The 123740-nt window shown below is 42.7% G+C and overlaps 1 protein-coding gene across 1 annotated transcript; it reads right to left on the bottom strand.

The window, feature by feature from the left end:
• Positions 1–17826: 17826 nt before the first annotated feature.
• LOC126413077 (dipeptidase 1-like) lies at positions 17827–115094 on the bottom strand (the record flags this gene model as incomplete). Its single annotated transcript, XM_050082974.1, has 10 exons — positions 17827–18191; positions 24668–24806; positions 36663–36738; positions 39452–39536; positions 51139–51315; positions 66183–66252; positions 83753–83903; positions 88432–88564; positions 96104–96260; positions 114994–115094. Coding segments are annotated over 10 exons (1191 nt in total), but the record flags the coding sequence as incomplete, so codon positions are not given.
• Between the last annotated feature and the right edge of the window lie 8646 nt (positions 115095–123740).

Genomic DNA, 123740 nt, shown 5'->3' on the forward strand with positions numbered 1-123740 from the left:
CGAGTGGACTGCCCTAGTGCGCCTCACGTCAGACGCAAATTGCCAACTTATATCACACACTACTGGCGTACTACCCCTGCTCATTAGCCTCATTCCTCATGGCATCTCGTCTGTTTCCGTAAAAGTTCGAGCTTGGTGTGCGTGTGTACTGAAGGGATAATTGGCTGTCTTTGCATTATATATATACATATACATATATATATATATATATATATATATATATATATATATATATATATATATTGTTCGAAATAAACGAGAGGTGGGCATCGATTTACATCAATGGAGCATGTTGAAAATTTTTGCCAGACCAGAATCCAGACACAGGTCTCCTGCTTACTGACACATATGCTGACCGCAACGCTCTGGAAACTATGGTCATCATAATCACACATACCACCATAGCAAGCGTCACGTAAGACCCAAATAGTTTGTACCACACTAATGACGTAGTATCCCTGCTCATTACCCTCATTATACGTGGCAACTCACCGATTGTTGTAAGAGTTCGAGCTTCGTGTGCATCTTCACTGGAGGAGGATCATTGGTCTATTGGTCTTAATTAAATGGATCTGGTGTGTGTGTTTTCGTATATGTCTCACACCCACCCACACCCACACACGCCCACACACCCACACACACACACCCACACACATGTATGTATATGGTGAGTCGCGTAAGACGTAACACCCCCATTATTCCGGTGGCGATTTACGTATCAACAAGCGGTGTTCGGCGAATCATAGCCGACTATGGGGCACATACTTTGTTACATGCACCATAATCACAACGTTTATATTGATCGAGATAATGAGGCAAATATATGTTTTTTAAATGGGACGTTATACATTTAATACATTTTTACCATCACCCGAACGCTCTGGAAAATACGCTTATAGTGATGTAACCCATGCTGCTATTGCGATTCAAACTTTGCTTAAAAGACTCTGCGAAATTTTGTGCGATTGAAGTTCGAGGCGTTAGGAAGCGCCTGCTGACCCGGAAAGAAGACCTTCGATCATACAATATTTCCCATTGTCTTTTAAGCAAAGTTTGAGTCACAATACGAACATGCGTTACATCACTATACGTGTCTTTTCCAGATCGTTCGAATGATGGTAAAAAAAGTATAGCGTCCCATTTAAAAAATATGTACTTGCCTCATTATCTCGGTCAATATAAAAGTTGTGATTATTGTACATGTACCAACGTATGTGCCCCGTAGTCCGCTATGATTCGCCGAAAACCGTTTGCCGATGCGTGCAGTCGGTGCAATCTCCCCCGGAGTAAAGGGGGTATTTCGTCTTGATCTCCTATTGGAGTCAGGGAAGATGACACGAGTAATAAGGCTAACGAGAAGGGGCGCCACGTTAGTTGAGACTTTATCTCTGACAAGTGTGGTTGAGGTGACTACTGTGTCTGGATAGTATAGTGGTCAACGCATCTGCCTAATAAGCAGGAGACCCAGATTTGAACCCCAGTCCATCACAGACTTTCAACTTCCCTGGTTAATAAATTTCAATGCCCACTGGCAGCTAATGTCCTTAATTCGTTTGCATGCAATGGAATGCGTTCCCATATCCATTTGTGAATGTGAACCTTGGTTTTTGTAAATATTGCACCTACAAGAACATCATTCCATGTTATTAATGTCAGCAATCTGATGTTAGTTAATTCAGGGTACTTGAGCCCTGTTTGTGGGTGTTCTTCGTCCCTACTGGAGAGTGAGTACTTTCCGCAGACATATTTTGTTTGAGGCGACAGTTTTCTCCGAGACCCCTTCACACCTAGCATCACGTGGGGTTATATACTTTCATGTTATGTCTTGTTCAGGGAAGTAATTGTGAGTCTTATCAGCAGAGATACCTACCCGCGGTTCCGTTGTATCGATGTTGGCTGAGTGGAATTTTTGGGCATTGTCATCGTAGATGGTGTATGGAATGCTGATTTTGCTAATAAATCTTTTTCTGTACCGACAAGAATTGGTCTGATCATGCATTGTTTATTAGCTCTGGGAGAACGACTCTAGTCACAGCACAGGCAAACAGTGCAATGTACAGCTGAGTTGCGATATTTTCTACTTTGGCGTACCGCACCAGTCGCCTGGAAGGTCCTATGAGTTATTTCTTGGCCTGCTGATAGTGGAAATTCTATTTCCTGACTGGCGACATTGCGCTCATTTTACGGGAAGGTCAGCGATGAGTGACCATCCTTCTTTACCCCGCGACTTGCGGGTAGTATTCAGGGCGAGGAACGAAGTTCTAAATGCACAGTTCTAACTCCAGCGTTACGTAAGCGGATGTGAGTATGAAGGATTGACCGATTCTTGAAGAGGTGCTCTCCATACAGGGTAAGTGGATGTTCTTCTATCATTAATTCGGATTAATGTAGACGAACATTTGAGGGAAGGGGTCTAGGGGTTGTGTCTTGCATTTGTAATCAGAACGTTCTGCGTCCCGTGATCTAATCTCGCCACTGCTTGAAGTTTGTATAAAAATCATCAGCAAAAGCAGCTAAACATTTCCGCCATAAGTAGTCACCCTCGTTCTGCTAACAGCCATGTCAAAGTAGGCGGAGAAGCGGACACAGGTTCAGGGCACACTCTCGCCCTTGGGGTGCATCTTTTAAATCCGGGGATAGAACGCTTACCAGTACTCAGTTAATAATTTGTCCAAACATTTCATTTGTTTTGTCTCTAATGCAATTGATTGTGATATATTTCCAGCAAAGAACACTATTTCTTCTTTATCGCTATAGCAAGGAAGGCAATAAACGTAAAGCAAGAACGAGATTGGTCCCAATATTAAACCTATGAAACTGCAGTAGTATTTTGTTCCCACTTAAAACGATACTCATCATGAATCTATGAAATATCCTCAGTATTACTGACCCTATTTCATGGATAGATTTCATGCCAGCAAACTTCGCTCTCAAAACACGGATTAGAGGTGAACCACTCACTTATTGTGTCTTGAAAGTTTCTCTGCAGAAACGTTGGGAAATATCTTTGTTTACAAAATATCAGTAGAGGTGAAATTTTCTCGGTTAGGTATTTGAAAGAACGCTCTTTATAGTGGCAGATGACATTTATAATGATGGTGAGCTTTGGGAGTAAGATCTGAGACTTATTTAGGAACTATTTGCAAATATATTCTACCATTCTTTAGTAGATTATCTTGTTAAGATCTTTTGAGAAGCAAGTTAATAGTGAAGAAAGTCGACTGTTAACAATTGCTCTTCTAACATCTTTCTTAGAGATGGGTCTAACAGTTTCTCTACCAGGATACGCAATGCAATTAATACGTCACGTGCATGGAAGAACGACAGGTACATGAGAGGAATATGCTTTCAAACATTGACTTGCAAATTTAGCAGTGCCTTGAAAAATCTGGCTTTTAAGAAAGCAATTTTGCTTATAAGCCAGTGAGAAATAATAGAAACATGAAATTCATTGAAGGTTGTGACGTTGATTAGTATCCGATGTATTATAATAGTTTTCTCTTGAGATGATCCTGCTGTGTTCTCTTTTATGTTAAGTGCTTATTTAAAACTCTTGCTATATGTTCGTTGTCTGTGACTGATTTATCGTTACCTTTAATTAACAGACTTTCTTGTTCCTTCACAGATATTGGAGTTTGACTTATAACTGTCCACTTTTTTTCAGAACTATCAAATTCTGATACAACACGAAAATTAAGCTTTTGGGCACTGTCCAACAAAAAACAAAACCTTCTACAATAGGAATATAGTTTTACCTTTGTGTTTATTGTGTTCATTCTGTGCAGTATTCTATCCCTCGTACATGCCTTCAATAATAACCAACCCGCTCCATAGGAGGCAAGTAATTGCTGTAGAAGCTAGCAGCTTGTGTGCGCGTGCATAGAAAAATCAGGTGGTAGCTGAGTGAACCCAGCAACCTGCTGGATGCAACCTGCTGGATGAGCCAGGTCAACCTTACTTATACATGTGAGCCGAAAGCAACGTTAGACTCGATCGAAGGCAGTGTTCCGTGTCACGCCAGTCCCGTGTTATTGACCGACCGTGGCAATGGGCTTCTTATAGGTCATGTCGTGACGAGTCTGCCAATCACGGACGCCTGGAAGAGCTGCAACCGGCAGAATTATAAAACTGGCGCAATTGTAAAACAACAAATTGCCGTCAAGTCCCACGCTCATTTTTATCTGTGTGTTTACAAAACTGCGGATGTAACTCAATCTGCCTCTTCAGCTGTGTTGTAATTGACATCAAAGAAGAATTGATTGAGATAATATCATTGTCACGAACTGCTAAGGGCACAGATATTTGTACGGCTGGTAAAAATCAGGTTACTGAAATAGAATTAGATTTACTCAAAGCGACGGACGGTGCTCCCAACACACTGGCCAAAATGAAATGGTTTTATTAGGTTATTCCAACCGCATAGTTGACATTCTGTTCTTGAATTCTACTGCATCGTACATCACCAAGGGGTTGTTCCGCTACCCTTGCTAATATAATTGCCGTAATCACAAAAAAATAAACCATTTCACATTGCAAGCTTCTAATAAAAGAATGTTCGAGTGCTGTTAGATGACGGCAACTCTGACAACAAAGGCTTACTGATGTACAACAACGTTCTCTGGTTAAGCCGCGGCAACATACTTCAAATATTTGTGTATTGTTCGGAAGAGGTAAGGCTGTCCTTTTTGCCATATTCACAGTTAAGGGATGTCACGAGGCTTACAGAATTTCAGTACTTTTACAGACATATGCCAACATTTTAGTGATATGAACGTAAGTCTTTGAGGCACAAGCAAAACAGTTATTATTATGACAGACCGTGTTCGCGCCTTTGAGGCTAGACTGCAAGTATCAATAACTATACTGTTTCCAAACACTACAAGTATTTTCCAAATCTGAAAACATTAAACACCGATTTGGATTTAAACGAAATGGCAGACCAAGAGGAAGTCAAACAATATTCGTCGGTATTCCCTCAGCTCAACGCGTTGTCGGGAACTCTAAAATTTATTACGTGTTCAGATGTGACTCCACTGGATATATTAAACTTGTCTACATTGGTCTGTTGGAAATTGAAGAAATTGAAGTGCAGCTAAGTGTTTCCAGTTTTGTTAAACCAGGATTCAGTAATTTATCGAAATAAGAAAAGTACTGGAAGTAAACGAATTCAAAAGTCCTTCAGGCCATCAGGCAATGTGAGCAAAAATTCAGACATTAAAATTAAGAAAACGTGAAACTGAATTGCTGACACGTATAGCTGTGGAAAGAAGCAGATGTTTGCCATCTTGACAATACTGTCATCTACCTGTGTCTATGGGTCATTATTTCCTGAAGGGAATAACATTAAAAATTCGCAAAGAAAACCTCGACTCCAGTACAACTTGCATTCTGCGTCAAAGTTAAAAAAGTACCGAACATAGATTATTTGGCATCAAAATTGCAACAGCAGAAATAACATTAATTTCTTCTTTGTGTAGATAAACTAAAAATATGTATTCAATGGTTGGTGTATAAAACCTTTTTTATCCATCAGTAGAGCACCACGCTTTATCAAATCTCAATATACACTCCTGGAAATGGAAAAAAGAACACATTGACACCGGTGTGTCAGATCCACCATACTTGCTCCGGACACTGCGAGAGGGCTGTACAAGCAGTGATCACACGCACGGCACAGCGGACACACCAGGAACCGCGGTGTTGGCCGTCGAATGGCGCTAGCTGCGCAGCATTTGTGCACCGCCGCCGTCAGTGTCAGCCAGTTTGCCGTGGCATACGGAGCTCCATCGCAGTCTTTAACACTGGTAGCATGCCGCGACAGCGTGGACGTGAACCGTATGTGCAGTTGACGGACTTTGAGCGAGGGCGTATAGTGGGCATGCGGGAGGCCGGGTGGACGTACCGCCGAATTGCTCAACACGTGGGGCGTGAGGTCTCCACAGTACATCGATGTTGTCGCCAGTGGTCGGCGGAAGGTGCACGTGCCCGTCGACCTGGGACCGGACCGCAGCGACGCACGGATGCACGCCAAGACCGTAGTATCCTACGCAGTGCTGTAGGGGACCGCACCGCCACTTCCCAGCAAATTAGGGACACTGTTGCTCCTGGGGTATCGGCGAGGACCATTCGCTACCGTCTCCATGAAGCTGGGCTACGGTCCCGCACACTGTTAGGCCGTCTTCCGCTCACGCCCCAACATCGTGCAGCCCGCCTCCAGTGGTGTCGCGACAGGCGTGAATGGAGGGACGAATGGAGACGTGTCGTCTTCAGCGATGAGAGTCGCTTCTGCCTTGGTGCCAATGATGGTCGTATGCGTGTTTGGCGCCGTGCAGGTGAGCGCCACAATCAGGACTGCATACGACCGAGGCACACAGGGCCAACACCTGGCATCATGGTGTGGGGAGCGATCTCCTACACTGGCCGTACACCACTGGTGATCGTCGAGGGGACACTGAATAGTGCACGGTACATCCAAACCGTCATCGAACCCAAGGTTCTACCATTCCTAGACCGGCAAGGGAACTTGCTGTTCCAACAGGACAATGCACGTCCGCATGTATCCCGTGCCACCCAACGTGCTCTAGAAGGTGTAAGTCAACTACCCTGGCCAGCAAGATCTCCGGATCTGTCCCCCATCGAGCATGTTTGGGACTGAATGAAGCGTCGTCTCACGCGGTCTGCACGTCTAGCACGAACGCTGGTCCAACTGAGGCGCCAGGTGGAAATGGCATGACAAGCCGTTCCACAGGACTACATCCAGCATCTCTACGATCGTCTCCATGGGAGAATAGCAGCCTGCATTGCTGCGAAAGGTGGATATACACTGTACTAGTGCCGACATTGTGCATGCTCTGTTGCCTGTGTCTATGTGCCTGTGGTTCTGTCAGTGTGATCATGTGATGTATCTGACCCCAGGAATGTGTCAATAAAGTTTCCCCTTCCTGGGACAATGAATTCATGGTGTTCTTATTTCAATTTCCAGGAGTGTATGCATGTATTCATGTACTATCATTCGTTTAAACATGCACAAAATACTAAGAAAAAAGAATAATTTACTGTATCAAAATGTAGTTCTATGATTAGTTTTATGGCACGTCTGGCCGTATTGAACATTTCTTTGGATAAAATTGCACTTGCATGTACAATAGTTCGCCATTCCTGGTTTAGAGAAATTTATTATTTGGAAATGCACTGAAATAATACTTGCTTCAGGAACGATTTCATCGGAATAACTCTACAGTATCGGAAAAATACTGTTTGCCGTTAACCACTAATTTTTATGTATAACGCTATCAAGAAATGGACTCTGCTGCAAATCGTACGCTTTCAGATACAATGAGCAGGAGCTTACTGTTCCAAATGGCGACAGCATTCTGTATGGCAGTACGCACAGCCAACGTCGCAGTTCCTGCCATATCCTGACGTAGTGAAGTTTGTGCCTAGCATCAACTTTGCAACGTCGTGAGGTGCGTTGCGGCGGGATAGATATGTTATTGATTAGTAATTGTTTTGTGTTCCTCAAGAGAAGTGAATAATACCCACTACAAACAGAAGTCAGTTAGTGGCCCAGATGAAACACACGGTTCCGTTGGCTTCTCTCCCAGTGAGGGAGTAGTACATGGCATTCCTGACAGCCCATCAGAGACTTCAGTTTGGTATCATTCAACAACATGATTATTGCTGAAAACATGTGAGCTGGAATGAGATTTTCACTCTGCAGCGGAGTGTGCGCTGATATGAAACTTCCTGGCAGATTAAAACTGTGTGCCGGACCGAGACTCGAACTTGTGACCTTTGTCTTTCGCGGGCAAGTGCTCTACCAACTGAGCTACCCAACCACGACTCACGCCTCGTCCTCACAGCTTCAGTTCTGCCAGTACCTCGTCTCCTACCTTCCAAACTTTACAGAAGCTCTCGTGCGCAGTTTAAGTTTGCCAGGAAGTTTAATATGTTGGCTAATTGGACAAAAACTTCATCATCCCGTTGCGCACGCACAGATGAAGCGTTAAGTCCTTAGAGATGGAATTTTATTTAACGGACAGCCACAGCTGAAAACCTCATGTTGTATCAAAGCAAGGCTGCATCTCTATGGATGCTTTACTACAAAAGCGCAAAGCACCGACTTTTGGCCGCTTCTACGTTAAGTCTCTGTATGTCCATCTTTTTGAAATGGTTGCGGGACTCGGCTGTCCGACAGAGGATGTCAAATACCTTTCAGTCCTCAATTTTCATTTTTATTTTGTTTGGCAACCAGTTTCAGATTTTTACTACGCCATCGTCAAGCCCCTGACCTACGTGTAGGAAAAATCTTCCTTGGTTGTGTTCAAAACAGGGGCCAGATATACTGGTGGCTGGCTCTGAGCACTATGGGACTTAACACCTATGATGATCAGTCCCCTAGAACTTAAACCTAACTAACCTAAGGACATCACACAACACCCAGTAATCACAAGGCAGAGAAAATGATATACTGGTATAAGTAGGTATTTGCTACAGTGACTACTTCAACCATCACCTTCCGACTATTACATAAACAGGCAGGTGATGGTTGAAGTGGTCACTGTAGCAAATAACTAGTAATGCCAGTGTTGCTGGCCCCTGTTATCAACACAACCGAGGTAGCTTCTTCCTAAACGTCGGTCAGGGGCATGAAGATGGCGTAGTAGTAGAACACAACTTGTTCCCAAATAAAATAAGGTTGAAAATTTACGGCTGAAAGGTATTTAATTTGACAGCTTCTACATCATTTTGTAGTGGGACGACATGATTTCTAGAGTAAGTTAAAATTCTAGAAACCACGGGAAAAAATTAATATCAAATGTACTCCTGCGCCATGTTGTGACTGAGATCACATGATGATGTAACTAATGTTACGAAACCGGTCGTGCTTTTGTAATAAAGTACCTACAAATGCAGCGGTGTTTTTGTTCAACGTAAACTTTACAGACGGTGCAGCGGCCGAGTCACGTGCTCAAACGCTATCGCGCTTCCTCCACGTGAGCGTAAGGCCGTAGCGATCAGCGAGACATTTATGTTTCAAGCGGACTTTGTATGCGAGAATGAGTAAATGTAAAGACATGACAGAGTGGCGAAATGGAGCAATCATGACTGACATTGCCCAATGCCATATGGTGTGTGAAGTTGGACGATTTTTCATTGTTTCGTGGCGAACTGTTTGACTTGTCGACATGCAGTGGTTTAACACACTTGGTCGACGTCAGATTTGTGGTCAGGGGAAGATCCTGACTGAGACGGAGCCAACACTAGTTTCATGGATTAGGAATCCTTTTTTTCCTTTTGGAGTCATCAATCTTCTGAATGGTTTGATGCGGCCCGCCACGAATTACTCTCCTCTGCTAACCACTTCACGTCAGGCTAGCACTTGCAACCTACATCCACAATGATTTGCTGGATGTGTTCCAATCTGTCTTCCTCTACAGTTTTTTTTCCCTCTACATGTCCCTCAAGTACAATGGAGGTCATTCCGTAATGTGTTAACGGATGTCCTATCATCCTGTCCCTTTTTCTTGTCAGTGTGTTCCACATATTCCTACACTCTCAGACTCTGCGCAGAACCTCCTGATTCCTTATCACATCAGTAAACAAAATCTTCAACGTTCGTCTAGCGCCACGTCTCAAATACTCAGATCTCTTCTGTTCTGGTTTTCCCTCAGTCCATGTTTCACTACTATACTCTGCCGTGCTCCAAACGTACATTCTCAGAAATTTCTTCCTCAAATGAAGGCCTACGTTTAGTGGTAGCTGACTTCTTTTGGCCAGGACTGCCCTTTTTGCCAGTACTAGCCTGCTTTTGATGTCCTTCCTGCTCCTTTCGTCATTGATTATTTTAGTGTCCAGGAAGTAGAATTCCTTAAGTTCATCTACTTCGTGGCCATCAATCCTCATGTTGAGTTTCTCGCTGCTCTTATTTATGCTACCACTCATTACTTTCGTCTTTCTTCGATTTGTTTTCAATCCACATTCTGTACTCATTACACTATTCATTCCATTCAGCAGATCACGTAATACTTTTTCACTTTCATTCAGGATAGCAATGTCATCAGCGAATCGTATCATTGATACCTTTTCACCTTGAATTTTAAGTCCACTCCTCAAAATTTCCTTTATTTCCATCATTGCTTCTGCGATGTACAGAATGAACAGTGGGGGAGAAAGACTACATCCCTGTCTTACACCCTTTATAATCCAAGCACTTCGCTCTTGGTCGTTCACTCTTATTATTCCCTTTGGCTCTTGTATATGTTGTATATTACCCGTCTTTCCCTATAGCATACCGCTATTGTTCTCAGAATTTCGAACATCTTGCACCATTTTACATTGTCGAACTCTTTTTCCAGGTCGACAGATCCTATTAACGTGTCTGTATTTGTCTTTATGCTTGCTTCCATTATCTACCGCATTCTCAGAATGCCTCTCTCGTGCCTTTACCTTTCCTGAAGCCAAACTGATCGTGATCTAACACCACCTCAATTTTCCTTACCATTCTTCTGTATAATATTCTCGTAACTCGGATACATTAGCTGTTAAGCTGATTTGGCGATAATTCTCGCACTTGAAAGCTCTTGCAGTCTCCAGAATTGTGTGGCTGCTGTTTTTCCGACAGTCAGATGGTATGTCGTTTTGTTGCCATTTCCCCACATGATTTTAGAAATTCTGATGGAATGTTATCAATGCCTTCTATCTTATTTGATCTTAAGTCCTCCAAAGCTCTCTTAAATTATGATTCTCATACTGGATCCCCTATCTCTTCTATATCGACTCCAGTTTCTTCTTCTATATCATCAGGCAAATCTTCAGGTCGTCAATGTATTCTTTCCACCCATCTGCTCTCTTCTTAGTGTTTAACAGTGGAATTTCCGTTGCACTCTTAATGTTACCACCATTGCTTTAAATTTCCGTGAAGACTTTTTTCACTTTCCTGTGTGCTGTGTCAGTCCTTCAGACAATTATTTCTTTTACGATTTCTTCACATTTTTCTTGGAGCCATTTCGTCTTAGATTCCCTGCACTTTGTTTATTTCGTACCTCAGCGATTTGTATTTCCGTATTCCTGAATCTCCCTGAAAACGTTTGTACTTTCTTCTTTCATCGATAAGTGTCCAGGGCCCAGAAATTGCTACAGGTAGTGAGCGAAGGTCAAACTAAATCTTTTAGCGAGAGAGCATTGTGATGGGAACTGCAGGCAATGAACATTTCTAATCGGTCACCTCGCAAGAGGACATTGATCAACACAGACACATAAAGCTGCGCGTTTCAGTGTGCTGAAAATCATCGTACGGACAGTAGCTGACTGCCGAAACGTAACGTGGCATGACGAATCAGACTTTTTGCTATTTTCAACTGTTTCATGTCGTCCAGTTCTCCAAAGACCAAGTGAAGCATTTCTTCCTTAATATGGGGAAGATACGTGCAAACCGGAGTTGGGTCTGTGATGTTGTATGGTTATTTTTCCCACCATGAAATGGGACCACTCACTGAGGTGACCACTAATAGAATCCAGCATGTTTACTTTAACATTCTGAGTGAGCAGGTATTAAGTTTCAGTTAACATCTGCTTGATGAGTATAATACTGAATCTTCTATTTTTCGAGACGACAACAGCAAGGTTCATCGCTCTGGAAGACTATGTGAACAGTTTTCTGAGCAACCCCCCACCCTGTTACATCTCGATTTGCCTGAAAGATCACCTGACTGGAATCCTATAGAAAATATGTGGAACATATTGGAACAGTGGGTAAAACGCCGACATCAGCGTCAGCGCAATTTGGTGGAACAGCGCGATCAGATCCTCAGGGAGTAACTTAACGTGGATGCCACGTACCTGCACAACCTTGTGGACTCACCTCATAACCGAACCTGGGCAGTTATTAATCCAGAGGTGGAATTACACGGTATTAAATGATGCTTGTAAATTTTTGTCCGTTGTGCTTACCGTAGACGTGTTTGTCTGCTAATAAGCATTAAAGGAGATTAAGAAAGAAGCATAGGGACGTCACAGCAACGGTATTAAATCATTTACAGCAGATGAAATGACAGCATCTTGTTGGGGGCCTTTGGCGTTACCATCTTTCTGCCCTTTTGGTGTTTTATTCGCAAATCATCGGTTGCTAGGGAAGAGCCTCTGCCGGTAAGCCGCCGTATGAACTGCCTCTAAATTGTCCGTCATGCTGATTTCGTGCATCATGTTGTCTACCTAACCTCGTGGAACTTAGAGTCCCATCGTTTTAATAGTAATCCTCTCCGTCAAGCATAAAGCCTCTCTTTCAACATCTGCCGCTGAAGTTTGGAGTAAACCTCTGCAACGTTCTCCGGCCTCCTAAACGAACGTTCCGCAAAACACGTCCACTATCTTTGAATATTCTCTGTCACCTCTACAGACAAAATATGTCGATGAAGGACCCCAGACTGGCAAAGTATATACTCAACAATCGGTCGAACGACTGTTTTGCAAACTTGTTCTGTCCTTCGCATTCTTCGAATGGATCTCAGCCTCGCATGTACTTTCCCCAAAGATCGCTTTTGTACGGATACTTCCAGTTGTTAAAGGCTGAAGTGTTTCTAGTGATTTTTCGGCAGTACCTTAAATTGTGGGTATTTGCCAGATACCTTCATCAGCCACATCCCCATTGGAATTGGGAAAAGCTCGCTGGCTCTACCACCAGCAGGCTTGGAGGGTAGTGTCAAAATAAAACTCTCGCCCTCGAAAAAATTTTGGACTGTTTCTCACCGCTGGGGTTTGGGCACTGGGCTAACAACCCGTCTCATAAAAGGGAAACTGTTACGAAACGTCATGAACATGCCACAGATTAAAGCGGAAACAAGGAACATCGAAAGTGGCATACGAACAAGGACTTACAATTAGAAATATAGAACATTAGAAATTCTGCAGTAACTACGGCTCTTGATATTCTGGCTGAACAAATCGACAAATACAAAATATATCTAGTCTCACTACAAGAAAGAAGCTATCCAGGAACAGGAAAGTTGGTAATGAACCAACACATACTACACTACAGTGGATCGGAACGTGAAAATTCCCAAATGAAGCAGGTTTCATGGTCACTAAAAGAATAGCAGCGGTACTAACTGATTTCCAGCCAAATGGGGACACAATATACGTTATTAGATTAAGACGTTGAGTCTCAAACTTAACAATAATTATTATGATACGTGCCCCTATAGATGCAGTGGAGGATGATGAGGAAGCCAGTTTCTGTGGAATATTTGAAGAGGTAATTAGCAAGACAAGAGCATATGATATGAGGCTCATTCCTGGATACGCTAGCGCTGAAGTCGTTAGGGAGATCATCTGGAAGGGAACAGCAACGATAGATATCTTGTACGCTGAGAGCAAAGATAATGGAACGAGAACTCTCACTTTTGCCATCCGAAGAATTACGAGCACCTACTTCCATTCAAAAAGTGACTTGGTTACCACCAGATGGTAGAATAAAAACCGAATCAGGCCATGTCCTGGTAGACCAGCGGCACAAATGCAGTGTAATGAACTGAAAACCATAACTGGAGCTGAGGCAGAAACAGGTCGGTATCTGGTGATGACAAAGATATGTCAAAGAGTAGGTGCAGGAAAGCCAAGCAGAGGAAATAGTGTAAACGAATGCAATACTGTCACTAATTGAAAGACAATGAACAGGCATGGGAAGTTATCACTAAATTTCAAATCAGATTTGAGTTTCTAACAATGAAAGACAACTTCGATATTGAAGCCCAGAAGGAACTGATGAAATCAAACATGGTAGCAGCAGCAAAGGTGCACTTAAACGTAAAAGAAACAAGAAAATGCTTAGTTTTCTGAAGAATGTGAGAAAATACGAAACAAGGAAAGGAAAAGCACTTACAGGAAATTTCCGATGGAACCTAAGCAGAACATGAAAATATTAATAGGGCAACCTAAAATATTCTTGGAAGGAAAAGAGTGAGAATTCCGGAAGTCTAGCAAAAACAACTGAATGTAAAAGTCCAGGGAATGATGAGGTTTTTACAGGCCAGTTAGGTTCTTCAGAAAAGTATACGTATTACGGATGCATGAATTTAAAAACTAAAGTGCCAATGCAGTTTCTTAAAGAATAAAAGATATGGAAATTCATTAGGAATATTTTAAGCGCTTTTAAATGTCGAAAACGGAAGTACAGAAATGGAATACCAACATAAATATCCTTAGTTGCACCTTTCTAACAGACAGTAGGCGCAATCAGAATGTTAAGAAACCAACAAAGCTCCAGCTGGAGATGGAATAAAAGATGAACAACTTCATAAGGAAGGAGATGCAATTGTGAAAAAAGTACACAAACTCGTGACAAACATTGGAAATGAAGAATGAATGCTGTCTGAGTGAAAGACGAGGCCATATTCCCAAGAAACATATTTAAAACAGAGAATAGATTATAAGCGGGATAGGTGAAGAATGACCACTGATCAGCTATTTGTACCGGAAGAAGCCATGCAGAAATATTGGGAATACAACAAATCTACGGCAGTACCATTTGTTGATTTTAAGAAAACCTACGATAGCATAAACAGAAAAAGTTGTGGGGTAAAATCCGGAAGTCTGAAAGACCTAAAATGATTATGAATATTGCAGACTTATACTGAAAGGCTCAAAATAGGTAATGAAAATGGATGGCGAATATTCCATGGCTTTTGGCGTAAAGAAACGAGTAAGACAAGAAGATGAGATATCAGCACGTTGTTTCATTGTAATAAGACAGGAAGCACTGGATGCAACAAGTGAAGCAGAGGAGGAAGATAAGCATGAGAGTAAAACTACATGTACTGACCGTTGCAGATGATTTAGCATTAACCACTGAAAATCTAGATGAACTGACAATACTCACAAGAAAGCTTCCAAAATGCAAAGGTACTTCGAGTAAAGGTAAATGGCTATCAAACAAAATCAATTATGGTGGAAAGAAATAACAAGAAAAAAAGTCAGGACACGGTACAGTTATATGACCACGTGGCTGAAGAAGTAGTGGAGTGTAAATATCTGGTGGTTGAAGTAAGTAACAGAAATGATGGAAAACAAGAAACAGAAGGGAGAATAAAGGTGGAATCCAGAGGATTAAATTTAACTAACAGCTTCAATGTTCAAGGACGATGACTTTTGGCGGATTTCGGCTACTTTCGTGCGAACGTGTATCCTTCTACAACGTTTGTCAGCAGTATCTTATTCGGTAGTCTTATCCATGTACACACAAGCATCACATGTGACAACCGACATACGATACCGTAAACAGACACTTGTCAAGCTATAGTGAAAAGAATCTTTTCATGATACTTTCCACAGTTCATCGGATCTATAACAACTTGTGACAAGCAATTACAATTTTAACTCCAATGCGTCCTGTGGCGATATTGTTACAAAGTAAGAAACAAATTTGTTTGTATATAGAATCAGTGGAAATAGAAACATTGTATGTTCACATACTGTGTTACAAAATAATTTATTACAGTCCTTCTTTACAATCAATATATACATTTTCTGATAAAGATAATTTTAAAAAATGGTTCAAATGGCTCTGAGCACCATGGGACTTAACATCTATGGTCATCAGTCCCCTAGAACTTAGAACTACTTAATCCTAACTAGCCTAAGGACATCACACAACACCCAGTCACCACGAGGCAGATAAAATTCCTGACCCCGCCGGGAATCGAACCCGGGAACCCGGGCGTGGGAAGCGAGAACGCTACCGCACGACCACGAGCTGCGGACCAAGATAATTTTACATATATCTCTGTGTCAACTTAATGACCTTGAGAACAATGACGTTCTCAAAAGCTCAACTGTCTTTATTTTTAACTGAGTACGATAAATGTCTATATTCACTTCTTCACTTATGACACCGGCCAGTAAACTTGAATTTAATGAAGAAACAGCACTTTATTTTCGAATGCCGGCGGTTATAAATTATAATTGTACAAGAAGAATGATTTAAATTTAGCCAGGAACATTTATAACGACGTTACAAATTTTAAAAAGGGTGTCCCAATAACTACGTAACTTTTGAGTTTCGTTCGGTTAACGCCTATAGGCTAAGTCCGATGAACTTTTTACGATACCACTTACTCCCTCACTTTAAAACCTCACGTTAGGGGCACGATGGTATGGAGAGATGGAGCTGCTTTAGGTTAATAAAAATTGGGAGACAATAGCACGGTACGAGCAAAGTCTGTTCAACTTAATGATGCTGACTAAATGCGTTTGGAAATACAGGTTCGAATTGAAACCCAAAATCGTACGGTCATCCACTTGATCTTCGGTTTACTGAGTGTAAAACCGTCGTCAGAATAATTCCTGCTTATATCGGCACAGTTACGTAAATAATCCGTCACAACCAAACGTCCCAAAAAGACGACAGTAACTTATTCTGAAAGAGGATCTGAAACTGCTCCGGTTTAAGACTCAAGTAACTCATTTACTAAAGTCTGTCATACACTTCAACTGACGACAATATCTTATTTGTTTACTGGACATATACAGAGAGAATGAGAAGTGTGCCACGATACACGTTTCTTTTAAACTATTTTGCAAAGAGCTTTATTGACGGGTTTGAAATATTAATGAACTTCGTGTGCCTCTCAAATTCGATTGCGCCCGATTTGTGTGATTGGAATGAGAGATAATGAAAGTATAGAATGAACAACGTTTACAAAATAATATCGCAGTATATAATAGAGATTTTTGTACCCTCTTTTAATGTTAACGGAAAATTTAGCAAATGCTGGGATGATTAAAATCAGAAACAACAGGATCTCGAACTACTCGTATTTTCGACAAGTGATGGCAAACACTATACTTTAAGATGAGATACATCTAAATCATCATTTCCACGTAAGTTTTTGTAACCAAATTAAGAAGTTGGGCTACTTTTGGGACACCATTGACGACGCAGACAAGGAACAAGTCTCAACAGTGTCTCTAATGATCCCTTAGAAGTATCTATAATTACAATCCAAATTACAACTGCACATTAAGTCTGACGAACGTACGTATGCTATGAATCACTACCAGATTTCCTTGAATGCTGTCTTCTAAACCAATCTCAACCACATAATATAAAACGTCAGGGACGTGACAGGGCAGTGATGTGGCTCAAACAACTCTCTATGTTTCAGAATGGCTGAGATAGAACGCATTGTATTGTGAGAAACATAGTTTGCTTTATCTCAAGTGTAGTTCATAAGATTTCACCCTCTTTTGCAGTAAATGGTCCCATAGAACAAAAGACTGTTCTTTGTAAAAGTCTCGTTACGTTCACGTATTATGTGACGTAACGAAGTTCGCCGCTGCTAATAAATTTGCGTAAAACAAATTGTATGTATTTCTATGATGCCGGCAGAGTGACGATCCATTCATAAAAATATGAATTGAAAGATTTATTTTGAAATGTGAAAATCAGGGGTAGCCAAATCAACTTGTAATCTTAATGAAAGCCCGGAACAGTGCCGTAATTTATTACGTAACCGCTTTACCTCAGGTTGAAGCGAGAAACAAAACTAAAGAAAGGAAAATCCTAAAATATTACCCCGTTGCTTATCAATGGTTAGTACCACAGATCATAGCCAATCAGTCCTTAACTTCGCCAGGAAATGTTTTCTTCCATTTCTTCGTTTTCTTACGTTTTGCGGATATATATTTTTTGGAACAGCTTAAGCCGTACTAGAATTTTGTTAGTTGTGAAAATCTCCTAGAATGATTCAATATTGTTTTGTAGCGACTGTCTAGTTGCCCAGATTAACCGATTCACGACAAAATGAAAAACTTTTCGTTCATATCGGTGATTCATCGTGTATATCGTCGTGATGGTTGAATGAACGTTCTGATAACGCTTCAGTGACGCAAACTCTTTTGAATTTAACCTGTATGTAATTCCGTATAACAACGAAACCGTTCAACAATATGATCGATCACACGTTTCAGTTGCACACGCAACGTCAGACTGACGGCCAGTGGCGCCCCTGCAACATGCTGTCCCGCGCAGCACCGCTCCGCTATACGCCGGGCTCCGTGACGTAGGTGGACGCCTTGGCCTCGCACCCGCTGTGTCAGGTCGCCGGCATGCGGCAGTAGGTCCGGCCCACTATGTCCTCCTCAGGAATCCGGTCGTCGATTGGCTGCTCGCCCGCTGCTGCCAGCTCGTCCCGCACCTGAAACAGCGGACAGGTGGCACAATTTCTTACCAACTACAACGTGCAGTATCTGTAATGTGAGGAACAGAAAACAACCTTCTTTAACTACTAATTGTTCATCAGGTTTGCTTTAGAAAAGCTATATGCAACAGAGAGGCTGTTCTGATGGTTAGCAAACGTTTCGAGGAATGTGGACCCATTACGAGAGTAAGTTTACGAATTGCCAATGACATTCGCAAACAAGGCAAGCCATTCACTGGCGGTAATTACGTAAAGAGGTGCATTTTAACTACAGCTGAAGAACTGCTTCCTGAAAAATCCAAACAATGCTAAGCAGTTGCTCCTTCAGCAAATGCAGTGGTTCATTGAATTGAAGATATTGCTGCTTCATAATTTGGTAGGTACTTAATAGTCCTTGGCGAACGTACAGACGTCTCTGATGCTACTCATTACCAGTTGCTTTTAGAGGTTTGGACAAAGTCTTCGAAGTTATTAAGCAACGAAAAGATCTGTTTCCTTACATATTAAAACGACAGATAAGGATACCTTTCTATGGTTAACTTGTGTTGCGGTGGGGGGGGGGGGGGGGAGGGGAGGGAGAAGAAATAAGTTTACTTTTAGGTGGTGTACTGGTTTTTCATCAGTTGACAATCCGTGAAAGAATGTAGCCCATACTGCCTGTTTCATTTTCAGCAAATCCTCAGTATTATTTCTAATGGCCATCCCATAATACTGCTGTAGTTCATCAATCATTTTGTCTGTCAGCCTGCCTCTTATGGTTTTACCATTTCAAACTTTGTTTCAACTTCCTCAACCTGGTGCCCACCCTCTTCTGGACATGAAAACACATTTCAATTTTGTGATAACCTTCTCACTGGCTGAGCGGCTAGTACACTGTTATATGCTTTTGAGTCTCCATCACCTAAGAACTTAGTGTAACATACTCGACTAAAAATTTCAGTACCTGCAGAGGCCTCCATACCACCACTTGTTCCTTCATAATTTCTATCACAGATATGCCCTTCTTCACTCCCTGGTTTACACTTATAACAATGTTTGCTTAAAATCTGGAAATCTATTACCTTTCCAGTATCCACACTGGTCAGCGCAGCAACAGAATTCTTAGAACTGTAGCCACGCCTCTGCCAAATGCCATCAAAAGCTACTGGTATGTCAGTCATATCATCATTTATGTCAACAGCTTCGTTTTCAGCACCCTTCATTGATTCACATGAAACAGATTCCATAGAAGATCCAATAAATCCTGCTTACTTGTCGATTTTACAAGGTTTCCATGGCATATTCAATACGGCACACATCGTTTCTGCTGCAGTGTGTCCTTTGCCAATAGCTCTCAATCCATCAAACCACCTAACATTTACTTCAAAATAATTATCCCTACACTTATCAGAATATCAAATGAGTGAGTATATTTACAACTGGCAACTTAATGATAAGTTTCCTGGCTAGTCCATTCGAAACCTCACTGTCTTCATGTAAATTAACTGACCCTCCACATATTTTACAACACATACAATCCCCTAACACCATTATTTGGATGTGTAAATCTATCAGAATATAACCTAAACTACTGATTACATCACATTCGTATCGAGAAAACTGTGTATCACAACGTTTTATTTTAATCTTCAACGCACTAACGTGTGTTTCTCTACATACTGACGAGTTTGCCTGTATTTCTTTGTCTGCAACTTCACACGCCACATGTTGAACACAATGTTTCCGTTTATTCGAAAATCTATTACCATGAAACCCGTTTCTTGAAAACACTTCGTTTCGGCGTCATACTTTACTTTTTGAGAGATGTACCCATCTATTCGTTACATTTCCTCCGAAAAACGTAAGCACTTCAACATTCGGCGCGTGTTTATACTATGAAATGATACGATACTGTTTTTGACAGTTCTACCAATACAAACACGTAATTTAACCTTTATAACACAGCAATCCCCAGCCGTCTACCTAAAAAAATTACCGATTTTATATCTATATATAATCATTTTATTGGAAAATTGCAAATTGTATAATGAGATAAAAATTCGAAAACGTGAAAGAAAATTTCTGTTCTAACTCCCCTTAACAACAAAATTCGCCGCACGCTGTTACACACTACGTTCAAAACGGGATGCGAAAATATTGAAAGAGAAGGTTTGTAGAGACTGGCGCGTCTGTGAAAAGATCTATGTGTGAAGCATACAACAACTACCACCGTCACACCTTAGTACAACATGTGACAGAGATACCGACAAAATTCTTGTCGTATGTAATATCTCAAATGGTGTCTAAGGCTTCCATTGAGAACCTTGTTGCCCTGTCTGATGCTGCAATTGAAGATAGCAAAATGAAAGCCAAAATTTTAAATTTCACGATCATGAAATCGTTCACACAGGAGAACCGTACAAACATACCATCATTTGACCATCGGACAGCCTCCCGTGGGTACGAGATAGAAATAAGCATGTCTGGCGTAAAGAAACAACTGAAATATATGAAAACAAATAAATCACCAGGACCGAATAGAGCTCCAGTTCGAGAGACCTCATGTGGCAGAGGACTGCAAATATGCAGACATGAAGAAGTGTAGAATGTTGATAACCCTCGTTTTATTTCAAAAACCTTGAAGTTTTGCACAGAAAAATTCGGAGACATTACTTTACAGTATGCCCTCTCATACTTTTTCAACCTGCTCGTAACGTGTATTAATTTCCCTATAATGTAAGACATGAGATGTGAGGATTCCATACATCTCGCCCGACTTCACATTGTCAGTCGTTTTTTATACGCTGCCAAATCGTTTGAAAGTGTTTGAACTCTTTTTTTTTTAAGTCTTGCTGTGCACCATGATTTCTTTCGTAGGTGACGAAAGTATTTCTTAAGAAAAAGAATAACTTCATTAGAGATAAGACACATTGGTTTGTTGTCTTTCCCCATAACGAAGTAGTTCACGACCCATGTTGTACTGAAGACACGACATTCATTATCCTATTTTCTCTTTTTAGTTTCAGAGGACATATTACACACATATTTGAAAGAAATAAAACGTGAGTTAAAAACACAGCAAACACAGTCAGGAATCCACATTGAACTGCTTGTATAGCTCTCCTGGTGGAATCTCTGTTACTTATGAACTGATTAAGGCACTATTTCTATCTGCCTTTCAAGAGTTAAGAGAGCAGGGATAACTGCGAGCTAAATTAGAAATATTTCGTTCAAGCGTGGGTCGGATTAAATCCCTCCGCGGGTCCGGCCACGATGACCGAGTGGTTCTAGGCGCTTCAATCCGGAACCGCGCGACCGCTACGGTCGCAGGTTCGAATCCTGCCTCGGGCATGGATGTGTGTGATGTCCTTAGGTTAGTTAGGTTGAAGTAGTTCTAAGTTCGAGGGGACTGATGACCTCAGATGTTAAGTCCGATAGTGCTCAGAGTGATTTGAACCATTTGAACCCTCCGCGGGCCAGACGCGGCCCACGAGCCGTATTTTTGACACCTTCCCACTAGAGATATTCTATTATAGCATCCATCAAAACAAAAGTAAATTAGGGAAAATAGCAAGGCAGCTCTCTAAACATTTATAAATTGGTTCATAGGCAAATTAATTAAATATCGAAGCACATAGAACAGTTTATTTGTTAGTAAAATAAACATAATAAACGACGAGAAACTCGAAAACTGGGAATAAGAGAACACCCTGTTAAGAGAAAAGAAAAACGCACTATCCTGTATAAACTTTGACATAAATTAAACTTTAATGGACACGTGGAAAGTGTTTACCATAGAGGCATTAAAATCGCGAACAAAAGGTATACTCAATGGACTAAAGAAGCTCTCAACTGCTTTAAGTGGGTTAAGAGCTATCACAATGCAATCTGAATCCCTGTTATGGTGTATGGGTGGAGCATATGAGCTCATAGAATCATAAAATTAAAGGCTCACAGGCTGTTCGGTGAGCACAGGGGCGTATAGAAGAACACCGAATGAGGCGCAACTGGTATCTTAGTCTTTTTCCCAGCCGAAATGTAGGGATGGGATCAGGTAAAGGAGATACTGGGCACAACTGAGACATCAAAAAAGGAAACGAAAGCGTGTATTAATAAGAATCGCAATGAATCTGGTACAGGGAAGAAAGAGGGAGGGGAACCTACCAGTTTCTTCCTAGCATAAGTCAAAGATTAGGAATGGGCGCAACACACTACCTATCGGGGCATGGTCCATATTCTAGATACTTACTGAATGTGAGCCAATGCACGACAGAGTTTCTGAATGAGCGTATACCTACGCGTCAGATGGCAGATGCGTCAAACACATTAATGCTGACTTGTTGAAATTATTTGAATTTTTATGTCAAAATAATATGAGATAGTCATATACACTAATTCATGTACAACTTTTCGTCTGTTTTTGAGTCTAGATGACTGAATAAAGGAAAATACTACGTAAATAATAACTGATTTTTTTTCTGAAAAAAAAAATCAAGTTTAGCTCGCTTAAGGCAATACTTTCTGCTACCTAAACATTGCTGGCATCGAAATACGCGCATGTGCGTTTTATATCATCCGGTCAAGAGGTTAATGGTGAATTGTTTTCCGTTTCTGGTACCGTAGTAGGAGAAAAATAAATAGATTGTATGTCATCGCTCTTCCGACAGGTTTGATGTGGCCCACCACGAACTCCACTATTCCTTTCAGAATAGCACTTGCATCATGCATCCTCAAATATCTGCCGCATGTACACCAATCTCTGTACTCTCCTACAGTTGTTTTCCCTCTACAACTCCCTCTAGTACCATGGAGGCTACTCCCTGATGTTTAAAGATACAGCCTATCATTTTTGTCAGTATTTTCCACATACTCTTTTTTCACCAGTTATGGGGAGAACCTCCTCATTTCTTCTGTTTTCAACATTCTTCTGTAACACCTCCTCATTCCTTCTGTTTTTAATGTTCTTCTGTAGCAAATGCTTCTATTCTCCTCCGTTCCTCTTTTCTCAGTATCCTTGTTTCACTACCATACAATTCTTTGCTCAAAACGTACATTCTCAGAAATTCCTTCATCAATTTACCGCCTTTGTGTAGCACGTGTAAACTTCTCTTGCCCAGGAATATCCTCTTTGCCTATGCTAGTTTGCTTTTCATGTTCTCCGTCATGGGTTATTTTGCTGCGTAGGTAGCAGAATCCCTTAACTACGTCTTGCTCACCATTTCTGATGTTAAGTTTCTCGCTATCCTCATTTCTGTGCTACTCATTACTTCATCATTTTTTCCATTTACTCGCATTTCATAATAAGTACTCATTCGGCTCTTCATTCCATCTAACAGATATTGTAATTCTTCTTCACTTTCACTGAGGATAGATATGTCGTCAGCGAATTATCGTTGATATCTTTTTACCCTGACTTTTAGTCTCCATCTTGAACCCTTTTTTTATAGCCGTCATTGCTTCTTAGATGTAGAGATGTAAGAGCTATCTTAATACTTTTTAAACTGAGCACATCGTTGTAGTCCATCGGTCTTATTGTTCCTCTTGGTTGTTGCACATGATGTATTAGTAATTACTTGTCTTTCCCCATAGCTTCCTCTGATTTTTCTCAGAGTTTCAAACACCTCGGCCCAATTTACATTGCCGAACGATTTTACTAGGTCCACAAATCCTCTGAGCATATCTTTATTTTTCTTTAGTCTTCCTTCCATTATCAAGAGCAAAGCCAGGAATGCCTGGCTGGTGAATTTACCTTTCCTAAAGCCAAAGTGATCGTCATCTAACACTTCCTCAGTTTCCCTTTGCGTTATTCTGTGTATTACATATAGAAAAGCTGGGTGTTTAGGCCAAATTTGTCGCATATTCCTACACGATTTTCAATGTATCCCCACAATATGACGCTTGAGGTACTGTCGCGCGATCTTTACGAAATGAAGCAAGACCCTGTCTAGCTTGAAGTACAGTCTTTGTTTTTCTGCAAGGGTAATACTCTCCCCTCTGTAATTTAACGTGTAGAAATCGCTGATACACAGCATTGTTCCTCTGGTATAGAGAGTGTGTTACCGATGATTCGTGCCCATGAATTGACACTGAAGCGATCCTGATGCCCTACCTTTATGACAACTGAAGGGTTAGTATGTAGCTACACTTGCACTTTGTGATAACTTACTACTACATTTGTTGTGGTTGCCTATACCACCTAATACGAGGCTTCCACATTACTCATCATAACATATTAGCTTCCACACGTACAGCTATGGGAAGTTTCCTTCTAGTTTCCACCAATACTACCTCCTGTGGCAATATGCGACACTTTTTGTGAACACCGGGTACACGACACAAATACTTTAGCAGTCTGATTGTAGGTGTCATCCTGGCACACAGAGTTTGGCAGTGGGGAGGGAACGTCGGCTGGCTTCATCAATCCGACCAGAGAACTGATGACAAAAAATAAAGTCCTTGTGTGAGCAGCGTGCAGCCGGCAACTCGCTACTCACGCGCTCCACCTCCCGGAAGACCCTGATGAGGTTCCTGCCGGCCAGCTTCTGGAGGTCGGCCTCGGTCCAGCCGCCCCTCGCCATCAGCTCCGCCAGCAGGTGCGGGTACCGCGACACGTCCTCCAGGCCCTGTGGCGTGCTGCAAAATTGGTGAAGGACTATGAGCTGAAGTGCTGCATTCACTTATGTTAAACGTCGCCAACAAGTCTCCAAACAAAAAAGATTCATTCGAAATGAACTCACACACAGCTAAAATCTCGGCATCAGTTCTGTTAGGTATAAATATACTACCTATTTATTCGTGGCTTGTGGAGATTTGTCACGGACCTGGACTCGAAAGCGGATTTTCTCTTATCGCGAGTGGTAGCGTTAACTATTTTGGCATCTGCTTCCGTCTCCCGACCTGAACAAGACTTCAGTGTCACATCTTTTTATATCCCTGTGCCGCAGAACTGTGCACTCACCTCTTAATGGTCGCAGCTTTAGTCTCTGTACGACGACCGGTGAGAAAGAGGCAGTGAAGAATCGAAGCCCATGACGCTAGACGATAGCATCGTGGCTCTGGTTTCCTCATAACATCGCACTCACTCGTGCTTGAATATAATGTAACGTGATGAATATAGGGGACTATGACAGTGGGATGTAAGGAAATTGAGGCCAATCCTCGAGGTGTGAACAGGTAGCTCAAATGATTTAGGCGACTGCTCGCGATAAGTGGGGTATCCTGGTTAGAATCCCGGTCCAGCAAACATTTTCATGTGACACTAACAGGTGGTGTATCCATACCTAACACAGCTGGTACCAACATATTCACAATCAGCGAATTTATTTGTATCTAATTTCGGACGGGTGTCAATCGTCATTAATGTCTGTTCTTTCGGTAATCCAAGCAAATAAAGATACAAACGGTATAACAGTTGAATATGAGAAATTTTCCTTTTTTATTGAGTGTATCACAATTAATAGCGAAGGGTGTCAAGTGTGAAAATGCCTACTACAACAGTAAAAACTTTCCAGTGAACATTGGCCCGAAAAGAAGGCTTTGGCGAGGTACCTAGAAGAGTGGTCTTACAAGCCACCACGGATTTTTATATGAAATAGTGCCCTGACGGGTACACATGTATTACAGCTGGTACACAAACATTAGCAATGTAAACTTTTCGATTAAGTCGCGATATAAATGGTCTCAAATTTAGACATCAAGTTACCGTGGCTTAACTAAGGTTTCGGGGATCCCCTACAAATAAATTTTGAGGGTGTTACTTATTAACAAACTTACAAAGAACAAGTACGAAAACATTATTCATTCAAACAGCACACTTCTCGTTAAAAGTGAAATTAACTTACTATTCATGTACTTATTAATTTGTCCATCAAGCCATGCATTTTCGCCATCTGCGATTGTCCAGCACGTTAAGCAACACACTGCATGTACAGTATGGATATAACATTGCAAGTGAGTTTACTCTCCTGTAATAGTATGATTATAATAAAAATAGCAGCTAAATGGTCATTTGGCCTTAGTGTATGTAGGAAATTGCACGATCTCCTATTTACAATTTTTCATTTAGTCTCTTCACCCAGATTACCTGCATAATCCTCCATTAGTTCTAAAAGCTGTGTTTTGCCTCGATATTGAGAACGATCTGTTGGTGGTGGTCTGCTTTCAAATCATGAATCACCAGAATTTACACCCGATTGATTTTCACAGTTCCGTGTGCTCTGTGATCTTCAAACCGTCATAAACTCCCCCGTTTACTTCCAGTTCCATCTTTTAAACTGTCAGACTTTTCTCCAGTTTCACTTTTATTACTAATTTTCCATTCCTCATCATAGCCAGGAAATAAAGATTCAGAAACTCTCTTCGAGCTAGGGGGAAAGTACGTTGTAGTCCTACACATTTGCATTTAGCTTTTTCAGCAGCGCTTCCAAGTACCATCAATGTTGTAACGAAAATAATCCTTGACTACAGTCATTCCGGCTGCGGGTGATGTCCGTGCAGTCGATGGGTTCTCTGTTGCGCCTCTGTTTTTCTCTCCTCACTTTCAACTATTTCATTTCCAAGAGTAGGTGGCAAAATCTCCTGCAGAATAGCAGTGTCATTGTAGAAGTTTCTATAGTTTGAGGTTGACCATCGACTGTGATCCGGCCAGTAGCCGTAGAAGAGTTTTGCTGGTGTAAATTTTTGATTTGCAATTCAGGTAGTACTACTAGATACTGGCCTGGCTTGAAACTGCTGTCTTCATGTGGGAATAATTTCCACAGCATTACCACTGTCCGTAACACTCTTCAAAAAATCAAATTCTGAGAGGACTGGTAGGAAGAAATACCATACTGTAAATACACTGGTGAACACCCAGAATGCAGCACCCTGAAGCAAGTATCGAAATCAGGTGAAATTCGCAGCATGTACTTTTGGTGATGAGAGGTGCACATGACTAGCATTTCAGCGCAGGCGCACCTCACGGGCACCAGTAGTGCCACCTGCAAGCGGTATATGAAGGTGGAACAGGCAGACGTGTGGACGTACTAGCATTATTCTTTCGTGTTTCTGTTTTGTGTCAGCAGCTTGAGTATGATTCTCAGAAGACAGCGAGCGTCTACAGACCAGAACAATAAACTTTTTTATTATATCGCCATGTAAGTGCGATTAAATATTGCCCAAAGCCTTCGTTAACAAGAAATTACATGTAACAATTTGTGTGCCTTTTGTTGTACTCAAACGCCTTTATTATTAGAATACTTCACTCTTGTATCCCACAAGAAATTTTGTTTTCCTTTTCATTTGCATAAATAAAATTTTTGACTGTGTTTATCAATTTTCAATAAGATTCATGATAATTTTTTCTGAAATTTAACTATTTACTAGTGAATTTTCGTCCTATGTAACATACCACCGTCAATGGTAAACAATGTGTTATATTTAACAAGTAAATACAAAACTAAATTACTCTTCTTCAAATTTCTGTCCAGTTTTTCACATATAAAGTGAATTAATTTGTAAATTACAGATGTAAAAATTTCCAATATTAAACAAACAAACTTCATGTTTTTCCTTTCCACTCACATTAATAAATAATACTTGTTTTATTGACGCTAGTGCAACAAAGTACGTTATGCATTCACTATAGCTGTCAGGAACTACCTTACGTGGAAACGTTTTCTTCTTTTTTTTTATTTAGAAATAGTCTTGATCACGCTGAGTACCACATCTGGTAGTAAAATTAATCATTAATTGAAACCACTTCAGCTTTATTATTCAGATTTATTGTGTTACCACCGATTTCGTGCTGACCGCGAAAGTATGGCCAGCAGACGCGACTTGCTGCAGTATACACGGCAGTGAACTATATGCAGCATGCCGTGTCTTCTCGCTATACTTTTGCCAAACGGTCGGCAGAATGTTTACGACAAGTGCTTTTTGGATTCGGTCTTTAACATAACACAAGCACGCCATTTACGTTGTTACCATAGCACAACTCCACAATTTTAAGACGTTCAGCGAACGATACCTACCGTAACACAATAAATATCTAATAGTAAGAGCTGACATGGTTTCCATTAATCATTAACTTTAATATTTAGCCCTGGAATATGATTAAGAAATTTATTTCTATTTCAGGTCAACGTCTACGTAGTACTTACTTTGAAAGAAAGATCAACCCACTTCTACGATCCCTACAGTCACTAACAACAAAAGTTCGAAAAGTAATGGAAAACATTTATTTTGTCGGTCAATTTCGATTGCAAAATCACGGAATTTGATGTGAGACGTCGTGGAATATTCCTGCTGTAGCGCGTGTAGTTTTATGAAGTTCCGATGGGTGGCGGCGCTTTGTGTAGCCTTCAAAATGGAGTCTGTAATGGAGATGCGTTCCAATCAGACAGCTGTCATCGAGTTTCTTTTTGCGGAAATCCAGGGCATTGCAGATATTCATAGGGACTTGCAGAAGGCCCACAGAGACTTGGCAGTGAACAAAAGCACGGTCAGGTGTCTCTCACCACTGCAAAAATGTCGCAGAAGCCTGTCCAGTCGCCCGTCTGCTCGCCGGCCGCACACAGCTGCGACTCCCGCAGTGTTGGAACGTGCCGACACTTTTACTCGAGGCGATCGATGGATCAAAATCAGACACCTCGATGCCCATCTGGACCTCTCTGTTGTCACTGCTGACTCTTTTTCCCACCAGTTGGGATATGAAAGGTGTGTGCCCGCTGCGTTCGTCGTCGCCTACGCACCTTCCGACTTCCTTCTGTTTGGCCTAATAAAGGATGCACCCCCAGGGGAGTAGCATGTGGATGATGGGGAGGTTACCTTTCAGGAAGACATGGCTCCGACGGCGACCAATAGTACACTACTGGCCATTAAAATTGCTACACCATGGAGAAATGCAGATGATAAACGGGTATTCATTGGACAGATATATTACACTAGAACTGACATGTGATTACATTTTCACACAATTTCGGTGCATAGATCCTGAGAAATCAGTACCCAGAACAATCACCTCTGGCCGTAATAACGGCCTTGATACGCCTGGGCATTGAGTCAGACAGAGCTTGGATGGCGTGCGCAGGAATAGCTGCCTATGCAGCTTCAACACGATACCACAGTTCATCAAGAGAAGTGACTGGCGTATTGTGACGAGCCTGTTGGTCGGCCACCATTGACCAGACGTTTACATTTGGTGAGAGATCTGGAGAATGTGCCGGCCAGGACAGCAGTCGAACATTTTCTATGCCCAGAAAGGCCCGTACAGGACCTGCATGCAAAATGCGGTCGTGCATTATCCTGCTGAAATGTAGGGTTTCGCAGGGATCGAATGAAGGCTAGAGCCACGGGTCGTAACACATCTGAAATGTAACGTACACTGCTCAAAGTGCCGTCAATGCGAACAAGAGGTGTCCGAGACGTGTAACCAATGGCACCCCATACCATCACGCCGGGTGACACGCCAGTATGGCGATTACGAATACACGCTTCCAATGTGAGTTCACCACGATATCGCCAAACACGGATGCAACCATCATGTTGCTGTAAACAGAACCTGGACTGATCCAAAAAAATGACGTTTTGCCATTCGTGCACCCAGGTTCGTCGTTGAGTACACCATCGCAGGCGCTCCTGTCTGCGATGCAGCGTCAAGGGTAACCGCAGCCATGGTCTCCGAGCTGATAGTCCATGCTGCTGCAAACGTCGTCGAACTGTTCGTGCGGATGGTTGTCGTCTTGCAAACGTCCCCATCTGTTGACTCAGGGATCGAGACGTGGCTGCACGATCCGTTACAGCCGTGCGGATAAGATGCCTGTCATCTCGACTGCTAGTGATACGAGGCCGATGGGGTCCAGCACGGCGTTCCGTATTACCCTCCTGAACCCACCGATTCCATATTCTGTTAACAGTCATTGGATCTCGACCAACGAGAGCAGGAATGTCGTGATACGATGAACCGCAATCGCGATAGGTTACAATCCGACCGCCGGCCGGAGTGGCCGTGCGGTTCTATGTGCTACAGTCTGGAGCCGAGCGACCGCTACGGTCGCAGATTCGAATCCTGCCTCGGGCATGGACGTATGTGAAGTCCTTAGGTTAGTTAGGTTTAATTAGTTCTAAGTTCTAGGCGACTAATGACCTCAGAAGTTAAGTCGCATAGTGCTCAGAGCCATTTGAACAATTTTTTTTTTTTTTTTTTTTTTTTTAACAATCCGACCTTTATCAAAGTCGGAAACGTGATGGTACGCATTTCTCCTCCTTACACGAGGCATCACAACAACGTTTCACCAGGCAACACCGGTCAACTGCTGTTTGAATATGAGAAATCGGTTGGAAACTTTCCTCATGTCACCACGTTGTAGGTGTCGCCACCGGCGCCAACCTTCTTTGAATGCTCTGAAAGGCTAATCATTTACATATCACAGCATCTTCTTCCTGTCGTTTAAATTTCGCGTCTGTAGCACGTCATCTTCGTGGTTTATCAATTTTAATGGCCAGTAGTGTAGTATCAAGTGAGTCTTCCAATCATGTAGTGTAAGGCCGTGCATTCAAGGAGATTACGTCGAGAAATGGGGTTTCATTGCCAAAAGAGTGGGAAATAATATGGTGTATTGCAATCCTGTATAACACAAACCTGCTGTCAGAAAAAATGTGTTGCATTACTTATTGAACGCTCCTCGTATCATTTTAAATGTCTTACATACAGCCTAAGGAAAAACTAGTAGTGTCGCCGTAACGGGTGTGGGGGAGGGGTGGGGAAAGGGGGGACGCCCAAATGATTCGACTCTTGTGTCTGGAAAACATTATCCAACTGCCCCTGGGTAGGACGGTAGTCGTCGGTCTTGTGGGGTGGAATCGGGGTTTTAAAAGTGTTGAGAGTTTGGAGTCGATATTCGGTGATGAGTAGAGATGGTTTTCCGATTTTTGTGAGGTTGGGAGTGACTTCTGCTAAGTCGATAGATGTTCCATATTAGAACATGGAGAGATATGGTAGTTGGACGTACTGTTCGATAACAACGAGGCTGACGTAGTGAGGTCTAAAGGAGACAATAAATCCGATTTGTTCCAGTACTTGTGTGTGTTGTCTCTCTTTTAACTTTAGACTGCTATCCAGTTCTTCATGAATCATATGTTATAAACCTGTTGCAGACGATGTAGCAACTGTTCGCCGGCGCTAATTTTCCCGTTCAGTGGTCGGATATGAAAATCTTTTGACACTAATTGTTTTGCGACGGGGCATCTATTCAGCCTAATTGTATATGTACAGATATGGATGCAAATAATTCCGGTCCACCAAGAAACATCAGGGAGCAGTGCGTCGCTTGATATGTCTCACCCAGAACACGGCGCTAGGAGTGCGGTGCCGCGAGTGAGACTTCGTCAGGCGCCGCGGAAACTCGGAGACGGCCGATAGAAGGAACGTTTGAAATAATGTACTCGTCTAAGCAGTGAAATACGAATTATTTCAAATATCCTCTGTACAATTCACGGTCCACGTTCTTCAACCATATTTCTGAGATGACGCCAGGAGGAAGAATCTAGAAGACTGAGATGAGGATCTTGGAGGGCAAGTTGTGAATCCTCGACTAAGTGTTTCTGGATGATATTAGAGTGTTAGGTGTCAGGTTAACAGTAGCAGAAAGACGTGTCTGTGTCCCATCACGCCTTTATGTCGTTCTATGGCCATCAGACATGGGTCAAACTTCAGCCCAATTCGGTTAAGACTTCATCATATACATTTGTAGCATCGAGGATAATAGAGTATTTCGTACTGAAGTCAATGGTGGCTTGATATTATTTCGCAAGTGGCTAGACTGTGGATCTTCCTTTACCGTAACAATTTTGCTTCTGCAAACGTATACATTCATCCGTGACAGTTTTCACTAATACAAACGATGCCTTATGTATAAAAAAAAAATTTGAAATTTCTGTTTCTCTACAGAACCGAAAACTCTCTTTTCTTGTTAAAAGACCCTTTTATGCGGATGACGTTCTAGATATATAGATAAATGTAAAAATGTGAAAAGAATCGACGGTTTCGAGTATTGGGACGCAAGTATTACAGAAATCACAGACGAACTAGTTACTCGTCCTCCACGCCTTATGTCTCACCTATGAGGTGTTTGCTCAACGTTGTGGACCTACGCATGTTAGTATCCTTAGACTTTTTCCTGCTTGTTCGTGCTCTTGACCGTTAATTCCGATATCTATCTGCTTGAAACATAAGGGGCGGTAAAATGGCCGTACATCCACAATCAGTAACCTAGTCAGACAAAATCGCTGTGAGCATTGAGGCTATCATCCCGCCGACGCACTAAGTTGAAGATACACGTTCAGTAAAGTACCATGTCCTGCTGCCTGAGGAAGTCAGTGACTGCCTGCTACGCATCCTCGTCCGACAGGAATCGCCGAACATTCAGGACGTTTTTTAGGAGACCGAACACGCCATAATCACACGAGGAGAAATCAGGGCTTAAGGGGGGGGGGGGGGATGCTTGAAAGTCTCGCCGTTAAATTGGCACAACTACTGCGTTATGACATTTGCAAATGGGGACGTGTGTCTCGCGTCGAATCGCGACCAGCACGGAACTTTGAGCACCACTGCACAGTGGTGGTTTTCGACAGACATGCTACCCAACGCATACTATTCAGTCTCTAGTCTATCCGTGTTTGTCCTTCGGCCGCCTAGAATGGAATAACAGCACGTTTGTACTGTTTGGATGCATTCGGTAATAGCGTCGTCGTAGTTCACGTCCGTGCATTCACCGCATGCACGTGGGAAAGACACTAATGTCATCAATCCCTTGCCTACATGTCGGTGCATATACATCGCATCAGAGTCGCGCTAAATTCCACACACACATTGCAGCAGTGACTCTAAAGGGGAAATTTTGAGTGCCCCACACACTTTTTTATTTATTGTCAAGACGTAATCTTTTGTACCTTGTTGTTGTTGTGGTCTTCAGCCCTAAGGCTGGTTTGATACAGCTCTCCAAGCTACTCTATCGTGTGAGAGCCTCTTCACCTCCGAATGACTACTGCAACCAATATTCTTCTGAATCTGCTCACTGTCTTCATATCTTGGTCCCCCTCTACGATCTTTACGCACCATACTTCCCTCCAATGCATCGGCCATCATCAGTTATTTTGATACCTAAATAGGAAAATTCACCTACCACTTCTAGTGTCTCGTTTCCAAATCGACAACATTCCATTACTCTTGTTTGGCTCCGATTGATGTTCATATTTTATCCTCCTTTCAAGTCACTGTCCATTCCGTTCAACTGCTCTTCCAAGTCCTTTGCTGTTTCTGACAGAATTACTTTGTCATCGGAGAAGCTTAAAGTTTTTGTTTCTTTTCTCTGAACTTTAATAATTCCTGTCCCATATTTTTCTTTGGTTTCTTTTACCGTCTGTTAAATGTCCGGATTGAATAACATCGGGGATAGGCTACAATCTTGTTTCACTCCCTTCTCAACCACTGCTTCCCTTCCATGCCCTTTCACTCTTATATCTGCCGTCTGGTTTCTGTACAAATTGTAAATCGTGTTTCATTCCCTGTGTTTTACCCCTGCTACCTTCAGAATCTGAAAAGAAAGTATTCCAGTCAACATTGTCAAAAGTGTTCCCTTGATCCACAAATGCTATAAACGTATTTTTGTCTTTCATTAACCTATCCTCTAAGATAAGTCATAGCGTCATTATCGGCTAGCGTGTTCCTACATTTCTCCGGAATCGAAACTGATGTTTCCATTGTTGTGCAAAGAGTTCCTATTAGTATTTGGCAACCATGACTCACTAAACTGGTAGTGCGGTAATAGTAACACCTGTCAGCACCTCTTCTCTTTGGAACTGAACTTATTACATTGTTCTTGAAGACTGAGGCTATTTCACATACATCTTTCACACAAGATGGAAAGGATTATCATGGGTGGCTCTCCCATGGCTATTAGTAGTTCTGACAGAATATCGTCTACTCCCGGGATCTTGTTTCTACTTATATCTTATAGAGCTCTGCGAAATTCTTCTCGCAATTTCTCCCATCTCATCTTTATCTATGCCCACTTTCGTTTCTATAATATTGCCTTCATCACCCTTGTTCTGATCCTCTGTATACTCCTTCCGCCTTTCAGCTTTCCCTTCTTTGCCTAGGACTGGTTTTCCATCCGAGCACTTGATATTCTTACAGCTCCTTCTTTCTCCAAAGACGTCTTTAATCTTCCTATAGGCAGTATCTGTTTTTCACCTACTGAAATATGTTCCGGAATTCTTACATTTGTCCACTGGCCATTCCTGCTTAGTCATTTTGCACTTCCTGTCAGTCTCATTTTTTAAACATTTGTATTCCCTTTCGCCTACTTCGTTTGCTGCATTTTTATATATTTCCATTCATCAGTTAAATTCAATGTCACTTTTGCTATCCAAGGTTTCTGCTAGGCCTCACCTTTTTACATATTTTATACTCTGCCGCCTCCACTATGCCGGCCGGAGTGGCCGAGCGGTTCTAGGAGTTGCAGTCTGGAACCGCGCGACCGCTACGGTCGCAGGTTCGAATCCTGCGTGGGGCATGGATGTGTGTGATGTCCTTAGGTTAGTTAGGTTTAAGTAGTTCTAAGTTCTGGGGGACTGATGACCATAGCAGTTAAGTCCCATAGTGCTCAGAGTCATTTGAACCATTTGAACGCTATTCCAGTCACCTGTTACCTAATCCTGTTTCTGAAACACTCAACAACCTTTGGTTCCTTTAACTTATACAAGCCCCGTCTTCTTAATTTCCTACCTTTTTCCAGGTTCATGAGTTTTAATCTACAGCGCATAATCAATAAATTGTGGTCAGATTCCACATTTGCCCTTAGAAATGTCTTACAGTTTAATCTCGTTCCTAAATCTCTGTCTGACCATTACATAATCAATCTGAAACCTTCCGGAGTCTCCAGGTCTCTTCTACGTATACAGTCTTGTTTTATAATTCTGAAACCAAGTGTTAATAATGGTTAAAATATGCTCTATGCAAAATTCGACCAGATGTCTTCCTCCTTCATTCTTTTCCGGAAGTCCATATTCACCTACTATTTTTCCTTGTCTTCCTTTTCGAATTCCAGTCCCTCAACACAATTAAATTTTTGTCTTCTTTATCTGAATAATTTTTTATCTCATCACACATTTCTTGAATCTCTTCATCATCTGCGGAGCTATTTGGCATATAAATCTGTACTACTGTGGTAGACCTGGACGTCGTGTCTATCTTTATTATGATGTCCGCCCCAATAGCTGAGTGGTCAGCGTGACGGAGTGCCGTCCTATTGGCCCAGGGTCGATTCTCGGCTGGGTCGGGGATTCTCTCCGCACAGGGACTGGGTGTTGTGTTGTCTTCATCATCATTTGATCCCCATCCGCAGCACAGGTCGCCCAGTGTGGCGTCGAATGTAATAAGACCTGCACCAAAGCGGCCGGACCTGCCCCGTAAGGGGCCTCCCGACCGACGCCAAACGCTCATTTCCATTTATTCCATTACGATAATGCGTTCACTACACTGTTCAAAGTAGCTTACCCGCATTCATATTTTCTTATTCATTATTGAACCCACCTCTGCACTACCCCTACTTGACTTTGTGTTTGTTACCCTGTATTCTCCTGAGCAGAAGTCCTGCTCCTCCTGCCACCGAAATTTACTAATTCCCACTATATCTAACTTCAACCTACCTATTCTTTTTTTTAAATTTTCTAACCCTCCCGTCAGATTAAGGGCTCTAATATTTCACTCTCCGATCCGTAGAATGCCCCTTTTGTTTCTCCCGATGACTACATCATCCTGTTAATTCCCCGTCCTGAGATCTGAATGGGGTACTACTTTACCTCCGGAATATTTAATCCCAAGACGACGTCTATATTATTTAACCATAAGAAAGCTGTATGCCCTCGGGAAAAATTGCAGCTGTAGATTCCCCTTGCCCCCAGCCGTTCGCAGTACCAGCACAGCAAGGCCTTGTTGGTTCATGTTACAAAATCAGGTCAGTCAATCATCCGGACTGCTGTCCCTGCAACTATTGGAAAGGCTGCTGTCCGTCTTCAGGAACCATATGTTTGTCTGGCCCCTCAACAGGTATCCCCAGTTGCGGCTCCACGTAAGGTACCGCAGTCCAGTAACGCTGAGGCAAGCAAGCCACCCAACCGCTGGCCAGGGGAGGAGGGGAGAGCGAGGGGAGGGGGAGAGGGGAGCGATGTACCTTACAGATAATTAATTCCAAGCCTTCTTTTCCACCCAAGGCACTTAACTACCCTCCGCAAGTTATTTGCACTTGGCTGCCATCTATACTAGTCATACAGTAATCACGTACAGGAGTGAAGAGTGGCAGGAAATACGTACGCTCTTTTGTTTTGTGAGATATCTCACAATGTGTTTCATTTGTAATTGTACAGCAGCGCTTAGACATTGTACAAATGATGTAACTAGATATGTGTAAGTGTGTAATGCGAAGGATTTTCCTACATTAGGGTACTCACATGTTAATTCCGTCGAAACCAGCTCCGAGGCCGACGTGGTCCACTCCAGCTACCTCTCGTATATGCACGATGTGAGCTGCACACAGAGGCGGGAAGTGACATTCACACTGGAGCTACTGCGAGTATTATAACAGTTAAGACGATGATTCTTATTAGCTTTCTTTGCAAGGAGTAAAAGAAACAGCAATAAGGCAAAACAAAAGGTATTGAAATCATTGTGACAGGTACTTAATTCCGCCAAGATACAATGCAAGGGCTGCTACCACGACTTTAGGGAAATTTAGCAGAATTTTTGTCATGCTTCATAATGAGTCTTTCCATTGTAGGGAAATGTGTGAAGCAGGCCATATTGTGTATACAAAGAAAGTAAAAAATTCACATGATAGTGTCTGTTTGCTGTTTTGACCAATAGACTAATATGTAAATTCTAACCTGCAAATGATGTGTTACATTTCTTTTACTTCATTTCATTACATATTTACATTCGGTTTTCTACGTAACAGGAGGACATCGATGTAATAACTAAAACTATTCTCCTATGTATCACCTTAAAATGTGTTGAACAAAATTACAAAGCAGATAAAAGTGAAAATTTACGTTTTATGACTTATTCGCAGTGTTCCACAAGAAACTGATATCATTCACACTTCCTATGCACAATCTGAAAGTCAGTTTTTAGACCTGTCCTGGCAGTCGCGAGTGCTACCGCGACCGCGTCTGGGACATGGAAGTATACCGGCTTCGGATCAAATCCATCCGGAGGATTAAAGACGTGGTTCGGTATGCCAGCCACCCTGGACCTGCTGTTAAGGTGGCTTTCCGCATCTCAATAGGTGTATACCAGGCTGGTTCCCATGTTCCGCCTCAGACACACGCTACGCAAAAGACTTGGAACGCTCCCTCACCCTTTCATACTGAATTTACTCTGTACGCAGTCGAGCTGGGTTCTCTGTTTTTTTTCTCCTGGAGGGATGGAGGATTCGGGAAGTAGCAGACTGATGACCTTCGCTGTTTGGTTTACTTGAACACTTAGAATCAGCATGAATTTATAAGAAACATGAATACTTCTAGAATGATATTCATCGTACAAGCTCCATTAACGAAGAAAAGTATAAAGATACGTACAAAAATTACAGAATAAAAGTTTAGACATAATTCTTGAATTTCCTTCTCTCTTTTGTCGTTTCTCTACGTAGTCTGCTTTGTTATTCGTTTCGGCACCGTTGGTAGCATTTGGAGGCCAGATGTTCTTCATTATCTCACCACTCCTCTCTGGAAGGAATTTGTGTGTCTCATCTGTCAGCGTCTAGTGTCAACTCGTATTCACGTAATATAACATTTTATAAATGTTTGCATATTGTGTATCTGACATGGAACGTGGGTAGTAGCCCGGTATTTAGCTATTTAGATACAGAATACCGCTTAAAAACTTTATCCAGGTTGGCCGGCTCACCAAAGCCCACGTCGTTGATCCGCGAGGTGGAGTCCACCCCTGGCTGACTCGCCTCCCCCTGTCCCGGAAGCGGAAGTTTCAGCGCTCAGATATTGGAGCAAGTTTATAGTTAAGACACAGTAGCGTAATATTCAATAGCATATATCTGTTTCTTTCTCGCTCAAGCGTACCATCTGACACCAAACAGGAACAGTTAATGGCATATCATACAAACGTCATGAAGTGATATACTCGCTGTGTTTGCTGGAAAAGAGACGAAATTGAACGATTTACAGCGGAACTACTTCCCAACTATAACATTAGACTACAATTTTTTATGATAGTGTGACTTATTTATCTGAACTGAAGACCAAGGTCAAAAAAATGCGATATCTTGCGTCGACTGTCATGATCTTCCCGCTATTGCAGGTGTGATACAATCATTTATTACGTACAGGACCTGCATGGAACCTAACCAGTTAAGCTGTATAAGAGTTATTTCACATAAATATTCGACTTTAATCATAATTTGTACAGTTACTGTAAGCCCATGGCACTCGAGAAATGGACAATAAAGTACAGTGGAGTACAATCGACACATTGTCGTTGCACCGAGCAATGGGCAGTAAAGTGCAATGAAGTAAATGAACGTATTGTTGTTTCCATATTTTAGCACCTGAACTTATAACATGTTTTAGAATCAGTCTCGTTTTCATTTTTCCTTCCACATGCAAATGTGCCAACGGCCTTGTCGCAGTGGTAACAACAGTTCCCATAAAATTACCGAAGTTAAGTGCTGTGGGGCTTGGCTACCACTTGCATGGCTGACCGTCAGGGTCTGCCGAGCGCTGTAGGCAAGTGGGGTGCACTCAGCCCTTATGAGGCCAACTGAGGAGCTGCTTGACTGAGAAATACCGCGTACTGTGACGAAAACTGACAACAGCCGACAAAGCGGTGTGCTGACCATATGTCCCTCCACATTCGCATCCAGAACTCTTAGGATGACACAGCGGTCAGTCGGTACCGTTGGGCCTTCCGAGGCCTGTTCGGATGGAGTTTCGTTTCTTTCAGCACATAAACAATAATTGCAAGAGGCAACCCTTCTGCCTTATTGCCTGTCCAACCTACTGTGTCTCTGGCACCGCTCGATGGCTCTCACTACTGCGGAAAGTTAAGGAACTTAGGTGGCTCTTCACATCAGCGTTTCATTACCGCTGATATCACCCTTTACTAAGTGCAGTACGTAAGGATCGTCCACAACTTGCATCACTAGTCACACTAGAAAGTGTTTCATGATCGACATGAACATAAGTTTCTTATGTTTGTCGAAAATGAAGTGTCTCTGGGAGAAGCTTACCTGCTACGTCATGCAGCGATGCCGTCTCGCTGCAGCTCACGAAGTGAGGGTAGAAGGCCACCATCACGATACCACCGTTCGCTTTCTGTACAAACATATGATTAGAACTTTTGTTGGTAAATAATATTCACGGCAAAATCACAGGAGTCTCAATAAATATTTCCTTAGGTTACCATCTAAAGGGAAGTAAACTGGTTAAGAGACGTTAAATAAAAACCGACAATTTCTTGCATGGATACGAAACACCCAGATCTAATGTGTTTCTGTACTTTAGAATGGTTACCAGGAACATTCACATATCTGGGTGTTTGCCTTTGATTCTTTCTGAGTATGAGTTAAGACGACATGACAGTTTATCAGTTTAACTTAATACATGATCAATTATGATACCAAAACTTACAAACTTGGTTCATTTCCACAAAAGTTGCATTATTAATTAAATACCGTAGATCATTTGTAGAATATATCGTAAATTGGTCTGTTTGCGGTTGTCAGCATAATACTTTCACATATACGTATAATGTGTATTTCTAGATGAGTGTATAGATGTAATGCAAAGGATGGTTACAACACAGAGACAAAACTATCTCTACAGTTATAAAATTAATTCCGCGTGGGTCAAGAGCCGAGTGCAGATCTGTCAATTGGACACCACTTCGATGACTTGCTCGTCCTTAATCTACCCCAGTTATGCAACCGAGAGAAAGGGACTTAGACGTCAACCTAGAGTTGAACCATGTGTCATTCTTCCCTGTGACTCCTCACATCTTTGAGAGATGAAGGTTATATTAAATACAGACTCAAAATTCCCGTAGTTTCTTTCTGGATTCGATCCCACGACCTCAGTGTTTCCAGGCGCGGGCTTCACCGCCAGATCAACAGACCCGACATTTCTACAATGACAGCAGAGACACAACATGCGTACAGAATGGGAAGAGACATGTAGGTGTACATGTAAAACCCAGGTCTCAAGGCAGTACTCATTCTGACTATTTAAATCCATCGGAATGATTTCACAGATAACTAATAATTTCTAATAAAATAGAATCATCATACCTTGCACAGCTGCTACCTGGACAACGAAGATGATTTCAGCTTAAGATAGACTCCCAGTAATCTACATGATACGATATTAGATTGGTTGGTTGGTTGTTTCGGGGAAGGAGACCAGACAGCGAGGTCATCGGTCTCATCGGATTAGGGAAGGACGGGGAAGGAAGTCGGCCGTGCCCTTTGAAAGGAACCATCCCGGCATTTGCCTGGAGCGATTTAGGGAAATCACGGAAAACCTAAATCAGGATGGCCGGACGCGTGATGGAACCGTCGTCCTCCCGATTGCGAGTCCAGTGTCTAACCACTGCGCCACCTCGCTCGGTCGATATTAGATACTAAGAGACTTAAATCCATATTACACGAGTCATTGAATCCCTTTTTCAAAACTAAAATTACGTATTTATTTTAAAATTTACCCAAGACATCAAGTAGAGGTGCAGAATGTTCGTCGTAATACTTAGACAAGAGGTCGAGAAATTTTAAAATAATTTAAATGACGCTGTGTAACCATCAATACCCAGTGTGTAACGGAGCAGTGTTAACTTACTTTTCTGAAATGTGTTGTTGCTAAAACTGGTAACTTGCTAACAAAAACACTGCTGCTTCTTTTATTCACGGATATTGCTTCGGTTAATGTTGTAGAAGCTGCACAATATTTCGACGAGACTGCTGCTCGTCATCGTCAGGTGCTTACTGACGTGCTGCTGCAATGGCTCACCAATATATACTCTGACTCGCTATAAATGCGCAGTCGCTAAAGGTTGTGGCTATGATGTCATCGTGGACGAATCATAAAGCACGGTGAAATCCAGTGCCCCCTGCCGTACAACGGTGGCGACCGTAAATTGCGACCCAGCGCGCACGCGGGGCAGTGTGTGGGCAAATAGTTTAAGTGTGCGTCAGTTGGATTTTTAAGATGTTCAGGAAAGTGGCTGGATTTGAGGAGCGCGGATGTCTTTCTTTTTACTGCGTCGCCGTCTCCGGAAGGATCCAACTGAAGCACACTTAAACTAAGCGCCAGCACACTGCCCTGAGCCGGACTGCAATTTGCGTCCGGACTTTTCTCGCGTCGCAAATGAGAAGCCCATGACCGTGCTCTACGATTCGTCACGATAACGTTAGTGCCGCAGCCCTTGAGGCCGTGCTTTTCTAGCGAGTCAGCATATACACTCCTGGAAATTGAAATAAGAACACCGTGAATTCATTGTCCCAGGAAGGGGAAACTTTATTGACACATTCCTGGGGTCAGATACATCACATGATCACACTGACAGAACCACAGGCACATAGACACAGGCAACAGAGCATGCACAATGTCGGCACTAGTACAGTGTATATCCACCTTTCGCAGCAATGCAGGCTGCTATTCTCCCATGGAGACGATCGTAGAGATGCTGGATGTAGTCCTGTGGAACGGCTTGCCATGCCATTTCCACCTGGCGCCTCAGTTGGACCAGCGTTCGTGCTGGACGTGCAGACCGCGTGAGACGACGCTTCATCCAGTCCCAAACATGCTCAATGGGGGACAGATCCGGAGATCTTGCTGGCCAGGGTAGTTGACTTATACCTTCTAGTGCACGTTGGGTGGCACGGGATACATGCGGACGTGCATTGTCCTGTTGGAACAGCAAGTTCCCTTGCCGGTCTAGGAATGGTAGAACGATGGGTTCGATGACGGTTTGGATGTACCGTGCACTATTCAGTGTCCCCTCGACGATCACCAGTGGTGTACGGCCAGTGTAGGAGATCGCTCCCCACACCATGATGCCGGGTGTTGGCCCTGTGTGCCTCGGTCGTATGCAGTCCTGATTGTGGCGCTCACCTGCACGGCGCCAAACACGCATACGACCATCATTGGCACCAAGGCAGAAGCGACTCTCATCGCTGAAGACGACACGTCTCCATTCGTCCCTCCATTCACGCCTGTCGCGACACCACTGGAGGCGGGCTGCACGATGTTGGGGCGTGAGCGGAAGACGGCCTAACGGTGTGCGTGACCGTAGCCCAGCTTCATGGAGACGGTTGCGAATGGTCCTCGCCGATACCCCAGGAGCAACAGTGTCCCTAATTTGCTGGGAAGTGACGGTGCGGTCCCCTACGGCACTGCGTAGGATCCTACGGTCTTGGCGTGCATCCGTGCGTCGCTGCGGTCCGGTCCCAGGTCGACGGACCCGTGCACCTTCCGCCGACCACCGGCGACAACATCGATGTACTGTGGAGACCTCACGCCCCACGTGTTGAGCAATTCGGCGGTACGTCCACCCGGCCTCCCGCATGCCCACTATACGCCCTCCCTCAAAGTCCGTCAACTGCACATACGGTTCACGTCCACGCTGTCGCGGCATGCTACCAGTGTTAAAGACTGCGATGGAGCTCCGTATGCCACGGCAAACTGGCTGACACTGACGGCGGCGGTGCACAAATGCTGCGCAGCTAGCGCCATTCGACGGCCAACACCGCGGTTCCTGGAGTGTCCGCTGTGCCGTGCGTGTGATCATTGCTTGTACAGCCCTCTCGCAGTGTCCGGAGCAAGTATGGTGGGTCTGACACACCGGTGTCAATGTGTTCTTTTTTCCATTTCCAGGAGTGTATATTGGCGAGCCATTGCAGCAACGCGTCAGTAAGCACCTGAAGATGACGAGCAGCTGTCTCGTCGAAATAATGTGCAACTTCCACAACATTATCCGACGCGACGCCCGTGAACAAATGAAGTAGTTACTACGTCGGGAAAGTCTTAAACAGCACAATAACATTGTTTCTTTTGTGTTGTGAGGGAGAGGTCACAAGGTTGATGAATAGGTATTTCACAACTAGCAAGTTACTGTATTATCACATTGTTATACATTTAATTATTTGCAACGATGTTAATGCTTTCTTCCTGAGAAAATAACAATTTACTGTAGAGAAAAGATTGTTATTTAGCACCGACGTAGAGAAGCCTTATGCCTTCAACTGATTAGTTTTTCCCTTGTCATTTCCGTGCCAGTAACATCTTTTCTTGGGAGAAATGAGCAGTAAACTAACCACAGCCTGTTCTGCATGCCTTCGGCCTTGCCTTTTCCGTTTTTTGAAAGACTTTCCCATGGTCGAGGAGTGCGACTTGATGATGGTGGCGGACGGTAGCTAACGGGCAGTGGACGAGTGAAGCACACATAATAGTGCGCTTTACGAGAATGAGGTCTTTGTGTTTCAAAATTGCGCATGTTGTGACTGATGGCGACGAATAGGCCCTTCCGCAGCGCAAGACACTTCATATAAATTAAAGCTTTGAATGCAAGATATTTCCAAGAAAAATTGGATGTTGCAAGAATTGTGTCTGAGTTATATCAAGAATAGATCCCCGACTTATATAGTATGGCATGCTTTGTCTATCTGTATAATACGTGACCTAAGAATACTATGAAAGGACATTCGTACAATACTCTCACCTGTTAGGCACCAAAAATGCTTTATACTTTGTAACTAGTGTTTTTGCATTGATAATGTCATTTTAGAAAGGAGGTGTGTTGATCCTTTTTTGTGGGGAAACTATATAGTGAGAATTTATTGCAAATGGTGTCACACTCTTTCACAAGAACTTAATGAATATCTTTGCTTGAATCCTATCAAGATACTGTTTGTTACTTAAGAAGGAGGTTTCTGTCAACGTAAACATATGTTTGGTACAATTTCATAAGAAAGTGGTGAAGTACAAATTCTATGGGTCCTATTACAGTAGAACTTGAGTAGTTTGACGTGCGTAGTTTCTTAAAGCCAAAGTAAATTCAACTAGACAATAATAAGTAACATCATTCGTATTTTGAAAGTTTCGCGGTCGCAGGTTCGAATCCTGCCTCGGGCATGTATGTGTGTGATGTCCTTAGGTTAGATAGGTTTAATTGGTTCTAAGTTGTAGGCGACTGATGACCTCAGATGTTAAGGCGCATAGTGCTCAGAGCCATTTTTATTTATTGTTTCGTGAATCTGATTACTGAAAAGATAAATGCTAAGTGACTTGTGAGATTTCATTCTAGTACTGGAAATGAAAGCTGCAATCATTCATAGATAATTTCAACAACTCTTCAAGTTCAGTTCCTTGCGGACTGGCGACCGATTTCTGTATGCGGAATTTGTGCCCCCATCGCCAATGCTGCTACTGTATTTTAGTGGTAAATTATTAGTTATAAAAACGACATCTAAGTTAAGAATGAAGTTAAGTGATAAATGTTGTTTTTACAGGAAACGAATAACCTAAAGTTCCTCTAAATGCTCTAGAATAATTACAATAGCGTTAACAACAGTCAAACCGGCTTATACGCGGATAGCGTTTGCTGAAAAGTGATAAAAGTTCTCTAAGTACAATTTGAATCATCTTTGAGAGTGCGTAGTTTGACGTGTCGACGACCACTCAAGGTTATTCGTAGCACAGTCGCGTAGCTTAGCAAACATGAACAACAACTCGTGAGAGAGACTACAAAATTTCACGATATTTAGAGGAAGCGAAGAGTCTTACAACTGCAAAAAAAGCGTTGTTAAGGTAAACAAGCCAGAAAATTTCCTCATTATTCTCTCTGGCTATGCGACTGCCACACCGGCAGCAGGCTCCACCCACTAGTTTCAACACCGTGCTTTGCCTTTCGTTCCATAAATCTCCTGAGGCGTTTCCTTCACACTTAAAGACTATTTTTCGTGGTATTATTTTCTGCATTTTGCTTTGACTAATTGTATTCTCGATGCTGCAAACTTCATTCGTTGTGTATTTTCGGCAAGATAGGCAGTATCTAACTGAACTGGTACCCTGTTTCATTACTTTCAGACAACATTCAGAAAATAAATTTCACTAAAAGTAAACAAAGAAGATCGAAGATATTAAAACTGAGTAGCAAACCAGTGCTCAAACACAGAGGCTAGCCTTCCACGATCAGTATTCTTACCAGCTGAGTTGTTCAGATACGACGCAAGGTCCTACCTGAAGAGTTTTATTTAGCCACTACAGCTATCCTCCGTTCCGAACTACACTAAAGTTTTCAAAAAATGTTCGAATGTGTGTTAAATCTTTGGGACTTAACTGCTAAGGTCTTCAGTCCCTAAGCTTACACACTACTTAACCTAAATTATCCTAAGGACAAACACACCCACCCATGCCCAAGGGAGGACTGGAACCCCCGCCGGGACCAGTTGCGCAGTCCATGATTGCAGCGCCTAAGACCGCTCGGCTAATCCCGCGCAGCTAAAGTTTTCCTCCACACACACTTGGAGTGGTCCTGCTGGAAGAACGTGTAACTGTGGAGGTACGTCTTGGCCAGGGCTTAGAGGGTTGTTTCCAGGATGAATTTTCTGTTTGCTGAGGAGGAGATTAAAACTGTGTGCCAGTCTGGGACTCAAATTTGGAACGTGGCCTTTCACTGCCAGTTCTCTTAACGTGGTTTTGGAACACATTTTCCAGATGTCTTATCCCGTCATACAGATGGCTCTAGGCTGAAAGTCAGAATTCTATATACCACCAAATATAAACTCATATTGTCGTTATTAATTGTGATAGTTGGCGCTGACATGCTACAGCTTCATGTAAAACGTTTCCGCTAGAATGGGATGAGTGGCACTTTCGTAAAAGTCTTTTAAAGCATAAAAATGATCGTTTAACCGATATAGCGAAAATTTTTGGTAATTATCATTCGATGCTAAATTCATTGGAAAATGTTCAATTGTCAATAATTGTAGTTCCTCACGAAGCTTTGATTGTTTCAAAAACGTCAAATTTTATCTTACTATTTCAGTCGTGTACTCACTATAGCTACTCCATGTTATCGGTAAACAAAGTATAAAACTGAGCTGGAACGAACTTACCATCGACGGCGGTTCAAATTGCAGTAACTGGTGATTTGTTGAAAGTGTTGTGGACGGACAATGTACATCGCTCGAATGTGTTAGTTACCACAAGGTAAAAATAATAACTATATTTCGGACATAGTAATTTCGACACGTAATAACTTGGGCGAGACTGGTTCTACACACGAAAACTGGAAGTCTAAAATAAACATTTCAGACACCCTGTTCGTTATACTAGTGTCTGTGAACAAACAGCGAACGCAGAACCAAAACAGTGACTGCTCTAAAAGTTTATTTGTTAAGAGGAACTGTGGACTGCAGTCATATGTTGACTAAATAAATATTGCACGGGCAACTGTTAGCGAAAAAAGAACAACTGCATAACAAACAAAAATACAGAGTAGCGATTGGCATAAATGGCCATTGCTACTAGAGTGGTACTGAAATTTCACGAACATGAGAATGATTGACTAGTTTTAACATACTTGTCCATTGATGAATGCTATTATGTTGCATATGTTATCTGTAATATAATGACTGAATTAAACTTCCTGTCGTAGGATGTTATGATTTGGTTATGGACTGACACCACTTCAGCTTGCGACTTGGAGCTCAGGAGTCACTTCTTCACGCAGTTTCATCGTATTAGAAATGGCAATAGTTTCTTTTACTGTCTGATTGGTTCCTGTAGATTCGTTGTGTATAACGTATAATTATCTTACTCTTGATTTTAATAGGCGACAGAAATCACTACATTTGTATAAAAAGTAGTGAAATGAAAGTTGTATATCAATAAACAGATCTGTATTTTATATTTAGGTGATACGTGTTCCTCCAATAGAAACTTACACATTTCAATAGAATCAATTACAAGGGCATTCTCGTGAATAATCAAGTTCCTCACAGAACAGACAGCAACAGTGCTACTGCTGCTGTACAGCTTCAAGTAATTAAAATTTTCTATAGGACCGGAACCATTGTCTTTCGCTGCGAGCTCTGCTCGCCAGCTGAACTAACAGCGGATAACTCACCAACTGCGTTGAACATTCGGCTTCTCCATGCTCGTTTAATCCACGTCACTGCGTCCAACGGTACACTACTATTGCTGTATTCGAACGTTACAAGATTGTTTTTACTAGTCATCGACATCAGCTTAAAAGTTTCTACATTTAAAGCTAGCTGCCATTCATCACACGGAATAGAAATTCGGTCTAAGTCACCCTGTATACTCCTATAGTCTTCCACTTTTCCGTACACCACAGCGTTATCAGCAAACAGCCGCAAATTTATGCTCATCCCGTCTGTCAGGTCATTGATGTATGCAGAGAACAACTGCGGTCCTGTCACACTTCCCTGGGGCACTCCTCACGATACCCTTGTCTCTGATGAACACTCGCCGTCAATGACAACGTGGTGTGGGCTCCTATTTTTTAAGAAGTATTCCAGCCATTCATGTATCTGGCATCCAGAGAGATGGCGCAGCGATTAGTACACTGGACTCGCATTCCGGAGGACAACGGTTCAAGTCATCCAGATTTAGGTTCTCTGCGATTTTCCTAAGTAGCTCGAGGAAAATGGTGGGCTGGTTCCTTTGAAAGGGCATGGCCGATTTCCTTCCCCACACTTTCCTAATGCAAGCTTGCAGGCCATTCCTAATGATCTCATTGTCGATGTGACGTTAAACACTAATTCCTCCTCTTTCTCCTCCTCCTCCTCCTTACCTGGGAACTTATTTCGTACGCTTGCACCTTCGTTAACAGCTGGCTGTGCGGCACCATCTCAAGCGCTCTTCGAAAATGTAGAAAAATGGAATCTGTCTTTTCCATTGTTCGAAGTATATCCTGTGAGAAAAGGGCAAGTTGAGTTTCGCAAGAGCAGCGCTTTCTGAATAAGTGCAGGTTTTCGGACGGAAGCTTTTCTGTCTCAAGCACACTTATTATACCTAAGCTACACACAGAGTACGTGATGCTTTACAAGAAAGTTACATACACATGTAAGATATTAGTATAGTATTGATGTTGTTGACGTGTACAATATTATGAGAATGCTGTGGTTGACCAAGAAATATTCTTATAACTTCTTGGTTTAAATTTTCTTTAAATAAAGGTTCAAGAGCTGTTAATCTTTACAACTCGTTCTAGTCTTTCAAATTAAATTCGTGCATTTTTAGAATTAAAATTGTTAAATTTCAATATTTCTTGGTTACTTTATGATCAGAAAGGTTTAATAAATGCGTTGCAAGAGAAAGTGTTCATGCTGTTGTAGTTTAGTTAAAGCTGTGAATTATTTTTAAGTAGAGGCTGGTCGCGGGAATACACTAATGTAAATTGTAAATGGAATCCAGCAGCTTCTACCGTGTGTTGCAACGGTTAGAAAATGGTAACAGTTTTTTCAAATATTGTTATGGCTGAAAAAGTACACTCTTATATCATGTGCCTCCTGTTCTCAGAGATCGTCTGCTCTTTAAATCTCGACACCATGCTTTTACATTACACATATCTGACATATCTGTAGTACATTTCGGCTTGTGCTTGAGCCCTTGTTTAGCGTGTTTTACGATCGTAGTTTCTACGAAACGCATACTGGATGAACAATCATAAAACCGATAAACTGCAGGGACGGATTCATGATCGGTAATGGAGGAAAAAAAGGCCCTATGAATGTGTGTCCCTAAACGAACGATGGCCGGCATCGCTAACAAATCGTCCCGGAACGCAATACAGAGCTACATCGTACACACGTCACAACAGATGTTAAAAGTGGCCTCCATGGGACGCAATGCACGCGTTCACTCGTCGCATCATGGAACATGGAATGCTGCACTCTTCCGCACGTTCCAGTACAAAAATCATCAATAAAATCTGTATGTGGGCTGCTTCTGTGTTGGCAGCCCTATTTAGCGCTTAACATTGGATCTCTGACTGTGTTTTCTTTGTAAGAGATTCTGGGGCTAGTCGGACTCGTTGTTGGAAGTTAATGGCCAGTACTGTTGGGCCGTCGGAAGTCAGTCGCCAGGAGTGATGGAACTACTGTTGGGCGGTTGGAGGTTAACAGACAGGAGATGGCTGTTAGAGTTGAGAAGTTAGCATTGATGGAGGCTAGAGGTCTCAAGTGTTAGCGTAGGGTAACGATCTGTACGTGTTAGACTTGGAGATAGAATATTATTCATGATTATAAAACTTTGTACTAGATGTCAATGACAATTTATATTCGTGTCTGAACTGGATGTCACATTATTAAGGTACAAAAAAATGCATTATTTGGTTTGAAACAAAACCTTTCCTTTGTCAACCACATGCCTGTTAGTAGTTAGTGGCTTTAGTAGTTAGAATCTTTTATTTAGCTCGCAATATTGACGCTCGCTGTATTGAAGTAGTTCGCATAAAGAAGATTTTTGTGAGGTAAGTGCTTAATGAAGTGTATAGGTTATTGTTAGGATTTCTTTTTAGTCTAGGTCATTCTTTTGAATTAATTATTAGAAGTCAGTTCTTTTTTTTTTTTTGGGGGGGGGGGGGGTAGTCAGATAGCAGTTGCGCTACGATTTTGTGGGTCTCAGTCCTTCAGCAATTTAAATACAGCCACATGCGTTTAAATAAAGAAGTTTCAAATCCTTCCCGTAGAGACAAATCCACTGCTGATAATCCTTAGTATCGCTGCAGGTGAGAGGTATAATAGTGATTGTAATGCAAGGTACACATACTAGTACTCTGGCCTACACCGTGTTGGCCGGACACTTGCCTAGAGACTCTACCAAGGTTCGTTCCAATACCCTGTAGAATCTGGTCCTCCAAAACTGTTGTAGGCACATTACGGTAGCTCCCTGCACGTTCGTCTGTCTGAAAGGACCCATGATCACACAAACGGCCAAAAAGTGCTTAATATTTTGCGCGATGTGCTTACTGTCTGTAAGGGTACTTGTTTTGGTAAGGCCGTGCTGCCTATCGAAAGTTTGCATCTGCTTGGCTGTACACAAACACCACCATAGCTCTTTTCCGACATAAATACCAGATCATACTGCTACTGACAGTAAGCTGCGTCAATCACACAGACTGAAACGCACACAGAACACACGACACTTGGCGAGAGGAACTTTCATCCGTCAGCGCCATCTCCCGTGTCAGCGATGTCTTCCCGGACGCATGTGCATAGGATTTTTCTGTACTCCATTGGCGGTAAAGATTCCGTACCTGCAGTTTGTTGCTTTTGTTAATATTCGCCCTAGCTGCAAAAAAAAAAAAAAAAGGTTCAAATGGCTCTGAGCACTATGGGACTTAACATCTGCGGTCATCAGTCCCCTAGAACTTAGAACTACTTAAACCTAACTAACCTAAGGACAGCACACACATCCATGCCCCGAGGCAGGATTCGAACCTGCAACCGGAGCGGTCACGCGATTCCGGACTGAAGCGCCTTTAACCGCACGGCCACACCGGCCGGCTCCCTAGCTGCAGCTGTAGCAAAATCTTCGCTTAGTAGTGGAGAGAATAGTGCACATGCTGGTTAAATCCAGTTGCATAAACGCGAGGGAACAGCAGAGACTCTCTGCAGCAACTGTATGCGACTGTAATCGACAGGGTGCCATTTAACTATACATGGGGACTGCAATGAGGGAACAGCAAAGGCGGAGAATACATAGCGCAATGTTCACTCTCGTGTAAAACTTGCGATGAATATAGGTCAAACAGATGTTGCTACATCGCGTGACGATCGAAAGCTACAGCCGTAATCAAGATTTCCCTGGCTATGACGCAGACAGCCCGAACCGCTCGACACTTGTTCACACATGTACGGTTAATTAAATATTAACAGTGGCGTCGTGTACTCACCAGGAGGCGCAGCGCGTGGTCGGGCACGTTTCTGGAGCTGTTGCACAGCGCATGCGCGGCGGAGTGTGAAAAGATGACCGGCGCCCGGCTCGTCCTGAGGGCGTCGAGCATGGTGGGCACCGACACGTGGGACAGATCCACCATCATGCCCAGCCGGTTCATCTCCCGCACCACCAGCTGACAGCAAGAACAGATTCATGCCATAAGTCAAGAGGGACTTCTTATACATGTGCTGCATGCAAAACGTGCATTGCTTTACCCCGGCAGTTTTTCGTACTGCAGGCAGCACGGGAAAACAGGTGTATGTGCACAGCGTGTAAGTTGTGAGCAGCAACACGAGATCCGGATTAAAATTCGAGCAACATGTGAAATACATGTCGACAGGATGAGTCTAACTTAAGCTTGCCAAATGCATCGTTTGCATTTAACTTAGTTTCTCCAAACATTGTAACCGTAACCATGGTTACAATATTTGGAGGAGCGAAGTTGAATACAAAGTTCAACCATTCTACAATATCTGTTATTATTGTTTCACCAGATCACTAGAGGTGATTCCGGGGATGGTACTCGAAACACCTACACCTAGAAATATATTCTGTTAGTCACTGTACAGTGTCTGTCAGAGTACATCGGACCAATATTTACTTGTCTGTCTGAGAGAACAGGCATTACCGACGATCGACAACGTATGAAATTAGTTCAATATACATTCGCTTAAATTACGTAAACATATACTACGTATTAATGACATGAATATTCTTGTAGGAAAAATTGTGGGGGATGTACGGGTTCCGGTCCGACACAAATTTAAGTATCTTATTAACAGGTAGTGCCATGTGGTCATAGCTGAAGTGGGTAAGAGCAAAGTACAGTGAGTTCAAACATAATGCCTATTTCAGTATTTATGACGATTTACTGAAATTATCACTGTTGCGTATGGAAGTCCAAGCCGAAGGATAAGAGATGGTGCTCGGTGAAACAGCTGGAAGACGCGTGCAGAGCCTGACGTCGTTGATGGGCCCCCCCAGCGCGGCCCTCTTGCCCGCGGCGATGGACATCAGACGACTGAACAGCTCGCGACACAACACCGAAGTAGCAGGAAGTACGGAAGCAGGCCATGGAGGAAAACAGGTCTACACCAGCGCCATGAACATAGAAATCGCTCTTTGTTTTCGATCGTACAAAAACGATAATTTTATTGTGTATTATAATTTTGACAAGTACAGATTTTAACCTTGACAACTACAGATCTTAACTAAGTATTTTTAGAGACAAAAGCAAATTATAAAAATCAAATTAATACAGTTTGTGCATATGTAATGTAACAAATGTATCAGGCGCCACGTGTCGGTAAGAGTTTTATAATTAATTTAAATGACGTGAATTCTGTCAACCAATTTCATGTGACGCAGCATGTGAAGGTTGCTGTGTGTGTACGGGTTATTCCTGTAACCGAAATTGCAGGTACGTTCTGGTACATTTGATTTTTATCGGATAGGACGAAATAGGTTTGCATTTTTGAAACAGTAAATTATTATCTTTGTCATTTCAGATCTGAAGATGGTTCTAGAGGAACCGAAACCAGTCATATTAAAAAACATTTTTGCAATCAAGACGGATTATAAATAACATTGTTTAACCAGTGATTGCGGTACCCCTACAGACATTATGTCTGTTTTTGCGAAGTGCAACTACTCAAGGAGATGCAGCATGGCCAGTAATCATCGTATGGCAGCGATACGGGATACATGTGCTAGTGCGTCAATATGGGACAGACATTATGTCTGTTTTTGCGAAGTGCAACTACTCAAGGAGATGCAGCATGGCCAGTAATCATCGTATGGCAGCGATACGGGATACATGTGCTAGTGCGTCAATATGGGACCGATTTAAACTGGAAAAAACTTAGTTCCACTTATGGTCACAAGGTGCTGATCGGGCGCACTGAGTGCAAGAAAACCGTTTAGAATGTTTTTATATACAATGGATTGGGAATGGGACGTGAACAGAAAAGATTAAAAAAGTGAGAAAGTCATAATGTTGATTTCATTAATAACCATCTTGCATGAAAACAATGGCTTGCACACACTTGCGCTCTTCCAAATCAACAATCAACAATAAAGAAGCGTCTCGTTAACGTGCAGACGTCACAGTACACCTGACAGGCCACCTGGGTGCATTCTCTTTAAACAAGAACGGAACGAGAATAAAGGTGCTTGAGAACTCACACCTTACAGTTACATACGGCGAGCGCAATGGCTCTTCGTGTACAACACACGGTTTGACAGTACCATAAATACGGCTGTTCCGTGTATCCACTGCGCCATGTAATGTAAAATGTACCTTATCATTCCACAGAATATTGCTCGCCCACATGTCATCAACTTCTACTGGTGCCAGAAACTGGAGAGCAAATTCAGAACGTTGGCGTGGATCATGTGGTTTTAGTTGCTCTACCGACTGGACCATGTACGGGTTTCGGAGTAAAACAGAGAGTTGATCATGGGATGCACCATTTCGTGATACTGTACAAGGACTATCCAGGGTAAGTGCTGCACCGTCAGTTACAGCAACAGCAATCTCGTCGAAAACTTCTATTTGGATAAGACGCCTTCCTCTTCCATGTACCACACTAAACCAACCCGTTTTTTGAATTTATCATTTTCTTTAAGCCATTTAATGATACTGGTGCTCTCCTCAGACCCTTCAGTCAGTAATACTCTCCGAATGCCTCTCTGTAATTGCTGGCGTTCATATAAAACAGTTTCACGAACAGCGCACAGTGTCTCTTCTGGACAGTATTACTGTTCACTCAGGTTATGGCCTGTCAAATAGCAGCTTGGATGTCATATCGTCGTACGAACAATGAACAGCGCCATATTTGCACTTGGTGGCTAAAACTGAAACTAATTTTTTCCAGCCGAAATCGGTTCCACATTAAGTCATTATCATATCTACCCTGTTTCGCTGTCATACGATAATTACAGCCGACACTGAACAAACGTGAGTAGCTGTTCTTTAATTGTAACCGTATGGTATATCTATAGCTAATAGAGACTGTGCCAAGATATTCAAATTCCGGGACTTTATTTAGAACTAATTTCGTACGTTCGTCGATTGTCAGTAACATCTGTTCTTTTATTAAAACAAACAAGTATTACAAACGAGGGCAAAAGACGATATCATCATTGGTCAAAAACCCTCAAAGTCTCATTCTTGCTAGTGCGGGAGTCCAGAGTAATGCTGCTAGTATCAAGTCGTGAATATAGGGTAGTATGGTACAAGGCCGTAGATAGTGTGGAGTATGGAAGTGCGCTTCGGTCCGGGAAAGGTTGACGGATAATGTGAGTGGTTAAGGCGACTGCTCACGGTAAGCAGGAAGCCCGGACTTTTTCATCTGCCACTAACAGGCAGTATATCTCCAGTAAATGCAGCCAACATATTCGCACTCAACGACTTTATTTCGATCGTATCAATATTGGTTATATCCTGTGTTATTTCGTTCACAGACTGCTTCGAGGATGAATAATTTGCTGTCTCTGAACGCGCCGTAATCACTCGAATTTTGTCGTTGTGACTGCTACGTGAAGTACGAGATGACTTAAAAAGTAAATTACACATTAGCAGGAAAGTGACGTAAGATTCGTTGAATGCTGGACTACACTTCCGAGTGGCACAGACATAAGACACAATTTTTCAAAATAGTCACCAAATCCCTGTACATAACAGTCGCAACGTTCCAGTAATCGTTCAATTCCTCCACGACAGACCTCCATTCTTTGGCTACAGGGCTGTTCAACAACAGCTGTGTGAACTTCCTCATAGGAGGAAAAGAGCTTCGCCCCCTTCGTCTCTCCCCCGCCCACCCCCCACACATAGATGTCCTTACTCGAAGGCCTGCTGGGCATTGCCTTCCTTGACGATCAGAATCACCCACTTCTGTATGGAAATTTTTCCCACGACAATCGTATTGTCACGCGTAATCCGGAGTACATTTTCAGTTGGCCTGCTATTCCACTCCCACACTCTGATGCATACACTGAGGTGACAAAGATCATGGGACAGTGTTATGCACATATACAGATGGCGGTAGTGTCGCACAGTCAAGGCATAAAAGGCCGAGGAGCTCTCATTTGTACTCAGCTGATTAATGAGAAAAGGCTTCCGAGGTGATTATGGCCGCATGATGGGAAGCAACGGTCTTTGAATACGGAATGGTAGTTGCGGCTAGAGCCACGTGGTATACCATATTGGAGATCGTTAGGGAACTCAATACTCCGCGATCCACAGTGTCAAGAGTGCAACCAACCAAATTTCAGGCATTACATCTCACCCGAACAACGCAGTGGCCGATAGCCTTCACTTGATGACCGAGAGCAGCAGCGTTTTCACAGAGGGGCGGGGGGGGGGGGGGGGAAGACGAAATTGCGAGGTCATCGGTCTCGTCGCTTTAGGGAAGGAAGTCGGAAGTGCATTTGCCTGGAGCGATTTAGGGAAATCACAGAAAACCTAAATCAGGATGCCCGGACGCAGAACCATTTTTTCAAAGAGTCGTGAGTGCAAAAAATGGCTCTGAGCACTATGCGACTTAACTTCTGAGGTCGTCAGTCGCCTAGAACTTAGAACTAACCTAACTAACCTAAGGACATCACACACATCCACGGCTGAGGCAGGATTCGAACCTGCGACCGTAACGGTCCCTCGACTCCAGACTGTAGCGCCTAGAACCGCACGGCCACTCCGGCCGGATCGTGAGTGCAAACAAATAAGCAACTTTGCGTGAAATGACCGCAAAAATCCATGTGGGACGAAAGACAAATGTATCCGTTAGGACAGTGATGTGAAATTCGGCGTTAAAGTGCTATGGCAGCAGACGACCGACGCGAGCGCCTTTGCTAACGGCACTACTTCGCCATACTGGAAAACAGTGGCCTGGTCACATGGGTCCCGACATCTGTTGGTAAGAGCTGATGGCAGGGGTCGAGTGTAGTGCAGACCACACGAAGGCATGGACCTAAGTTGTCATCAAGGCACTGTGCAAGCTGGTGGTGGCTCAATAATGGTGTGGACTGTGTTAAATGGAATGTTCTGGGTCCCCTGGTCCTAATGGACCGATTACTGACGAGAGATTGTTTTGTTCGGCTGTTTGAAGATTATCTGCAGCCATTCATGGAACAGATGCAATGAGCCATGTCACCAGGCCACAAATGGTGGCGATTAGTTGGAAGAACATTCTGGACAATTGGAGCAAATGATTTTGGCCATCCAGATGGCCCGAAATAATCCCATAAACCTTTGTAGGACATAATCAAGTTGTCGGTTCGTGCACAAAATCCAGCACTGACAACACTTTCGGAATTATGGACCACTGTAAAAGCAGCATGGCTCAACATTTCTGCAGGGGACTTTCAAGGACTTGTTGAGACAATGCAACGTCGAGTTGCTGCACTACGCTGTGACAAATGAGGTCTGGCAAGTTATTGGGGGTACCCCATGACTTTTGTCACGTACGTGTATGTTATCCTCTGTTATCAACAGTGTCACTTGCCCTCACTTCATGAGAAACTGTTTAGTGGTTTGAAATTTAATCCCCGACAGTACCACAAAGACTTGTTTTCAGGAACTTCAGATCACCACCAATTATCTCCTCTCAGCCAAATACTGGCAGGGAAAATTTCATGCACCACCAGGATTCGAACCAGCTTAACTGTGAGTTGAGCGCGGCCGCACAAGCGTGGTATAGCGACCTCGTTTACGAAGGCGACATTTCCCCAGCAATCGAACCAGTATCTTGGCTCTTCAGTGTAGCTGATAACGGTATTGTTGTTACATTATTTACTAATTATTGTGATTAGAAACATTAATTAAAGCTCATAACAATATTTTGCATGCCATTTACAACGTGTTTAAAAACTTCGACTTAAAATAAAACGGGTATTCAAAAACTGATAAACTAGCGATTTATGACATTTCTCGTAACCTATATCAAATGCTTGGCGGAGATGTAATATGTCGTTAAACGCGTTGCAACGTAAGCCGACATTTGCTTCCCATTATTTTGTGACGGATATAAATCTGGAAGAATCCCTTAAGATTTGAAAACTACTTTCTGTCGGTTCCATAACTCGCCGGAGGTGACATTTTTACAGCTTCTAGAGCGTAATCCACGTGTGCCTTAATAGAATTTTGTCTAGAAGCGCGCAGTGCTCATCCCTCACGATACTTCATTTTATGACCAACTCTCATAATCGTAATCACCTACTTAGCAATCACTGTTGGATAAGAACCTCTTACAAGTCTTGCCGGCCGCGGTGGTCTCGCGGTTAAGGCGCTCAGTCCGAAACCGCGCGACTGCTACGGTCGCAGGTTCGAATCCTGCCTCGGGCATGGATGTGTGTGATGTCCTTAGGTTAGTTAGGTTTAAGTAGTTCTAAGTTCTAGGGGACTGATGACCACAGATGTTAAGTCCCATAGTGCTCAGAGCCATTTCTTACAAGTCTTCAGCTATGTTTCTCCAGCAAGCATCTGTATATCTGCAAACTGTCCGTTCATATCTGTATATGTCTTCCCTTTCCTCTTGACAGCCAACAAAGAAATTCCTTGTACACTTACCACCCATTCATCTGCCTATATGTCCTGCCCATATTCATTTCGATTGAAGGCCTAACTACTCCTTTTACTTCAGTTACTTCCTATATCAATTTGTGTGTTTCTATCGTAGTAACTCCCAACAGCTCCCTTTCCCCTTAAGAGCAAGATTATTGACTTGATTTCACACTGACTGTCTGAGTCTGACAAGCACAGGTGATAGCTCAAATTGACCGTGAATTATCCGTTTCTGACTCAGATTACTCTTCCTTATTTTTTTCTTTCTGAAACAGCCGCAAGCAGGTTTTACGTGTAAGTTTCTTCGTTTTACTTTCAATTTAGTCCTGTCTTTAGGTACGACTGACACCGAAATCCTGCCAAATTAACTGGCAGATTTTACTGATTGCTTTACGATGTGGTGTTTGTTGAAACTTACTTTAAAGGACTGCTTTCGTACCGTGATTAGTCAAAATATTATGACCCATGCCCATAGCGAGATTAGATGCCTACTCGTGACGTTCATGTATATGATACGGTAACGAAGTTATATAAAGGAAGCATTCTAGCGATGACGCGGACCGAATACGGGGAAGTTCACTGACATGATGGATGTTGACAAAAGATACTTACGGTTGTCCGTCTTGGGACAGTCACCCCGGTAATGGCGAACTGTCGGCAGTCCGTGTGCATTTTTCGTCAGCATTTGTGGAAATCGGTCGAAGAATGCTTAAACCACGTCTAGGGGCAAACTGTTATCGATTTTATGCATATACTGATGTTTTCCCCGACAACGATGGTACCTTCTACAGGATAACCGTCCCTGTCACAAAGCCGGAATGTTGCTACAGAGGTATGGAGAGCACGACAGTGGACTGACGTTGGTGTATTAAGCATTAAGTTCGCCTAACTTGAATCTGATGCAATACCTCTGTGACGCAGTCGGGCAGCAGCTCGTACACAAAAGCCACGGAAATTTACGGGAATTGCATGGTCTATACGAGGACATTTAGTGCCTCACATCTCTGTGAGATATTTCAAGGACTTAGCGGATAACAAACCCGCTGAATCGGTGGTGCGTTGCGTGCCTACAGACTATTAATAATCAAGTGGCCATAATGTCCTGACACATCAGTGTATTTGGTCTGTAGTCTTTGCATTGGTTGCAGCTGCTTCTCCGTACCCGTAGTGTTTGTCATTGTAGAGACTTCAACACATTACACTGCACTGCGTTATATATTTCGCTTCACTGCAGCTGGTACTTGGTGAGAATTCCATTTAACGACGCACATACCCCGATAATTACGATCATCTTAATTTTTCTTAAACATCAGAAAATACAGTAGGGGATTAGTGTACGGTCGACGGACCACAAACACATATCGAACGAAGATGGAAGGCGTACAGGGCATTATCTTGTACCGAATCGAAGGACCATCCGTGAATCTCACAGTAACTTGTATCGTCAGATCCTGCCGAAAGACGTACTAGAAAATCCAAGGAAGTTCTGGTCATATATATCACATAAACTGACGATCGCTCTAAGCTTGTCGTTATACCTTGATACCAGTGCCTACCAACTTTAATTGTATATTACAGCACTGAGGATGGCCACTAATCGATTTTGCTGACAATAAAACAACAAAATACGGCCAATGCTGATTTTCCTTCCAATTCCATCCACTATTTGATCGTGGTGCACACAACACGCAATGGAGTCGCCAATCAATATGATTATTGTTACAACAAATTAGTTTTATCAATTCCTTAGTCCCGTGGATATATTTTTGTTACGTTATTCTCCAATCTTCTCTTTAGAACTTGAGGCATTTACCTCGGTCCTCTTTTTCATTCCGCCACTTTCCTTTTCACTATGGTTCCTTTTAAGAACGTTTTAATGCAACGTAGTAGAGAGTGATGATGGCGTGAAATAATCTGTACATTTTACTGTAAATGATTTGAATGTGAGTATTCTGCTTATTCTGCAGCCGAGTCATTTGAGGGTTAACGTTCTTTTCGTATATTTAGTATATATAAGCGTCCTGGAGGCTGTATATTGATTTCAATAGACCACTTGTCAAGGTTTTTAAAATTCTACGCAAATCTCTATTTTTCTATTCAGTTGTAAAAGCGTATTTACTAGCGTAACAAAATCTTAGCACGCAAGAGTGTCTGGAATGAGAGTACTGAGATTATTTCCGCGGAAGGGGAAAACAATTAAAACTGCTTAGACTAAAAAAGGCGCGGGCTCCTGGTGGAACTCAAGCTAGATTTTGCACGCTATTCCAGCGGAATTATCTCCTTACCCCATATTTATCGAGAATACTGTTGTGCGGTAAACAGGCCCAAGAGCCTTGTAAAGGCTTAGGCCATTTCAGTTCACAAAGAGGAAATACAATGAGGTAACAAAAGTCATGGGACAGTTATATGTACATACACAGATGACGGTAGTATCGAGAACAGAAAGTATAAAAGGGCGTTGCATCGGTGGAGCTATCATTTGTACTATGATGATTCAGGTAAAAAGTTTTCCGACGTGATTAAGGTCTCATCACCGAATTAACAGGCTTTGAATAAGGAATAGTAGTTTTAGGTAGACGCCTGGGGCATTCCATTTCGGAAATCGTTTGGGAATTCAATATTCCGAGATTCAAAGTGTAAAAGTGTGCCGAAAATAGCAATTATCGGGCATTAAGTCACACCACGGGCAACGCAGTGGCGGACGATCTTCATTTAACGACCTACAGCAGCGGCATTGTCAGTGCTAATAGACAAGCAACACTGCGTCTATAATAACAGAAATCTATGTTGGACGTACGACTAACATAGCCGTTTGAACAATTTGTCGTTAATGGGTTATTGCAGTAGACGACAAACGCGAGTGTCCTTGCTAACAGCACGATATCACATGTAGCACTTCTCCTGGGCTTGTGATCACATCGGTTGGGCCCTAAACGACTGGAAAACCGTGAGCAGGTCAGACAGTCCCGATTTCAGTTCGTAAGAGCTGATGGTAGAGTTCGAGTGTGGCGCAGACACCACGCAGTCGTGGAACCCAACTGTCAACAAGGCACCGTGTAAGCTGATGGTGGCTCCATAATGGTGTAAGGTGTGTTTGTATGAAATGGAATGGGTCCTCAGGTCCACCTACAGCGGTCACTGCCTGGAGATGTTTATGTTCGGCTACCTGGAGACCATTTGCAGGAGAACAACGATGAAATCTTTACAGATGACAATGCGCGAAGTCACTGGGCACAACTGTTACCGATTGGTTTGAAGAACATTGTGGACAATTCAAGTGAATGTTTCGGCCATCCAGATCGCCCGACACAAAGCCTATCGAGAATTTATGGGACGTAATCGAAGCGTCAGTTCTTGCACAAAATCCTGCACCTTCGCAATTTTGGACGTCTATAGAGGCAGCGTGACCCAATGATTTGGGGAGAGACTCCCAGCTGCTTGTTGAGTCCGAGTCGAGGTACTACCCTACGCGAGGAAAAATGAAGTCCAACACGATATTATGAGCCAAATGGTTCAAATGGCTCTGAGCACTATGGGACTTAACTACTGAGGTCATCAGCCCCCTAGAACTTAGAACTACTTAAACCTGACTAACCTAAGGACATCACACACATCCATGCCCGAGGCAGGATTCGAACCTGCGACCGTAGCGGTCACGCGGTTCCAAACTGACGCGCTTAGAACCGCACGGCCACACCGGCCGGCTATTATGAGCCATACCATGACTTATGCCACCTCAGTGTAGATTGGATGCACAGGATCATAGACCACTATCACTGACTTTAGTCGGTTGCTGGATCCTTCAGCATATTCTAATCTAAAACATCAGGACTTTCATGGAGGTAAAGAATCTTCTTTCGGAATCCGTATGGATTGATGGAAAAGAAAATTATGTATCTTGGCGTGTAGGGATATTGATCCACCAAATAATTGTAAAAATTCATGGTGAACCTTCAGCTTGGTAACCAGTAGCAAAGCGAACTGTGCAAAATAAAGGACAGCTGAAAGTTCACCATGAATTCTAACAAGTATACAGTTTACTTTATTCACATACGAAATACAGTAAACCGTGAATGCAGGTGAAAATGTAATTCGACTTCCCATATTCCCTATAATCGTTCGACACTGAACGGTACCGTCGACTACTTACACACATACGATCATAATATCTTTGTAGATACGTGAATGGGTCGCGGATCATGTGCCTAATAGACCCCAGTATGTTCCACTGTACCTCGAATGTTTCACAGAAAGCCGGCCGGTGTGGCCGTGCGGTTCTAGGCGCTACAGTCTGGAACCGCGTGACCGCTACGGTCGCAGGTTCGAATCCTGCCTCGGGCATGGATGTGTGTAATGTCCTCAGGTTAGTTAGGTTTAAGTAGTTCTAAGTTCTAGGGGACTGATGACCACAGATGTTAAGTCCCATAGTGCTCAGAGCCATTTCAACCATTTTTTTTTTTTTTTTTTTTTTTTTTTTTTTTTTTTTTTTTTTGTTTCAGAGGAAGGGAAATACCTTGTTCGGTTCTCCACAGAATCGGAATGCGACCCGTGACGTTCTCAAAATAGGAAAAGTATGATGACCGTGACAAAATTTCCGTTTTAAATGCGGCTATACAGGGTACGTTGTAAAAGGTGTCACATATCCCTGCAAGAGGGAGTATTGGTCAAAAGTGGAAGAAATATTTCCGAAAATTATATTTCCAGAAACCAGTACCGCTTCAAACATGGACCGTTTTACTTAGGACCGTAACGTGTATCTACCGATGGCGTAAGCCGCACAAGTGGCCGCGTAGTAAATTACCACAATATGCGCGTGTGGGCAGATGCAAATCCTCCGGCATTCATTGAGGTGAGGCATCAATGTTTGGACATGAAATATTGCTGAAAGACTGTTAGGTTCATAGAGTTCAAAAAGATTAACATGTGATGTGTAGAACGTTGCTCTTCCATAAAGACAACGGCTACGGTTTCTGCACAGTGAAGCACCTTCCACTTTTGTACAGATCGCCCTAAAGCAACTCAGCAAAACGTTACACGGGCGATGGATTGGTCTTTGAGGTACAACTGCAAGGATTTCCATTTACTGTACTTGTATCGTTGGGATTTCTGGTTAGGAGGGCTTTTGAAGGCTGTATTGCACGCTCACTCCAACAGTAATGCGCAGACGCCGAAGGGGTGTGCAATCAATGAATGTGAAGCAGTGGGACTGGAGGCAGGTGTTCACTGCGAAAAAGGGATGAAGGATAGCAAATGATGCGTGGTAACCCCAAGCGGCACTATATGCAGTATCTACTACGCTACAGGTGGGAACAAGAGGACGAGTTGGTCCATAACTTAACAGCTGTTGGTTTGGTGACATATACGAACCGGTCTTCTATTTTCCTGTAGTAGTGTTAAACACTTTTTAAGTACCCTGTATGGAAGGTAATGGTCATAACAAAGAAATATCTCACTGGTGTCCGATTACAGAATTAACGGCGAACGTCTTGAGGACGTAGCATAGCATTCTCTGCTGCAGGAAACACAGAGACAATCAGTACTAGTCGACGTGACCGTAAGTTGCCTGTCAATGATGGATCTACACGTCATGTTCAGGAGAGACGGGGACCAGGCAGAACGCTGGATGTTGCACCCACCCAGCACACAAAGAAGTTACAGGTATTCACTGTGACCTAAACCTAGCCAAAAAATACTACGAGTATTGCCCAAGGTTAATTCTTATATCAGCGAAATGATGAATGGGGTAGATATTAGTGACAATGGCATTGAGAAAGAGCCGGAATTGTCATAATTAAAGAAAGCTTCAGCTACCGACTGAATGCCTATCAGATTCTATACCCACATTGCGGCTAAATTAGTCCCTCTGTTAACTATAATCCGTCGTTGGTCATTTGTACAAAAAACCGTGCCCAGTAGTTGGAAGAAAACACAAGTCACACCCATCTACAAATCTACAACAAGGGTAACAGAAGTTATCCAAAAATTACCGTCTAGTATTCTTGGCTACTATTTGTTGTAGAGTATTATAAAACATTCTAAGCTCAAACGTAATGAGGTATCTCGAACAGAATAAATTACCCCATGTCGATCAGCATAGACTTCGAAAACATCGTTCATGTGAAGCCGAACTCGGATTTTTGCAAAACGACTTACTAAAAGCCCAGGATCAGGCCAGTCATGTAGGTAAAACATTTCCTGATTTGCGGAAAAGTATTTGTCTGAGTACCACATCTACGATTATCAAAATTACCGTCGTTTAGGGTACCAAGCGAAATTTGGGTTGAGGAATTTTTGGAGGCAGGACGCAGCTAGTTATTTTGCCTGGGGTGTCAGTGAGAGAAGCAGAAGTGACTTCGGATGTACTCGAAGGAAGGGCGCTGGGTTCACTGCTGGTTCTTGGTGTATATTAATCATATTGTGGGCAATGTCAGTAGTAACCGCATACTTTTCACAGATGATGGACTTACCTGTAATAAAGTACTGACTGAAAGCAGGCACACAAATCTTCAGTGACATTTTGATAAGATTTCAAAACGATCCAGAGATGACTTGGTTAAAATAATGATGTGCACTTCACAAAACGAAAGAAAAAGTCATATCCTATGACAGTGGTTAGGATTGGAATTGGTAGAATCAAATACGTGAGCGTAACACTTCGCAGGAATGTGTAGTGCAACGATATATATCCAAGATAAGGAGCAAATTTAACAAAACGAAAGAAGAGGCATGCTCTAAAAGCCAAGCAAGTTTTGAATCAGAAGCAACAGCACATTTACCTTGATATGAAATTGCCAAACAGTATCATTTTTAGAGTGTCAATATATTACTCTTATGATATGGATGCGGAAGGGTTTTGAAGAGACACGACAACTATGACATATAATAATGCAGCTGCTTTGCTACCGATGTAATTAGTCCACCAAAACACCTAAAATCATTCAAATTATCCTTCTGTACTAACAAAAATGCCGTTAGCCGATTCGCATTTTCCCTACAGATTTTCTTCTAGTACTTATTTAGAACAGGAGTATTCAGAATTTAAATCAACATCTGAAAAGTGAAAGACATTTAGTTCTATGGCAACTTTCGGTATTCATATAACTGATAACCATTACCCTCTTATTACAGTTCAGTAAAATGAGGACATCATTAGAAATAAAAAAAATCAAGTCTACTCTAAAAGGCGGGTAGCAGTCAGGGCGAACAGGCTTAGATGGTGGGGTCATGTTACACGCATGGGAGAAGCAAGGTTACCCAAGAGACTCATGGATTCAGCAGTAGAGGGTAGGAGGAGTCGGGGCAGACCAAGGAGAAGGTACCTGGATTCGGTTAAGAATGATTTTGAAATAATAGGTTTAACATCAGAAGAGGCACCAATGTTAGCACTGAATAGGGGATCATGGAGGAATTTTATAAGGGGGCTATGCTCCAGACTGAACGCTGAAAGGCGTAATCAGTCTTCAATGATGATTATGATGATGATGACTCTAAAAGGCTGGAGCCAGTACAGCATTCTACACAGTGACCTGAAATATAAATCTGCGATTGAAATTGGTTGAATATAGTTGTGAGTTTCATTTCTATACAAAAGTTACAGCCACTGAAATTTCATACTTAACGAATATCTGAGAATTTACTATAGTTAAATTTTCGTAGCGTATTCCATTGGCTGTACCTATATTAAATGATAATATGAAAACTGTGTGAGTAATTACAGTTTCCTTCTAGTTTATGTTGATGAACACCCGCCTTTAATGCTATGCAGAGACAGTTAGTTTCACAGTCACTTCATTTACTAAATTATTCGTTATTCTAATATGTATATTCCACATCTCAAAGTTATATAAAAGATAGCAGGATATAGATTTGAAGATATCATGAATCATATTTACGTTTTGAGGACCTTCTGTTTCAAGTACGAGGTTGTACTCCTTGTGAAAGTCTAAATTAAACATGATATTTGCGGAATGCGGAAGATAGCACTGCAAACCAAATTAGATGTGAAATTGAAGGGACCAGAAACGGCCCGATTTAATATCGTCTTCATTCATTTGCGTTTCGCTGTTGAATCACTCTGTCAGCCACAGGCCCTTTTCCCGCTTCGGTCTTAATCTGGATATCCCAGCTGCCTTGTCTCACAAAAAGACAAATAAAATCTGCCAATTGCCCGAGCAGATAGTACTAATTAACAGTGACCCCGTAATTATCTTCGAATTAAATACACGTCGATAACAGTGAAATGTGAGTGGCAAGTGGATCAGGAGTTTATTTCCCGGCATTTACTTGGATGTTGTCTAAATTGTGTACTCATACTCCCTAAAACGTTATTTTTACATATTAAACTATATTATAATAAGATCATTTAATCATCAGTAAGCGTTACAGGATATGCGCTGTAGTCATCTGTTAACGGTAAATTACGCTGGAGTACTACTTACCCTTCCAAAGTTGGAGAGTCCTCCTAGAATTGGTATCCTTCCCGGCTCGTCCACTGTTGAGCAGTCTGCCCTAACAAACAGGTGGAGTCAGTTCATTGATTCCAGACAGAAATAAGCGAATGCATTATGAATTACACCAAAAGATCAATGCACTGAAACTATTCCGGGGGAATCCGCCGCCGTTCTGTTGGAGCAGCTGAAAGCAATGCTTATTGTAGCAATTTTCACACTTATTCTAGAAGCCACAGGCAATTACTTGAAATAAGCAAATAATTGCTCCTGAAATGGATTGTTAGTAAATCTTATATAATTTTTTTTCGCAGGGTGCATTGTTTTGGTCACTGTATTCCATTACTCTAAAATGCAAGCTATTATATATATATACAGGTTTATCACTTCCGCTACATCACTATACACAAACTTGATAGACAATACAGATGTATGTGGTAAAGGGTAATAATGGTTAAAACGTTTTATTGTATTCTACTTCCACCATTTTAACTTAGCTTCAGGCAGTGATGTCAGCAGTTACGTAAACCGCTCCGCAGTACTTGTTGCAGGCTTTGATGCTATTACGCTGAGCTAGGGGCGACACCATGGTATTGCTGACTGCGAGACGTCAACTTTCGCCCACAAACCCGGCAATGGGAGAACCGGGTAACGTCTCGTGAGATAGGGAAGAGGTTCGGCGAGCTGGCCGCAACAGCGGTTCGTTCTCTTACCTTCCAGCTTCCTCACCCTCCGGACATGTCCAGCAGTCCGTGTTGAGGGCGAAACACTCTTTCCGTACTATGTGCGGTTGACTCCGCGGGCGTAGCTTGTTTTCAATAACGTTGTACCCCGTAGTGGTATTTCTTGGGAATAAAACTCATTTTCCCCGGACCAGGGTACTACTCAGTTTAGATGTAGGGAAAACACCCCTGATACCATCCTGAAATGAACACAGCAGAACTTACTTCCATTTCGGTGAGCCTATGAAGAAACAAAACCAGCTGAGAGCGAATACCAGTAAAGACCGCCTGATAATGGATGCCCATTTGTGCATTGTGCATTGCCATAAATATTATAGACGTCGATCAAGTTTCGTAGAAGGTTTAGAAAAATTTTCCCTGGCGCAAAACAACAAGCAGTTGCCCAGCTTGTCAGTAATTTGCCATTTTTTCCCGATAATCTCAATGGCATTGATGTACAAGAACCTCTACACGGTTTGTTATTCCTGCTTTGGCGTCTCGCATCCAAACCAAGAACCAGGTATGAACCAGGTATGACCAGTTTAACAGCTCAGATCCCAGTATAAAATTTGTGAAAGAAATAGAATAAAGTATAAATTTCCTAGATCTTAAAATTTGAAATGTGAACAGCCAAGACAAATTCGGAATTTTTCGTAAGCCATACCCCATAGACTGCACAAAAAATAATGTTTCTTGGCATCCGGTTTGCCATAAGCGAGCCGTTTTTAATTTATGGTGCATAGACTAAGCAACTTGCCACTAGATTATGACGAAATAAAACATTAACGCGGTATCTTGCAAGGAATAGCTATTAACAATGTTCTGAGACCTGAAATAATTACCTAACTATTTGAGCGAAAACTTAGACACTGCAGATATGGCTGATACAATTACACTAGGAAAAGGAAGTGCTATGTGCAAAAGGACCAAGTTTACCAAATTACCATACTTAGAAGGAGTCTAGGATAAAATCGCAACGATATTCAAGAAAACCAACGGTGGGATCAGTTTCCACAAAGACAATACATTAGATAAGGAAATTAGACAGAGCTGTTGCAGAACCAGCCAGTATTAAGATGAAGGATGTATAGAATAGAATGTGGCTCATACACAAAATGCTGTACTATAAAACTGGAAGGGCGTTCACTGACGGCTTTAGAGAACACCTACATGTTAACATTGTACCTTTATAAATCATTGTTTACTTTGTTAAACATGGTATTGTTCAGACCAAAGTGAAGATCATGCAGAATGTTCTCTGTCTCTTTGAACACCTACTTAATTCTAAAATCATTGGCTTGGAATATCATTTCATACGAATAGTTGCTATCCCCATACCACTGTTTAAAGAAGGTTCATTGTTACGTATTATCACGTTGCACCATATGGTAAGCAACAGTTTCAATGTGGTTTGGAAATTTTATTTTAAAAATGCAAATCAAGAATGAGATTTTCACTCTACAGTGGAGTGTATGCTGATATGAAACTTCCTGGCAGATTAAAACTGTGTGCCGGACCGAGACTCGAACTCGGGACCTTTTAATACAAACCAAGTTTGCCGTTGCCTACCTGCTGTTTGCTGTTGTGCTTTCGAGAAATATGCAACAATGTTGTCAGGACTAGAGGTAAGTGGAAATTTTTATTATGGCCAGATAATTATTTCACTTCAATTGCGCATTTAATATAAAGACAAATTGTATTCAGACCAGTTACAGTTCAGTTCAAATTAGGTTCTGTTTAGTCAGAGGCTGGCATACGAGTTTAAGTTGGATAACAGTTTGTGGGTTCATACGTCTGGTAATACGTGGACGTTTTATAGTTGGGAGGTAAATTAGATCTAAATATCATACAGAAACGCGTAGTGGGAAAATTATATCTACCTAAGTTCCCCAAGATCTGCTTAACAAAGTGAACAATGGTTTAGAGAGGGTAAAATGGTAACAGAATTTGTATCAAAAAGCTTACTCAGTTGATACGTTAATGCATGAGTCATGGTAGTGGAGTGGTTTTTCCGTCAACTCTGAGCACGGTAACAAAATTAAATAGCTGACAATAGTGATTCCCACAAAGTAGCTACGTAGTGCTCCAGTATTACCTGAAACTTTTTCTCTTAAAACAATTACGTTATTAAGAATTTATATTCTTTTCATCTTTCAATATGTACATCACATTCATCCTTGCTATCCTTTACAGTAAATCACTCTTCATCTGACTCATACAATCACAAGTCCACACAGCACTACTGGACACGTACATCACCTACCACGCTTCAGTTAAGAATGTATCACACTGCACAGAGGCCAAGACTATGCCACAAGAAGACCGAAAGTTGTTTAACAGTAACATAACTTGCTCTCTCTCTGGCGTTCACATCAGTAACTTACAAAAATCAAAATGATATGCCCACCTTGCAGTTAATTTGATACGAATGGTGCTTACGACGTTTCTGTTAGGTAACATGGAAGAATGATATGAGCTACCACCTTTTATTTTCATACTTATTTTATTTATTTTTAGAATCTCTTACATAATATGATGTGTTTTACCAGTTCTTCGTAAATGCTATGTTAGATGTTCTGTAAGTGATCACTGCTTTTCTGTTGTATTGCAGTTTTTATATGTGATAACGAAGAAGAAGCAAGTGCACGTCCATACATTTTATCCTCTTCATTTCATTTAATCTTTAGAATGTATCTTGCCTAATTTTATCTATTTTAGTTGCGCACTATTATATTGCGTAGTTACTTTTTGCGCTTTTGTCGATAACACTTTAAGCACTTTGGAATTTATTAGAATACTTACATACTTTTTATGTAACTACATTCCCCATTTGGGGGTCGATAAAAACAAATATATGTATTTATGATGTTGCATCTTCTGCTGTATTGCCCAAATTTGTTGTGCTGTATTGTTGGCAGGATCGTTCGTGAGCATTTTGTGGCTTCTATGCTTTTTTCCTCAGTTGTAATATAAACAAACAAAATAAGATATAAGGAAAGTCCAAACCGCCCACGTTAAAATTAAACTCGAAGTCATAATAACTGGGAATGGGAAATTTTCTTGCTCTGTGAATCACAGGAGATAGAGGGGATAGATGGTAAGATTGCAATGAAGGCCTCTACAAGGAAGATGAGTTATCAGATAGCTGGTCAAATAAGAGGGAAAATTGTTGCAAATGGATTTTACAATCTATAAATTTGGAGATATATGATCACACTTTCGGAAAAATTTCATCCACAAAATTCCTAAGATAGCAGTGGAAGAAAAGTGTCAAAACTACTGCACAATCACCTTAACAGTTCAGCATCCAAGTTGCTGACAAGTATAATACAAAGAAAAACGGAAAAAGAAATTTAATTAACAGTTGGATGATCAATTGGCTTTATGAAAAGGCGCCAGAGTGGCAGTTCTGACGCTACGCTAGATAATTTGAGCAATACCCATTAAAAATCTGAGGTTTCCTACATCTGTCGAGCTATAAAAAGCGATTTTAAAATACTTGTAAAATTGTGCAAACATTGGATACTTTTAGAAAAATAGATGTAACGGATAGAGAACAATTCATAATACAAAATACGTACAAAAGATAAAAATGTAAACGGATATCAAGAACGAAGTGTTCCGACTAGTAATAATATAAGATAGGCAGGTAAACTTTTGATCCTGTTGGCCAATCAGTGCATCAGAGAAACAAGGAAGGAGGTTTAGAAGTGGGATAAAATAATCAGGGTTAAGGGGTATCGATTATAAGAGTATCTGATGACGGGAAACTGAGAAAGAATAGCAGGACGTGTTGAGTGGAATAAAAAAAAGTTCAAATGGCTCTAAGCACTATGGGACTTAACTTCTGAGGTCATCAGTCGCCTATAACTCAGAACAAATTAAACCTAACCAACCTAAGGACATCACACACATCCAAGCCCGAGGCAGGATTCGAACCTGCGACCTTAGCGGTCGCTCGGTTCCAGACTGTAGCGCCTAGAACCGCACGGCCACTCCGGCCGGCTGAGTGGAATAAAAATTGTATTGATCACTCATATGGATTGACAGGAAACAGAAGGATTATGAAAGTAATGAGTGGTAGCACAATAAAAATCACACCTAAATTCAACATTGAAAATGAATACGAAGTAGATAAAGCGAAGCAATTGAACTGCCGCAAAACAACACATTATAAACCTGGCCAAAAGTAATCTACTAGTATCAAACACCAGCGTTAATTTGAAGAATAAATCTCTCAGGATGTAAGTTTGGAACACAGCCTTATATGTAAGTGAATTAGGGACTGCGGTAAAATCTAAAAAGGAAGGAAATCGAACCGTCGAGAGGCGGTACTGTAAGGGAAGCTGAAATTTAAATGGACCGATAATAAATCAGGAGGTTCGTCGCAGACTTAATGAGGAGAGTTATATAGGGAGAACATTGTTAAGAAGCTGGAACTGGATAATAGGATATGTGTCTAGACAGCAAAGAGCAACTTAACATGCTACTAGAGAGAGCATTAGACAGCAAAACAAGGACAAAGGGATTGCAATATATCCAACTCCTAAATGAAGACATTCGGTGCATGTACTACTGTTCGTTGGCACAGGAGAGAAACTCGTAGTGGACGGTATCCAACGAAAAACGTCTCGGACGAAATTTGTTATTGCGTTCCAGGTGGAGCCACGAAGAACGTCCCTGGTGTGAGGAGTGGCACTTGGGGACCTTAGCCTCCTGATGCCAATTGGGGACCTACTTGAGTGAGAAGTAGCAGCTCCAAGGTCTCACAGAGCTATAGTTCATCCAAGAGAAAGATCAACGTCATATCCATCTATTGTACAACCTTTTCTTCCTATGAAGATAGTCACTACGATCGAAACCGTTAGAAAATATTAAATCTGTACAGCTCATGGCAAACACGCAATTCTTCGAAATCTGTGAAACTGACAACAGTCGGGCGAGTGGTATTCTGGGCCCACGCCCCTCCATACTGCATCCAAATAACACAATCGGTAGAGGATGTCACACCGTCCGGTGAGTCGAAACTTACATCTGGAGGCATTTATGCGAGGTTGTGCAACGAATGTCAGTGCAGTCGATCTTTCACTTTGTGCAATAGTCTTGAGTATGATCTGGACATATCGGCAAAGAAGTTATTTCACTAGCGATTTGCAAGTTTTTACCATTTTGGAGATTATGAATCAACATCAGGGATACAGTCGGAGAGTGTGTGGTGGGGAGTGGAAGCTGCTAAGGATTTCTACTGGACGTGGTTCTAGCTATAATTTATTGGTAAACGCAATAACCATGTTACATTTGGTGGTTAGAGAGATTTTACAAGCATGAATAATGGCCTCGTCCAATCCATATTTGAATTTGGTCACCTTAGCTGATAGATTAAATAACTTTCTAACTTTGGCGATTACCAATTATATCTATAGCTCAGTGCTTCACGCTTTTCGCATAGACATAGTGCAAGAAACATTGTAAAATATTAAAATAGTTGGATGGTTAAGAAACAATCGCTTAGCACCCATCGTATTAAACTTCGAATTATATTAGGATTCTCGTATATACAGCCGGCCGGTGTGGCCGAGCGGTTTTAGGTGCTATAATCTGGAACCGCACGACCTCTACGGTTGCCTAGGGCAGGATGTATGTGGTGTCCTTCGGTTAGTTAGGTTTAAGTAGGTCTAAGTTCTAGTAGACTGATGACCTCAGATATTAAGTCCCACAGTGCTCAGAGCCATTTGAACCATCTCGTATACACAATTCCGTCTGGATCCGCTGCTCCAAGTCCCACTCGGCCCCAGATAACACTTGCGACATGGCAGTCGCAGAAGCCCATTCTATTACGACTGCCGAGACCTTCCTTGAAAGGCTCATCCACGTAAGGAACACTTCAGTATATCACAAGAAGTCAACATTCAATGACGCTCCATATTTTCCATATGGAGTAATAGCTTTCACTTACACCCAAACGTCCAGATATCAGACACTTTGATCGGTACCAAACGTTTTATGTCAATAGAGTATCAACCAAATCACGGATTCAGTTATGCTGAGTGCTGTCGTTCAGTAGAACATGCATAAACATTAATTAAAAGTGAAACTTCCTGGCAGATTAAAACTGTGTGCCCGACCGAGACTCGAACTCGGGATCTTTACCTTTCGCGGGCAAGTGCTCTACCAACTGAGCTGCCGAAGCACGACTCGCGCCGGGTACTCACAGCTTTACTTCTGCCAGTACCAGGAAGTTTCATATCAGCGCACACTCCGCTGCAGAGTGAAAATCTCATTCTGGAAACATCCCCCAGGCTGTGGCTAAGCCATGTCTCCGCAATATCCTTTCTTTCAGGAGTGCTAGTTCTGCAAAGTTCGCAGGAGAGCTTCTGTAAAGTTTGGAAGGTAGGAGACGAGGTACTGGCAGAAGTAAAGCTGTGAGTACCGGGCGTGAGTTGTGCTTCGGTAGCTCAGTTGGTAGAGCACTTGCCCGCGAAAGGCAAAGGTCCCGAGTTCGAGTCTCGGTCGGGCACACAGTTTTAATCTGCCAGGAAGTTTCATATCAGCGCACACTCCGCTGCAGAGTGAAAATCTCATTCTATTAGTTAAAAGTGTCATCAGCACAGCTACAGAGCAAAGCAAAAGTTATCTGTGTGGAAATTTACTGTAGTTCGCAGGTGGGTGAGAAGACAGCGCTTTCAGGCGTCTTACGAAAGGTTCCGAGTTCAAATCCCAATAACGACAACTTTTTTTAAACTTTTTACACGTGATACTGTTGTATGGGAGGACATTTTCCTGACATGTAAAATGACTATTCGGAGTTTGTAGCAATACTGTTTTGGCACTCTGCTTTCGCTGCGTTAGTTCAAATGGTTCAAATGACTCTGAGCACTATGGGACTTAACATCTGAGGCCATCAGTCCCCTAGAACTTAGAACTACTTAAACCTAACTAACCTAAGGACATCACACACATCCATGCCCAAGGCAGGATTCGAACCTGCGACCGTAGCAGTTGCGCGGCTCCGGACTAAGCGCCTAGAACCGCGAGACCACCGCGGCCGGCACTGCGTCAGTTGAACGTTACGTACTTATTACTTATCTTATCCTTTTGTGTATTATTAATTATTATTTTTACTATTTCTTCAGCATGTGTGATACAACTGTTTCTTTGGTTGGAAACGTGAATCTAACGCTCTACAAACTTCCCCACACACATATCCTATGTAGTTGCTCATAGCTGTGTTTTTCATGTGCTCCGTAGTTATCGTGTTACTTTTAATTAATGTTTACGGCGATTATGTTGCACGACAACATAAAATACGAATTACGTACAAATTTTGGTTGATACTTTATCGACAAATGGCATTTGGTGCCGACCAGAGCGTCTGACATCTCGAGGATTTGGTGTTCGAGACGTAAAACTATTTATCTAGAATGAGGAAGTGCAACGCAAATGCAGGTATCGTCACCATGCCAAGTGACAAGAAATATCTGTACAGTAGAGAGTACTTCGGCTTTGACAGGTGGAGGCCGTAAAATCGTGTAACCAAAATTTTTTTTACGAATCGTTTAACAGCGGAACGTGAAGATTGGAGCATTCGGTGAACTATACGAGCCAAAGGCATTTGCGATTTAGCGGATACTGGCGTAAGTTTGATTCACATTCCAATACATGGTGTTCCAGAGGACAATATTCCTCAGTCTGAATGACGGAGAGGAAGACGTTCCAGTCTCCCATTCCACAGTCTGTTTTTGACTCTACGAATGAATTTGACTTGTACTGCATAACAAGGCATTCAAGTATTCACCGTGTGACTGCATAAATGTACTCTATTCAGATGACGTTTCACTCCGTGTGCTGTCAACGCCGCCATGCAATAGTGATGCCAATGACACGTTCCTACTAGGTACTATGACTGATCACCAGTATATTATAGAGTTCAGACGGCGGCGGTATCTGTCTCTTGCCCAAGAAGACATCTGCAGCAGAGTAATGCAAATTAAAATTCTGTCGTAATCACACAGGATGTAGTGGGAACTGAAAGCATTTTAGAGCAGCTGGAACGTCATCTCCAATGCACCCGGTAACCAGCCTGCTGGTCGGGACTCCTGGTTCAATCGATGATGGAATTGTGGAGTCAAAGCAAAACACATCAGATTCCATGCCCATGTCACCTAGAGAGGGCGTGCAAAACATACAAAGGGAAAAAAATACAATTATCTGTGAGCATAAAGTTCTGGCATTACTGTCATAAATCTCTGAGCGTTATTGTTTCATCTTCTGCCGCTATTTGGTAGTTGTTTTATTGAGCGTACTGGACATATGGGCTTTGTTTGGGGGGGAGGGCTATCGGTTTCTTGCACTAGGATGCTGCACTGCCGGTACGGTCTCAGATTCTGTCAGCAGAAGGCAGTCAGTGAATTTCATTAAGAGAGGCGAACTTCCCGAGAGAGACAGGCAGATTTTGTGGCAGTTAACCTGCGACCTGCCCCAGAGTACAGCTGAGTATGACATTTTTGCACTTTCTGGATTAAAATCAATGGTAAAGGCACCGCGAACCTCCTGACCAGCCTGAGAAAGAGGTTTTTTTTTTCACTTCAAAATGTTGGTCATCCAATCAAATAGTGTCACGCCATGACAGTGCTTGGCGCGAAGAAGCCGACCAATTGAGGAAATACTGCTCTCGGTCAGTACTAATCTCGTGTCTCTTAATTGGCATACTGTACTCCAAGACTGGCAAGTTTGTGCTGCGTTTCCCTTTTTTGATGAAGTACTCCTTATTTCGTCCATCATGTTGGCAACAGTATTGAGTCATCCCCTCCAAGTAGAGCTTTTTTGAAAGTAGATAGTTAGAGCGCAGAACCATTTCTCGTAGCATTCGTGCTTCGTCCGCCATATGTTTCGCCTCCTGACTGTCGTCTGGTGCCCACTGCTTTGCTGATCTTGGGCATATTTGCAGTAGTACTCTTAGCAGCTCACTCACCTGTAATTTCGTCTCATGTACTGTGCTTGTGCGAGCTGTCCAGATTCGAGTAGCTTGTTGCGTTTTCTCCATGCAGTCTTCCATTTAATCTGGTAACGCCCCACAGTGTTGGCATTACTCTCTGTGAATACGATACAGGTTTTTAGAAGACTCACCTCTATTTAACTTATTTGTGTATTTTTCCAATAATGAGAGCAAATAACGTTTGCTTACTCTCACACTTAATTAAAATTACGAGATTCTTTAAACTATCCTACAACATTTCCATGATTCAGCGACTCACTAATAGTAAGCATAACCTGTCGTCCACCTAATCTGAGTATTCCCACTGTGACTGCGCTATCGTTGTGCGCAATGGCCGACCCATTGACCTTCTTCTTGTTAATCAGTTAAGGTAACGGGAATTGCACTGTTCGTTCTGTTTGATTATGTCTGTTTATCCACTACGGGGAGATATGTCGATTTCCCCTAGGATTGTACGTATCCTGTCCTTTGTTTCACGACTACGTGGTAACGATCCTTCAGTTTACAGACGTAGTAAGCCACAATATTTTTTAGATATATCATTTCAAAATGCAAACCCACGCAGAAAACATAAACTTTCACTGTATTTACGTTTGAATATGAGGAGGAATGTGGGCAATACGAGGATAATATCCCAGTATCTGCATGGTGTAGAAGATGGATGACTTGGAGCTACAGCTATAGGTGACAATTCTCAGTAAGTCATAATGACCAAAGTTCGATCGTCCCCCGACGATCAGCGTGTCAACATAACCTCCACACAAGTATATAGTGCCGCTTGTTAAGCCAGTTTTCATATCAGAAACTAAGTACCTTGATCTTCTGTATACCCTGTAATCATGTACCTCAAAATAGTAGTCAGTATGTTAGCTACGCGACATATTGTTACTAGTTTATTACCATTTAATATACACTCTTGGCCATTAAAATTAAAACGCCAGGGAGGACGCAAAATAAAGAAATTTCAGGTATTGTGCGTGTTCACTATATTGGGAAGACTACACCATTAAATTTGCAAATGTTTTAGGAGTAAATTTAGTACACAGGGTGGCACTTCTGCCAGCAACAACGGTTAACCCAGGTGGATATCGACTCGAACAGGGCTAGGACATAAATGCAGATATGTCAATCCATGCTGCATCATCTAACTGTTATTCACTCGTAACGTGGCGTGCCACTTTCTTGGCAACTCACTATCTGATGTTTTAAATGCGTGAGTGATACGGTGTACTGCTACACAGGGGAACAGCCGAACACCCTCTGTATCAAAGCAGATCATGAAAATGCACGCAGCATGTAGTCGTGCTGTGTCTTGTTGAAAGATAAAATGATGAAGTCTTGGTAGAGTACATGTCATGTTAGAAACCTAATGGAATCCATAGAAACTGAAGGTTTTTGCGAACCAGAGCTAATAGTAATGTGTACGCATTGGCACTCTACTCTGGCACACTGGGCCCGCATGGCGTTGAAGACTGCAATGCGGCAATGTTTGTTCTCCACGGAACTTTCACATCGGATACAGCTGTCATAATGCTGTATGCCAAACCGCATCTTGTCGGGAAAACAATGTGCTGCCACTCCTGTTTCTAGTTTTGCTGTTGTTGGGCACATACCGTCCGAGCACCCCTGTTTGCTGCTGCGTGGAGGGTAGCGCGTGTCAGTGTTCACTCTATCTGTTGTGCACGCTCACCGTACTCCTCCTAAAAAAATTAAAACAATGAAAGAAAAAACTAAGCAAATATAAGCGTATATAATTGTGTAGTCAATTTTATGACAATAATTGCGTTAAAATAAAATCGTGATCCGAGTAGCCGATCACTAGATACAGAAGTTTTCATTCAGGTGATTGAGCTGAATTCACGAGTGCTACAAGCGGGCGGTGTCCGCCACTGTTGCACAGTAGGGTGTTAGTGGTCAAAGAAACGCAAGTTACCGTGACGTGGACGCAGCCAAGGCGTCGGGAAAGTTCTGAAAGCTGGCGGATTGATACGAACTGTCTCTTACGCAGAAACGCGACTCTCTTTGCATTAACGGACACCCCTTCATTACTACCGAGTTGATGTGTCCATAATATCATAAAACGATAGAGGAAAAGTAGCGCGAAATTAAGTGATGAACTCCAAAGGGAGATAGGCCGAATTCCGCCAGATATCGTTGCAAAAGTGTATCCCACGGAGCAATTAATAGAAGATATCGTACTATGTAAGTCAATGTCGCACACGGCGGTCCGCACTGGGGAGGACACTCCACTATTCTGAAGAACGCTGATAGAAATGGGATGGGCAGACATGGTGCAAAAGGCCACTCCACAGTTATGACACAAGATTTTTGTTTTACCAATTGATTAAGTAACGTCTCTGCAGGACAGGTCGTGGAGGAAGCGATTTGTGTCAAATTTTCAGTTTTATAGGATGTCAGACAATGTGCAAAACTTATGCCAGGTATGATGCCACTGTAGTCACTGTAGGTAAGTTGGGTGTCTTGACAATTTTAGATTTCGTCGTCTCAGTTTCACGCTTACCAAGTGCTTCTCTTAACTGCCTGCCGTGCAGAGATGTCAAAATATGATGTTATCTTTCAGTTGGTTCAAGATGAGATGCAAATTGTTATATTTAATTCTAAATTATTGCATTGATGCACAAGGAGCTCATTTTGGCGGAATTGTCCGTTTCAAGTGGACTTATTGAGATGTTATAACTGTTACAGTATACTTACTTACGACTACATACAGGGTGAGTTAGGAGGGTTGGGTTGGGTTCCTTGGGGGAAGAGGCCAAACAGCGAGGTCATCGGTCTCATCGGATTAGGGAAGGATTGGGAAGGAAATCGGCCGTGCCCTTTCGTGAGAGACAATCCCGGCATTTTCCTGGAGCGATTTAGGGAAATCACGGGAAACCTAAATCAGGATGGTCGGAAGCGGGACTGAACCGTCGTCCTCCCGAATGCGTGTCCAGTGTGCTAACCACTGCGCCACCTCGTTCGGTAGGGGGAAAAGTACATACTTTGAGGGGTGATACTCCTAATAAACATATGCCCTTTTCTTAACCGTTTCCAGTGAACCAATGAAAACAACTAGGAACGGGAAACGTGTAGCGTCGTCCTTACTAACCGTGTCAGTACGCAGTTCACTTGCGCAGGTCTCAGTCCGACAGTGCTTGTCGTAGTGCACGGTACTAAAGTGTTGTTACGTGAACAACGAAAACCATTTTGTGTAGTGAAAGTGCAACGGATCTTCACACATAGAGTGTGTGCTGACATGGTTTTTGTCTATAGTTTGTCCCAGGGGAATTCCAGAGTTGCTATGCGAGAATACCAACAACGACTTCCGAATCGCTGAGCCCCAGATAGCAGGGTGTTTAAGAGGGTGTTTCCGAACTGCGTGAGCGTGGTACGCTTCCCAGCGTAAATTTTGCCTCTCAGCGTCCCGTCAAGAATCTCTTAATGAAGTTGAGAACATTCTTCAAGTAGTGGAACGCAACCCTACCACTAGCCTTACAATAATTATTGCCCAACATGGAATTCCTCAAACACAATTGACACGTACAGCACACGAGCACGGTCTGTATCTCTTTCGTCGGCAGAGTGTACAACATCTGCGTGATGGAGATGCTGCCGCCCGACAAGAATTATGTCAATAGATCATGGCCATTGAGCGAGTAATTTCACGTGTTCTGTTCACTGACAAGTCAACATTGACCCGTAGCGGAATCAACAACATGCGCAACACTCATGTATGGGCAAATGAAAATGTGCACGCTTCTGTGGAAACGAATTTTCAACGACGTTTCTCAATCAATGTTTGGTGTGGTATTATTGATAACCAACTCATCGGTCCAGTTGATTAAATAGCCATCGTACTGGGACACGGTATCTTGAGTTTCTTCCAAATTTGTTACCAGGATACGTGGAGGATATCGCTTGGATATTTTTTCGTAGGTGTACAAATTTGCAATTCTTTTAAAGTGTTCATAGCATGACCCTTAGTTATTTTAGGTAGAATAATTTCCAAAGCTTATTCGATTTGCTCTGCCTTATGATTTTGCCTTTTCAGGATTATGTAAAAACTTGATTGGTCATTATCAAAGTTTCTTTTATGTTCGTTAAATATTATTCCACAATTCTTTCCTATTTTTTGATACATATTTTAATGCAGTTGTCACAGGAAATTTTGTAAATGCTTGGATTTACCACCGTCAGTACATCTAGGTAAAAAGCAGTGTCAGATTTAAATTCAAAGGACCATTGCGTTTACTGAAATTGTAATTTCTCTCTGTATTTGTATTTCATATGTTGTTGTTGTTAATTACTAGGATACTGGGTCAGCATTTATTTTTCAAACTGATGAAGTAAATTATGGCTGCAGTACGTGCACCGTAGTTCTGAGTTCCTGGCGGAGTTGTAGGCTGATTATGGTCTCTGCTTTCAAATGCCTGTCGATGTTCAACTTAGATACTTAAATTTTGACTTTACTCATTTCCCACAACACGCATTAGCAAGGGCGCGGGGTTCTTAATACCCACAATAAAAAAAACGAAAAAATTATGTTCGTTGTTGAATTATGTAAACAACATACTTTCTAAAGACACAGTGAAGTGTAAGTAGAGTTCAGGACACACAATTATGTTTCAGCACACTCTCAGAAATGTCAACGAACCTTCAGGAACGTGAACTAGCAACGACGTGGAGTGAGGAGGGGGGAGGGGGGGCGGCGTGTGGGATACTTCATGACCTCCCTAAAGAATTACTTATAAAATGCAAATTTAGTTAATTGTTGTCGACTATCACTCACAACATATAATTTAAAGACGCACTGGTGTGCAAGTAAACTTCCGAATCTGAAAATATTGAATATCACATTAACTGGATAAAGCGATATCTACTTCAATGACTTAAATTTTTGGATTAGGTTCAACTGAAAAATTTAAAACATATGTAGAATCTGGTAGAATAATTCGTGAAAAACGCTAACTGTTTTTCTAGAACTTGAAAATATAAGATAATTGTCCATAAGACAACAATATCAAGAGGTGGGCATCAAGCAAAGCTCCCCCTCCCCCCCCCCCCTTCTTGGTATTGCAAGAGCTAATGCATTAAACAATTTTCTTATTCCAAACCTTGAACAGATGTGTAGAGCTTTAATGGAAACAAAATTTTTTGTAACTGTTTAAAGTCGTATGTGTTTTAAGAGCCAAAGACCGTTCCCCCTTCTTAAAATTCATTTAGCAATATTTGTAACTGTTTAAACTGTTAATTGTTTGAGATCCAAGGCCACTTGCCTGGTCGCAGAATTTGTTATAAACTATTAATAATCCAGTGGAATTGTTAGTTCACGTACCAATTTGTTGAAGTACTAATGTATACAAAATTTTAACGTTACTTATTTGGAAAATAAAATGTTCAATAAAAGACTGAATAGCTTATTGCTCAAGGATCCCTGCTTCCAAGCTAACCTGATCCATGGCTTTATTTTTTTGTACGGTGTTCCTGACGTGTTTCATGCAGCCCGCCACGAATTACTCTCGTCACCTAACCTCTTCAACTCAGCCTATGTCCTCAATTATTTGCTGGATGTATTCCAGTCTCTGTCTTCCTCCTGCAGTTCCTATTTATTTCATCCCGCTACAACTTGTGTTTCTGTATTCCTGAATTTCCCTGAACATTTTTGTACGTGCTTCTTTCATGTATCAACTGAAATATTTTTTTTGTTATTTGTGTTTTTTGCAGTTACTTTCTGCGTACCTAAGTTTTCCTTTCCAACTCTGTGATTGCCCTTTCTATAGATATCCATTCCTCTTCAACTATACTGTCTACAGAGCTATTCCTTATTGTAGTATGTATGACCTTAGAGGACTTCAGGCGTTTCTCTCCGTTCCTTAATACTACTGTATCCCACTTCTTTGCGTATTGATTCTTCCTGAATAATCTCTTAAACTTCAGACTATTCTTTATCACTACTTAATTGTGATCTGAGTCCATATCTGCACATGGGTATGGCTTACAATGCAGTATCTGATTTCGAGATGTCTATCTGACCATGATGTCATCAAACTGAAATTAATCTACCGCCCTTTCCCAAGTATATCGCCACCTCTTGTGATGCTTACAGTGTACGGCATCACTAGCGGAAATCCTATTTCACCTATACCATTTCCCACTGTTGTCGATATTACCCTATACTCATCTGAACAGAAAGCCTTATTTTCTTTCTATTTCACTTCACTGCCACCCACTATACTTAGATTGAGCCTTTTCGTTTCCATTGTCACATATTCTAACTTCCCTTCCAATTTCAGGCTTCTGATATACATCCCACACTCGTATAACGTCACCCTTTAGTTGATTGATCATTATGCTGGCTACCTTGGCAGTCCCTCCTTTCCCCCCGCCTAGCTCCACCCGGAGATCATCGGTGACTATTTCGGAATATTTTTCCAGTGTGGACTCGTCATGATACTTTTCAATTAAAAGCCACTTGTCCGGTGGATACACAATTTTTTCTCTTTAAGACAGTGCTTTTCATTGTCTTCTGCATCACTATGACGTTGATCATTGTTGATTCTTCCAACTTTACGGGCAGTTTACCATCACACAGGCAAGAAAGTGCCATTAACCTCTGTTCGCTCCTCCTTCTTCTTTGACAAGTTCGTTGGCGGAATGAGGATGACTTGTTATGCCGTAAGTCTTCCGCCGGCAAAGCTGATTTTTACTCAAATTCTAAGCACACGAGTGGTTCTAATTTGGGAGCGAGGACATATAGATTACTAATCAAGTACGCCACCCCTGGACCAGGGTTATAGTTAACTACTTCCATTCAAAGTACGCTAGGCAGGACAAAGTCTAAGCATTATAGATATGAGTGGTGTCTGTCCTGTCTGATATGTCCTACAGAAGAGACACCACTCGCGATCAACCATCTGGGACATAAACCTAAATATTTGGGGTGAAACGAAACGGGATGGGGACATGGATAGGAAAAAAGTAATGACTTCTAACCGCACAGTGCATTGCATTAATGCCACAGTGATAGAAACTTGTGCTGAATCGAGACTCTATCCCGGATGCTCAGCTTCTCTAGAACAGTTGCCTTAATCTCCTTTTCTTTCAATCTTATTAGTCACTATCTTACAGGGGTCAGTTAGCCCTTTGAACACGCTGAGCTACCGTGCTGGAGTCTCGACTAGCCGGACACTCTTTCTGTCATACCCAAATTCCCAACTTCCAATGCGCCACAGCGCAATGATCCCCACCCATTAACCCCCTACTCGCAGTCTTCTGATTCTCGTAGGAGTTTGGCCAACGGTTGTGCATCGGCACTGAAATTTCTTCATCAAACGGCCGTCACGCCTACGGAATTACAGATATGCGCGGTGCCTGTCCTGTCGGACTCGTCCGACCATTCCAGAGAAGTGGAGCATCTGGTTTCGAGACGCGGTCACTATAAATTTTCAATTCTCGCCTTAGCATTGCTACAGTGCCCTGTGCGGCTGTAAGTCATTATTTCCTCATTATCTTCTCATTATTTCCTTCCTGTCTCTTTCTCCTGCCATTTCCTTTCCATTCCTTTCGCCTCAAATACTCACAAGAAATCTAAACATTGCTGGTGGCAGCTGACCTACACTCCTCCCTGTATATTTACAATTTATATTGCGCTACTCCTCTTACTTTGCACTGCAGCATGGAAGGTTAATCATTTACCTTTGCAGATGTGAAGAAAATTTGACGTTTTTCCCTTGCCTTGATGGTGTTGTCACCTCAATCGGAGAGGTCGTAGGAGCAACTGCCTTGAATGACTTGCGGTGCGCTGATGGTAGTGGAACAGCAGGGGCCTTCCCGCGGCTACTCACCAAGGCGTGTTGCAGGCGTGCGTCAGCGTGAGGTAGCGCGCCCCGAGCAGGTAGAGGGCCCGCAGCACGCCCAGGCTCGCCCCCAGCGCGTGGCCACCCTCCACGCCCACGAGGCTCGCCAGCACGCCGGCGGCGTGGGCGTCTTCGATACCTACAAGTAACTTTGCAAAGTTATGCACGTATTTGGTTAGCACTGTGTAACATGAATTCAATATCAACAACAGTACCATTGTGAAGTCCGAATTCGTTAAGAGGAGGTTCTGGTCGAGGCCGATATAAAAACTGATTTCATTTGCATAATTTGCATCCCTGAAGTATATACAATACTGGCCATTAAAATTGCTACACCAAGAAGAAATGCATATGATAGACGGGTATTCATTGGACAAATATATTATACTAGAACTGACACGTGATTACATTTTCACGCAATTTGGGTGCATAGATCCTGAGAAATCAGTATCCAGAACAACCACCTCTGGCCGTAATAACGGCCTTGATACGCCTGGACATTGAGTCAAACAGAGCTTGGATGGCGTCTGCAGGTACAGCTGCCCATGCAGCATCAACACGATACCACAGTTCATCAAGAGTACTGACTGGCGTATTGTGACGAGCCAGTCGCTTGTCCACCACTGACCAGACGTTTTCACTTGGTGAGAGATCTGGAGAATGTGCTGGCCAGAGCAGCAATCGAACATTTTCTGTATGGAGAACGGCCCGTACAGAACCTGCAACATGCGGTCGTGCATTATCCTGCTGAAATGTAGGGTTTTGAAGAGATCGAATGAAGGGTAGAGCCACGGATCGTAACACATCTGAAATGTAACGTCCACTGTTCAAAGTGGCGTCAATGGGAACAAGACGTGACCTATATGTGTAACCAACGGCACCCCATACCATCACGCATGGTGATACGCCAGTATGGCGATGACGAATACACGCTTCCAAAATGCGCTCAACGCGATGTCGCCAAACGCGGATGAGACCATGAGACCATGATGATGCTGTATACAGAACCTGGATTCATTCGAAAAAATGACGTTTTGCCATTCGTGCACCCAGGTTCGTCGTTGAGTACACCATCGCAGGCACTCCTGTCTGTGATGCAGCGCCGGCCGCGGTGGTCGTGCGGTTCTAGGCGGTCCAGTCCGGAGCCGCGCTGCTGCTACGGTCGCAGATTTGAATCCTGCCTCGGGAATGGGTGTGTGTGATGTCCTTAGGTTAGTTAGGTTTAATTAGTTCTAAGTTCTAGGGGACTGATGACCACAGCAGTTGAGTCCCATAGTGCTCAGAGCCATTTGAACCATTTTTTTTTGTGATGCAGCGTCAAGGGTAACCGCAGCCATGGTCTCCGAGCTGATAGTCCATGCTGCTGCAAACGTCGTCGAACTGTTCGTGCAGATGGTGGTTGTCTTGCAAACGTCCTCATCTGTTGACTTAGGGATCGAGACGTGGCTGCACGATCCATTACAGCCATGCGGATGAGATGCCTGTCATCTCGACTGCTAGTGATACGAGGCAGTTGTAATCCAGCACGGCGCTCCGTCTTACCCTCCTGAACTCACCGATTCCATGTTCTGTTAACAGTCATTTGATCTCGACCAACGCGAGGAGCAATGCCGCGATACCATAAACAGCAATCGCTATAGGCTACAATCTGACCATTATCACACTCGGAAACGTGATGATTCGCATTTCTCCTCCTTACACGAGGCATCACAACAACGTTTCACCAGGCAACGCTTGTCAACTGCTGTTTGTGTATGAGAAATCGGTTGGAAACTTTCCTCATCTCAGCACGTTGTAGGTGTCGCCACCGGCGCCAACCTAGTGTGAATGGTCTGAAAAGCTAATCATTTGCGTATCACAGCATCTTCTTCCTGTCGGTTAAATTTCGCGTCTGGAGCAATTTTAATGGCCAGTAGTGTAGATTACGTCTGCAAAATGCTTTCTTGATTTTCGAAGTATTTTAAAAGTTGCGGCGTGTTGGAAGGAACCGTGCACAGACGCTGTGGGTGCTCGATGCATTCCCATCAACTGGGATTACTTCACATATTTTTTGGGTTTTCCTGATTTTATGAAGTGTCAATAGTTACATAACTGTTAAAAATGGGTTTGTGTATACCATCACGATTCTTGAGGACAATTATAACCATAACACGAATGAAAATCGTGTTATATCACGTTCCTTAAAGAGAGAGAGAGAGAGAGAGAGAGAGAGAGAGAGAGAGAGAGAGAGAGAGAGAGAAACCTTTTGTGTAAAGTCACCCCATCACAACATACACTTAGCGAGATATTCGGCAGTAATACCTCGTAATGAGTAGTTTTACCCACGTCAGAATATTCTAAATGGAAAGAAAACAGAAATGTGAAGTACTGAGACAGTTTTCATAGCTTTATTGACTTGTCGGAAAACATTGCACTAATAAATGGTGTATGGTAAGTCATTCCACGTCAATTTTTAATGGAGTGAACTGAAATAAATGTTTCTGATGTGTCCTAAGCACGACCTTCTCAGCTTCTATGGCCCCTCTAGAGCACTGTGAGGCACCACCACACCGTAATTTCACTTTAATAAATATTCGTTATTTACGGATGTGATTGCAATTGTTCTTTGAACTTCGGAAATCCCCTTCTTAATACCCTAGGTACATCAAGTAATCCCACAATATTATGGTAATTGATTTCGGAGATTTTTAACATCAACCAATACAAATGTGTTTATTGCACCACCTGTCATCTTCACGAAATTAACTCGCCTCTCATCACTACATGCACTTTGTCTATTTGTCCATTAATGTTCATGGTTTTCTTCTTCACGTCCAATGTGCAGCAGTGGCAGCTGGCTTTAGTTTGCATCTAACAATTTGGGTAAAGTTACCCATAGCCAAGCGGGAGTCGTACACCGTAGGTTGTTTTCGGCTTGCTAGTAGCATGCTTAAAAAAAGAAAAAAACTTTCGCCTGCACTCACCAACTCCTGCTGATATAGTTACAGCCTCTTGAGGCCTTATTAAAGTGCACGCCGCACAAAAAATAACTAGAATATAATTATGACATAGCAATGAAGGTTTCTAGGCAACGTGAAATACATACAGGTATTCACGTCCACTAAACTGAACTTGTCATCTAGCAGAACGATGTTGGAACAACAGTCATGATTTCCCTACCAGTAAAGTGTACTATGTGTTATCTAAGCAACAATTTTACTCAGAATTTCACAAACCGGTCACATGCCGCTCATGATAGAATTTAGCAGGAAGCGTTTGTAGTAATCCAGGTTGTGTTAAGTGGCTGTGGTTGTCGGTAGTTCAAGAAAAGATTCCATCAGTATACAAAGCTCTATGTGATGAAGTTTTGCTCACAAGATGCTCTGGTGCCAATAGGCTAAATGACAAGAGCTTTAGCGTGAGCGTTTGGAAACTGGTGTCGGAGCATCTTCACTGTCAGGCAAAAACAGTTAAAATAGCAGCTTATACAGCTGTAGGTATATTCAGAGAAGATTATTCATCTATTCGGAAGACCATGAGCATGCTAGGAATCGTTGTAGGGACGAACAGCAAAAACTTCGTAGAGTTACTTGACTGGAAATGCGTGGCCATCGCGGAGCAAAAAAATGTTCGTTTGTTAAAAGATCCCGAAAATTCAAATTAGACCATGTTTCAGGAAAAAGGATGCCTCTATGGTCATGGGATCGCAGATTTACCAAAAGTTTTGAAACACCATTTTCTTTGTTACTCCAAACTTTAAACTCGTTTTTCTCGGAATAACATTTTTCAGCGCCGAAGCACTCTGGAGCCTCGACAGATTAACGGATTCATTAGAATTTTGTTAAAATCGAAGATAACTTAATTCAGGAGGCTTGGCGAGATTGTTTTATTATTCGAAAGAAGCTGACATGTTTTTCAAGTAGCTGCCATCTTTTAGGTATTTTTCGAAACCTCATCATGGTGGCTACTCATATTCATTCTATTTCAAAAATTTTATATTTCCATGAAGTGTCGTTGTGTCATCGTAGTTCCTCAGTAACTACCAGCCGTCACCTGAAGTCATGGACTGCTACCAACAACCTGAGGGAAGAAGTAATACCACCGTGCCTTTCCAAAAGATTCGATGAATAGGACCGCTCCCGAGGTCACAGCCATACTGGCCGATGGTAGCTATACGGGGTAGCGCATAGCCACGATTTATCACTGAACGCAGTGAGACGCCATTCACCAACGGTTCATGATTTCTGGTCACAGCATCAATCCAGTCACGGCCGTATGTGTTGTGGTGTCAACGTCAGCTGACGCGTGGGACGGTAGTTCCCTACTCTACCAGCTCTTACTTGTACTCTCTAACCATTGGTGCGGAATGACACATAAAGTTGCAGGGAGTCACTTACTTTCTGTCGGATAAAAGAAGCAGACGTGAAAGGGTTACTATGTGCTTCTACCCCTTCTCTTCGTATGATAATACTACACTGCACTTTATAAGAATATTGGTATATATAGCTTAGTTGCAAGTCTTTATCGCTCTAATACGTGCAAGTTCACTAATATCTAATCCACTTCTGAAAGTATCCTGATAATCTGGCTCAAGTTTTGAGGTATTGTTTCATGTCACGGCGAAAAGCATTTGCTATATTACTTATGGTTAAGCGAAAGAGCCTTGTGTGACTTCATAAGGCACCTACCTTGAGCGGTAGTGACGAGCGCCAACTCCCGGGGGTACCTCTCGACGAGGCGGCGGATGACGTCGACCTGTTCCAGCGCGAGCGTCACCGCATCCAAGTGCTGCGCCGAGCACGGCACGTACGCCGACCAGAACTGTAACACGCCCAGTCGGCGCCAACAGCCTGTCACTGCAAACTATAATTCGTCTTCGACTGAATTAGCTTCTCTTATGCAATCAAATGAACACATTACTACTGCGGCATAGCAAACGTGACATGCCATCTAGCTCTCTAACTCCTTTGATTTCTTAATAAGATTATCTTATGAATTTTGTCGCATGAGATCTGTCTGGTCCGTCGAAGTGATGGGCGGTAAAAAATCACTATTGCGACGTGTTTGACATCTGGCAATAAATTTGTAGTAGAACTAGCTTCTGAGCAAGGCAACTGCTGGCTCACAGATGGTTTTGAACTTTATGTTGAAAGTTAAATATATCAGGGGTAAGATTTGCTGGTGACTTTACTACCTCTTTTGAAAGTAAGCAACATGTGTTGTACCAGCGTGCACTCGATATGTACTGGGAATAACCGGAATAAAGACGAAAAGATGGAAGAGTGGTTGCACCAAATAAGCTACAAACGTAGCATCAAAACTATGGGCCACGTAGGTTAGAAAGTAAAGGAATTGTGCTACCTTGGAAGCAAAATAACCCATGATGGACAAACTAAGAGGACAAAATAGACTAGAACAGGCAAAGAGGGCATTCCTTGGCAAAAGAAGTCTACTTACATCAAACATAGTCCTTCATTTGAGGAAAAGTTTTCTGAGTACGTTCGTGAGGTGTTATGGTAACTTAAGTGTTATCGTAATATATACTATAAATAACCCAGAGTGACGACACTCAAATGAACACGTTTCCCTCACATATCACATAGTAAATACTAGGTCATGCTCAAAATTAATTCCTCCGAATTTTTCATGTGAAATTTGTTAAAGCTTTTTAAATGAAACAAACTTCAATAGCATTCTACAACTTTTTTCTTGATATGAACATTCTTCTTCGTCAGTATAGACAGCTCGGCGACGAATACATTTCTCCCAACGAAATACCGTCACTGTAGAATGTTTGGCAGTGTTGACGGAGCCACAACTTCACCTGCACCTGCACCGCTTCATCACTATCAAGGTGGTGTCCTCGAAGGTGTTCTTTCAGTTTTGGAATCAGATGAAAATCGGCTGGGATCAAGTCGTGACTGTACGGAAGATTCGAAACTCGACTGCAGCGAGCTGCCTGTCATCGCTACGTTACACACTGCATTCCGGAGTCATCTCTGGGTCGCCTATTGGCCGAGTGCTACAGATATGTAAACATAAAGAATAAAGATGTAGAATGTTAAAACATTTGTTTTATGTAAAAAGCTTTAAGGGTTTTGACATAATAAACTCTGAAGAATTATTTTTCAGCACGCCATTGTAAAATATCGTTGTCATGTGGTTCACATCATGATGGATAGTTAGGATGGGACAAACATTTGAGTGAAATGGCGTAAATAGAACTATTCAGTTCAAACATACCCTGAATACAAAATATGTGGCTCATGAAAGTGGTCAGGCAGTAAATTAACAGCAACCCAGGTGTAAAACGTTTAAAAATGTCTTATCCTCAGTATTCGACGGCTGCAAAACTCGATCTACTGAAAGCGTTATTTACATAGTCAAACGATTAGATTTGAATGAGTCACATAATACTGGGTTACATGTAGTGATTCTCCTTGTGATCGTGCAAGAGGACATACAACAGTACTTCACAGGAGGATGAATAAGTTATCGTTTGCATATGAAGCATATAAGCCGACTACCTTTTACAAGTATTACATGGCTACGAATTTCGACCGCTACGGTCGCAGGTTCTAATCCTGCCACGGGCACGGATGTGTGTGATGTCCTTAGGTTAGTTAGGTTTAAGTAGTTCTAAGTTCTAGGGGACTGGTGACCTTAGAAGTTTAGTCCCATAGTGCTCAGAGCCATTTGAACCATTTTTTTTGCTACGAATTTACACGATAACGAGATAAAAGTGAAACTTTAGGATATACAAAATAACGTCTAACCAGAGTATGTAAGCACACTAAGTTCCGTTACAGCAGTACATTCAACCTCTCATCTGTAGTAGTGTTGTTAGTTAATTCACGAAACTAACCGCCCATAAAGTATAATAAACAGTATATAAATGAACGGGGAACATTTCTGATAATTATGAAAAGCTAAGCACAGCTGCTCACATGTAGACAAGTATAAATTCCACCCACTTCGTGAATGTCCACAAAATTAATATTTTCTATGCACTTACCATTATTATCTTATGTCATTACTTAACAAGGTACTAGTAAAACGCATTTCATTACAAGTATCAGGAGACACGTTCATCTTCTTGTTAAAGATGCCTATTCAGACTTGATATTTTTAAGACCATCTTTCCCTCGGGTTTCCTACATCATTTTTTTCCTGGAAGCTTGTTTACAATGACTGGAAGTCGGTCTTCTCTGGATATTTCAGATGTTGCATCAATTCCTCCCTACATTCTTCCACTTTGACATTTAAGTTAAAGATTCCTGTTTCTTCTCCTATATTCTCATTTCATATGAGATCGCTGCTGGAGTAACCTCTGATCAAAAAAAATCTCATTTCAGTCGGTAATATGATGTTTTTGTCTTTATTTTTTTCAGTTCAAGTTTCAGTGCCATATTCTAAGACAGCCAGAGTGACTGCTTTTTAACACTTTAAATTTTTGTCTTCCCTTGTTCTGTTCTTTAAAATGTTATTTATATTTGCAAGTAAGTGCTGAAATTAATTTATTTTAGTTTGTACATCAGTATCGTTATTAAATATTATTTCGCACATAAAATAAATCTGGGCAACGGCCTTGCCGCAGTGGATACACCGGTTCCCGCGAAATCACCGAAGTTAAGCGCTGTCGGGCGTGGTCGGCACTTGGATTGTTGACCATCCAGGCCGCCACGCGCTGTTGCCATTTTTCTGGGTGCACTCAGCCACGTGATGCCAATTGAGTAGCTACTCGACCGAATAGTAGCTGGCTTCGGTCAAGAACACCATCATAACGAGCAGGAGAGCGGTGTTCTGACCCCACGCCCCTCCTATCCGCATCCTCCTCTGAGGATGACACGGCGGTCGGATGGCCCCGGTAGGCCACTCGTGGCCTGAAGACGGAGTGTACATGAAATAAATCTGGAGACTTGTTCCAGTGCCTTGTCTTCCATAACAATTTTTGATCGGACTAGGTGTTTCCATAGTGAACCAGAACTTAAATTATGGTGGAGGAAATTTTCAGATTATAGCACTGAATTCCTATCTGGTATAGAGCGCCGCGGTTTTAGAATCCGCACCAGACGGCATGGACCTCGACTGCTACTATAGGTCTCTGCAGCCGTCGCGCCGTACGCCGTGGCTGCGCGCGCTGCTGGCCCGCGTATAATGTGAGGGCGCCAAGGTGGAGCACGTGGTCCCAACTGCCAATGGCGACGTACCCTATCATGTATTTAAACGCCTGCCCCTTGCTCAGTGAGGTCGTCTGATATTTGCGTGAGTCTATCGACATCTCGCATACAGATAGCGTCTTTACTTCGCTTGTTTCCGTGTACGAGTGGACGTTGTTGATTCGTGAGGTTTTCGCTTGAAACCCGTTGCTTCTTGCATGTTGTTGTTCGTAGGGTCTTGATCGGTCGTTAGTCGTTGTTCGTGTCCGCCCTTCCCGTTTGTCTGTTTTGTTTGTTTACGGGCCGCTCCCGTTCGGTCCCGCCGCGCTTTCGTTCTCGGCAGCCCTGGGACCGTTCCGGTAGCTGTTACAACATCCTACTTCATATTATCTACACACAGAAGATACTAAGTTTGAATTCTTATTTTCCGTACGAAGTCTGCATCATCTGCATATAACATATCATTGAGAATTACGGCCTTTACCAGTTGTATGTCTTCATATGCTTCATTCTTCCAGTTTCTTATGAGATCGTCAAAATGGACATTAAAGGGTATTGGTGGCAAGCTATATCCTTATGTGACGCCTTAATTTATTCTTATACCTTCTATTTTGCAACTGACTTTGTTTATGATTATGTTGGAAATTTCATATGAGTGTTTGTTGGTATAAGATGCAATGGGTATCCTCAGTTTCCCATTAGCACTAAGTCCACAATTCTTTCAAGAATCGATCTCCTGTGTAAGAAACACCTTAAGGTTTCTGATTACTTTACAAAAGAATGTGTAACTCTGTAAAATATTGCAGATATGGTACATAAAAGGTTTGAAATTGTACGTAACGTTTGTTGAAAATAGTTAAGTGCTCTCATTATCAAGCATCGGATGAGTATAGTCTGGGTAGTTGTATTTTAAACAAAAGCTAGTTTTTCACCCATCCGAATATTTATCTCCTGAACAATGAGTTATGCAAATATGTGGTTTTGCAGGTAGATTTAGTGGTGTACGAGGGTGAGTCAATTGAAAACCTTAAATTTGTAATAACAAATCGAAATTTCGCGCTGTCATCCTGTAAGTTGGTAAGCGTGCTACAAACAGCGTGGAGAATGGCCTGTAGGTGGCAGCACAGTGCAGATGTGTACATACCGTCGCAGTATCAGTATAAAGATGGCCAGCCCACTTGCGACTTGCACCACGGAAAAACAGCGTTCTGTTATTCGGTTTTTGCGTAGTGAAGGTGTGGAACCTATTGAAATTCATCGATGAGTGAAGGTTCAGTACGGTGATGCATGTTTGTCACAGCGGCAAGTCTAGGAATGGAGCAGGAAGTTCGCAAATGGTGTGACTTCAGTGGAAGATGCTCCTCGTCCAGGTCAGGCACACCGAGTTGTGACTCCACAGAACACTGCAGCAGTTGAAGCCATAGTGAAGGAATACCGCCAAGTGACACTGAATGACATTGCAGCTTGTTTACGGATTAGTCATTGGTCAGCACACCACGTTGTGTAAGATGTGCTCCAGTTTCACGAAGTGTCTGCAAGATGAGTGCCACGGCAGCTGAGTCCTGAAATGAGAGAACGACTTGTTGATACTTGTGAAGAACTTCTTCAGCGCTTTGAACGAGAAGGTGATGGCTTCCTTGCAAGAATCGTTACTGAGGACGAAACCTGGGATCACTTCCACCAACCGGAAACCAAGAGTCTTCCTCATCCACAATACTCAATAGACCTTCCCCCAAGTGATTTCCATGTGTTTGGACCACTCAGAGACGCAATGGGAGGAAAGAAGTTCCCTTCTGATGAAGAGGTAAGCCACGCGGTGCGTGAGTGGTTGCGCGGACTAGTTGCGCGGACTACCAAAAGATTTATTTTCTATAGGAATTTATGCACTTTGTAAGCGCTGGAGGTCTTGCATTGAGCGATGGGGAGATTATGTTGAAAAGTGATACGGCTTTGTACCACTTCTGCACAACAAATAATATTTTAAAAAATATTTAAAGTTTTCATTTGACTTACCCTCGTATGTGGATACCGCCTGCAAAATGTGTTGCGAATATAGTAGCAAAAAATTACTACAGTAAATCGGTATGATTGATGCAGCAATTTTACTGTACAAACAGCGAATGTTTAGTATGCGATAACAATTTCTGCTGTTATCATTTTGTGCGGGGGGGGGGGGGGGGGGGTAGGGGAGGGGGATTGGTGGGTCCGCATAAAAAATTTCGTAAAGGCTTACAATTATATATAAAGTTTGTAGCAAGTCGTTGAGTGTTCTTATTCTCAAGTACTGACAACACAGAATCTAACGGTTTTATTGTATTAAACCTTTAACATTCGAAGAATGGATTCGTCTTCCCGTTACCCTCAACTTAAATCTCATCGTGCACGTATGGGAAATGTTGGAGAAACGTACTGCAGCACGTCAAAATGCACGAACGATAATCCAGCTGTTTTCATCCGAACTGATGGAGGAATGGAGCCCCCTGCCACAATAACTCCTTACCAGTCTTGTATCCAGCATGAGAGGATGTTGCAGGTCATGCATTGCTGTCCGAGGTGATCATATACTTTACTAAGAACCATGTCCTGTCATTTACAACGTCACAAACTATTTTATATTCCGAGTAACCGCAGATGTTGAAAGAAATGATGTCAGGAAGAACTCCATCTGTTAAAACTGCCGTTTATTAAAACACAACCGGTTTAGCGGCTTGAGGTGGCGTCATTAGATGCATAATAGGCATAGCCTTCGCTCCTAATCAAAATTTTCTATTCAGAGAACAGTGCCTTTCCTTGGAGCGAACTGCTACACTGCTCTCACACTGAAGCAGGAAAATTTTAAAGAATGTATCACGCCTTCATTATCCTTCTCTCGATATAGTATTGACGATGTTCTCTGAATGGTAAATTTCGACTAGGAGCGAAATGTATCTACATCTACGTCATTACTCTGCTATTCAGAATAAATTGCCTGGCAGAGGGTTACATGAACCATCCTCAAGCTGTCTCTCTATCGTTCTAGTCTGTAACTGCACGCGGAAGGAACGAGCACTGAAATTTTTCAGTGCGAGCACTGACTTCAATTAAGTGTCTGGCAGAGGTTCATCGCACCATCTTTGCAAATTACAATGAAGTGTATGGCAGAATGTTCATCGCGCCGTCTATTTTTCTGACGTTCCACACTGCAACATCACACGGGAAAAACTCTCAGTGCAAGCTCTGTTGTATTATATTATGGTGGTCATATTTCGCTATGTACGTGAGCGCCAACAAAATATTTTCGCTTTTGGAGGAGAATAATGATAATTAAAATTCCATGAGGTGATCCTACCGCAACGAATATGATACGATTCTAACACCAATTCGCGTATCATACCCATAGTATTCTCCCCCCTGTACTTCGCGATAATACAAAACGATCTGCTCTTCGTTGAACTTTTTCGATGTCTACCATCCATCCATTTTGATGTCGCTCCCACATCGCGTATCAGTCCTCTAGAAGAGGACGGACGAATACAGGGTAGAAAATGTCTGTAGAACATCTGTTGCACTTTGCAGTGGGCTTATAACAATTCCTTGGGGAAAGCTATATATTACTTATGTTTTACCCGATGACTTTCCGGCAATTTCTATGAACTGTGACCTTTCTGCAAGGAAATCACGAACTCAGTCGCATAACTGAGATGACACTCCGTAGGAATGCCATTTGATAAGAAGTCGCTTGTGAGGAACGGCGTCAAATCGTTCCGCAAATTTAAGAATGTGGAATCACAGTGAAATCCCTTGCCGATAGCAGTTATCACTTCTTGTGAAGAAAGAGCTAACGATATTTTTCGATTCAGTGTTGGCTGTTTGTCAATAAATTGTTTTATTCATGGTAATTCATAAAGTTCGGACAGAATATAGATTCCTAAATTCTGCAACAAATTTTGCTAGTGGAGGAGTGTACGCTATTTTCCTTCATAAGAATTCATCGTCTCCCCATTGTAGACATTCTCTTCATCATTTTGGTCATCATTAGCAATAACAGCACATAGAAGATTCCTTAGATCTTATAACTTTCACCATCAACAGCTCACAAAGAAGACGCCAATATATTCACCTCGCAACAGACCATACGTTAGACGAGTACACAATCCTTGCAGAGACAGGTAGACACTGTGCTTATCAAAATAAATGAGTACGTGGTGAGTGTGCGTCTTACCTGGGCTGCCACCATGCCCTGCCTGAGTCTCGGCAGGTCGGTGTGGGACCAGGAGCTGCGCGACCAGGGCGACACGTTGCGGAGGTCCTCCGAGAAGGGGAAATCCCTCAGCTGGTTCTTCAGGAACTTGCGGATGTTCCAGGGCAGGTCGTTGTGGCTGCACAGAAAATTATCCGTAACGAAGATACGTAGGCTATTCTGTTACAGGTGGTAGTCATAAAGTTGAAGAGTTGGCTGAATATTCAGTATGTACACATTTAGCACACTTTCATGGTGCTACTAGCACGTCTGCCTTCAGCGAGAAACTTATGTAAGACTCCCGGGCTGCGCTGCAAATTGTGGGTAACTGAAATCTTGGTTATTCTCCTACTTGTTTAGGAAAGGTCTTCAGCTTAACTCTCTTAAAAATGGGTGGGCATCGATATTAGTGACGATACGAACTTATCGCTACAGACAAGTAACTTTTCGTGTATGACAAGCACGTGGGTCTATGTTGCGGGGTTCAGTATCTTTTCTGATCATCCTAATTACTTGTTCTACTCTCTGGACGTATTATGGTGGCGGTATTCCATTTAATTGGATTTCTCGGGTTGCCCAGGTGATTCGACACGTGATATCAATTGCTTGTTTCCGTATTGTTTCACTGAGGCCTCTTATGCTCTTTCTCAACGAGCTGTTCAATGCTATTTATAACTGTAATTAATGTATAAATTCGTGAGGCGTGCACTTTCAGTAACACATGTGTACCTTTAGATTTTTGCCACGTGTATGCCTACATTGTCGGCGATTCGATGCATGATTGTTTTTGCTGTTTATGTCTCAATATGCATTTATTCGAAATCGTCGTTGCTAATTTCCCACACCGTACGTATAATCCTCCGCAGTTACAAAACCAGAATCCTCCGCAATTCTCAGACTACCTCATCTTTTTTCACAATCTCGTCTTTTTTGTAACAGATCGAGCTACGTTAAGTCCACACCCAGATAAATAAATGCGTTTTATTTCACTATGTGAGGTCTTGAAGATGAAAATGGAAATCAGCGGCTGCGTGGGCCGTGGCTGCTGCACGAGCCACACATACCATCTGATCTGCTTAGACGAGGCATAGGGGCTGCTTACCTGACTGAAGCTGAGCGTGTGAAGTCACAACCCGGCACATGCACAAGCTACATTATATCCATTGCGAGTGTAGATAGGAGGAGTGGAGGGGCCCTGCCTTCCAAATTTATGAGTTGGCAACAACAAACAATCTTTTTTTCTCATCACTTATCTGTCGCCATGTGGTCCTATGCCAACCTCTTCACCTCAGAGTAGCACATACATCAGACGTCTTCAGGTGTCTTCCGTATTACTATTACCAAAACGTTTAAAAACATTTGTCAGAATTACTTCAGATTTTTACATGATACTCTAATAAACATTCAGGCAGACATAAGCTTCATATTTTTTAACGTAAATGGTAATATATATATATATATATATATATATATATATATATATATATATATATATATATATATATATATACCGAGTGATCAAAAAGTCAGTATAAATTTGAAAACTGAATAGATAACGGAATATTACAGATTGAGAGGTACAAATTGACTCACATGCTTGGAATGACATGGGGTTTTATTACAACAAAAAAAATACAAACGTTCAAAAAATATCCGACAGATGGCGCTTCATCTGATCAGAATAGCAATAATTAACAAAGTAGGACGAAGCAAAGATGATGTTCTTTACAGGAAATGCTCAATATGTCCACCATCATTCCTCAACAATAGCTGTAGTCGAGGAATAATGTTGTGAACAGCACTGTAAAGCATCTCCGGAGTTATGGTAAGGCATTGGCGTCGGTTGTTTTCTTTCAGCATCCCTAGAGATGTCGGTCGATCACGATACACTTGCGACTTCAGGTAACCCCAAAGCCAATAACCGCACAGACTGAGGTCTGGGGACCTGGGAGGCCAAGCATGATGAAAGTGGCGGCTGAGCACACGAGTATGACCTAACGACGCGCGCAAGAGATCTTTCACGCGCCTAGCAATATGGGGTGGAGCGCCATCCTGCATAAACATCGTACGTTCCAGCAGGTGTTTATTAGCCTGGCTGGGAATAATGCGATTCTGTAACATATCGGCGTACCTCTCACCCGTCACAGTAGCAGTTACTTACGTTTTGATGTCCAGCCCCGTCTGTCGGACATTTTGTGAACTTTTTTTTTTTTTTTGTTCTAATAAAACCCCATGTCATTCCAAGCATGTATGTCAATTTTAACCTCTCTATCAACTTTATTCCGTGGTGTATTAAGTTTTCAAATTTATACTGACTTTTGATCACCTGGTATATTCATGAAAGATAGTGAATGAATGTGGTCACATTATAGGTGAATATTTATTTTAATTGCTGCTTATAAGATATATTCATCATTAAAACAAAACTCCACTCAGCATCAGAAACATTTTTAGAGAGGGTTCCGTAAAGGCAGACCCGTGTAAGTTCAACATTTCTTTTAAAGGACAGATCGAAAATAGTTCAGCAAGTCACTCTTTCTAGCCAACGAGAAGGCCTATGGTAGCCAGCAAAAATGAACTTGTGGGAAATACTTAAGCACTCTTATGTGCTTCTAAATTTGTTGGATTCAATTCAATTACTGTACCATAACACTAAAAGTAGTGGATACACAGGGTGTTACAAAACTATGTCGACAAACTTCGAGGGGTTGTAGAGAAAGTGGTGAGAAACCAAATGTGGATAGGATCCTGTGTTCAGAAAAGCCATCCAACGACGCTATAGAGCGTTTAAATCATAGGCGCCAGTGCGTGCCTCCAGGTCACACCTTTGGCAGCAAACGTGACCTTGTAGGCTGACGGACCGTAGGCACAACGCCTCACAACGTCGTTTATGATTGCCACGATTGCCAGTGGGGAAGTGGAGAGAATGGTGCATAGATAAACATTGGCTCCTACGAATGCGATGCTGTGCTACCTTGGGGGATGATGGTTTTGGACACGCTGTTCCCTTCTACCGTTTATTTTTCTCCTGTACACAAAAACCACTTGCGATTTTAGACTGTTAACTGATTGATGGACTTGTTATGCTGGAACTGTGAACGGTTGAAAGCAAATGACAACTACAACTGTGTTTGTGTGTTACAGCAAGGGTGAGCCGATGATGGTAACATCTTGGGTAAAATATTTCAGAGGCAAAATTTCCCCCATTCGGATATCCGGAAAAGCCTAATCACAAGGATTTTTTCACCTGGGAATGGAGTTCTACGGATCGGAAGTGGAGGGGTAAATCCCTCAGGCGGGTAGATAGGTTAGTGAATTTAAAAAGGGCAATGGATAGTTTGAAGTTATAATGAGACATTGTGAAGTGTGGTGGTAGTAAGAAGAGGACTTCTTGTCAGGTGAGTACATGGTTATAAATTAATGGTAATGCATGATTTGCCCTTATAATATAGAAGAAAATATGAATGCAGATAAACATCTACAAACAGAATAGTGAACGCATTACCGTAGCCGAGATAAGCACGAAGCAAATACCCATCAAAGTCGTACAAGTTTATGTGTCAACTAACAACCTCCGCAGATGATGAAGAGATTGAAACAATATTTGATGAGACAGAATTACGTCGTTAGTCATCTGATACGAACATCTGTGATGGGAGAGAGGAATTCAACAGCAGCGAAAGGAAGAGAAAGAAAAACAGTGGGAGAACATTTACTGGGGGAAACGAATGATGCAGGAAGCCACACGGTATAATTCTGCTTAGAGCGTTATTTAATCATCGCTAATACTTAGTTTAATAATAATGAAATTGTTTTGTGAAGGTGGAAGAGACGTGGAGACATAGGAAGGTTTCAAAAAGACTACACAGAGATTCCGAAAACAAATTTTATGCGACAAAACATTTCCAAGTGGAGATGTAGACCCTGACAATAATTTATTTATTTTTAATGAGCTGTAGATTCAAATTGTAGAAATAGCAGAAAGGTAGGAAAATAACGAGATGAGATCTGGACAAGTTGAAAGAACCAGAGATTGTTGGAGTCTAGAAGGGATCATTAGGCAACGACAGGCCGAAATAGGGGCAAGGATTACAGTAGAAGACAAACAGGGAGAAAAACAAAGATGAGTAGAAAATCTTCAACAACACACGCGATATTGAATCTAATTGACGAAAGGAGACAACATAAAAATGTAGCAAGTGAAACACGCAAAAGGAAATACGGACGTCTAAATACAGGACTGAGAATACATCTGAAATCGAAAAGCAGAAATTGCTATAAGATAAATTCAAGGACGTTGAACCATGCATAGCTTGGAGAAATGTAGATGCAGACTACATAAGAGGGTTTTGGGGAATGGAGAAGCAGTCATATGAGTATGAAGAGCTCAAAAATGGGTCAAATGGTTCTGAGCACTATGGGACTTAACTACTGTGGTCATCAGTCCCCTAGAACTACTTAAACCTAACTAACCTAAGGACATCACACACATCCATGCCCGAGGCAGGATTCGAACGTGCGACCGTAGCAGTCGCGCGGTTCCGGACTGCGCGCCTAGAACCGCTAGACCGCCGCGGCTGGCCATGAAGAGCTCAGATGGATATCAGTACTATGAAAGGTAGGGAAAGATGAAACGTGGAAGGATTATACAGATGCGCTATGTAAGGGAAGTGAACTAGAAGACAATATTATACAAAGAGAAGACTAAGTGGAAGTGGACGTAGACGTGTCGAGAGATACGATATTAAGAGAAGAATGTGACAGAGCTCATAAAGACCTAAGTCGAAAGAAAGCCCCTGGTTACATGAAATTCCCTCAGAATTCCTGAAATCCTTGAGAGAGGGAGGTACAACAAAACACTTCCAGCTAGTGTGCAAGGTATATGAGACAACTGAAGCGTTCTCGTAATTCAAGAAGTGAAGTGGTAATTTCGTTTACAATGAAGGAAGATGCTGACAGGCGTGAATACTGAACTATGAGTTTAATAAGCCATCCTTGAAAAATACTAACATGAATTATTTACGGAAGACTGGAAAACCTGATAGAAGCCGACCTCAGGAAAGATAAGTGTGGGTTCTTGAGAAATGTAGGGAAGACGAGAGGCAATGCTTACCCTGTGACTTAGATAGAAGATGGATTAAGGAAACGATAACCTATGTTCATATACTTTGTAGATTTATTGAAAGCTTTTGACAATGTTGACTGAAATGGACTCTTTCAAGTTCTGAATGTCGTTGACATAAAATACTGGTAGCGAAAAAATTATTTGGAACTTGTACAATAACCATTCGGCAGTTGAGTAGATGGCCATGAAAGGGAAACAGCAGCTGAGAAGGGAATGAACAACTCTGGTGTTATTCATTCTGTACAATGAGCAAGCAGTGACAGAAATGAAAGAAAAATGTGGAGAAGGAATTAAAACTTATATAGAAGGAATTAAAACCTTTATGTTTACTGATGAACCTATAATTCTATCAGATGCAGCAAAAGACTTGGAAGCGAAGGTGAACCGAATGGATTTCGTCTTGGAAAGTGACTATAAGATGAACGTAAATAAAAGTAATACAAGAAAAAAATAATGAAAGAGTATACAATTGGTTAAAAGGGTAATTTTAAATTAAATTTCTTTTTAGTTGTGAATCAAATGACAAGGACTTACTTTTCATTTCGTGGAACTGAAGAACAAAAATAATAATACAGTCTGTCGCAGACACCGAATTGACGCATTGCTTTTAGCAGAAAGTGTGAGAGATACAGTCCAAAGATTTTGAAAACTCAACAGATATTACAGAGCCCCTTGCTTGACAAACATCTGCAGTGGCTAGTACGTCATGGTAGTCACACAGGGTATCGGTTATACAGCGTCCATGGACCACACACGTATGGTAATCTCCTATCTTGTTTTTAATTACGTCACTTAAACTTGTGCTTATTGCTTGAGATGGTATTTCGTAGAAGACTAAGGGATTACAGGTTTGTTGGTGGGTATTCTTGCGTACCAATACGACGAGCCCTTCAATGAAGCTTGTAGTGACTCTTCGACTTACCATGTAGTGGTGAATATATTAATTAGCTATTCTTACAGTGCATCCCAATAGCGAGGTAATATTTAGTTGATGTGTCATCTATTCTTGGTGACTTCCATCTTGGGCTTCTCAGTAGCACTTCGTATATTTCCTCTCCTGTAAATTCTTCGCTGAGGAATCGTTGTCCGGTTCTGTCAGCACAGCATCAATATCATTCATAAAAACTGATTACAGTTTCTTGTCTAAGTCTATTGCAGCACGCAACTCACGGAAGTGTTACAACACTTGGATTTTGGTGTGAGCTTGCTGTTCCATTGTTTCGTTTCCTATCTTGAGTTTCTCGATTATTCTCTGTTTTATCCTTCTCGATGTTCGGATTACGTGGTAGAGCGACGTATTCTTGGTTATACTGTGAACTCTTGACGTCACTTTCAGACCATTTCTTCCCCTGAGTTTACATTATCTGTGGTTTAATATGCTTTATCTATGAACAATTAGTGATTCTGTTATTAGTCTCGCAGACAGAAGAAATAAATATCCTCTGCATTTTTCTCCTACTCACAACTGTAGTAACCATGTGGCTGAAGCAATCTCCATAGATTGGGTTTCAAATGCCCTATCCACCAATTTAATCTGTTGCGCTATTTCCTTGTGTTAGTAGCGCAGGTCTACCATGTTTCCATTTCCATAATCCATAATTCGTCGTCTCTGAGAAAAGTAGCATTTAATTTGCAGTATCGTTTTCTACTGAAAGACGTTTGCTTTTGTAAATAGATTCTAATATTTCAGAGACAAATATTTGTAAGCTAGGTTTTACGTACTGATGTTATGTACTTATGTCTTGGGATGTAAGTACGGTCTATTCTGCTCGCTGAATAACTAGTGACGTAGAAATATTTTAATAAGTCTGCAATTGTTGCCTTTCATGTGTTAATCATGTACAAATACTAATCATGTATTTGAGTTCCACGTAGCTGTTGCAATTGGGCTATTGGTCTTGCTTGCTAATACCTCCCCTAAATAGGACTCGGCTCCATCTCGGTTAAACAGACGTAATTTTGGATACTATATTGCAGAAGTACGATGCGAAGTACCTTCGGACACGCATATATCTTCGAAGGAACAGGCACTGCGCTGGCTACAGCCTTTGGTAAATAAATAAAATGTATTCGCAGTTGAGAATATGGACAACTATCATCTGTATAATGGAATGACGACAGTGAAAATTTGTGCCGCACAGGGATTCGAACCTGGATTTCCCAAGTATCACGTGTGGTAGCCTTGCTATTTCTTTACATTTAATTTTTCATCATTTATACAGGAACAACAATAAAATAAATTCTTATGATGCAATTCACAGAATGAGATAAACAATTATTTTCTTTGAAAACTTAACAGCATAACAAATAACCACATTGACTTAAAGTAGTTTTCTTTGAACAGTTATGCATCAGAAATTGGAAAACCAACAAAAGTTTTTAAAACAAAGTATCACTCATTCAACTGTACTTCAGATTTTAATGAGTATCTTGCGCACGTTACACTAAAATATTAAATCTACCCCTGTTACTCGTATAACAGTTAATTTCAATGACAGCCCCTTCATTGTCATACCACAAATGATATTTCTGTATTACTTGAGGGATATAAAAACACAACACTATTCTCACATAACATAAAGAAGTAAAAAAGCAGCATGTTGATGAATTTGATTCCCATGGCCCCCGTTACTCTTTCATCCGGGTACGTCTTCTCGTATGTACAAGCTATTCACCGATTCTTGTCTTCCACTCTTTGTTTCATTTCAATGGTAATGTAACTTCCGCCAACCTTAACTTTCCAGCTACGCGAGGGTTCTTGAAACCCACTTCATAGGAAGTTAGAAAATAGTGTCCGTATCTCGGATTGCACGTTATTTCAGACGTCGTTCCTGTAAAAACGTCCGGAGGTCCAGCACGTTCTTCGGGCCATCTCCGAACAAATACAGCTACTGTCTGGCCTAGAAGGCATGTTACGTCATTCGTTTTAGTTCGTAGATAGTACTCCCTGTTCGCGAAGAATACAATCAAATGTGTTGTCCCATTCGTCAAACGAAAGCGATAATTTGTATCACCAAACGCCACGCTTCTGTCGAAGGGCTACACATGAGGCAGTGTTCACCGTTGTCCAAAGTTTGGCAGTGAGGGCATAATGGTAAATGCGTCATACAAATCTGATGTAGTCTGCATCAAGTCACATATTGACCTTTAAGGTACCGCATTCGACATGTCTCTGTGTCAGAGGAGACACGGCGTAGTGATCGCCACACCACATGCCAGTTTTCATGTGGATGCCTGCTCTCAACAGTACTGCTAGGTTGTCCGGTCGTTAACATCCGATTGATGTCGCGCGGCTTAGCTGGTCTGCTTTGCACTAGAGCCAAGTCAACGTAGCTTTATTTGGCAAAGTAAAGTATGTATATTGTGAAGTGAGTAGGAAAAGCGCCAGGCTGCCACTGGCACCATTGGAGCAATTGGTACTAGTTCTTCTACTAAGATTCGTGTCAGACATACCTGATGTCGTCTGCACAGTTTTAACACCGTGGTGACATGTAAGGCCGCCGCTCGATCGTGAACATGTGCAAGACCCAGTCGACCCGTACCAAGAGGGGGGTTAAGGGTTTCGTATCTTACTGTAAATAGTACACCTGCACCCACGAACAAACCCAACGTCGCCAGTATGTGTCGTGCTATCATCACCGGCATTGCGAGTGTGTGGGTGTGGTGGAATTCATGACGCCAGGTTGGTGTTAACACATGTGACCCGCTGGACTATATCTCAGGCCCGTGTGATGTTCCCTTTGACGCCCGTCCGGACCGACTGTGTTCGTGGTTTATAGTTTTACGTTGCTGTGTGACTGACGTCGTTGGTAAATACAACTACTATGCATTTCAAGGTCTCCATGAGACGTACATATGCTAAACATTATTCCGTTAGTCCAGAACCAATGTTCATCGCCACCGAATTGTTCACATGTATGCGGTTGCCAGTGGGTGCTCCATATTTGTGGATCCAGCCTAAAGCCGCATGCATATTATTTCCAATTCACACCACTAGCACCAGGTAATCCGCATACCCTTACACTTTACTCTATATACTCCAAAAGTCAGTCCTGTCAAGCGATGAGGAAGGCCGAAGAATAACGGGCAGAGGGCCAGTGCATATATTACGTAAATAGGGGCCATCCTTGTCCCTTGGCGCTTGCCTTGGCACTTTTTTCCTTCTGACCTTAAAACCGCTACCCTTCGTTCGACTTTCGACCCAATCTATCTCCAGATGAGCGCATATAAATGGCTAACCTTAGCAAGACGCACGCAAAAATCGCAGTACCCACATCCTGCGACACCTCACTTTAAAGAACACTAACCCTTTATGCAGAGATGGAAGTTGATCTTTTGTGTTGGCCATCATGCCGGTGTCGGCGTGGAGGGTCTCCGCCTCTAATAATGGAAAACCCTTGTCTGACCGATCTTGCTAAGACGAGAGATATGTCGTGCGTACACTGACTAACACTTTGGAGGAGGCATCGCAGAACAGCCGCCTCAAGACGGTGATAAATGGTCTTCGAAAACGCATTTGCGTCAGGACTTCTGCAGCGTAGGTATGGCTCAAACTATCGAAAACCTAATTAAAATCCACCGACGATACTATTCCATGGTGGGGGTACGTCTTTACTAGAGAGATCAAATCGTGATATTCACCAAGCACCGTCTGGACGTGGTTATCTGCGCCGATCGACGTTTGATTAAGTGAGATCACTTGGCCCAAAACTCTTCGGAGGAGTGCTGATAATAGTCTGGTGAATAATTTGAAGTCGCAGTTAAGGACCGTCAGTGGTCGGTAGTCCCGTATCCCTGTACCACCCTAGGACTTATGTATTTGGAAAATCAGCCCCTCCACAAAAGCGGACGGTAAGGGCACGTCAGAATAGATTAATTCGCGGCAGGTAACAGTCCGTTTGGGTGCTATCATATAGATAAAGATCGTACATAATTCCAAAGGGACGCCATCTGGTCCGGTGATTTATTCACCACTCCTCTACCAACGGCCTCCAGCACTTCCTTCTCTGTAATCTTCTCCATCAGTTGTGCTTCCTGGTTCAGTGGTGCCGAGAACCGTCACTACGTGTAACTTCGGTAATGGCGGTTATATCAGTAGCCACTGCCGTTTAAATCTGAATGTGAAGTATGTTCTACAAAGGCAATTGACTATTTTTTTACAATGTTAGGTGTCTGCCGTCAGATACGGTTACGGAACGTACCAGGGCTCTTCGTCGTCTTTTTCTTTCGTTATTGATGTGATACATCTATTGGGTTCGCATGTAACCCGATCTAGTGTCCGTCCTCGGATCACTACACCTTCGAGGTGGCGTCACATGTTGGATGAAATTATGGCGTTATCTCCGGAGAAGGCGCTTGGTCGGTTCAGGCCCATGGCACCGTAACGTAGAAGTCCTTCGTCTCACGTCGCGACACTGCCTGATTACGACCATACGTCATCATTGCATGACGTAGCGACGGTTTGGCACAATCCATGCACCAACTTAGGGTCATGGAGTACGCCCGAATGCATCGTTCACGATATCTCCAACATCTTCAAAGGCATGTCGACAGCCTGAGTCTCTCAGGTGGGTGACGTTCATTATCTAAGGACCGCGATTACGACACACCTGCTGCTGCCGCCGGAGGGACAGTGTACATATTAATGACGTATGCTCAGTGTAGGCTGCAGGCGACAGTTTTGCTTCGGAAACGTGAGCGTTAAGATTGTGTGTAATATTTATTCGGTAGAGACACTTGAATCCTGCCTAGCCGTCGAATATGGTATGCCTAGGAAACCTGGTTTCTCGGATCGTTAGGCAACAATTTAAGCAAATCGTATTCATGAATTTTATTACAAAAGGAAATGATTAGAATACTTAACCGTATATTTACACATATTTGTCGCAAGCAAGGAGCGACAGACAAAAATAAGCAAGTTTCTTCAGTATAGACAATGGTCCGTAATGAACGTGAAATGAGTAGTCTTGAGGCTGCTGTTCGACTGGGCCGCGGCCAGTCGGGCACGGCGCTTATGTCCTCTTCGCATAGAGGCCGCTGCTGTCACGTTGTTGCCCTGGAGAGGGGTCGGTCAGCCTGCAATCGGCTGACGTCTTCCTCACAGCAGTCTCTGTTCTCTCGCTCCAGACTGTCTAGCCGGCGCTTGACTTTACACCGAAATAAAAAAGACTAGTGAAATGACTCATAATATCGAGGACAGCTACGAAGTGTCAACTAAATCTATATTATGCACCAACGTTCTTTGTGTTGGGTATGGGGTATATCTTTCGGTGCAAGTACTCGATTACTCGAACATATCTGCATCCTCTACACCTCCCGCCGGCTTGAGCCCCCTCACCCCCTGGCTGCCCCTCTCTTCTCCCATCCCTGCCCCCTGCCACGTCTTCACCGTTGTGTCCCCCCTACCCTCCATCTCTACACCCTCCATCTCCTTTCCCAAGGTGGCTTCCATCACCTCCCCCTCCCGGATGATGCCCTATCTCCCTCCATTTATCCTTCCTATCAACTCTGATCCTCACCCCCCCTCCTTTCCTCTGTCCTTTCCCTGGGCTCCCTCTTCCTCCCCCCTTCCATCCTGTGTTTTTTCCCCGCCTATCATCTCCTTTCTCTCCCCCGCCCCCCCCCCCCGATTCCTTTTGTACTCCCCTCCTCTGCCTTCCCCAATCCCTGGCACGTCTGCTCAGCACCCCCCACCCCTCTTCTGGATCCTCCTCTTCCATTGGCTCCTTTCCCCCCCTCCCCCTTCACTTTTCCTCTCCTCCCCCCCCTCCCTTTTTCCCATCATCTGACCAGTTTCCCCCCACCTGCTCTCGGGTGTGGTATGTCGTATTTGTGCCAACTTTTAGCGCAATGTTTAAGTGAGTGTTCGGTGTTGTGCGCCCTTCCACAGTGTTGCGAACAGAAATCATATTCTCGCAGGGTGTGCTTTTTATATCTCTTGCGAACAGAACCCAGACTGTCGCTGTGTTTTTTTAATTGTCTGTCTATTGTTTCTCTGCTTCCTGTGTGTTTTATTAGCTTCATCGACCCTGTGTTTTATGTTTTACGCTCCAGAATTTTCTGCCATTTTTACCTTTAAGTCACCGATTTTATCGCCAACTGTTATTATTTTTTATTATCTTCATCTTTTTAAAACAAATTCTGTAGGCTGAAGAGCGGCGTAATAAGCTGCTGCCAGCCCGCCCCCTTTAGGGGGAATCGAAACCCAATAAAGGAAAAATAAAGTACACGATTAAAACCACTGCCTAGGATAAAACGAACTTGTCGGTCTAGGAGGAATGAGGCAGTTTCCTCTGCAACTCTGCAAAGAACCGGGAACGTTCTCGTCTCCAGTCAGTACCAGATGGTGTTTAGATATTTATGAGTCCGCAGCTGGTGGTCGTGCGGTAGCGTTCTCGCTTCCCACGCCCAGGTTCCCCGGTTCGATTCCCGGCAGGGTCAGGGATTTTCTCTGCCTCGTGATGACTGGGTGTTGTGTGCTGTCCTTAGGTTAGTTAGGTTTAAGTAGTTCTAACTTCTAGGGGACTGATGACCATAGCTGTTAAGTCCCATAGTGCTCAGAGCCATTTGAACCATTAGATATTTATGAGCTGTACATCAAGCACAGCCACTGCTAATCCCCGCGCTGACGGTAGGTACACTATATCCTGTACGTGAAGAGTTCTCTGAAAAGTACTGCTCTTCTTCCGGGGCATGTGATACGTAGGATTCACATCCGTGCATGAAAGGAAATCCGTCGACGTATATTTGCAGAACGATGTCGACGTCCGCCGCTTGTAGCATATCTTCGAGTAAAGACATCTTAACTTGTGACCGTATGGTATTGATGCTGATAGACGCAAGCAGATATGCTTGTCTTCGTTCTGTCGTATGTGTACCGCTCATGGGAGCTTACGCCATCTGATGGTGTACTCTCGCGTTACTTGACTTCGTCCTGTCGATTGTCGTTGGTTGCATCACTAACGAGAGGATCCCCGCCCCATTCGCGTCATCTGTTACAACCTTTCTTGGGATACCCTCAGAACTATGAACCCAGTCTCCTTGGGACAAGTTTGTCGTCGGACGGGTATTTCCAGTCCAGTCCCTCTGTATCGTCTCTTATACTGCCTTGCATGGCAGTGGATTGCAGGTAGCTCTGCGTTTACGGGATTTTCGGGTCGCTCCTGGCATGTGGAATTGTTGATATAGTTGTGTTGTGGGTTTGGGACCTCGATTTCCGCAATGTGGCTGTTTTTCCCGGCCTTTCCTTGATCCTCGACCTTCGTACACAGTAAGGAATCCTTCGACGGGGTGAGCCATCGTTCCTTGTGTAGTTTCTGGTATCATTGCTTACGCGTGCGCGGTATTGCTTCTGAATGCGGGCTTGTATCTTTGGCACCACTGCCGTCGGAGATGAAGGCAGCCTTTCACAGTAACCGAATGTCGGTGTGCATTTCCTTTTCCGATCTCTGTATTCTAGAAATCTGTCGTTGCTGCTCGAACGGAAACGGGCGGAAGGGGGAAGGGGTGGGGAGAGCGTCGCCACCGCCACCATGCTCGTGTCGTCATTCGTTCGCCGTCGCCGGCTCTTCGACAAAACTCTCCAGCTGTTGGGTATGGTCATTGTTGAGTGAGCGTCCTTCCTGAACGCTTTTCCATATGGAAGACGGAGGGAAGTTGCCATAGATTTTGTTACATCTCCACCTTTCGGTACTTATACAATTATCCGTTGGAGACAGGCAGAGCGGACGGCGGACGTACCCTTCCTGACCACAACCTGCGGACGTTCTCGGGTGACCATCGTAAATGACTATCGCTCTGCAGCCGACAACTGTGAGGTAAGGCGGCACAAGTTTTCTTAGCTCAGTCCGTATTTGTCACATCCCGTTAAGTACTGGATACGCCGGAAATATTGTCCGTTTATCTGCGATGTGACTGATGACCCTACCATAGGGCTGTAGCGCTGCAGTTGCGTCAGCCAGAACTTCCAGTACTCTGACACTTCTTGATCCATGTCCCGCACGATCAACAGCTACCGCTCCAACACTGCCGTCAGAATGTTTAAGTCCGTCTCTGTTGCCGAGTACGATCTTGTCATACACCTTTTCACTGATCAGTTTGGTGTAGACCACAGATCCGGCCGCGGTGGTCTAGCGGTTCTGGCGCTGCAGTCCGTAAACGCGGGACTGCTACGGTCGCTGGTTCGAATCCTGCCTCGGGCATGGGTGTGTGTGATGTCCTTAGGTTAGTTAGGTTTAAGTAGTTCTAAGTTCTAGGGGACTTATGACCTAAGATGTTGAGTCCCATAGTGCTCAGAGCCATTTGAACCATTTTTTTGTAGACCACAGTGCTGGTGATAGAAGATTCCAACCGTATCCTGTGGTTCAGTTTAATCTCTTCTCGTATAAATCTTTCTATTTCAAATGTCCTGGGTCGTTCAAATTCGTTATTAATGCTGATCTTCTTGGTAGGCTATCGGTACAAGAGAACCATTCTAGATCGAAAGTGCGAGCACTAGCGAAGACTACCAGGAAGTAAAAAACCGCAAGCGCCGAAGCTCCGCGGCAGGGACATAAACAGATGACCGTGCTCCACCACTGCGATAGTAGACTGAAACATTAGGCAGTCCGAGCACGACTTACGGGAAGACCCAAAATCCCGAGGCACAATTTTATTGAAACCGGGCAAGTGGCTTCCCCGTTACGTTTATACACTCGTAGATCATGGATGTAAGAGTGCAAGTTATACATAAGTGGTTGTTTGACATATGTAAGCTTAGGTGTGGCTGTGGGTCGTTCTTGGATAGCATAATGATAAGGCGACGTCTCACAATAAGTGGTAAACTCAAGTCCCGGTCCCGCACAAATTTCCATTGTCGTCATTCCATTATACAGTTCAAGGTCGTCCATATTAGCAGCTGCGAGTACGTTTCATTACATAATTTTCTGTTTGGAAAATTCATCCCTCACCTTTCTGCATCTGCTGACGGACAGAGCATACACATTTACAAACAGTGCTGATATTCCTCTACAGCTATTTGCCACTTGAATGTCGAGTATTATTCGTACCGTACATGGACTTTCAGCCGTGCTGAAATTTACAGGGTCGTTAGAATTGAATTTTCGGTAGTTGAGTGTGTTTACGGTATGGCTACACGACTTTGTAGGAAATATGTTCAGACTGTGTGCAGCAGGATTCGGTCGTTAATAGTGGTAGTGTCATGTCTTGCCCTTAGGAGCTGGTGGTGGACGAAGTGTGGTAATACAAACACCAGTCAAAAAAAAATGGCTCTGAGCACTATGGGACTCAACTGCTGAGGTTATTAGTCCCCTAGAACTTAGAACTAGTTAAACCTAACTAACCTAAGGACACCACACACATCCATGCCCGAGGCAGGATTCGAACCTGCGACCGTAGCGATCTCGCGGTTCCAGACTGCAGCGCCAGAACCGCGCGGCCACTTCGGCCGGCAAACACCAGTCCGTATTACAGTTGCAGATAGTCAATACTGCTCTGTATTCCTGAAGATGTTTCATCGAAACAAGGGCTATAGTGTGTAAGTAGGCTGTTTAGGTTTTTTATTGGTAACGCCACCTCTGTATGAAAATCACTGGCTGTGCTGTGTGCAGTCTGTGGCTGCTTTGCATTGTTGTAATACTCGCCATTGTAGTGTTAGGCAGCTGGCAGTGAACAGCGCGTAGCGTTGCGCAGTTGGAGGTGAGCCGCCAGCAGTGGTGGATGTGGGGAGAGAGATGGCGGAGTTTTGAAATTTGTCATGCTATATATATATATATGATGATATCAAGGTAAATACATTGTTTGTTCTCTATTAATATCTTTCATTTGCTAACAATCCCTATCAGTAGTTAGTGCCTTCCATAGTTTGAATCTTTTATTTAGCTGGCAGTAGTGGCGCTCGCTGTATTGCAGTAGCTTGAGCAGCGAAGATTTTTGTGAGGTAAGTGATTTGTGAAAGGTATAGTTTAATGTTAGTCAGGGCCATTCTTTTGTAGGGAATTTTGAAAGTCAGATTGCGTTGCGCTAACAAAATATTGTGTGTCAGTTTAAGCACAGTCATGTATAATTGTTTTAAAGGGGACGTTTCAAGTGTTGCTGCTACTCGTCCCGAGTATCGAGCAAGTACAGGAATGCGGAGAGCTCCACATTCCGCACCGGGGTTCAAGAACATGATTCCGAAGTGGGAATTAACTAGTCATTGATTGGGAATTGCTCCTGGGAATGCCGACTTCGAAGTGCGCTGCAAATTGTTGAAGAAGATACTGTTCCCACGCCTGAGAATGCTAGACGCAATGTGCGATCTCCAAGTACTGCACGAAATGTGTCATGACAGCTGAACATTCCATGATCCACCGTTCGAAAAATGCTGTCAAAGACAGTGAAATGGCGCATCTAGTGCGCTTGCAGGCTGTCGTGGACGCAGATCTTCTTCACGATGAGCAGTGTTTACAACTGGAACTTAAAAATGGTACGGAGTTACAAAATTTTACCCTTTGATGTGGAAATTGAAAAGTATTTCTTTCAATGGTTTATTCGTTATTTCCGCGAAGCTTCGTTGTCCTACGGTCACTTCTTTTTTATAGGGGGAGAGGGGGTCTCTTAAGTGGCGAAAGTTTAACTATAACCATCGTGTACGTTATATACTTATTTTTCATCTAGATTGTTAGCTTGGACTTCTTGGAACAATGATTCTCGGTAAGACTGCTAATAACTGATAATTGTTTCAGTGGCTGGAAAGAATTATTAAGAATATCAGACTGTATACAAGAAATGGCTTTGTGGCTCAAACTGGTGACATCAATGATAATTCAGTAGCAATAAAATATAAAAACATGGAAATAAAGTTTAATACTCCAATATGAACGAGAATGAGAACTTTTCAAATGTTGTTCCACGAGTAAGACTGCTGTAATTAACTGCAGCAAAACGGCGTGATATGTACAGAGACGCTATCATCCTCATGACAAAGTGCTATGTAGTTACAAAACACAATTACTGTGAAAGAGCATCCATACAGTACGCTGATACAATATTATATAGCAGCTACAGCTTCTGAAAGCCCAGTGTGGGTCATTTTAAAACAGAGGCAAGTCATCCAGAAAAGATGAGCAGACGAGAAAACAGAGCCATAAGAATTCATAATTGACTCACAGAGGTGGCGAAGCACACTACGAATACATGAGGTTGTCTGCATAGCCGTACACGTCCATCCACTCCATACAATTTGGAACGAGACTCGTCCGAGTAGGCAACATGTTTCCAGTCATCAACCATTCAATGTCCCTGTTGATGAGCCGAGGTGTACATCTTTGTGTCGTGCAGTCATCAAGCGCACACGAGCGGACCTTCGGCTCCGAAAGCCCATATCGATGATGTTTCGTTGAATGGTTCGCACTTGCTAACGCCCGGCATTGAGATCTGCAGCAATGGGCGGAAGGGTTGCACTTCAGTCGTCGTTGGTGCGGTCTTTGCAATATCTTTTTCCGGCCGCAGCGATGTCGGAGATTCGATGTTTTATAAGATTATTACTGATATTCACGCTACTCTCGTCAAATTGTCGTACGGGAAAATCCTCACTTCATCGCTACCTCGTATATGCTGTTTCCCATCGCTCGTGCGCTGGCTATAACACCACGTTCAAACTCACTGAAATCTTGGTAACCTGCCATTGTAGCAGCAGCAGCCAGACACTTATATAATATAGGAGAAGCCAAACGCAGTGCCGTATTCTGTCTGTTTACATATCTCTGTATTTGAAAACGTCTGATTAGGTGCCTATACCAATTTCTTTGGCGCTTCAGTGTATTTCGACGTGAAAAATAGTCATCTTCAGGCCGCTGTGTGAGGAAACACACAAATCATTAAAGTATAATGAGAATACTGACAACAAAAATCACAGTTTGTGAGTAAAACGAGGGTAAATCTTACTTACTTACTTACTCACTGGTCATACCGGACTCGAGAGTCCATTACCGCAGCAACATATTTTCGCCATCTGTCCCTGTCTTGGGCTATTTGCTTCCATTCACCTTCAATACCTAGGCTCCTCAAATGAGCCTTCACATTGTCCACCCATCTACGCCTCGGTCTCCCCTCAGGACGTTTTCCTTCTAGGTGCCCTACGAGTACTCTGCGCGCTGCCCTGCCCTCATCCATTCGAGCTACGTGACCGGCCCATCGCAGCCCACGTAATTTAATAATACTGATTATGTCAGGGCTTGAATAGAGTTCGTGAATCTCTTCGTTACGCAGTTTTCGCCATTCTCCGCTAATGTCATCCCTTTTTGTTCCGAAAATATTCCTTAATATTTTGCTTTCAAATACTCGAAACGGCTTTTCATTTTGCACAGTGAGAGAGCAAGTCTCACACCCATACAGCATAACTGGTAGAGTAATAGTTTTGTATATTCTAATCTTTAAATTGCTAGACAATATCCGTGATGAAAGTAATCTATTCAGTGAGAAGTAGTTACATAACAAAAATATAGCATCGGTACCCATGCAAAACAAAGTTCAGTATCATTACTTAACATTTCCGGGCAGTTCTCAGATTGTCCTCGGAGGATACCTTCCGCAGTCGAAGGCGAAACGTCAGGTGAGATTCTTATGTATGGACCACGGCATCTCAACCCGGAAATGTTAAAGTGATGACAACACCTGCCGTTAAAGCCTTCTTTCTATGATCAAAGTTCAGTATGTAATTTGTATCCCTTAAATATTTTATTTGTCCGTAGGGGCGTACAGAACTCACCCGTCGACGAGGGGGGCGTCGGTGAGCAGGCGTCGCACCGCGTCGAGTCGGGCGTCGAGGCGCAGCGCCAGCAGGCACAGCGGCGCCGCCGCCAGCGACAGCCACAGCGGCACGCACGCCGGAGCCGCGCGCATCCCGCGCCGTCGCCCTGCGGGAAGCGACCAAGACTTCGGGCTCACATTCCTCCACACTGCATATGAGCGCGCTTCAGTGAGTAAGGTGTGGATAAACACCCAACGTGCATTTAATTCCATGGATAGACACAAAAGGCATTGAAATGCTGCTGGTACATGTAGGTCCATTTCCAGAAACAGCTTGAAATATGAGACGTTGACAGTTACATAACCGACGATTCAGGAGAAAAGTGTCATAAGGTTTTCTGGATTTAGACAAAACACCTTCATTTGCAGTTTACAGAAACCTACTGATAGTGCGAGATGGTGGCTGTAGAAAATACCAAGACGATACTCTTAATTTACTTTATGTTGCGGTTTAACAACTCCCTGATGTGGATCATCAGCAATCGGGCCAGTTCATGCTGTTGCTCGCAAACAAAGAAGTTGCGGCGTGACGAGGAGTGAGGGAAATGTGAACACACAGTGCGGTCTGGACAACACGCGAGGAATGCCAACTGCGGAATATGGAAGGGTCAGTTTTGACAGTCGATGTCATCATCAAGGGGGCAGTCATATGAAAACCGAACACCTGCCAGAATGGGGTCATTGAATGGTTCCATTCAAAAGTAATCACAACACGCGTTAAGAGAGGTACTGTATGTCCGGGCTGTACGGGAGGTGTGGCACTGTTTCCCAACCATATCGCTGAAGTGTTGGCTTCGTACGACTGACAGTATGTGCACCGGCAAGATCGTACAACAGGATGAATCTGTCAGACAGCATTCCTTGGCTTTTTGATTTCAGGGTGACATCACAATTCCATCAATGTTACTTCCAAGGACTATGCACTGAACTCCTGCGAACAGCTTTAAGGGGGCGTCACACATTCAATAATATTGTCAAACTGTGAATATATTGACAGTCTGAGGGCGCACGTTGACATTTTGTCAACACTAGAAATATTAACGAGCGGGACTGATCGACTACAAAATATTCTCGGTGAGGTCAAATATTGACGGATTCACAATATCCTCCAATCAGATGTTGACAGCTACGTGGCATTAGTGTGTAGTGCTTATTTTTTTTTCAATTTGCCACTTTGTATATCATAACTTAAACTGTTTTTTAAAGGAGTATCTTAACAAAAAAGAATTTTAATAGGCCTATGCAAGGGTAATCATATTGTATGCAGCTTTAGGATGATTAACGAAGGATTCTCTACGATATGGCTTACTTTATTAATTTGAAAATATAGTATAGATTGTTGTTTCGTAGCAGTTTTGAAACACATACTCATTGCGAAAAATACGTCGTATATCAACAATGCCTTCCAAAAGGTCCGCGAAATGCATGTCAGGTTCACCAAATTATCACAAAGCTCAAAAAAAAAGTTTTATATTGATTACTTGAAAGGTCCTAACCACGCACATACAATTGCTTAACAGGTTTTCACAGAGTTTTATTAATTGTGTTTGCTGATATTACAGAAATGAAATTCGAGCATCAGAATGAGCTGACTGTCGCCAGACATCTCGAAGTTACTCCTAAACTCTTGTCAAGTGCGACTGCCCCTCTCATATAATACATACATCAAAACAAGTTTTCCATCACCCCATTTCCCAGAACTCCTGAACACAGACGTTGTTTGTGGATATTGTATTACAGACACGGTCCCTTTGACAGTACAGAGATGTCACTAAGCCCAACCAAAGATGTAAACAACCATGCATGAGCAGCGCCTATTAGACGGAGGGGGTCGGATAGCTGATAACTTCCAGTCATTCCACCAGGAAGGAGGTACACGGTTCGTGTTGTCTGTAGTTCAAACATGTCTAGACGGTCAATACCGCGGTTCGATCGCGTCCTCATTCTTACTTCCGCCAGGAAAGGCTCTCAACAGGGGAAGTGTCCAGGCGTCTCGGAGTGAACCAAAGCGATGTTGTTCGGACATACAGAGAAGATACAGAGAGACAGAAAAAGTCGTTGACATGCCTCGCTCAGGCAGCTCAAGGGCTAATACTGCTGCGGATGACCACTACCTACGGATTACCATGTTGAATAATGCTCTTCGTGCAGACACAGGACGTAGTGTTACAACCCAAACTGTGTGCAATCGGCTGCATGATGCTCAACGTCTCTCCCAACATTCATGGCGAGCACCATCTTTGCAACAACGACACCATGCAGAGCGGTACAGATGGGCCCAAAATCATGCAGAATGGACCGCTCAGGATCGGCATCACGTTCTCTTCACCGATGAGTGTCGTATATGCCTTCAACCAGACGATCTTCGGAGACGTGATGGGAGGCAACCCGGTCGGGCTGAACGCCTTAGACACACTGTCCAGCGAGTGCAGCAAGGTGGAGATTCAAATGGTTCAAATGGCTCTGAACACTAAGGGACTTAACTTCCGAGGTCATTAGTCCCATAGAAAGAATTACTTAAACCTAACTAACCTAAGGACATCACACCTACCCATGCCAGAGGCAGGATTCGAACCTGCGACCGTAGCGGTCACGTGGTTCCAAACTGTAGCGCCCAAAACCGCTCTGCCACCCCAGCCGGAACAAGGTGGAGATTACCCGCTGTTTAGGGGTGGCATTATGTGAGGCTGCCGTACGTCGCTGGTGGACATGGTAGGCACCGTAAGGGTTGTACGATACGTGAATGCTATCCTCCGACCGATAGTGCAGCCATATGGGCAGCATATTGGCAAGGCAGTTGTCTTCATGGACGACAATTCGCGCCGCCATCGTGAACATCTTGTGAATGACTTCCTTCAGGATCCTGTCATCGTTCGACTTGAGTAGCCAGCATGTTTTCCAGACATGAACCCTATCGAACATGCCTGGGATAATTTGAAAAGGGCTAATTATGGACGACGTGACCCACCAACGACTCTGAGGGAGTATGCCACGACGAAAACAGGCATGCATCAATGTAAGAGGACGTGCTGTCGGGTATTAGAGGTACAGATGTGTACAGCAGTCTGGACCACCAGCACTGAAGGTCTCAATGTATGGTGGTACAACATGCAATGAGTTTGTTTTTCATTAGAAATATAAAAGGCTGAAATGATATTTATGTTGATCTCTATTCCAATTTTTTATACCGGTTCCGGAGCTCTCGGATCCTAGGTAATGCAGAACATTTTTTGGAAATAATTTACGAAATTTTCCTGGGACGTGATCATGATTTCAGTCCGTAAATTATCATGTGACCAGTATCTCCTTTTTTCAACCAATCTCGGACCCATTTCATTCTTTTCGCTTTTTTCATTTGCTTGCAAGCCATCCCTAATATAATTGCAGCACACACCTTCTTTTGGATGTTGAACATCTTAACCTTATGAAATCACGTTTTCAGCTGTCTGATGTCGCTTCATTGTATTGAAGGCTTCACAATCTAGTATTGTCAATAAATACTGAACATGTGTGGGCCTCTTTATATTTATTTGGCGGACGAGATATGGAATGTTTTGATTGTTGGCTTTGTTGTTTTCCTCTAGCCGTCGAAATGCTGTCGGATGGAACCATCCAGTTGCACGATAATGTCCGTCCCTGCACTGCTAGTCGGACGAAGTCAGCACTTTATTGAATTTGTTGGGAATTGCTGCAACATCCTCCATACACAGGGTCTTTCACCTTGTGGTTCTCACATCTTTGATGACCTGGAGAAACATAGGCGTGGACATCGCTTTCAGTCAGTCTTTCACCTTATGGTTCTCACATCTTTGATGACCTGGAGAAACATAGGCGTGGACGTCGCTTTCAGTCAGTCTTTTACCTTATGGTTCTCACATCTTTGATGACCTGGAGAAACATAGGCGTGGACGTCGCTTTCAGTCAGTCTTTCACCTTATGGTTCTCACATCTTTGATGACCTGGAGAAACATAGGCGTGGACGTCGCTTTCAGTCAGTCTTTCACCTTATGGTTCTCACATCTTTGATGACCTGGAGAAACATAGGCGTGGACGTCGCTTTCAGTCAGTCTTTCACCTTATGGTTCTCACATCTTTGATGACCTGGAGAAACATAGGCGTGGACGTCGCTTTCAGTCAGTCTTTCACCTTATGGTTCTCACATCTTTGATGACCTGGAGAAACATAGGCGTGGACGTCGCTTTCAGTCAGTCTTTCACCTTATGGTTCTCACATCTTTGATGACCTGGAGAAACATAGGCGTGGACGTCGCTTTCAGTCAGTCTTTCACCTTATGGTTCTCACATCTTTGATGACCTGAAGAAACATAGGCGTGGACGTCGCTTTCAGTCAGTCTTTCACCTTATGGTTCTCACATCTTTGATGACCTGGAGAAACATAGGCGTGGACGTCGCTTTCAGTCAGTCTTTCACCTTATGGTTCTCACATCTTTGATGACCTGGAGAAACATAGGCGTGGACGTCGCTTTCAGTCAGTCTTTCACCTTATGGTTCTCACATCTTTGATGACCTGGAGAAACATAGGCGTGGACGTCGCTTTCAGTCAGTCTTTCACCTTATGGTTCTCACATCTTTGATGACCTGGAGAAACATAGGCGTGGACGTCGCTTTCAGTCAGTCTTTCACCTTATGGTTCTCACATCTTTGATGACCTGGAGAAACATAGGCGTGGACGTCGCTTTCAGTCAGTCTTTCACCTTATGGTTCTCACATCTTTGATGACCTGGAGAAACATAGGCGTGGACGTCGCTTTCAGTCAGTCTTTCACCTTATGGTTCTCACATCTTTGATGACCTGGAGAAACATAGGCGTGGACGTCGCTTTCAGTCAGTCTTTCACCTTATGGTTCTCACATCTTTGATGACCTGGAGAAACATAGGCGTGGACGTCGCTTTCAGTCAGTAAGTGCAAGAGCGGTTGCGGCTGTGCATCCCCCAACGGCCGTCCAATTTTTATGAAAGAGGCACTGATCGTCTCGTCTCCCATAGCGTTAAACGTCTTAATGTGTGTGGCAATTAATTTTGAATGCAACCATCCCATGGCGCGATTGTGGCTGGTGTTCAGTTTTCATTTGACTGCCCCTCTAATAGCAGCGATGATGAATCGGCTTTGTGTTGCACAGACAATGTCTTTGCACTTCTTATCTTTTCACACAAAAAGGTTACAAAAGTGCTTATTGTATCGTAATATGCTGAACATTTTCAGGATGTTCTATTAACAAAGGTACTACATACCTTATCACATTAAACAATACAAAAACGGAAAATGTTGGGGACCTCAGCGAGTACACCGGGTTTTAAAACTTGAAGGGGAAGCTCTCCAAAGAGGAAGACGCAGAATAAAAATCAAATGAGTGTGATATTCGAACGAGTTATAAAACTCTTTTACTTTTATTACAGTCCTTGCCGCTTTTCAAGGATGGTGATGTAGCAAAAGAATAGTTGGTAGTTTTGGCTGAACATCTATGTGCAGTTCTGGTACAACAGGTTCGTGTGTTGCCTATATAAAACAAGACAGTCATGATACAGGTTATTACACAAAGTTCAGAGACAGCTCTCAAAATCTTTGTAAAATGCTTGCTGCACGTTCTTCAGCGCTCTATAAAAGTTTAAATGCCGCAAGCACACAGCTGGATTCGAGATTCCCAGCAGCATTGAAAAAAGTGTAGACAATGTACATTTGTAGTGGAATTGATTATTTTATGTATCCACAGATGGGGCTGCATTCACGTTCGGGAAAGAAATCGGGACTTTTAGCGGGACTGGATGGAAACTGGGAGATAATATAATACCCAATTCGTGATGACCTGTAGCTTACAGTAACTGATATGCAGTGCGACAGGGAATGCAAAGATAGTCTATATTTCTTGAATAATTTCCTACGGGATCGATTTCCTCGTTTACACAAGTCTCCAAACGGCTCCACAGCCTACTCCCTGCGACAGTAGAGCGTTGTACAGTACTCGCTGCTCACAAGTAGGCGCTCACCACCTGTGCGCGGAGCACGTTTGCTGTGACGCCCTGCTTTAGGGTTCAAACTTAAAGATTTAAAATAAACGAGTACATAACACAAAAAAACTTTTCTCGATGTGATTTTCACAGACGCCTGGATAACACTAGTCAAATCGATGTCTCCAAGCAACTCACATTCTATTTTCATTGAGGTGAGGTCGTTTAGCCGTGTTTTCTCATGGTATTTGTTAATTGATTTTTAATGCTGTTTAATGTTAAGAAAGAACGTTGTCCACTACAGTTCGTGACCGTCAAAAACAATTAAACATGTAAGACTATTTTTACATTTGGGAAATAAGGTTTGAGCCCTGCGCGGCTCGTGCTCGTGCCGTTATTGCTTGACATTTTGTCTTGGCGGTAATGCCGTCCCGTTTCTTATTCGATTCACCGGCGTCACTAAGTTGCTGGCTTGCCTGCTCTTGAGTGGCACCAGTAGCGCTTATCGATAATTGCACTGCCATACTATCTTTGAAGTGACCGCTAGTATTTCCGGGTCAACGTGTGTCGGGAGTTGATTCGGGACGGAGCCGCAGTGACATCCGGACAGCCATGACTCGCTCGACCGTTTCCGACACACATGACTTGAGTGGGCACGACTTTGGTCGGTCGTTCGATCAGTCGTCTCATCGGATGACGTGTATTTGGTCGCCGACCGCTTCTGGGTTCTCCATTGTGTCGACTTGTGATTCGTCCATGTTGTTCCTCAGTGTCTTTGTTTTAGTATCGTTCGAGTTGTTGGTGGAAATGTTTCTGAGGAATCGTGTGTAGTTCTGGATTTTACTGACCAGTTACTGTAACGCTCTCTCTGTGTTGGAGGCAGACGGTTGGTTGGGGCAGAGCACTGAGGAAGTCTCCTTGGTGTGAGGTCAGTCGGGGGCTGGTGGCGGCGCGCATGCGCGGTCGGATTTGTGAGGCGCTAGCTGCGAGAGCTACAAAGTTCGTCGCCCACCGAACCTGGACACTGAAGTTGCGTGATCAATTAACTTGATATGAAACGTCAACTGCTGTGCCATCTCTTCGTTCATTGGCGATTATTGCTTCCTGGGCCCTTCCCACAAGCAGCAACATATGGTGTGTTGCAGTCGGCAAAATTATGCAGCCGTCTTCCTGTATGGTGTTTAACTATTAAATTGGTTGTTACTTATTAGCGAAGTGCACTGGCGGTATCTTCTGCCTTGTGCTCGTTAATGTCCCAGTTGCTTGCCCTGGTGGGTAATATACTTTTCTGGTAGTGTGTTATTCCTCGCTGTGTTGATGCTGTCCGGCACGGTATGTAGTTCGACAGCCTTGGTGTTATCCATATTTGAGTGGTTATTGCTAGAGCCAATTTTCAGAACATAGTGCTGCTGGTATCCTTGTGCTCGCTGATATTCTCCGTTGTCGTGCTGTTACTCTGGCGGAAGGGAATTGCTTACGTTGTCGGTCGGTCCTTCAGCCGTCCCTGGGTCAGGTTGCCATCCGATTATTTAGTCTTACTCTTAGCTCCTGCCTTACTTACACTTACATTAGAATTACCTCCTCAGGTCGATCTTTGGAACACTTCTGAGCACCATTGTTCTGTTGTTTTTAGATTGTGATATTCCTTTAGTCTCAAGTACTGTGGGAGGCTATTAGCCGTCTATTAATTTAGCTTCTTTCAATTTTAAAATAAGGCCCTCAGCCGACTTAATTTAAGGTTTCAAGATTGTTTTAATTAAAACTTAGTTTTACAAAAAGGAGATTTTGTTCTACTTGAAATCCTTATTATCCAAAAAGGTCGGAATTTAAGGAGATGGGACCTGGAAAAACTGACTAAACCAGAGGTTTACAGAGTTTCAGGGAGAGCATAAGGTAACAAATGACCGGAATGGGGGAAACAAATACAGTAGAAGAAGAATGGGTAGCTCAGAGGGATGAAGTAGTGAAGGCAGCAGAGGATCAAGTAGGTAAAAAGACGAAGGCTAGTAGAAATCCTTGTGTAACAGAAAAAATATTGAATTTAATTGATGCAAGGAGAAAATATAAAAATGCAGTAAATGAAGCAGGCAAAAAGGAATATAAATGTCTAAAAAATGAGATTGACAGGAAGTGAATAAATGGCTAAGCAGAGATGGCTAGAGGACAAATGTAAGGATGTGGAGGCTTATCTCACTAGGGGTAAGATAGATAATGCCTACAGGAAAATTAAAGAGACCTTTGGAGAAAAGAGAGCCACTGCTATGAATATCAAGAGCTCAGATGGAAACCCAGTTCTGAGCAAAGAAGGGAAAGCAGAAAGTTGGAAGGATCATATAAAGGGTCTATACAAGTGCGATGTACTTGAGGACAATATTATGGAAATGGAAGAGGATGTAGATGAATATGAGATGGGACATATGATACTGCGTGAAGAGTTTAACAGAGCACTGAAAGACCTGAGTCGAAACAAGGTCCTGGGAGTAGACAACATTCGATTGGAACTACTGACGGCCTTGTGAGAGCCAGTCCTGACAGAACTCTACTATCTAGTGAGCAAGATGTATGAGACAGGCGAAAAACCCTCATACTTCAAGAATATAATAATTCCAATCCCAAAGAATGCAGGTGTTGGCAGATGTGCAAATTACCGAACTATCAGTTAAGAAGCCATGGCTGCAAAATACTAACGCTAATTCTTTACAGACAAATGGAAAAACTGGTAGAAGCCGACCCGATCAGTT

The sequence above is a fragment of the Schistocerca serialis genome, chromosome 7 (assembly GCF_023864345.2).
Source record: "Schistocerca serialis cubense isolate TAMUIC-IGC-003099 chromosome 7, iqSchSeri2.2, whole genome shotgun sequence".
NCBI lineage: Eukaryota > Metazoa > Arthropoda > Insecta > Orthoptera > Acrididae > Schistocerca > Schistocerca serialis.